This window comes from Bos grunniens, chromosome 7 (genome assembly GCF_055505025.1).
Source record: "Bos grunniens cultivar Pamir isolate PY7600 chromosome 7, Bosgru_T2T1.0, whole genome shotgun sequence".
NCBI classification, from domain to species: domain Eukaryota; kingdom Metazoa; phylum Chordata; class Mammalia; order Artiodactyla; family Bovidae; genus Bos; species Bos grunniens.
The window spans coordinates 14,377,662-14,508,071 of NC_141171.1; the positions used below are offsets into that span (position 1 = coordinate 14,377,662).

A 130,410-nucleotide genomic window follows, 5' to 3' on the forward strand; every position below is an offset into this window, starting at 1 on the left:
TCTCTTCAGTATCTGGTTTCCGCCCTGACTCAAAGGGCACGGTGGAGGACACTTTTTTTTTTTTTTTTTTTTAGGCTTACTTGTTCAGTCGCGCTGTGGGGATGGAGGGAGGGATGCTGCAAACAAATAACACTGGCGTGGGCTCGCAGTGCCTCAGCCACCCTGGGTCTGCCCCCGCTCACGGCGCGTGTAGCCTCCCTGTCCACACTGCTCGGACTCTAGGTTGTTCCGCCGGGAACAATCCGAGGCTGGCCCTGGGCTGCATGCACCTCCCAGGTCCAAGCCGCTCAGGTTCAGGCACTCGGGTAGTCCTCAGAGGCGCAGACTCAGTTGGGCCTGCGTTTTGTGCTCTTCCCAGGTCCGAGCGCCAATTTGCTCTTCCCAGGCGAGCGCCAATGCTGCGACTTATCGCCTCCCCGCCACTCGGTTATCTGGATGTAAAACCGGCGCACCTTCTCAGGCAGATGTTGACCGTCCAGACCCCCAAGAAGTTTTAGTTAGCAAAGAAGCCTGCTTACAATTTTATAGATAATGTCTCTCTGGGGCTGCGATTGCCCCCTTCCGGCTCTGGCTGCCTGTCACCGGAGGGGGAAGGTCTGCAGCCGGCTATCTCTGTTCAGTCCTTTGTTCCGTGGGCGGGCCTGGCGGTCTTAGGTTAGGGCTGGCTTTTCGCGTGGTAGGTATCCCACAGTCTGGTTTGCTAGCCCAAATTATTTCGCTCAGATAGCGCTCAGGGTATTCAGGCCAGATTCTTACTCTCAGCGATGCAGCCCACGCCACGCCTCCCTGCCCAGCCCCGGTTTGCTAATGGCGGATGCAGGCGTCTGCGCTGCTTCTCTGCTGGGGGAGTTACCGTAGGGCTCGCAATCTGCGAGTTTTAAATTGTTTATTTATTTTTTCTCCCTGTTATGTTGCCCTCTGTGCTTCCAAAGCTCGGCACAGATTCGGCAGTGAGAAGGTTTCCTGATGTTTGGAAACTTCTCTCTTTTTAAGATTCCCTTCCCGGGACGGAACTCCGTCCCTCCCTCTTTTGTCTCTTTTTTTTGTTTGTTTTTAATATTTTTTCCTACCTCCTTTCGAAGAGTTGGGTTGCTTTTCTGGGTGCCTGATGTCCTCTGCCGGCATTCAGAAGTTGTTTTGTGGAATTTACTCGACGTTTAAATGCTCTTTTGATGAATTTGTGGGGGAGAAAGTGTTCTCCCCGTCCTACTCCTCCGCCATCTTGGCTCCTCCCCTCTGGAAGGTAGACTCTTAACCACTGGACCACCAGGGAAGTCCTATCTCTTTTTTATTTCAATTGATGCATAATATAATAACATAATAAGATGCAAAAATCTTAAACACATGAAGAGCTTTTACTAATATATATCTTCATAGCTACTCACCTGATGAAGATATAAAACACTTCCATCACCCAAAATGTGTCTTTGTGACCTTTCTCAGTCAACATTTCCCACATTCAAAATACCCACTATACTGATTCCTATGTCCATCAATGAGTTTGACTGCTCCTAGATTTCATAAAAATGGCATCATATAATGTATACACTTTCATGACAATCTAACTTATGTCTGAAGTTTGTCAATGTTGTTGTGCATAGGAGTATTTGTTCTTTTCATATTAATGTGGAATTTTCTGTATTTTGGTGTGCCATATTTTGTTTATCCAATCTAGCACTGATGGGCATTTGAATTATTTCCATTGTGGTGCTATCTTTCAAATTGCTGCTGTAAACATTTTCAGACATGTTCTGTGAATATAAGCACTCATTTCAGTCAGGTATATACCTAAGAGCAGGAGAGCTATGATGTACAGTAGGAGTATAATTAGATTTAGTGCATGTGCATGTTTCTAAAGTAATGGAATCCATTTATGCTCCAGTATAAATATCCTAGTACACTAGTAGTATATGAAAGTCCCCATTGCTCCATGTCTTTGCCAGCCCATGGTATTTTTAATCTTTTGAACTTTAGCCATTCTGGTGGGTGAATTGATGATTTTTTTGCAGGAGGGAGAGGGGCACATAGTGTGCCATGCGGGACCCCATTTCCTCAACCAGGAATCCAATTCAAGGCCCGTGCAGTGGAAATAAAGAGCCTTAACCACTGCACAACTAGGGAAGTCCCAGTGATTATCTTGATATGCCTAATGGTATATGAAAGAGACCAAGGATGAACACCTTTGCATGAAATGTTCCCTTGGTATCTCTAATTTTCTTGAAGAGATCTCTAGTCTTTCCCATTCTATTGTTTTCCTCTATTTCTTTGCACTGATCACTGAGGAAGGCTTTTTTATCTCTCCTTGCTATTCTTTGGAACTCTGCATTCAAATGGGTATATCTTTCCTTTTCAGGAAATGCCTCCTCAGACAGCCATTTTGCTTTTTTGCATTTCTTTTTCTTGGGGACAGTCTTGCTCCCTGTCTCTTGTACAATGTCATGAACCTCCATCCATAGTTCATCAGGCACTCTGTCTATCAGATCTAATCCCTTGAATCTATTTCTCACTTCCACTGTATAATCCTAAGGGATTTGATTTAGGTCATACCTGAATGGTCTAGTGGTTTTCCCTAACTTCTTCAATTTAAGTCTGAAACTAAACAAAAACTATAAAAAAAAAAAAAGACCTTCATCACCCAGATAATCACGATGGTATAATCACTCACCTAGAGCCTGACATCCTGGAATGTGAAGTCAAGTGGGCCTTAGGAAGCATCACTATGAACAAAATTAGTGGAGGTGATGGAATTCCAGCTGAGCTATTTCAAATCCTAAAAGATGATGCCATGAAAGTGCTGCACTCATTATGCCAGCAAATTTGGAAAACCCAGCAGTGGCCACAGGACTAGAAAAGGTCAGTTTTCATTACAATCCCAAACAAAGGCAATGCCAAAGAATGCTCAAACTACTGCACAATGGCACTCATCTCACACACACACTAGCAAAGTAATGCTCAAAATTCCCCAAGCCAGGCTTCAACAGTAGGGAACCGTGAACTTCCAGATGTTTAAGCTGGTTTTAGAAAAGGCAGAGGAACCAGAGATCAGTTTGCCAACATCTGTTGGATTATGGAAAAAGCGAGAGAGTTCCACAAAAACTTCTGCTTTATTGACTATACCAAAGCCTTTGACTGTGTGGATCACCACAAACTATGGAACATTCTTAAAAAGATGGGAATACCAGACCACCTGGCCTGCCTCCTGAGAAATCTGTATACAAGTCAGGAAGCAAGAGTTAGAGCTGGACATGGAACAACAGACTGGTTCCAAGTAGGGAAAGGTACATCAAGGCTGTACATTGTCACCGTGCTTATTTAACTTATATGCAAAGTACATCATGAGAAGCACTGGGCTGGATGAAGCACAAGCTGGAATCAAGATTGCCAGGAGAAATATCAATAACCTCAGATATGCAGATGACACCATCCTTATGGCAGAAAGTGAAGAAGAACTAAAGAGCCTCTGATGAAAGTGAAAGAGGAGAGTGAAAAAGTTGGCTTAAAGCTCAACATTCAGAAAACGGAGATCATGGCATCTGGTCCCATCACTTCATGGGAAATAGATGGGGAAACAGTGGAAACAGTGACAGACTTTATTTTCTTGGGCTCCAAAATCACTGAAGATGGTGACTGCAGTCATGAAATTAAAAGACGCTTACTCCTTGGAAGAAAAGTTATGACCAACCTAGATAGCATATTCAAAAGCAGAGACAGTACTTTGCCAAAAAAGGTCCATCTAGTCAAGGCTACGGTTTTTCCAGTAGTCATGTATGGACGTGAGAGCTGGACTATAAAGAAAGCTGAGAGCTGATGAATTGATGCTTTTGAACTGTGGTGTTGGAGAAGACTCTTGAGAGTCCCTTGGACTGCAAGGAGATCCAACCAGTCCATCCTAAAGGAAGTCAGTCCTGAATATTCATTGGAAGGACTGAAGCTGAAACTCCAATACTTTGGCCACCTGATGGGAAGACCTGACTCATTTGAAAAAACCCTGATGCTGGGAAAGATTGACAGAGGGAGAAGGGATCAACAGAGGATGAGATGGTTGAATGGCATCACCGATTCAATGGACATGAGTTTGAGTAAACTCCAGGAGTTGGTGATGAACAGGGAGGCCTGGCGTGCTGCAGCCCACGGGGTCACAAAGAGTTGAACACAACTGAACAACTGAACTGAACTGAAGGATGAACATTTCTGCACAGGAAAGAGATCATAAATTTCACTAAAGGAAGTTCTTGAGAATCAGTTACTTCTGTTTCATTTTTTACTACTTATTTTTTATCTTATTTTTAATTATACTGGGTATTCATTGTTACAGGCTGGCTTTCTCTAGTTGTAGCTGGCAGGGGCTGCTTTCCAGCTGTCATTGGATGGCTTCCCATTTCAATGGCTTCTTTTGTTATGGAGCACAGACTCGAGGTGCACTGACGTCATTGGTTGTAGCACAGGGCCTCAGTCACTGCGGCTCATGAGCTCTAAATCATGGCCTCAGTAGTTGTGGTGCTCAAGCTCCTCAGTATGTGGAATCTTCTTGGACCAGGGATCAAACACACATTCCCTGCGTTGGCAGGTGGATTCTTATCCACTAAGCCATCAGAGAAGTCCAAGAATCAGTTGCTTTAGGAAGTGAAAACTTAGAAGAAGCTCAAGCTATGGTATTTCAGAAAAAGAGTGACAAAGCATACACTCAATGAAGTTGAAGATTAGGTATTTCTGATTGCCAGTGTATTTATATAGGTTATTACAGTGATTCTCCCATCCCAACATCCACGTCTCCTCATAAGGACAAGAAAAACATGCTGGCAAGTTTCCTCAGGGCCCCATTCATATCCCTGTCCGTCAAGCTGTAGATGAAGGGTTCAGCATAGGAATGACCACAATGTACCTTACTGAGACAATTGCCTGCTTTGAGGAGGAGGGGGAGAAGGCAGAACTGAGATATACTCCTAATCCTGTCCCATGGAATAAGCAAATGACTGTTAGGTGAGACCCACAGTACACAGAAAGCTTTGTAGTTCCCCTCCACCAAAGAGATGTTCAATATGGAGGAAATAATCCTAGAGTAAGAGAAAAGGATCCCAGAAAGTGGAGGAATTCCCAGCAATCCAGTCACAGAATACAGCATGATGTAATTGCTGAGAGCATCCAAACAGGCAGACTTGAGCACCACAGCAAATTCACAGAAGTTCAGAATTTCCATGTGTGTGGAGAATGAGAGATGTAATACCATCAGACTGTGCAAGAGGCTGACTAGGACACTGAGAAACCTAGAGACTAGAGCCAGCAGGGCACACAGGTGGGGACTCATGGTGACTGTGTAGTTCAAGGGGTGGCATATGGCCACATAGTGGTCATCGGCCATCACAGGCGGGAGGAAGTTGTCCAAATACCCCAATACCAAGAAAAAATACATCTGGATGATACAACCTTCATAGGTGATAACTTTGCTCTGTGTCTGGATATTTGCTAGCATTTTTGGAACTACAGTGGAATTGAAACAAATATCAGAAAGAGACAGGTGGGAGATGAAAAAGTACATTGGGGGTGGAGGTGGGGGTCAGAGCTGACAGTGAGGATGATGAGGTTCCCGAGCACCAGGACCAGGTACATGGACAGGAAAAGCATGAAGAGGAAGGGCTGCTGGTCTGGATCTTCTGAGAGTCCTGAGAAGAGGAATTTTGAGACAACTTTTTGGTTTTCTGCATCCATGTAGCTGATAACTGTGCCAGGTAACTGACAAAGCAAAGCTAATTCAAACAAACAGGAGTCCCCAAATATAAAGAAACTTTATCCTATTAATGAACACCCCCAGAAAAATGGACATGAGTTTGAGCAAATTCTGGGAGATAGTGAAGGCTAGGGAAGCCTGGTGTGCTGACGTCCATGAGGTTGCAAGGAGACACGACTGAGTGACTGAACAATCAGAAAAACGAGGAAAAAACCACACACATTTTGACTAACAATCGAATATTCCTTCCCTGAGAGCATAATAAACACCATTATCTTGTACAGATATTATTTTAGGGAAAATTTCTTCCTTTCTTCTAACTTTTTCACAAATGAGTGACTGCCTTCAAGACCATCAACTTTTGTGGTGTCCAGCTCAGCTTCAGCCTATTTCAGGTGTAGCATGTCAATGGCTCGAACGTTCTTCCTTCTTTGGGGTGGAGTTTTGCCTCTTGGATAATTCTGCTTTTTCCAAAATTTCTGTAGTAGTCGAGCAGCTCCATATGTGTTTGTGGTGCACTTACTTTGCTCTGTGGCCCTACCCCCTGACAACAACGAATTTGATCAGAAAGTGGTGTCTGGCCGAATCTGGCCATCTCAAAGATTGCCAGGTTTGTCAATATGGGAGAATCTAATTTTAAGCGCTCCCGGAATCTGAGAACAGGCAGGCAGAAAAGTTTTTGAGTCGCATCGTCTTGGGTGGGTAACCATCGCCAGCCTCTCCTTTCTGCCCTCCAAACCCAGAACTGTTACTCGTCCCAAAACTCGCCTCCAAAACTATATCCTGTTATGGGCCCCGCCTTCTGCTCGCAGCTCCGCCCATAGACTTAGTTCTGGCCTCAGCCGCTTCCGCTGGGCCTATTTCTGCCTTCAGTCCGCGTTCTGAGCTGACCTAGGGGTCTCGCTCCAACGCGACGAAAACTACCGTATCGCCAAGGGAACTTGCCAATCAATCGAACTTGAATGGCAGCCAGCGTCCTGGAACCCCGCCCCTCTACAGCCGTGGCACTAAGCGGAAGTGGCGTCACAGGCTCGCGACAGCATTTTGGTCAGGCTGGTCTACGCCTGGTGGAAAGAGGTAGGCTAGTCGTCCCGTGTTTCACATTGTTGTGGGTGAGTCTTGCGTGGAGGCAGGGTTCTGGGCTGCACCGAGGTCGTTATACAGCACGTTGGGCCTGGCTTCCGGGGGGACTCCTGAGAGAGGCCTGGCCCCTCCTTTCGCGTCCGTAGGATCAGAGTCACCGTCGGGTGGTAAGTGCTGTGACGGCGCGTCTGCGGGGTGTAGACGTTGACTGTGCTTTTCTATTTGAAAGCCTCCAGTGAGTTCTTTATGACTTTCGTCCACGAGGAAAAGAATTTCCGCTGTTCCAGTGTGCGTTGCTCTGTCCCCCACGTCCTCCGGGTGTTACCAACCTGGCTACCCTGTCCTGTTGGTCAGAGTATTGGGGAGAGTTGGTTTAAACGCCTGCTTCTTTTGTATGAAAAATAACGTTTCACCAAACAATTTGGCTTTCTCTTTGCGCGTTGCTTTTGAATATTTCATAGAGGTACAGATTCCTCGGATATCAAGGCTGCGCATATTACTCTGTTTATATGTATGTAGATTACAGAACTTGTTTTAAAAACGCACACATACACACAGCGAGAGCAGTTAAGTCATCTGAAATACCTAGGGTCGTAAGATCCCACAGTCAAACACGGGTCTCCAGGAGATACGATGGAGGCTTTTTGATACAAGTTCAAGAATGAGAAACCATAGATAACTTGTTTGGATTAGATGTGTATTTCCCCACATTATGTGATTGTGTAACGCCTAGAACCTCAATAAAATGTGACCTTCCAGTACAGTGAATGTTCGTTGTCGTAGATTCATTTAGTTTTAGAATTTTCCATGCTTGTTCTCTCCTCGATTTACGAATACACCGTGGTGAGCTGTTTGACAATAAGTTGAAAATAAATCGCATACATGATGACTTGCCTTTTAAATACTTGGTAATACTTCTTCTAAAGATATGGGCATTATCCTACTAAATATCTGAATTCCATTATTTCACATAAGAAAGATAAAAATAATAATATTTTGAAGTATCTACTATAATAAGTTAGCCTCTCCACGTGGTTCCAAAATGTGTTTTTGGTACTTTGGGGATCTAGAACCCAATCAGGGCTTATATGTGACAACTGTTAATGCCTTTTTGTCTTTTTTTAACCGAGATCACTTCCCGTTGTTTGTCTATTAAGTTCATTATATTGACACTTTGAGGAGTCACACATTGTTTAAAAAGTCACAGTTTTATATTTGTGCTTTTATATTCACAGTATGTTTAAGTTTTCCTTCATATCGTGTAGTTTCTGTCAGTTGGTAATTGGTTGAGAGCCATGGTTGGCAAACTTATTGTCTGAAAAGGTCCAGATAGTTAGTGCTTGATGTGTCACGAGCAATAAGGTAGGGAATTACTCAACTCTGCCTTAGTAGTAGAATAATACTGTCGACTTAGGGAAACAAATGGGCATATCTGTGATCCAAAGAACTTTATTTACAAAAACACACCCTATGACCAAAATGTGCCAACTCCTGGTATATTCTACTGGTTATTTCTTACGCATATTTTGAAGGTGATGTTGTGTACATCAAGTTGGATTCCATCAGGAGATGTAAATTTAGGATATCCCTTGGTTGTGTTGCTCAGTAGGACTATTTACTTAAGCTAGGAATCATCAGAGTTTTCTATTTTAAAAGCAGACTTTCCTATAAAGTCCTATGTGCGGTGATATTCTGATCCTCAGAATAACTTGTTTCCCAGCACCTTCCTATAATTTCTTTTAGCATCTGTTATTGTGTGAATAAACTTCTCTGTATATTGTTTCATCTTTTGGGGGTGTACTTTGAGGGTCAGCTTCTAGATTGTTTTTCTAGGTCATCAAACAAATATATATTTACTTCAGTGGATATTAAATTCTCTTAGATCTTGTGCCATTTTGTAGTTTCTGATCAACTTTTAAAAGGCATGTCTAAAACTGATTATGAAAAAATGCAAGGAACAGATTTTAGTTTTGACATCAGGACGCTTGTTTTTAAGAAGAATGTCCCAAAAGAATTTTTTCATCTTCAATGAAAAATACATAGTTTTTCAGAACTATAGCATTTTGATTTATATGTTTTTGTTCCAGGACATTTCATGTGAGTCTTACTTTATTTTTATGTTGCAGTCCTGTTTTTTATATTCCCTCAATTGTGTGTACTGTACTAGAACATTTTGTGAAAAGTGGCAAATTGTCTGGCAGTCCACAAGTGATTGTGGAATAACTTTAATGAGTTAGGCTCTGTGCCAGGGACAGAGAAACAATGGTGGTATGTATACCTGTGGCTGATTCATGTTGATGCATGGTAGAAACTAACATAATATTGTAAAGCAATTATCCACCAATTGAAAATAAAAAATAATAAGTCTGTTGTTGTTCAGTTGCTCAGTCGTGTCCAACTCTTTGCAACCCCATGGGCTACAGCATGCTAGGCTGCCCTGTCCTTCACCATCTCCTGGAGCTTGTTCAAACTCATGTCCCTTGAGTCAGTAATGCCATCCAGCCATCTCATCCTCTGTTATCTGCTTCTCCTCCTGCCTTCTATCTTTCCCAGCATCACGGTCTTTTTCAATGAGTCGGCTGTTCACATCAGGTGGCGAAAGTATTGCAGCTTCAGCTTCAGCATCAGTCCTTCCAGTGAATATTCGGGACTGATTTCCTTTAGGATTGACTAGTTTGATCTTTCAGTCCAGGGGACTCTCAAGAGTCCTTCTCCAGCACACAGTTGTAAAACAAATTCTTTGGCACTCAGTCTTCTCTATGGTCCAACTCTCACATCCATACATGACTACTGGAAAAACCATAGCTTTGACTATACAAACTTTTGTCAATAATGTCTCTGCTTTTTAATATGGTGTCTAAGTTTCTCATAGCTTTTCTTCCAATGACCAAGACTTATCTTGCGGGTGCAGTCACCATGTGCAGTGATTTTGGAGCCCAAGAAAATTAATCTGCCACTGTTTGCATTGTTTCCCCATCTATTTGCCGTGAAGTGATGGGACCAGATACCATGATCTTCAGTTTTTGAATATTGAGTTTTAATCCAGCTTTTTCATGCTCCTCTTTCACCTTCATCAAGAGGCTCTTTAGTACATCTTTGCTTTCTGCCCTAAGGGTGGTATCATCTGCATATCTGAGGTTATTGACATTTCTCCCAGCAGTCTTGATTCCAGCTTGTGCTTCATCCAGCCCAGCATTTCGCATCATGTACTCTGCATATAAGTGAAATAAGCAGGTGACAATATACAGCCTTGATGTACTCCTTTCCCAATTTTGAACCAATCTGATTTTCCATGTCCAGTTCTCACTGTTGCTTTTTGACCTGCATACAAGTTTCTCAGGAGGCAGGTAAGGTGGTCTGTTTTTTTTTTTAATCTTTTTAAGAATTTTCCAGTTTGTTGTGATCAACAAAGTCAAAGGCTTTAGTGTAGTCAGTAAAATAGAAGTAGGTGTTTTTCTGGAATTCCCTTGCTTTTTCTATGATCCAATGGATGTTGACAATTTGATTTCTGGTTCCTCTGCCTCTTCTAAATCCAACTTGTACATATGAAAGTTCTCAGTTCACATACTGTTGAAGTCTAGCTTGAAGGATTATGAGCATTATCATGTTGGCATGTGAAATGAGTGCAATTGTGTGGCAATTTGAATATTCTTTGGCATTACCCTTCTTTGGGGTTGAAATGAAAACTGATCTTTGCAGTCCTGTGGCCAATTAAAAATAAAAAATAAGAAATTTAAGACAAAACAACAAAAAAAATTCATATAGCAATTGTCTTATCTGGGAATTCATTTTTTAAATGAAAACCAGGCATTGTGTGACATGGACAAAGAGTGTCTTACTATGAGATGGTAATATATATTGGAAGGGGTTGATATTTAACTTATGAAGCAAAACATGGGTTGTTGTTGTTTAGCCCCTCAGTCATGCCTAACTTTTTGAGATCTCATTGACTGCAGCATGTCAGGCTTCCCTGTCCTTCACCATCTCCTGGAGCTTGCTCAAACTCATGTCCTTTGAGTTGGTAATGCCATACAACCATTTTCTCCTCTTTCATCCCCTTATCCTCCTGACTTCAGTCTTTCCCAGCATCGGGGTCTTTTCTAATGAATCAGCTCTTCACAACAGATGACCAAAGTATTGGAGCTTCAGCATTAGCATCATTAGAGCTTGCAGTGAATATTCAGTGTTGATTTCCTTTAGGATGGACTGGTTTGACCTCCTTGCTGTCCAAGGGACTCTCTAAGAGTTTTCTTCAACACCACAGTTCAAAAGCATGAGTGTTTTGGCGCTCAGCCATCTTTATGGTCCAACTCTCACATCCATACATGGCTACTGGAAAAACCGTACCTTCGACTATACAGACCTTTGTTGGCAAAGTAATGTCTCTGCTTTTTAATATGCTGTCTAGGTTTGTTATAGCTTTTTTTCCAAGCAGCAAGCTCTTTTAATTTCATGTCTGCAGTCACCATGTGCAGTGATTTTGGAACCCAAGAAAATAAAATCTGTCACTGTTTCAATTGTTCCCTCATCAGTTTGCAATAAAGTAATAGGACCAGATGCCATGATTTTTGTTTTCTGAGTGTTGAGTTTTAAGCCAGTTTTTTCACTCTCCTCTTTCACTTTCAACAAGAGGCTCTTTAGTTTCTCTTTGCTTTCTGCCATAAGGGTGGAATCATCTGCATATCTGAGGTTATTGATATTTCTCCCGGCAGTCTTGATTCCAGTTTGTGCTTCATCCATCCTGACGTTTCACATGATGTACTCTTCACATAAGTTAAATAAACAGGGTTACAATATACAGCCTTGACGTACTCCTTTCCCAGTTTTGAAATGGTCCTTTGTTCTATGTCCAGTTCTAACTGTTGCTTTTGACCTATATACAGGTTTCTCAGGAGGCAGGTAAGGTGGTCTGGTATTCCCATATCTTTAAGAATTTTCCACAGTTTGTTTTGATACAAACAGTCAAAAGCTTTAGTTTAGTCAGTGAAGCAGTAGTAGATGTTTTTCTGAAATTCTCATGCTTTATCTGTGATCCAGTGATGTTAGCAGTATCTATTTAGGTCACTGAGCAATAGTAAGGATTCATGGAATGGGTAAAAATTGTCAGATGACGGGAACTTCATGAGTAACATACAGTGTAGTTGAAAGCGCAGTGTATGTTTTACTGAAGAAAGAGTTTGCAGAAGCAGAACAGATAGTAATGAGATTTAAAGCGGAAAAAAAGGACAGGACCCAGGAAGGAGGTGCTCTGGGCATATTCTTAAGTCCATGTCAATTTTAGAAACATTGAGTCTATGTACATCTTAAGTATAACTGACTAACTGCTACTTTGGAAAAAGACTTCAGGGAAGATGAGACCGAAGGCATTGAGTCAAGCTAGACTCTTATGCTGATTAAGTTTTAAAAGACATTCATGTTTATAGCGGTGTCATAATTATTATAGAAAATTAAGTAAATGATTTGAGAGTTTTGTAGAAGGTAAAAATGAAGGAATCCAGTGATTACCTATTTCCATTTACTAGATGAAATGCCCTACTTAAAAAATGCTTGATTAGCACTCAGTGAAAAAAATCAAATCCAGGGCTATCTTAAGGAGCCTTTGGGGAAGGCAACCATGTATTGTGACTAATTGAATAGAGCTCTGGAGCTAAATAGAAGATAGTATTCTTTATCTTTATATGATAGTAGGTGAAGGAAAGAAGAGAGAGTTGACACTGAAATCATAAAAAGACAAAGCATTCAAATTTGCCATATGGGAATTGATGGGAGTAGGAGGACGGGAAAAATTTGCATGTTTTGTTGATTCCATTTCTAGGGTGGGACAGTGAAACACATGAAGGCTTACCCCCAGATTTGATGAGACAATTTATTTGATTGGGAAAATTGCTCAGGGAAGAATTTAATTTTCACTATTTATCTATCAGGATCAATAAGAGATATCTTTTTTTCTTTTTTTGCCGGAACCCTGCAGCATGTGGAGGTTTTGGGGTTTTTTGTTGGTTGGTGTTTTTAATTTATTTGGCTAACTCTTAGGATCCATTTAAAATCTCATCCTGATAAAAGCCCTTTATGCAAAATTACATAGTGAAATAAAGGTGCATAAATGTAAGTAGTGTGGGAAACCCTTCCATAATTCCTAGAGACTTAAAGTAGATATGAAATTTCATAGTGAAGAGAGGCCGTTTCCATGTGACAAATGTGGAAAATTCTTTAGAAGTTTTTTGTATCTTAAGAGTCACAATCAAATTCACACTGGAACAAAACCATATAAATATGAGGAATGTGGTAAAGCCTTCATCTTGTCTTCTTTACTTACTTTACATATGGAAACCCATGATAGAAAGTTTTCATGTGAACACTGTGGTGACTTTTTTGTTAGATCTGAGATTAGGACACATTGAACATCTCACGTTGGAGAGAGTCCTTTTTTATCTAAGCAATGTGGAAAATACTTTAAATGTTCCTTATGACTTCAGTGTCACAAAAATATTCACTCTGGATTAAAACCCTACAAATGTGAAAAATGTGGGAAAGCCACATTTGTTGATTGGGTTGTTTGTTTTTCTTTTTTGATAGTGAGCTCCATAAGCTGTCTGTATATTTTGGAGTCTAACCCTTCTGTATTGCTTTCTTAGAAAAGTTTTTGCTCCCAATTGGAGGGTTGCCTTTTTATCTTCTCTGTAGTTTCCTTTGCTTTGAGAAGTCTTTTAAATTTAATTAGGTCCCCTTCAATTTCTTAAATTTTCAGTAATTTACTAGGTAGGTCAAAAAAGATCTAATTGTGACATGTCAAAGAGTGTTTCTCCTATGTTTTCTTCTAAGAATTTTATAGTGTCTCGGCTTATGTTTAGGTCTTTAATCCATTTTGAGTTTATTTTTGTGTAGGATGTTAGAAAGTGTTCTAATTTCATACTTTTACATGTATCTGTCCAGATTTCTCAGCACCACTTATTGAAGAGTCTGTTTGTTTTTTTGTTTTTTCCATCAGATATTCTTCCCTTTGTCACAGATTAGGTAACCAAAGGTCGGTGTGTCTGTCTCTGGGCAAGAATACAAAGAAGAACTATACAAAAAAGGTCTTAATGACCCAGATAACCACGATGGTGTGGTCAGTCATCTAGAGCAAGAAATCCTGGAATGTGAGGTCAAGTGAGTCTTAGGAAGCATTACTACAAACAAAGCTAGTGGAGGTGATGAAATTCCAGCTGAGCTGTTTAAAATCCTAAAAAATGATGCTATTAAAGATGATGCTGCTGCACTCAATGTACCAGCAAATTTAGAAAACTCAGCTGTGGCCACAGGACTGGAAAAGGTCAGTTTTCATTCCAATCTCAAAAAAAGGCAATGCAGAGAATGTTCAAACTACAGCACAATTGCACTCATCTCACACGCTGGTAAAGTAATGCTCAAAATTCTCCAAGCGAGGCTTCAACAGTATGTGAACTGAGAACTTCCAGATGTTCAAGCTGGTTTAGAAAAGGCAGAGGAACCAGAGATCAAGTTGCCAACATCCGTTGGATCATAGAAAAAGCAGGGGAAGTCAAGAAAAACATCTACTTCTGCTTTATTGACTATGTGAAAGCGTTTGGCTGTGTGGATCACAACAAACTGTGAAAAATTCTTAAAGAGATGGGAATACCAGACCACCTTACCTGCCTCCTGAGATATCTGTATACAGGTCAGGAAGCAACAGTTAGAACCGGACATGGAACAATGGACTGGTTCCAAATTGGGAAAAGGCTGTATATTGTCACCTTGCTTATTTAACTTATATGCAGAGTTGCTGCTGCTAAGTCGTTTCAGTCGTGTCCGACTCTGTGCGACCGCATAGACGGCAGCCCACCAGGCTCCGCCGTCCCTGGGATTCTCTAGGCAAGAACACTGGAGTGGGTTGCCATTTCCTTCTCCAATGCATGAAAGTGAAAAGTGAAAGGGAAGTCACTCAGTCGTGTCCGACTCTTAGCGACCCCATGGACTGTAGCCCACAGGCTCCTCCGTCCATGGGATTTTCCAGGCAAGAGTACTGGAGTGTGGTGCCATTGCCTTCTCCGATATGCAGAGTACTTCATGTGAAATGCTGGAGTGGATGAAGCAAAAGCTGGAATCAAGATTGCTGGGAGAAATATCAATAGTCTCAGATATGCAGATGACACTACCCTTATGGCAGATAGTGAAGAGAAACTAAAGAGCCTGTTAATGAAAGTGGAAGAGGAGTGTGAAGAAGCTTGCTTAAAACTCAACGTTCAGAAAACAAAGATCATGGCATCCGGTCCTCTCATTTTATGGCAAATAGATGGGGAAACAGTGACAGACTTTATTTTCTTGGACTCCAGAATCACTGTAGATGGTGACTGCAGCCATGAAATTAAAAGACACTTGCTCCTTGGAAGAAAAGCTATGACCAACCTAGACAGCATATTAAAAAGCAAAGACTTTACTGACAGAAGTCCGTGTCGTCAAAGCTATGGTTTTTCCAGTAGTCATGTATGGATGGATATGAGAGCTGGGCCATAAAGAAAGCTGAACACTGAAGAACTGATGCTTTTGAACTGTGGTGTTGGTGAAGACTCTTGAGAGTCCCTTGGACAGCAAGGAGATCAAACCAGTTAACCCTAAAGGAAATCAACACTGAATATTCATTGGAAGGACTGATGCTGAAGCTCCCATATTTTGGCCACCTGATGCAAAGAACTGACTTAGTGGAAAAGACCCTGAGGCTGGGAAAGATTGAAGGCAAGAGGATAAGGGTTTGACAGAGGATGAGATGGTTGGATGGCATCACTAACTCAATGGACATGAGTTTGAGCAAGCTGCAAGAGTTGGTGCTGGACAGGAAGGCCTGGCATGCTGCAATCCATGAGGTCACAAACATTTGGACAGGACTGGGCAACTGAACTTATCTGTCCATGAAACATTAATCTAAGAAATTTTTGGAATTGTATTTGAGCCATATTAGAGGATTAGCCCTGGAAGAACATCACAGAAAGCCCTTGTTTAGTGTGTATTTGTGTGTTTGTTTATTTATTTGGGGCTTCTCTGGTAACTGAGTAGTAAAGAATCCTCCAAGGTAGGAAACCCAGGTTCAATCCCTGGGTCAGGAAGATCCCCTGGAAAAGGAATTGGCAACTCATTCCAGGACTCTTGCCTGGAGAATCCCATGGACAGAGGAGCCTGGTGGGCTACAGTCCATGGCACTGCAAGTGTCAGATATGACTTAGCCACTAAACCACCACCATCATTTATTTATGTATATTTTTGGCCCCACCATGGTGTATGTGGGATATTATCTCCCAGAGGCATGCACGATCTTATTACCCCAACAGGAATTGAACCCCTGACCTCTGCAGTGGAAGCTTCCCTGTGCTTCCCAATCTGCTTGAGTTTGCTCAAACTTGCATCCACTGAGTCAGTTATACCATCCAACCATCTCATCCTCTGTTGCCCCCTTCTCCTCTTGCCCTCAATCTTTCCCAGCATCAGAATCTTTTCCAGTGAGTCTGAATAATATTTCATTTTTGAATTTTTTTCTTCCATTCATGTGTTGATGGACACTTAGGTTGCTTCCATAACTTGCCTGCTGTAAATAAAGTTGCTATGAACATTGGGGTGCATGTATCTTTTCAAATTACTGTTTTCATTTTCTCTGAAATGAAAGAAATGGAAATTTCTTTCCTTTCCACACCCAAAGAAATGGAATTGCTAGATCATGGTGTCATTTCTTGAGGAGTCTCCATACTATTTTCCATAGTGGCTGTACCAATTTACAGTCCCACCAGCAGAATACCAGTGTTCCCTTTTCTTCACAGTCTGGGCAAATTTGTTATTTGTGACCTTTTTGATAACCATTCTGCATGAAGCAACAGCTCACTGTAGTTTTGATTTGCATTTCTCTAACGGTAAGTAACCTTGAGAATCTTCTCATGAACCTGTTGGCCATCTGTGTGTATTCCTTGGGAAAATGTCTTTTCAGGTCTTCTGTTCATTTTTTTAATAGGATTATTTGGGTTTTTTTATCTTAAGTTGTATGAGCTATTTATGTATTTTGTACTTTAATCTATTATTGGTCATATCATTTGCAGATATTTTCTGCCATTCGGTAGATGGTCTTTACTTTTTTTTTTTTGTCTTTACATTTTTTGATTGTTTATTTTGCTTTACAAAACTTTTACGTTTACTTCAATCCCATTTGTTTATCTTTGCCTCTGTTTTCTTTGGCTTAGGAGACAGAGCCAAAAGCATTCTGCTGATATGTATGTCAAAGAGCGTTCTGTGTATGTTTTCTTCTAGGAGTTTTATGGTTTCTGATGGTGTTTTAGTCACTATGTCGTATCCGACTCTTGCGACTCCGTAGACTGTAGCCTGCCAGGCTCCTCTGTCCATGGAATTCTCCAGGCAAGCATACTGGAGTGGGTTGCCATTTCCTTATCCAGGGTATCTTCCCAATGCAGGAATCAAACCCAGGTCTCCTGCCTTGCAGGCAGATTCTTTACTGACTGAGCTACAAGAGAAGCCCAAGGTTCTAGTCTTGTATTTAGGTCTTTAATCCGTTTTGAGCTTTTTTTCATACATGATATGTAAAAATATTCCAATTTTATTCTTTTACATGAGCTGTCCAGTGTTTTCAGCACCATTTATTGGCCGTACTGTCTTTTCTACATTGTATATTTTTGACTGCATTGTAGATTAGTTGACTCTAAGTGTGTGGGTTTATTTTTTGGTTCTTTATACTATTCCATTCATCTATGAGTCTGTTTTTGTATCAGTTTTATACGGTTTTCATTGCTGTAGCTTTGTAGTGTAGTGTAGAACCTGCCTGCCAGTGAGGGAGACACCAAAGATACAGGTTCGCTCCCTGGGTCGGGAAGATCCCCTGGGAAAGGAAATGGCAACCCTCTCCAATATTCTTGCCTGGGATATCCCATGGACAGAGAAGCCCATGGGGTCGCAGAGTTGAACACAACTGAGCACACACACACAGTTCGAAGTCAACGACTGTGATACCCCTAGCTTTGTTCTTTGTTGTGTATACTGTCTTGGCTCTTCAGAAGAATTATTTGTTCTAGTTCTGTGAAAAATATCATGAGTACTTTCCTAGGGGTTAAATTTCTGATTGCTTTGGGTAGTATGGAATTTTAACTGTATTGATTCTTTCAGTCCATGAGCACAGGATATCTTTCCACTTCTCTGTAATATCATCTTCAATTTCCTACACTGTTGTATGGTTTTCAGAGTATAGGTCTTTATTTGGTTAAGTTTATTTCTAGTAATTGAATTCTTTTTGATTTGTTTTTCAAAGGAACTTCTTTTTTCTGCTTTCTTTTTCTGGTAATTCATTATTATGGTATAGAAAAGAAACATTTCTTTATATTAATCCTGTATGCTTTCCATTTCACTGAATTCATTTATTCTAATAGTTTTTTGATGGTGACTTTAGAGTATTTTTGTATATAGTACCATGTAATCTGCAAAGAGTGGCAATTGTACTCATCCTTTCCAATCTGGATGCCTTTTGTTTCTTTCTCTCATCTGATAGCTGTGGCTGGGACATCCAATACTTCATTAAAGAGAAGTTATGAGAGTGGGCATTCTTGTCTTCTGATTTTAAATGAAAAGCTTTCTGTATTCCATTGAGTATGATGTTAGCTGGGGCTTGTCATAAATGGCCTTCATTATGTTGAGATGTGTTCCCTCCATACCAACTTTGATGAGAGTCATTATCGTGAATAGATGGTGAATTTATTCAGTGTTTTTCCTGCATTAATTGAAATTATCTGTGATTTTTAGTATCCTTTTATTAATGTAGTGTATGACATTGCTTGATGATCAGATTTTGAACCATTTTTTCATCCCTGGAATAAATCTCACTCGATCATTGTGAATAATCCATTTTATAGACTGTTGAATTCTATTTGCTAATATTTTGCAGAGAATTTTTGTATCTCTATACATAAGAATTATTGGCCTGTAATCTAATTTTTTTTATACTACCTCTTTCAGGTTTTAGCATCAGGGTAATCGTGGTCTCATAGAAAGAATTTGGGAGTATTTCCACCTCTTCTTATTTTGGGAATAGACATTAAGGGACTTCCCTGGTGGTCCAGTGTTTAAGACTGTTTCAATGCAGCGGGCACTGATTCAATCCCTGGTGGTCAGAGAACTGGGATCCCATATGCTGTGTGGCACAAGCATATGTATTCAGCCTTCTTTATATGTGGGATAGAATTCTCCTGTGCAGCTGCCTTGCCTGGACTTTTAATTTGGGGGGATTTTGATTGCTGATTCAGTTTCAACATTAGTAATCAGTCTACTTAGATTATCCATGGATTCCTATTCAGTTTTCAAAGGTTTTGTAATTCTAGATACATATTTCTCCTAGTTCAATTTATTGACATATAACTTTATAGTATACTTTCTTTTTTCTCATAGTATTCCCTTTTGATTATTTCTGTGTGTGTGGAATCAGTTATAATTTCTCCTCTTTCATTATTTATTTTGCTTATTTGGGTCTTCTTTTTCCTTAATGAGACAGGCTAAAGCCTTATCAACACTAATTATCTTTTCAAAAGACCTGCATTTGGGTTCACTGATCTTTTCTAATGCAGGGGACTTGAGGTTCTCTATTTTCTCTCTGATGTTTATTACTTCTTTCCTTCTGCTAGCTTAAGGCTTTGTTCTTCTTTTTCTAATTCCTTTGGATGATAAGTTAGGTTGTTAACTTGAGATTTTTCTTACATCTTGAGATAGACCTGTATCATTATAAAATCCCCCATCATGACTACTTCTGCTGCATCCCATCAATTTGGGGATGTTTCGTTTCTATTTTCATGTGTCTTGAGGTATTTTCCAATTTCTTTGTTGACCCATTCATTTTGTAGTAATATGTTGTTTGGTCTCCACATATTTGTTCTTTTCCCATTTTTCTTTCTGTAATTGATTTCTTTATTTCACAGCATTGTGGTCAGAAAAAATATTTGATATTATTTTGGTCCATTAAATTTGTTGAGCAGACATGTCATCTGTCTTGGAGAACACTCCATGTGCACTTGTGAAGAATGTTTATGTCTCTGTTTTGGGTTGGAATGTCCTGTAGGTATCTATTAAGTCCAAGTGGCCAAATATGTCTTAAGACTACTGTTTTATTCTGGATTTTCTGTCTGGATGATCTGTCCACTGATGCTGCTGCTGCTGCTGCTGCTAAGTCATTTCAGTCGTGTCTGACTCTGTGCGACCCCATAGATGGCAGCCTACCAGGCTCCCCCGTCCCTGGAATTTTCCAGGCAAGAACACTGGAGTGGGTTGCCATTTCCTTCTCCAGTGCATGAAAGTGAAAAGTGAAAGTGAAGTCGCTCAGTCGTGTCTGACTCCCAGCAACCCCATGGACTGCAGCCTACCAGGCTCCTCCATCCATGGGATTTTCCAGGCAAGAGTACTGGAGTGGGTTGCCATTGCCTTCTCTGCCACTGATGGTAGTTGGATGTTAAAATTCCCTATTATTATTGTATTACTCTCAATGTCTCCCTTTATGTCTGTAAATACTTACTTTATTTATTTAGCTTCTCCTGTATTAGATACACATATGTTAACAGCTGTTACATTCTGTTATGTTAATCCCTTATCATTACATAATGTCCTTTGTCTTTTATTTAGACTTTGTCTTAAAGTCTACTTTGTCTACTCTGAGTATTGCTACTCCAAATTCTTGTTCGTTTGCCTTTATATGGACTATCTTTTTCCTATCCTTTCACTTTCAATCTGTATGTGTGTCTTTAGCTTTACTAATTTGTGATTATCCTGGGATTCATATGTTGACCTGTAACTAGATCTGCTTGTTTTAAACTAATAGTGATTTAATTTCAAGAACATTCTAAAACATCTATGTTATTTCTCCCTTATTACATGTTTTTTGTCTTTAATGTCATATTCTTGTTTAACACTTAATTGATTGTTGTAGTTATAGTTTCTTTGTACTTCCTTTGTACTTCCTTACTTAATCTTTGTACTTCCTTACTTAAATGGTTATTACACAGGCTTTACTATATATTTACTTTACTAATGGGACTTTTCTTTCCTATACATTCTTCTGCTCGTAGCCTTTTCTTTTCCACTTAAGAGAAGACCCTTTACTATTTCTCTTAGAGTTGTTTTAGATTTGATGAACTCCTCTAGTTTTTGCTTACCTGAAAGTTCTTTGTCTCGCCTTCGATTTTGAATGATAACCTTGCTGGGTAGAGTATCTTTAATTTGTAGGTTTTTCCCTTTTAGCACTTTCAAAGTATATGCCCCACTGTCCTGCAAGGTTTCTGCAGAAAAATCAGTTGATAGCCTTAAGTGGGTCCCTTGTATATGACTCCTTGTTTTTTCTTACTGCCTTTAGAAGTCTCTGTTTACCTTTTGAATTTTAATTATGATATATTTTGGTGTGTGTCTCTGGGTTCATCTTGTTTGACACTCTGTGCTTTCTGTAGCTGTATATCTGTTTCATTCTTCCATTTTGGGAAATTTTCAGTCATTCTTGTTGTTGTTGTTGTTCAGTTGCTAAGATGTGTCTGACTTTGTGATCTGTGGACTGCAGCACGTCAGTCTTCACTATCCTTAAGTATCTCCCAGAGTTTTCTCTGGGAAATTCATGTCTTTGAGTCAGTGATGCTATCTAACCATCTTATCTCTGCCACCCCCTTCTCCTTTTGCCTTCAGTCTTTCCCAGCATCACGGTTTTTTCTAGTGAGTCAGCTCTTTGCATCAAGTGGCCAAGGTATTGGAACTTCAGCTTCAGCATCAGTCCTTCCAATGAGTATTCAGAGTTGATTCCTTTAGGATCCACTGGTTTGATCTCCTTGTATTCCAAGGGACTCTCAAAAATCTTCTCCAGAACCACATTTCAAAAGCATGAATACTTTGGCACTGAGTCTTCTTTATGATCCAACTCTCACATCCATACATGACTACTGGAAAAACAACTTTGAATAAACAGAACTTTGTTGGCAAGTGATGTCTCTTCTATTTAATACACTGTCTAGGTTTGTCATAGGTTTTTTTTCCAAAGACCAACCGTCTTTTAACTTCATGGCTGCAGTCACCATCCACAGTGATTTTGGAGATAATGAAAATATGGTTTCTGCTTCTACTTTTCTGCCACTTCTCTTTGCCATGAAGTGATGGGAACAGATACCATGATTGAGTTAGTTTTTTTAACGTTGAGTTTTAAGCCAGCCTTTTTACTCTCCTCTTTCACCCTCATCAAGAAGCTCCTTAGTTCCTCTTCACTTTCTGTCATTAGAGTGGTATCATCTGCATTTCTGAGGTTGTTGATGATGTCTCCTAGCAGTCTTGATTCCCACTTGTGATTCATCCCGTCTTGCTGAAGGCAATGGCACCCCACTCCAGTACTCCTGCCTGGAAAATCCCATGGATGGAGGAGCCCGGTATGCTGCAGTCCATGGGGTTGCTGGGAGTCAGACACGACTGAGCGACTTCACTTTTACTTTTCACTTTCATGCATTGGAGAAGGAAATGGCAACCCATTCCAGTGTTCTTGCCTGGAGAATCCCAGGGATGGGGGAGCCTGGTGGGCTGCCGTCTATGGGGTCACACAGAGATGGACACGACTGAAGTGACTTAGCAGCAGCATTGAAATTAGATAAGCAAGGTGACAATATACAGCCTTCTTGTACTCCTTTCTCAACTTTGAACCAGTCACCCTTCCTTGACTGCTTCACTTGCTTTTTGATCCACATACACGTTTCTCAAGGAACAGTTAAGGTGGTCTGGTATTCTCACTCATTAGAATTTTCCACAGTTTGTTGTGATCCACCCAGTCAAAGACTATAGCATACTTAATAAAGCAGAAGTAGATGATTTTCTGAAACTCCCTTGCCTTTCTATGGTCCATAAGTGTTGGCAATTTGATCTCTGTTTCCTCTGCATTTTCTAAACCCAGGTTGTACATCAGGAAGTTCTCGGTTCATGTATTGTTGAAGCATAGCTTGAAAGATTTTTGAGCGTAGCCTTACTAGCATATGTGCTGTTGCTGCTGCTGCTGCTAAGTCACTGCAGTCATGTACGACTCTGTGTGACCCCGTGGACAGCAGCCTACCAGGCTCCTCCATCCACAGGATTGTCTAGGCAAGAATACTGGAGTGGGTTGCCATTTTCTTCTCCAGCATATGTGAAAAGGGTGCAATTATATGGAAGTTTGAACATTTTAGGGCATTGGCCTTCTTTGGGATTGGAATGAAAACTGTCCTTTTTCAGGCCTGTGGCCACTGCTGAGTTTTCCAAATTTGCAGATGTATTGAGTACAGCACTTTAACAGCATCATCTTTTAGGATTTTAAATAGCTCAGCTGGAATTCCATCACCTCCACTATCTCTGTTTGTAGTAATGCATCCTAAGGCCTACTTGATTTCACACTCCAAGATGTCTGTCTCTAGGTGAGTGAGCACACCATCGTGGTTATCCATGTCATTAATACTTTTTTTAATAGGTCTTCTGTGTATTTTTGCCACCTTTTCTTAATCTTCCCTGGTTCTGTTTGATGATACCGTTTCTGTCTTTTATCATGCTCATGCTTGCATGAACATCCTTCATATGTCCAATTTTCTTGAAGATATGTCTAGTCTTTCCCATTCTGTTGTTTTCCTCTATTAACTTTGTTTTTTTCATTTAAGCAGGCCTTCTTATCTCTCCTTGCGGTTTTCTAGAATTGTGCATTCACTTGGGTATATGTCTTTCCTCTTCTTTGCCTTTTGTTTCTCTTTGCACAGCTATTTGTAAAGCTTTGGCTTCAGACAACCACTTTGGCTTTTTTCATTTTTTTCTTTGGGATGGTTTTGGTCACTGCCTCCTGTACAGTATTATGAACCTCCATCCATAGTTCTTCAGGCACTCTGTCTACCAGATATAATCCCTTAAATCTGTATGTCACCTTCACTTATAATGGGTATGATTTAGGTCATACCTGAATGGCCTAGTGGTTTTCCCTGCTTTCTTCAATTTAAGCCTAAATTTTGCAATCAGGAACTCGTGATCTGAGCTACAGCAAGCTCTGTGTTTTCATATTTTTATCAAATACATTTTTTCCCCTCTTTTTCTCTCTTCTTCTGAGACCCAATTACGAGAATGTTAGAATCATTTATATTAGACCAGAGATTCCTTAACCTGTCCCTTTTTCTTCCACCACAACACCCAGTTTGCAGGATCTTAATTTCTTGATAAGGAATCAAATCCAGGCCCACAGTAGTGAAAGCACTGAGTCCTAACCACTAGTCTGCCAGGGTATTGCCATACTGTTCTCATTTTTTCAAATTTTGTTTTCTCTTTCTGTTTTTCTGATTGGGTGATTTTTGTTATTCTATCTTCCACATCAGTTGTGCACTCTCCTGTGCCCCCTGATCTGATACTTCGTAGCATTAATACTTCCTAGCATGTTTTTTTGGAGAAGGCAATGGCAACCCACTCCAGTACTCTTGCCTGGAAAATCCCATGGATGGAGGAGCCTGGTAGGCTGCAGTCCATGGGTTCGCTAAGAGTCGGACATGACTGAGCTACTTCACTTTCAGTTGTCACTCCCATGCATTGGAGAAGGAAATGGCAACCCACTCCAGTGTTCTTGCCTGGAGAATCCCAGGGACGGGGGAGCCTGGTGGGCTGCCGTCTATGGGGTCGCACAGAGTCGGACATGACTGAAGCAACTTAGCAGCAGCAGCAGCATGTTTTTTATTTCAGTCATTTTATTCTTCACATCTGACTGGTTCTTTTTTATTGTTTATGTTCCTTGTTACAACTTGAACTATGTTCATTCATTCTTTTCTCCAGTTATCATTCTTATTTATTGCTCTTCTTTAGTCACCAAGTCATGTCCAACTCTTTGCAACCCTTTGGACTAACAGGGTCTTCTGTCCATGACATTTCCCAGGCAAGAATCCTGGAGTGGGTTGGCGTTTCCTTTTCCAAGGAATATTCCTGATCAAGGGATCGAACCCATGTCTCCTGCATTGGCAGATGGGTTCTTTACCACTGAATGACCTGGAAAGCCCTAGCATCCTTGTGCTTTACATTTTGTGTTGGTTTCTGCTGTATAACTGAGAATCAGTCGCAAGTTTACATAATATGTATGTATGTATGTATCACTTCCCTTCTGAGTCTCCCTCTTCTTCCCACATCCCACCCCTGTTGGTCATCACAGAGCACCAGACTGGACTCCCTTTGTTATTAAGCAACTTCCCACTAGTATTTTACACATGATAGTGTATATATGTCAGTGCTGCTTTCTGAATACAGCCCACCCTCTCCTTCCCCTTCTGTGTCCACAGTTTCTTCTCTGCCAGGTTCATAAGTACCATTTTGCTATGTTCCATGTATATGCGTTAATATATGATTCTTGTTTTTTTCCTCTGACTTCACTCTGTATAAGATGGTATAGGTTCATCCACTATAACTGACTCAGACTTGTTCCTGTTTATAGCTGGGTAAAATCCACTGTATTACTGTACCATAATTGCTATATCCATTCATCTGTCACTGGACATCTAGATTGCTTCCATTTCGTAGCTATTGTAAATATTGCTGCAATAAATACTATAATTTAGTAGTGAGATTTCTGAGTCATATGGTAGATTAATTCTTAATTTTTAAAGGAATCTCCATATTGTTTTCCATTTGGCTGTATCAGTTTCCTTTTCCACCAGCATTCCCTTGCTGCTTTTAATCGTTTTTCTTTGTATTTAATTTTTGTTAGTTTGAATAATATGTATGTTGGTGTCGTTCTTTTGAGGTTTTTCTTTACGAGAGACTCTGGGCTTCCTGGACTTGGGTTACTATTTCCTTTCCCCTCACCCTAAGGAATTTTCCAACTGTAATCTCAAATATTTTCTCATACCCTTTTCCTCTTCTTCTTCTGAAACCCCTGTCATTTGAATATTGGAGCATTTAATTTTGTCCCAGAGTCTTTAAGACTGTCCTCGTTTCTTTTTCCTTCTTTTTTCTCTATTCTTCTCTGCTTTGGTTATTTCCACCATTCTATTTTCCAACTCATTTATCCATTCTTCTGCCTCAGTTATTCTGCTATTGGTTCCCTCCAGTGTATTTTTATTTCAGTTCTTACGTTTTTCATTGTTGATTGTCTGTTTTTTGTCTCTTATAGGTCCTTGTTAAATGTTTCTTTTACATTCTCAATCTGTGCCTCCGTTCTTTATCCATGCCCACATATTATTTCTGAGGTCTTGTATCATCTTTAATATCATTACACTGAATTCTTTTTCAGGTAGACTGCCTATTTCATCTTCATTTGCTTCATCTGATGAAGCCCTGGAGTTCTTTTACTAATGCTTTAAACTGATTGTTTCATATATTATTTATCTCTGTTAAATTAGTTGTTTCATCTATGTTTTATCCTTGTTCTTTTGTTTGAAACAAATTCCTTTATCTTCTCATTTTATTTCACTTTCTCTGTGAAATTAAGTGAAGCATTTACCTATCTCATCTTTGAAGGTGTGTCCTTTTGTAGGTCCCTATGCAGTCTTTGTGTGCAGGAGCTTTGGTGGGAGAGCTGGATTTAAGCAGAGAAGAATCTTCCTTGGCAGTCCCTTGAGTGAGGCTCCACATTCCACTACAGTGCTTGATCCCTGGTAGTGGAGCTCAGATCCCACAAGCTGTGTGGCATGGGCAAAATTTAAGAAATAAAACTTTAAAAATTAAAATAAAGGGGCTTCCTTGGTGGCTCAGTGGTGAAGAGTCCACCTGCCAATGCAGTGGGTATGGGTTTGATCTCTGGTCCAGGAAGATCCCACATGCCACAGAGCAACTAAGACTGCGTGCCACAACTATTGAGCCTGTGCTCTAGAGCCTGGGTACTGCATTACTGAACCCACATGCTGCAACTACTAATAAGTCCTTTCACCCTAGAGCCTGTGCTCCAGAACAAGAGAAGCCAACCCAATGAAAAGCCCATGCACAACTACAGAGTAGCCCCAGCTCACTGTAACTGAGTATGGCAAAGAAGACCCAGCATAGCCAAATATAAATAAATAAATCTTTAAAACAAAAAATAAAATGTGGTCAGCACAGATTATGTCTTTCCTCGGGTGTCCTTGTTAGGAAGTTGTGCTGGTGATACAATGGCTAGAGCCAGAGCCATGTGTGAGCTGTTTTTCTCCTGTGCACAGTGGCTGTCACTACCCTGTCATCAGGGGCAGGAGCCAGGTCTGGTTCCAAGGTCCTGGAAGCAGAAGCCCTGAATGTTGCCTCAGTCGGTTCTGTTCTGTCCATGTTTGCACTCTCTCTGCTCCCACCAACTGTACCTTTGCCTTGGAGGAAGCAACGCTGGAACAGGAGGGTTTTTGTGGGCCAGACACACACTGAGACTGTCTAGGAAGCCAGTCAGGTATACAGACAGCTCCTGACCCACAACCTCCACAAGTCCGAGCACTGGCCTAACTCACCTTATTCAGATACAGTACTGGGTCCAGATCTGCTGCATACCCTCAAGTGTGCACTCTACTTGACAGCAAACACTAAAACCAGATCAATTCCCCTCCTTTCCTACCTGACTCTGGATCATTTTTACAGCCTTGGTTTTAGACATCGTTCTGTCTCCAGTTTTTTTTAGTTTGAAGGGGCTCCATATAGATGTATTTTTGATATGTTCCTGAGGGGAGGTGAGCTCAAGGTCCTACTTCACCTGCTTTCCTCTCAATGTGACATTTTCTGAGTGTGCAGGGATATTCAGGAATTTCAAACTAGAATGGAATGACTTTCACACAGTGATTGTGGGAATTATGATCATCTCTGAATGCCCATGCCTTCTTTCTTTTCTCATAGGTCTTCTTTCTAAGGACCCTTTATGCGATCCTGAGGAAAAGATAGAGGCAAGACAGGATGGTAGCTGAGTGTTTGAGGGATTGTTCTCAGGTAAGAAGACAGGGCATCCTTATACAGAGTGAGCTACTGCATGCACCACATGGAAACATTTCCTTCTGGTTAGACCTATGTACACAGCTTCTTAAATAAAGCTAGTCTGAGTCCCTTTTGAATTTCCTCCCCATGTGAAAGGGGGAGTAATTGATGAGGGATTACTCTGAATAATCTTAGTATTTCAGTAATTACCTTCTGATATTGTGTCATGATTGCTGCTGCATTTGTTTTATTTTGACTATTCTGACATGGTACAGAATGAGGGTATATATTTCTTAGTGACCTTATGTATTAGCTTGCCCAATTATGTGTAATTTGTTCAGGACTGTGTTACTGGTTCCATATCAATCACGAGTGGGTCTAGCTAGAAAGGAGAGCTAAGACCATTGTGTCCTGGAAGAGATGATGAGAGACCTTGAGGCCCTCTGTTGATATTGGGGCTCCCTTCCTCATTCTCCACTGTACATTGTTGGAGATCTTACTTTACTGAAACTACTTTGTGTGTGATGGTTTAGGACTCAGTGACCTTCACTGATGTGGCTGTGTACTTCAACCAGGAAGAGTGGACTTTACTGAATCCCTTTCAAAGAAAGCTATATAGAAATGTGATGCTGGAAAACTACAAGAACCTGACCACAGCAGGTAAGGCTGCCATCATTCCATTACACTCTTAGGGAATGGACATATATGTGCTGTACCTTCTATGTTCCAAGATGGGTGATGCCAACCTGAACACAATGGAAACTACTAGACACTCGTATCTAAGGAACGAGTTTTACTCCAGTATACTTTCTGTAACAATGTGCTTTGAGAACTAACAGCATTATCATGACTCTTGTTTGAAATATGCATTCTCAAGAGTTCACCTTTGGCATAGTGTCAAACTTAGAAATTTGGGCCCAGTTATCTGTTTTAACGGACAGTGGGCATGATTCTTGAAACTAGCATTTGGCAACCACTAGTTTAGCAGCTTCTCCATGAGACCAAACATCTCTTTTACATTTACTTCATTTCCCATTTAACAACATTCTCAGTGCTTTGTAAATGTTCACATAGGTTTGAATATGTTTTTCACTGACCACAGATACAATCTCTTTGACACACAGAAAGAGGAGCTATTTGCCTTTTTATCTCTTTAAAAATTATTACCACACAACAACAACAACAAAACAAAATTATTACCACATTCATTCTAATGACTTGATTAGATATAGGACCTGATTCATGGGAAGGTTTGTCATGCTTGGCAGGGACTTTTTCATTAGTATATCTTTCCTCATGAACAGGATATCAAGCAATCAAACCCACTTTAATCTCTTGGTTGGAACAAGACGTATTAAAAACTGTGGAGAGAGGAATCCTCCAAGGTGAGCAATTATAAAGAACTTCCCATGTCAATTCAATTTCAGTGTGTTTTGAATTTATAAGAAGGAGGCTTATTGAAATGTGCTTTCTCTCAGAAGGCTGAGGATATTGGTTTCTAATGTTCCGTGGCTTCTTGAACTTCTCATACGTACATACATTTAATCAGACTTTCCTGTGATCTCACAAAATAGCCTTTTTTTTCTGTATTAGTTAAATATATATATATATTTTTTTTTTGAGGGGTGGGGGCGCTGTATATAGGCTTTTTGTTGCTGCTTGCAGGCTTTCTCTAGTTGCAGCGATCAGGGGCTACTCTACTTTTGGTGTGCAGGCTTCTCATTGGATAGTTTCTCTTGTTGCAGACAATGAGCTCTAGGGCCTCCAGACTTACTAGTTGTGTCACTTGGGCTCTACACTGCAGGCTCAGTCGTAGCACACAGCCTTGGCTCTTCCACAGCACATGCCATATTAGCTTCAGGACCAGAGATCTCACATGTGTCCCCTGCATTGGTAGGCAGATTCTTAATCACTGGACCACCAGTGAAGTCCCTTAGTTTTATCATGTAGATGTATGTTCTTTGTCCAGAACTTTCCCTAATAATATTCTCTTTTCTTCCTTTTTACTCTCCATAGACTCATCTTTTAAATCAAGTACTCAATACATATATATATTCTTGCTTAATTTTTGTCATTGTCAAATTCCTCACGTGTGTCTTGCCTTTTTAAAAGATATGTTAAATTGGAAACTTACACAGATGAGCCTTATTGTTTTTAACCCCTTTAACATCCACTTCTTTGTGCAAAGTCTTAAATTTATTCTCTTTTCCTTTAGAATGGGAAATGCAACTTATATCCAATGACTTGGGAATTCAGCAGGATATTTTGCCAGAAAAAACATCAAATAGGGTACAAATGGTAAGATCAGTAAGTTTCATTCATAAAAAATACTTATTTTCCTTTTAGTTAATATTGGGATTTCCATACAGCATGAACATTAGTGATAGATATTTGAGTGGCATTCACCCCAGATAGCAGTGTCTGTCAACAAATTCTGATTATGATCAACTTGGGAATATCCTAACCCAAGGTTCAAAATAGTTGCTGCAGACTTCCCACAAGGAATCATTCCCATGTATATAATTAGACAATGAACTTTGAGAACAATTCAATGAAATTGTAGTGAACTGTTTTATGATTACAGTATATGGCACCTCATTGTGTCAAAAGATTTCATCATTTAACTTTAAAGAAATCAACAGGGCAGGAAGTGTATGAATATAACGGAGATGGTAAAAATCATCATCCTCTCTGTAATGATGTTTCTGTTTTGAGATGGGTAGGATCAGTAAATGAATCTAAGAGATCTTTGAATCATCATCCATCCATTTCTCCACAGACACAAAGCCACAATGGACAGGAACTGTATGACTGTGAGCACAGCTGGAAAGACTTCAGTGACAGTGACTACTTGTACCATAGTACACAAAGGAGAACTGAAAAGGGAGGCAATTCTCATGAATATAGTCATTATGGAAAAAGCTTCCTTATTCTGCACAATGAATCCTTTACTGGAGAAAAATGTTCCATGTTTAATCAGTGTGGAAAAGCCATCAGGCTGACTCCAAATACTGTGTACTGGCAATCTAGCATACAAGAGAAAGCCTTAGAACACAGAGATTGTGGGCAATCCTTTGCTAATGGGTCTTTTCTTCAGGCACAAGTGAGAGCTCAGAAGAAAAAAAGACATGACAATTGGAATGAATGTGGGAGAGCTTCCATTCAGTCAACAAGCCTCCAGGCACATGTACCAACTCACACAGCTAACAAACATTACATATATGAGGATTCTGGAAAAGTCTCTGATGCAACCCTAAGCCGTAGACAACATATAAAAACACACACTGTAGAGAAGCCTTTTCAGTGTGACACATGTGGGAAAGCCTTTGGATCATCCTCATACCTACGCATTCACATACGAATTCACACTGGAATAAAACCCTACAAATGTAAGAGATGTGGGAAAGCATTTGTATCCTCCTCATACCTTCAAGTTCACAGTCGAATTCATACTGGAATAAAACCCTACAAATGTAAGGAATGTGGGAAAGACTTCTCTCAATCCTCAAACCTCACTGGACATATGAAAACTCACACTAGAGACCAGCCCTATAAGTGTAAGGTATGTGGGAAACACTTCCATCGATCCTCAGACCTCACTGGACATACAAAAACTCACACTGGAGAGCAACTGTATAAATGTAAGGAATGTGGGAAAGCCTTTGGGTCATCCTCACACCTTCGTGTTCACAGTCAAATTCACACTGGAATAAAAATATACAAATGTCAAGAATGTGGGAAAACCTTCACTGGTTCCTCTCGCCTTATTGAACACATGAACACTCACACTGGAGAGAAACCTTTTAAGTGTGACATGTGTGGGAAAACCTTCACTCAATCCTCATGCCTTACTAAACATATGAAAATACACACTGGAGAAAAGCCTCTTAAGTGTGACATATGTGGGACAACGTTTACTCAAACTTCATACCTTACTCAGCATATGAGAACACACACTGGAGAGAAGCCGTTTAAGTGTGACAAATGTGGGAAGGCCTTTGCTGCTTACTCATATCTTAGTAACCATTTCAGAACTCACACTGGAGAGAAGCCTTTTAAGTGTGACACATGTGGGAAAACCTTCGTTCAATCCTCAGGCCTTTCTCAACATAAGAAAACTCACACTGGAGAAAAGCCTTTTAAATGTGACACATGTGGGAAAACCTTCAGTCAATCCTCATACCTTTCTCGGCATATGAGAACACACACTGGAGAGAAGCCTTATAAGTGTGACACATGTGGGAAAGGCTTTGGGTTTTCTTCTATTCTTCGTAGACATTTACAATCTCATACTGGTGAGAAGACTGCTAAATGTGAAAAATGTGGGAAAACCTTCACTCGAGCCTCAGGCCTTACTCAACATATGAAAACACACACTGGAGAGAAGCCTTATAAGTGTGACAAATGCGGGAAGGCCTTTGCTGACTCCTCGTGTCTTACTAAACACTTTAGAACTCACACTGGAGAGAAGCCTTTTAAGTGTGACAAGTGTGGAAAGTCCTTTGCTGTTTCCTCTCGTCTTACTAAACATTTTAGAACTCACACTGGAGAGAAGCCTTTTGAGTGCAATACATGTGGGAAAACATTTACCACTTCTTTGTCTGTTACCATGCACAAGCGAAGGCACACTGGAGAGAAACCATATTCTTGTAAGGAACGTGGGTAAACCTTTTTATGTTCCTCAATACTTACTTCCTATGTACAGTGACATTGGGAGAGAAGCCATTGGAACATGATATGTGGGAAAGCCCTTGGTGATTACTCCTGTCTTAACATTTTGTTTTTAATATTTGACTGCACTGTGCAGCATATGAAACCTTAGTTCTCTGACTGGAGATCTAACGTGTGCCCCCTGTATTGGAAGGTAGAGCCTTAACCACTGTAAACCAAGGAGGTCCCCTACTAAACATTTTCAAAATCAACACAGGAGAGAATCCTTTTGAGGGTAATAAACATGGGAAAGGATTGATTCACCAATTCTTCACCCTTTACCATTCACTACTGTATGCACACTGGCAAAACACTGTAAATTTCAGGAATATGGGGATCAGTTTTATCATTCATATCTCAGTAGTAATGGAAAAAATAAGGAGACTAGCTCAGGTTTCCTTCTGCCTTGTCTTGTCTCTAGAGCAAAGCCTAGAGTTCTTGATCACAATACACACACACAGTTCAACCGATGGTGACTCCTGCACACCAGGTCCCTGCAGTGGCATGAAAGATGAGGTGATGCCTTTGCACCAGCCAGGTAGATTGGAGCCCAGATAGCTACAAGGGCAGTTCCAGGAGCTACTGGGCTCCCCTGAGCTGGGAATACAGAGCACTATCTTATGGGGGCTTCTTCCTTGAAATACTTCTTGCAGGCTGATGTGTGTCAAGACTCACCCTTCTTTTTGTAGATGACATAATCCTATACGTATAAAACTCTAAAGATGCCTCCAGAAAATCATTAGAGCTAATCAATTAATTTAGCAAAGTTGGAAGAAATAAAATTAATATGTGGAAATCCTTTGCATTCTTGTACATTAACATTGAAAAATAAGAGATACTAAGGAAACAATTCCATCACCATCACAACACAAAGAATAAAATACCAAGGAATAAACCTACCTAAGCAGACAAAAGATCTCTGTACAGAAAATTTTAAGATACTGATGAAAAAAATCAAAGGTAACACAACAGTTGGAGACATGTATCATGTTATTAGAAGAATCAATATTCTGAAAATGACTACTATCCAGTGATATCTACAGATTCAGTGCAATACTGATGGCATTTTTCACAGAACTAGAAAAAAATTTTTTTTTAGTTTGGAAATTCAAAAGACCCCAAATAGCCAAAGCAGTCTTGAGAAAGAGAGTGGAGGTGGGGCAATCAACCTTCATGACTTCAGACTATACTACAAAGCTACAATCAAGACAGTATGGTCCTGGCACAGAAACATAGACCAATGGTAAAAGATATAAAGCCCAGAGGGAAACCCACACACCTGTGGGCACCTTTTCTTGGACAATGGAGGCAAGAATATACAATGGAGAAAAGACAGCCTCTTTTAAAAGTGGTACTGGAAAAACTGGACAGCCTCATGTAAAAGAATGAAATTAGAACACTTCCTAACACCATACACAAAAGAAATTTAAAATGGATTAAAAACCTAAATGTAAGGCCAGAAATTATAATATTCTTAGAGGAAAATATAGGCAGAACACTCTTTGACATAAATGACAGCATTCTCTCTTTGACCCACCTCCTAGTGTAATAAAAATAAAAACAAAAATAAACAAATGGGACCTAATTAAATGCTCTAGCACATGAAAGGAAGCTATAAACAAGATGAAAAGACAACCTTCAGAATGGGAGAAAATAATTGCAGTGAAACAACTGAAAAAGGATTAATCTACAGAATATATAAGCAGCTTAGGCAAATCAAATACCAGAGAACAATCCAGTCAAAAAATCAGCAGAAGACCTACACAGACATTTCTCTAAATAAGACATAGAGGTGGCCCCCAAACACATGAAAAGATGTTCCACATCACTCATTATGAGTGAAATACAAATTAAATCTACAATGAGATATCATCTCACATTGGTCAGAATGCCCATCATCAAAAGATCTAAAACAGTAAGTGTTGGAGAAGATGTGGAGAAAAGGGAACCTTCTTATATTGTTGGTGGGAATGTAAGTTGATACATCCACTATGAAGAACAGTATGGAGATTTCTTCAAAAACTAGGACTAAAACTAATGTGACCCAGCATCCCACTGCTGGGCATATACCATGAGAAAACAATAATTGAAAACAACACATGTACCCCAGTGTTCATTGCAGCACAGTTTGCAGTGGATATGACAGAGAACCAAGCTTTATGTTCATTGACAGATGAATGAATAAAGAAGTTGTGGTACATATATACAACTGAATATTACTCACCAATACAAGCAACGTACTCGAGTCAGTTCTGGTGAAGTGGATGAACCTAGAGCCTGTTACACAGAGTGAAGTAACTCAAAAAGAGAAAAACAAAGATTGCATACTAATACTTATGTATCTGATTTAGTTGCTAAGTCATGTCCAACTCTTGTGACCCCATGGACTGTAGCCTGCCTGGGTCTCTGTCCATAGGATTTTCCATGTAGGAATACTGGGATGGGTTGCCATTTCCTTCTCCAAACACATATATATGGAACCTAAAAACTTATATTTTTTAACCTATTTGCAGGGAAGCCATAGAAATGCAGACCTGGAGAACAGACTTTTGGACTGAGGCTGAAAGGGAGGAGGTGGGGCAAATTAAGAGAACGGTATTTGAATCTGCTTGTAACACGGGAGACCTGGGTTTGATCCCTGAGTTGGGAAAATCCCCTGGAGAAGGGAACAACTACCCACTCCAATATCCTTGCCCAGAGAATTCCAGGGCCAGAAGAGCCTGGTGGGTTACAGTCCATGGGGTCCCAAAGAGTTGGACACAACTGAGCAACTTGGAAAACCACAAAGTCAGACACTACTGAGCAACTCACTCATTGACATATACACTACCGTGTGTACAATAGATAGCTAATGGGAAGTTGCTATACAACACAAGGAGCTCAACCTGGTTCTGAGGGGTAGGATAGTGTGCGTGTTGGGAGGGAGGTTCAAGAAGGAGGGTACATAGGTATTCTTATGGCTGATTCATGTTGTATGGCAGAGACCAACACAATATTGTAAAGCAATTACTCTCCAATTTAAAAAACATTTTTTAAATAAAGTTCACCTTTCCCCACCAGCACTGACTGTCAGTGATGTCTGTCCACTACTGTCCTTGCATGACCCATTGGATTTGACCCACTCTCTGGTACCTGCCTGTGAACAGGGAATTCCTGTTTTTGTATGACTGAGGCAGCTGTACTTGTGAGACTGCTGACCTCCCCCAGCAGGCTGCCTACAGAAGTGACCCTGCATGTGAGTATTTTAAAATACTGTTTTGTGGGACTTCCCTGGTGGTCCAGTGGTTAAGAATCCAGCTTGCAATGCAGGAGATTCAGGAGACACAGATCCATTCTCTGGGTGGGAAACAAGCATCTCACATGCAGTGGGGCAACTAAGCTATTGCACCACAAATGGAGAAAAGCTCCTTACAACCTTGAAGTCCCAGTGCATCACACACAAAGAATAATGTTTTGTGTGAGATGTTTTGTTCAGTGCATTAAGTCTTGAAATAACCAGCTAACCAGTTTCTTTATATTCTCTTTTTTCATATGCTACATTTCTCCATTTACAATCTGACTTAGTAGTTTTTTAAAAAACTAACATTTTCTAAGAATCTGAGTTTTGGTTTACTTAATTCATTTAAAATGCCCATTTTAAATAAACCGCTAAAGGTCAGTTTTCATTCCAATCCCAAAGAAAGAAAATGTCAAAGAATGCTCAAACTACCTCACAATTGGACTCATCTCCCACACTAGCAAAGTAATGCACAAAATTCTCCAAGCCAGGCTTCAGCAATATGTGAACCGTGAACTTCCAGATGTTCAAGCTGGTTTTAGAAAAGGCAGAGGAACCAGAGATCAAATTGCCAACATCCGCTGGATCATGGAAAAAGCAAGAGAGTTCCAGAAAAAACATCTATTTCTGCTTTATTGACTATGCCAAAGCCTTTGACTGTGTGGATCACAATAAACTGTGGAAAATTCTGAAAGAGATGGGAATACCAGACCACCTGACTTGCCTCTTGAGAAACCTATATGCAGGTCAGGAAGCAACAGTTAGAACTGGACATGGAGCAACAGACTGGTTCCAAATAGGAAAAGGAGTACGTCAAGGCTGTATATTGTCACCCTGCTTATTTAACTTCTATGCAGAGTACATCATGAGAAACGCTGGGCTGGAAGAAGCACAAGCTGGAATCAAGATTGCCGGGAGAAATATCAATAACCTCAGATATGCAAATGACACCACCCTTATGGCAGAAAGTGAAGAGGAACTAAAAAGCCTGTTGATGAAAGTGAAAGAGGAGAGTGAAAAAGTTGGCTTAAAGCTCAACATTCAGAAAACTAAGATCATGGGATCTGGTCCCATCACTTCATGGGAAATAGACAGGGAAACAGTGGAAACACTGTCAGACTTTATTTTGGGGGCCTCCAAAATCACTGAAGATGGTGATTGCAGCCATGAAATTAAAAGACACTTACTCTGTGGAAGGAAAGTTATGACCAACCTAGATAGCATATTGAAAAGCAGAGAGATTTTGCCAAGAAAGGTCCATCTATTCAAGGCTATGGTTTTTCCTTTGGTCATGTATGGATGTCAGAGTTGGACTGTAAAGAAAGCTGAATGCCAAAGAATCGATGCTTTTGAACTGTGGTGTTGGAGAAGACGAGAGTCCCTTGGACTGCAAGGAGATCCAACCAGTCCATTCTAAAGATCAGTCCTGGGTGTTCATTGGAAGGACTGATGTTGAAGCTGAAACTCCAATGCTTTGGCCACCTCATGCAAAGAGCTGACTCATTTGAAAAAACCTGATGCTGGGAGGGATTGGGGGCAGGAGGAGAGGGGGACAACAGAGGATGAGATGGCTGGATGGCATCACCGACTCGATGGACATGAGTTTGCGTAAACTCCAGGAGTTGGTGATGGACCAACTGAACTGAACTGAACTGAAAAAACCTCTAGCACTTTAGGGTCCTCTGCAGTGATATTTTATACAGCTGAGTCTCTAAGAGCACTGCCAATCAAGCTGGTTTTAAAACTTTTTTCCCCAGATGTGTTATTTCTGGAGGATCCATTAAATACTACTGTTAGTAATTCTCTACTCACAATTTTCTACTATTGTAAGATGTACATTATGTAAAATTTACTGTGTTAACTATTGTTCAGTTCAGATCAGTTCAGTCGCTGAGTCGTGCCCGACTCTTTGTGACCCCATGAATTGCAGCACGCCAGGCCTCCCTGTCCATCACCAGCTCCTGGAGTTTACCCAAACTCATGTCCATCGAGTCAGTGCTCCCATCCAGCCATCTCATCCTCTGTCTTCCCCTTCTCCTCCTGCCCCGAATCCCTCCCAGCATCAGAGTCTTTTTCAAAGAGTCAACTCTTCGCATGAGGTGGCCAAAGTACTGGAGTTTCAGCTTTAGCATCAGTCCTTCCAAAGAACACCCAGGACTGATGTTTAGAATGGACTGGTTGGATCTCCTTGCAGTCCAAGGGACTCTCATGAGTCTGCTCCAACACCACAGTTCAAAAACATCAATTCTTCGGCACTCAGCTTTCTTCACAGTCCAACTCTCACATCCATACATGACCACTGGAAAAATCATAGCCTTGACTAGACTGACCTTTGTTGGCAAGGTAATGTCTCTGCTTTTGAATATGCTACCTAATTGGTCATAACTTTCCTTCCAAGGAGTAAGTGTCTTTTAATTTCATGACTGCAATCACCATCCGCAGTGATTCTGGAGCCCCGAAAAAGTCTGACACTTTCCACTGTTGCCCTGTCTATTTCCCATGAAGTGATGGGACCAGATCCATGATCTTAGTTTTCTGAATGTTGAGCTTTAAGCCAACTTTTTCACTCTCCTCTTTCACTTTCATCAACAGGCTTTTTAGTTCCTCTTCACTTTCTGCCATAAGGGTGGTGTCATTTGCATATCTGAGGTTATTGATATTTCTCCCGACAATCTTGATTCCAGCTTGTGCTTCTTTCAGCCCAGCATTTCTCATGATGTACTCTGCATAGAAGTTAAATAAGCAGGGTGACAATATACAGCCTTGATGTACTCCTTTTCCTATTTGGAACCAGTCTGTTGTTCCATGTCCAGTTCTAACTGTTGCTTCCTGACCTGCATATAGGTTTCTCAAGAGGCAGGTCAGATGGTCTGGTATTCCAAGTATGCAGTTATGTCGAGTTGCATTAAGTATACATTTTTGGGTAGGTGTGGCTGCTATGAGGCTAGTGGAATGTTGGCTTCCCAACTAGGGATTAAACCTGGGCCCTGGGAATGAGAACACAGAGTACTTACCACTGGACTACCAGGGAATTCCCAAGTATATTCTTATTGTTATGCAACAATTGCCACTATCCATCTCATGTTTTTCGTCATCCCAAATTGCTACTTGATACTTATTAAATAGTAACTTCTTCTTGTCCCTTAGTCTATTTCTGGTAACCACTGTTATACTTTCTATTTTGGTCTTTATGAAATAAATTCCTCTAGTTAAGTTATGGAGTTGGAACTATATATTAGACTTGGCCCTTTTGAACACCATGAATTGGAAATGCACAGGGATGATATTCATAGGGACTTGGGGAAAAGAACAAATTGGAGTTTTGACCTATGGAGATTCCTTCAGTTCGATATAAAGCCACCAGGGAAGCTGTCTATAGCACTAGAGCATTTTAAATTTATGTTTCTGTTTTCTGTGTTTGCCTCTACATGGATGTTTATTACATGCCACAGGGGACTGTGTAATTACATCAAACAATGTTAAGAGTGATTTTGCAATATCTAGGTATCCTTTAATAACCATGAAAAGATATCCAACAGGAATTTGCTATATGTCTCAGGAAACTCAAACAAGGTCTCTATATCATCCTAGAGGGGTGGGATGAGGGAGATGGGAGAGAGAGGTTCAAAAGGGAGGGGATATACACCTATGGCTGATTCATGTTGAGGTTTGACAGAAAACAGCAAAGTTCTGTAAAGCAATTATCCTTCGATTAAAAAATAAATTAAAAAAAATATTCGTGAGAAGAAATGCAGTATGTGTTAGTCACAAGTCACTGGGTTCCTCTGTGCAAGGTTCTATGCCATTGGTAATCAGAAGATACAGAAAATGCCCATGATGTGCAGAAACTCTCAAAAGGAGATCCTAATGAGACAATGTAGACTTTAAAGCATTTCTACATACAGGATTAATTGGATAAAACATTCCAGTCCTTCAAAATAGGAAAGATTAGATGTGTCTCCACTTAATATTTCTATAAACCATATGAAGGAATGTTTGACAGAAATAAAAGAGATAGTACATTGTTCCATAGGGGGACTTAATCATCTTTCTCTCCATAATGTTTCTCTAAGCAATAGGGGATAATCAGGACATTCATGACAATGAGTAAGGGTTTAATACATGTGTACTGAATAGTGTCTTTAGTAACTTAAAAGTGCTTGTCTGGGGATAGAGGTGAGGGGATGCACTAGAACAGACAGTTGGTTTCGGGGGAAGATTACGTTCTGTATCTTTTTGTAGCTGGTGTTTACTCAAGTATGTTCAGTTTTCAAAACTCGTTGCCTGAATTCTTAAATGAGCATTTCATTGTACATGAAATATATCTCAACAACAAAAAGTAAAAATCCTATGCAGTCAGCAGGAAAATAAACAGATGTCTGACCTTGTTCAGTACAAGGTTTCCCAGTTTGAGGAATGTGATATTAAATGGAATCTCTACTGGGAAACAGATAGCTGTTTGTGTGTGTCTGTGTGTGACTTCACAGTTAACAAATGACACACAAAATCTTTCCAAAAGAATGCAGATCCTAATGCCAGACTCACAAACTTGATGTATGTTGTTTCAGGCTTCATACTTCTCATCTATGGTGTTATCATGATGGTGGGTTTGGTTCACACATAAGAACTGTGGAACTTTCCACCTTTGTCATTCTAATACCATTGGAGATGACCATTTTAGACTGCTCTTTGGTTTTTTATTTTGTTGAAGACTGAATTCCTAGTGGTGGTTCTCTGAGAAGACACACATCTATGGAGACCCATACAATACACAGATTTTGGAACAAGTCTGACTTGCCACTTCCCATCTACAAAGGTGAGTGGGAGAGGGCAGACCTATTTCAATTGAATGTTCTCAACCAAAACATTCTTGAAGTTGCCCAGTAGTTAAAATGTATTCAAAAGGTTTTGGGTGGAGGTGGGGGATCATAACATTGTTTTTCTAATATTTTTTGGTAAAAAGGTATATTTATTTTCCTTTTCTGCCATTATTTGCCCCAGACTACTTTGCCATTGTGCATGTGTCTGTAGTACATTCTCTTTTTTTTCTTGCCTGCTTCACTTTTCCCATAACACTTTTGAACTGTTATATTTATCATTAGTTTATTATCTACCTCCTATATTCCTAATAGATCATTTGGACTTTGTATATATTTTTTTTTGCTTTTAATTTTTTATTGAAATAAAATACTACATACAGAAAGTACATATGAGTGTTTACCTCCATACATTTTCACTGTGGAACAGCCTCATGTGACCAGCACACTGACCAAAACAAAGAATGTTACTACCACCCCCATTGTCCCCTACTGTACCCTTTCACACACTCACCTCCCAGAGTTAGAACTTTCCTGACATCTAATAGGACAGAATGAATTTTATGTCTTTGGTGATTGACATTGATGGAATGTTACAGTGTCACTTTTTTTATTTAAATAAACTTCTAATTTTTGAAACAGTTCAGATTTTCCCAAGAAAATAAACAATACAGAAAGTTCCAGTGTACACCACACCAAGTTTTTTCTATGGGCACAAGGGAGCTTTCTAGGGTAATAGAAGTGTTCAAAACTAGATTGTATTAAAGGTTGTATAACTATAAATTTACCAAAACCATTGATTTTATGCTTTCAGTGGCTGAATTTCATGATATATAAATGATCCTTCAATAAACCTGTTAAATATACTTTTAAAAAATTTTTCTGGACTGTCTCCAGGTGAATTGAAAAGTGTTACCTTTGTATTCAGCATGCCTTATTACAGAGCAATATTATTATGGTTATTACTGTGTATTGCAAATAGATGGGGGGGAAATGGAAACAGTGACAGACTTTATTTTCTTGGGCTCCAAAATCACTGCAAATGATCACTGCATCCATGAAATTAAAATTGCTTGCTCCTTGGTAGAAAAGCTATGACAAAACTAGACAGCATATTAAAAGGCAGAGACATCACTTTGCTGACCAAGGTCCATCTAGTCAAAGCTGTGGTTTTTCTAGTAGTTGTGTGGATGTGAGTTGGACCATAAAAAAGGCTGAGCCCCAAAGAATTGATGCTTTTGAACTGTGGTCCTGGAGAAAACTCTTGAGAGTCCCTTGGACAGCAAGATCAAACCAGTCAATCCTAAAGGAAATCAACCCTGAATGTTCATTGGAAGGACTGATAATGAAGCTCCAATACTTTGACAATCTGATGAGAATAAACTCTGATGCTGGGAAGAGGAGAAGGGAGCAACAGGATGAGATGGTTAAATAGCATCATCAACTCAATAAACATGAGTTTGAGCAAACTCTGGGAGATAGTGAAGGACAGGGAAGACTGGTGTGCTACAGTCCATGGGATCACAAATAATTGGACATGACTGAACATAAAAAAATAAGAACAGTCTTGAAGTGTGAAGCTAATTATCAGTATTGTGTGATTTTCATTCCTATTCTTTTATAGAAAAACACAACAAATTAAGGAGACAAATAACATTTGAGAGGATAATTGTGGGGAAAACAATGCCACATTTGATATAAGTGCTTCAAATCTAATGTTGGAAATCACTGGAATGGCTCTAAGAAAGCTGGCCCAGGATAGAAATGTGTGGTCTGCAAATAGGAAAGAAAAGAAGGAATTTCTGATGAGGGTGTTAAGGAGAAACTGATACAACAAATAAATGTCTAGAGCTTTGAGAATAGAAGAAACAAAGCATGTCTTTTAGGGTCAAAAAAGGACGAAAATGTTTAACTTCACAATGTGTCTTTGAGCCTCGTGATGTCCATTTAGTTCTGAGGCCAGTGACCCATCATAGACAAGGAGCTCTGCTGAGGGACCTTCCCAGAGCCCCCTTCACATCCCTGTTCCTCACACTGTAGATGAAGGGATTCACCGTAAGGGTGACCACAGTGTACATCACAAAAGCAATAGAGCTTCTCTGGGAAGAATGGGTCATATCAGAACTGAAATAGACCCCAAGGCTTGTCCCATAGTACAAGGTGACCATAGAGAGGTGAGACCCACGGGTGGAAAAAGCTTTATGTTTTCATGCTGCAGAGGACATTCTCATTAAAGAGGAGATGATTTGGGAGTAAGAGGATTCCAGTTAGGGGAAACACACCCAGCAGGGCAGTGACCACATACAAGCAGATGTTATTGATGAAAGCGTCAGAGCAAGCCACCTTGATAATCTGAGCCAGTTCACAGAAGAAATGTGGAATTCAGTGTCAGTACAGAATGTCAGTCACCTCAACAGAATATGAATCAGAGCAACCAGAAAATGATGAACCAACACATCAGAAGAACCAGGAGGCAACACACACATGGGTTCATGATGACCATGTAGTGCAGGGGTTGGCAGATGGCCACAAACCAACCATAGGCCATTCTGGTCAGGAGAAGACCATCCATTCCTGCAAAAATCATTTTAAAAAATAAACCTGAGTGAAACATCCTGTGTAGGAGATGTCTTTGTTCTGTGACTGAATGTCACAAGCATCTTGGGGACAGTGGTGGAGACACAGCAAATTATCAACAAAGGACTGGTGGGAGAGGAAGAAGTACATGAGGGTGTGGAGGTGGGAGTCAGAGCTGATGGCCAGGATGATGAGCAGGTTCCCAAGCATGGTGACCAGGTACATGGACAGTAACACTCCAAAGAGGAGGGGCTGCAGTTTAGGATGATCTAAGAGGTCCAGGAGGAGAAACTGATTCTCCCATATGGTTTCCTGCTCCCATGTAGCTGTGTGTCTGCTGGGGAACAAGACAAATGGAAGTTTCACCTAATAGCCAAGGGCCAACTCAGCTAGTTATCGGTTATGATTCCACCTTCTGGTTGGTATCCTTTACACTCTATTAGTCCTTCTTGTGATAGTGATTCACTCAGTCAAATGGTAGGACCACTTGCATTTAAAATGTTTTTTCAGCTAAAATATTTAGCTGAAAATTTTTTTATCTCCTATCACAAGTTCTAATTCTTTTGTTGTTGTTTTTATTAAAGTATAGTTGATTTATAATATGTTAATATCTGCTGTATAGCAAAGTGAATAAGTGGATTATACATACATATTCTTTTTCATATTCTTTTCCATTGTGATTTAAGTGATTTATCTCAGGATATTAATTTTAGTTTCCTGTGCTGTACAGCAGGAACTTGTTTATTCACTGGTTCTAATTCTATATGCAGCTATAGACATGAACTGATTTTTATAGTATGACAGTTGCAAAATGATTAAAGACATTTAATATTGCTAAATGATAATCTTTTTAAAACTCTATAGCTCTTTCATTCAAATAGTTTAATAATAGTTTTTAGGACATGGTATCCCAACTCAGACAAAATTAATTCTATGACTTGATCCTCCCTGTTATTGTGACAGTTAGTGCTTAATTTAAATTGCCTTTTTTTTTTTTAAATTTATAAAGGTATGGTTACTCAGGACTTCCTGCTAGTACAGTGGATAGAATCTATCTGCCAATACAGTGGACATGGGTTCAATCCCTGGTCCAGAAGATTCTGATGCCATGAGGCAACTAAGCCCATGTGCCACAACTACTGAGTCTGTGTGCCACAACTACTGAAACCCACGCACCTAGAGCCTGCGCTCTGCAATGAGAGAAGCCACCAGAATGAGAAGCCTATGCACCACAAAAAAGAGTATTCCCTGCTCACCGCAACTAGAGAAAGCACTACGGGAAGCCACAAGGTCCAGTTCAACCAAAAAAAAAAAAATGGTTATTACCTTCTTTGTGAGAATTAAAAAGACCCTTGTGGCAGAGGAGGATCCCAGGAAGTGATGGCTGCTATTATTACTATTACTTTTATGACAGTTATTAATATTTTTGATACATAACTTTTCAAATTATAGAGATGTCATTCAGATAATGGGATCTTGAGTGAGAGTTCCTTGAATAGAATTTTGCTTCACCAACTTAAGGTCTGTGTGACCTTGACAAAGTTTCTTAACCTGTCTTAGCTGTAAATACCTCACCCCTACAACAGGAATAATAAATATCCCCTACATTGTAAGACTGATGAGTTAATTAAATGAGATGATGCATGTAATTTTCCTAGCATGGTTCTTGTGACAAATAGCAGGCATTTGATAAATGTCAGTGTCTAACAATATGTCTTGCATGAGTATCACTGATCATTATTCCCCTTAAACAGGGGCAGCCATCAAAGATCATTCTGTGGACTTCCCTGGTAGTTGAGATTTCACACTTCCAGTGCAGAGGGTTACCAAGATGGAAACTTGGCAGGGGAGCTAGATCCCATATGCCACAATTTAGAGTTGGAATGTCCCAACTAAAGATCCCAAATGCCACAGCTAATCACACACACACACACACACACACACACACACACACACACACACACACATTATATATATAATATACATAATATATATCACTATTTAGAAAATTTTAATATAAAATGTTCCAAGCTTCTATAAAAAAGTCAAACAAGATGATGACCTAGCATGGTGATCGGTGTCAAACAGATTCGTGGCCTCCAAAGGAGATTTCATTCTGGGACCAAAAGACATAGGCTCAGTCACTCAGGGCTTTGTGTAGCAAAGTTTATTAAAGTAACAGTGATAGAGAAAGCTTCCAGCAAAGACACTGCAAAGGACAGAAGAGTGCCCACGTCATGAATTTTAGCAGGGTTTTATATACCTTTCAGCTGGCTGCTGAGAATAGATATAAAGACTACCTCAAGTTTGTAAAATTTCTACCAGACCCTTTCCCAAGGCATGCATCCTGAGATAACATTAGTACAGTGAGATAAGCCAGAAGGAACACGTTCTGGGTGAGATATGGTGTTGCTTGAGAGGCAGGTTCCCAGGCAAAATAGATTGTTAAAATTATTAACATAGAACCTAAGAAAAGCATACTTATGAGCTCCTGATCTAAAGAAAGGTGAGATACATTACTGCACTATTAACACAAAGCTTAAGGGAGCCATGTCCCTCGTGACTAAGGCAAAGGAATTTTAAAAGAATGCTCTCCTCTTCCTTCTCCTTGAGGGTAACTGCCTAAGCTTTAGCTCTCTCAAAGTCATCCTGAAAAAAAAAAAAGACAAATTTAGGATGATTATAAATGTTTACAGTCTCCATGACAGAAAAAATGCTCAGTACTATTATACCTAGAGAATGCAAGTAACATTTTTTTAAATAAAGTGAGAATTTACTAAACAATAGTATACTCAGGAGGAAGAGTGGGCAGGGTCATGTGAACAGCTGCCGAGAATACAATTAAGAGAAAAAAAATCATTGAGAGCAAATTTAGTCTGGAGAGGTGGAGAGGTGGATAGAAAAGACCACTCTGCAATAAGAATACTGAGCTCTGAGAAGAGGGACAGGTAATTGCTAATCAGAGGAAATAAGGGAAGGGCAAGCATTTTGGCCTGAGAGAACAGAATTCACAGTTGCCCTGGGATTGGTGAGCTTGGTAATGGACGGGATATGAGCATCCAGTGAGATGAGAACAGGGTGAGGGTGAGGAGGACAGAGTGTGAGGCCCACAAGTCAAGTATCCTGTACTATTCTTGATGTGACTCTCATGTCGGTAATTTTATATTTATTTGTGGGTCAGAGGTCGTGACCATTTTTGCTCATTATTGTGTTTCCAGTGACCTACATGGTGCTAGTAGCACATATTAGGTGCTCGTAGCACATTTTAGGTGCTCAACACAGGCAAGTGTTAGATATGTAATAAAGACTGAGACCATTAAGTATCAACTGTAACACACACAAAGGACCCTCCAAGCCCACTATATGCCTGAATGTAGACATAGAATAGTAAAATTAGAGTACACTCACACATATATTTTAAAAGAATAATATATCGTGAACAAGTAACTCTTACTCTAAAAATGTAATTCTGCTTATTACTGGAATGTTTGCTATCATAATTTATCTCAAAAATAGGTCAGCGGAGAGCAATCATAACCATAATTACAGTCTAAAATGCATTTGAGGGAATGTAAGAGCCATTACTGTGGTTAGCAGCCAGGACAGAGCCTCTCACTAGATAAGGAAGCTAAGGATCATTTCTTAAGTCAGTAAAGAATATACATTTTAAGACTACAGCCAACTGGATATTCTACATTAAACACTAAATCTTTGTGTTTAATTCATGAAGAGGACAACGCAGTCTTCTCCTTGATATTCTCTTAAACACTTAAAGAGAATGGTAAAATGAGCCAATGAAATGAGTACTGAATGTCAGTAATAATTACATTGTTTGTAGATGGTATTGTGGACACAGTGAGGTGGGTAAGGTGAAACATCAATATAGAGAACTAAAGTACCTGCTAACTATAGATTTCCCCTTCATAGACTAAATAACTATGGGACTGTCCCAGCCTCATTATTCTAGAGGTAAAGCCCAATACCCACCATCTCGCTTTGTTTCCTTCTCACTCCACCAGCCTTTACTGAACACCGTCTCTGATGCTTACCAGCGAAGCTTTCTTGTTATCTGCAGTCAGCCCTGCGGAAACCCATTTGGGTTTTCACCAAGGCTGGGGTCACAGAATTATAGCAAAGGGGCAACAGTGCATGTTGTTATCTCAAGGGCTATACTCTCCTCATTACCAAAGTTATGTGTGTAGGCAGCAGTGGGAGAAAAAGGTATGTTCTCCAAGGAGAAATTCTTTGACTTGACTTCAAAGTGACCAGGTGTCCCCTAAGGAATGTTTAATTCCTACAAGAACTAAAACATGGAGTCCTTTATTGATATTAGGGAGGGCTCCAGGTGGTGGTGCTACTGGTTAAGAAACCGCCTGCCAATGCAGGAGACATAAGAGATGCAGGTTCTATCCCTGGGTCTGGAAGATCCCCTGGAGTAGGAAATGGCAACCTGCTCCAGTATTCTTGCCTGAAAAATTCCATGGACAGAGGAGCCTGTCGGGCTACCATCCATGGGGTTGCAAAGAGTCAAACACGACTGAGCACAGCACATGCTAAGGGGCAGGGGCCACAATTAACCAGGTAGACTCAGCTGAAAAGAGTATTGAGGAGATACAATGTGACAAACAAATCATCTGTAAAGTTTATCAAGAAAGGGGAGGACAGAGATAAAACATAGAATAAACAGAGTATCTAAAATGGGAGGGTTAAAACTAAAATTTAAGGGAAGTTATGGGAATACATTTAAGTTCAAGAAGAATGATGGTATGTAGTGCAAGCCTTTAAATACACAGGCATGTCTGGGTACATACATACTTCACAGGATGCACCATACACTTCTAAACCAACAGATAGCATAATGTGCTGTATCTCCAGCTTATAGGATATGGATGCAGAAATCAAGGATGGGAAGCTGAAGTGAACCCTTGTAATATCACTCCTGGTAAGACATGTGAGGAGTCTGTGCTCCAGCTCTACATACGTATGGCCTTTGCAGCTCTGGATGCCTGGACACCAAAAATGTAGCAGTTCTAGAGACATGACAAAAGTCCCATTGAACTTTTTTTTTTTTTTTTGTCATGCTGCCTGGATTGCAGGGTCTGAGTTCACCACCAAGGACTGAATATGGGCCCGTGGCAATGAAAGTGCCAAGTCCTAACCTCTGGACCACCAGGGAATTCCTGCCACTGAACTTCAAGCTATGCTGAAAAGTGAAACTACTGGTCATTCAGTTATGTCTGACTCTTTACGACCCCATGGACTGCAGCCCGCCAGGCTCCTCTGTCCACTGTCCATGGGCTTCTCCAGGCAAAAATATTGGAGTAGGTTGCCATTTCCTCAGTCAGTGGCTGGGAGCAGGAGCAACCTCAGGGCAAACACAGTGGTGGATATAGATGGTGGTCACTTATGCTCCCACGGCAAGAGATCTGAGTGGTGTAATCTCAGGTGAGGCTGCTTTCTTTAGTTGAGGGCAGTTATCATAGAGAAGGCTCAGGGCTCTTGATCTCTATGCTTGAAAAATAAGACTTTAATTCTGAAGGGAGAAATGGGCAACACAGCACAGGATTCGCTACAATGAATCCTATTAGCCATTTGGAGTGGATCTTAAACAACATGGACAGTGTTCCTGGAGAGCTTATTTGTGATTAATGGGGGTCAGGAGTTGGAAATGACTTTTCTTGGAAAGTGAGGGACAAACCAAGAACAGAAGCATCCTAAGTAAGGCTCAGCCAAGCATGACTGTCTTTTTGGCCTGTTTCTCTATAAAAATCCAATTCTCTCTCCCTACTACTGCCAAGAAACAGACCAACACATGCCACTGCCAAGTAGATATTAGTGGGGTGTTTCACAGGCACATCCAACTGAACCTCTCCAAGAACAAACCTACATTTTTTTCTTCCTTCCTTCCTTTTCCTTAAACATGTTATATCAGAGTGAGTAACACCATAGATGACGTGAACAGATCCACACATGGAATTGTTCTAGATAGTTAAGTAATAACATATTAAAATATTTTTCCTAATTATTTTTATTAGGATTTATCACAAAGTCTGGTTTTACCATTTATTTATGTATTATTTTATTTCCTTTCTCCCAGTAGAATATAATCTCAATGAAATGTGTGCCTTTATTTTGTTCCAAGTCTTATACCAGTACCTAGAAGATAATATTTAATAAATGTTTAAAGGCATGAGTCAATCAAACCATTGCTATTATTAGCATCAGAAAGAAACTGGTTTCATCTTTTGTGGGGGAAAAAAGGAAAAAATAGAAAAAAAAAAATGAACTTGGGAGCAGAGAAATGTTCCAATTTTTTCTTTTCTAGTTTTTGCCAGATACTAAACATCAGAGAAGGGGATGACAAAGGATGAGATGGCTGGATGGCATCACCGACTCGATGGATGTGAGTTTGAGTGAACTCCGGGAGTTGGTGATGGACAGGGAGGCCTGGTGTGCTGTGATTCATGAGATCGCAAAGAGTCGGACATGACTGAGCGACTGAACTGAACTGAACTGAAACATCACCTACACAAATTGAACATTTGTAACTATCAAAAATTTGTATAATGGCTGCAGTTCATCTGTTAATCTCAGAATGTCTTGTTTTCCATATATCTTTTAATGACATGCAGCTGTTAGGTAATTTTTGTCTCTAAGGAAAAATTCCAAATCTAATAACAGTGTAAAGAAATATAAAGAGAAAAACACAGCAGTCAACATAGCATCAGGTTCCTCTTTTTCAGCATGTTTTTCATATGACTAACAATAATATTACACTTATTTAATAATATTACACTTATTTGGGTACTATTATGGACTGAACTGTGTTCACTCAAAATTTTATGTTGATATCCTTATTCCCAGGGCCTCAGAATGTGACTGTATTTGGAGAAAGTGCCTTTCAAAAGTAGTTAATTTTAACATGAAGTCACCAGGGTGAACCTTAATTCAATCGCCCTGGTGTTCTTATAAGAAGTGGAAGTCAGAATACACAGAGAGGCCAGGGAAACCTGCACGAAGGGAGGACCAGGTTCAGAATCGGCATGACAGTGGCCATCTGCAATCCAAGTGAAATGGAGCAGGACGTTATGGTCTGTGCTCCCCCCATGTCCTCAGCCTACCTTTTGTCTGTGGAACAACTTTAGCCAAAGAATAAGCTTAATCAGAGAAATGAAAAAATGCAGAAACAAAGGAAAACTGTCAAAGGAGGCCAAGTAATAATAGTTAATAGTCATATTAAGCAGAGTCAAGGACATTTAGTTCCTCCTCAAGGGCTATTATAGATGATACCCTGAGCAGTATCCTGTGAGGTATCTTGTAGATACTGAACTGCACATCAAGTGGAAGAAGTTAACTACCTGATGACCAGACTGTAGTCATGATATAAACTGTCAGTTCCAAGAACTGCCATCAAGGAAATGGGAACAAACCGATCCTGCAACTGAAGATTAACTACTTAAACAAGATGAATCTGATTAGGACACCACATGACCAATTTCAAGGAGATTATCAGAGCTGACTGTACTATATCTGCATGTAGGCCCCTCCCCCTGTCTATAAAAGCTCTTGCCCACTGATTGTCAGTGCAGGAAGTCAGCCTTCTGCTAAGCATCTGCCCTCCCCCTGCCCCCCTGCTGGTTGCCAGCATCCAAAGTAAAGCAAACTTTCCTTTCCACCAATCTCACTTGTCTATTGGCTTTTGAGAGGTCAGCGGCTGGACCCCACAAGGAGACAGGCCTCAGAGGAAACCAACCCTGGTGGGACCTTGACGTTGAACTTCCAGACTCTAGGACTGTTAGAAAATACATTTCCATTGTGTAAGTCACCCAGTCTAGCATTATTAGGATAAGGCAAGCACCATTTCAAAATCCTCTTGCTACAGCTGTTACTTGAGCCATGTGTCCTGTAATTATTTCAATGGAAGTTGTGACAACTTTTTTGCTCAGCCCCAGCTAGACACCTTGCCAGTCAGTTCAGTTCAGTTGCTCAGTTATGTCCGACTCTTTGTGACTCCATGAACCGCAGCACGCCAGGCCTCCCTGTCCATCACCAACTCCCAGAGTCCATTCAAACCCATGTCCATCAAGTCAGGGATGCCATCCAGCCATCTCATCCTCTGTCGTCCCCTTCTCCTCCTGCCCCCAATCCCTCCCAGCATCAGGGTATTTTCAAATGAGCCAGCTCTTCGCATCAGGTGGCCAAAGTAGTGGAGTTTCAGCTTCAAAATCAGTCCTACCAATGAACACCCAGGACTAATCTCCGCACATGCCAAACACCTCCTGCTTTCTGCCCTGAAACTTCTGATACCAAATTATGGGACATTTGAGGGAATCTGCTCTGTATTCAGAAGTGTGCAACTCAGACATAAAGGGATGCTAATCTCTCTAGGACCATTTCTGGCCCATAGAAAGCATGAGCTGAGGTCTTTTCACCTATTGAGAGGAAAGTTCTGGGACACATATCATGTTGTACCTCAGGAAGGTTTGATGGGATTTAGTAGCAGTCATCAATAAAAGCAGTCATTATTATTTTGATTCCTTAATTGATATGGTTTTCCTTCCTTCCCTAGTAGATAATAATAGGAGATATATACAACACATACATACATATTTGTTCTGTTTCTCTGGATAACCCTAACAACAAGGCCCAAGAGAAATGAAAATATGTTTGAATATATATGGGTTTTCATAGCACCATTATTCATAATATGCACAAAGTGGAAACAATCCAAATATTCATCAATTTATAAGTAAATAAAACAACATATTCACTGCTGCTGCTGCTAAGTCGCTTCAGTCGTGTCCGACTCTGTGCGACCCCATAGACGGCAGCCCACCAGGCTCCCCTGTCCCTGGGATTCTCCAGGCAAGAACACTGGAGTGGGTTGCCATTTCCTTCTCCAATGCATGAAAGTGAAAAGTGAAAGTGAAGTCGCTCAATTTTGCCAACTCTTAGCGACCCCATGGGCTGCAGCCCACCAGGCGCCTCCATCCATGGGATTTTCCAGGCAAGAGTACTGGAGTGGGGTGCCATCACCTTCTCCAATGTTCATACTATGGAATATCATTCTGAAATACAAAGAAATTATATATGCTACAACACGTATGAATCTTGAAAAAATTACTGATGAAAGGTTTCATGATCTTATTTACATGAAATGTCTAGAAAAGGTAAATGGATAGAGACAGAAGGTGGAATCATGGCAGCATGGATGTTAAGTGTCTAGGAATATGGGGGTGTAACAATCAAAGGGTACTTTATAATGGAACCAAAATTCCATTATATTTTTACAACTAGGTTTTAAAATAACATAAATCTGTTGTTATCAAAGAGCCTGATACAGGTACAAGTAAATATTACTGACACAGAAGAGTCTAAAACCTGAATTAAGTATATACAGGAATTTATTGAATAAAGGTGGAATTTCAAATCAGTATGTCAAGGATCCTCTCTCTGGAGGAAAAAACATAATTGTATCCACTACCCCATGTGTGTGTGTGGGTGTGTTAGTTACTCAGTTGTGTCTGACTCTGTGACCCCATGGACTGCAACCCGCCAGGGTCCTCTGTCCATGGAATTCTCCAGACAAGAATACTGCAGTGGGTTGCCATTTCCTTCTCCAATGTGAATTTTAGTAGTAGTCACTAAGCCGTGTCTGACTCTTGCGACCCCACAGACTGTAGCCTGCCAGGTTCCTCTGTCCATGGGATTCTCCAGGCAAGAACAGTGGAGTGGGTTGCCATTTCCTTCTCCACCACTACCCCATAACACATGCCAAAACACATTCTTTCACGATTAAAATGTCCGTAAAAATACAAACTTTAGAAGAAAATTAGAAAATCTGTATGTAACCTAGAGTTAGAAGAGAATTTTTAAGGAAGGCTAGGAGAAAACCCAGAGTTTTTTGTTTTTTGTTTTTTTTTAAGAAGAGAGTCCTCTGGCTATGTAAAAAGTGAATTTCATTTGCAATTGATGAAACATTAACATGGCAAAACAATTACCAGTTTAACAGACGCATAAAACACATTTGATAAGGCACATAAGCAATTTTCGTAAATGTGCTAACAAGTAGGATTTCAAAATACCTTTATAAACTCCTCTGCGGCCACCCACTAAAATACACAGAAAACATGATTAAGGAGAAAACAGAACTATTTCTGAATGAGTGAAGAAGGCCTGGTTATCAGAGCTGTTTCTCAGCTAGGAGGCCCTAGACGGTATGGTAAGATCGAAAAAATAAAAAACCGAAATACATACTTGAACACAATATATACAAAGGTTACAGGAAAATGTCACTACTTAGAATACTCAAAGGAGTCAATAATTAAAGTTTAGCACGGTGTCCTAACTTCATACAAAGAAGGCAAAAATAAACGTTAAATATGAGATTGATTGAATAGAGGAGATAGACCATATCTCGGGTTGACAGGTTTATCAATATAGGAGACTAAGGGCTCCAGGGAGCTGAGAACAGACAGGTACAAAAGCTTTCGAGTACCATCCATTTGGATGCCTCTCCCTTCTGACCCCTAAACTCGGGAGTGCGCCTCTTCTCGCCTCCCCATCACTTCCGGGCATGGGTCCCGCCCTCCACTCGGAGCTCCGCCCACGAGCCTAGTTTTAGCCTCGGAATCATCCACTGGGAGTGTTTCTGCTTCCAGCCCCGCCCCCCAACCCCCCACCCACTGAATCGACTGCAAGACCCCTCACCCGCAACGTTGGGAGAAACTGCAAGTTTTCTCTGCATTGGCTGAATTTGACTGACAGTCCCAATCTCAGAACTCCACCCCGTCACGGCCGAAGTAGGAAACGGAAGTGGCGTCACTGTCTGCGTCGGTTTTCCGTCCGGCGGCTTCGTGCTTCTAGGAGGGAGTGGTTTTGGTCGTCCTGTTTCAGCGTGTCCTTGGTGAGGCTCGCGTTCAGGAAGGGCTGTGGGATACAAGGAGCGCGTTAAAGGACAGGTTTGGTCCGAGTTTTCGAGAGGTCTCCTTGGGCAGGCCTGGCCCCTCTCTCTTACATCATTCGGGACCTAAGGCCCCGCTTTCATCCAGGTCGTAAGGGGAGTTTTCGGGGTGTTGTCCTTCACTGTGCTTCCCTATTCGAAAGCCTTTGTGACTTTAGTTCTTGAGATCATGAATATCCACTGTTTGATTCCGGTTACTCAGGCCCCTGCACCTTCTGGTTATCTTGAAGTTAGTGATCCTGCTGTATTCCTCTAGAGTATGAAGATGTTCACTTGAAAATGAAAGAGTTGAGTTTATTCAGTGTTTTATCTGGGAACTGTTGCCCAGGAGTCAGCCTCTGAGATAGCTGTGAGAAATTATTTTGAAGAGATGAGGTGGGATGTTAGTATATATGTGATTCGGGGGAAGGATATGGGTAATTTTCCACGAAAAATTAATCTAAGAAAGAGTTGGACCACTTTATTTGAGCCAGATTTGAGGATTCCAACCCTTGAAGAGCATCTCAGAAGGCTGTTGTGTGTGTATGTGTAACTGAATCTTCTTTGAGTACATCTAAAACGAACACTTCATTGTATTTCAAGTCATATCCGACTCTTGAGACTCCCATGGACTGTAGCCTGCCAGGATCCTCTGTCCATGGGGTTCTCCAAGCAAGAATACTGGCATGAGTAGCCACCCCCTTCTCCAGAGGATCTTCCTGGCTCAGGGATCTGCATTGCAGGCATATACCATGTGAGCCACCAAGGAAGCCCAATATATACTATAGTATTACTTAAGCATGTAATCTATTTAAAATGAGATTTTTTATGTTGCTTTCTTCATTTAAAGTGTCCAAAATTAGCTGCACCCTAAATTTTTATCAGATGTACTTCGTTAGTGTGCATTTAGGATCTTATTTTCACAACCAGGGATTGAACCCATGACCCCTGCAGTGGAAGTGCAGAGTTTTAATCACTCAACCAGCAGGGAAATCCCTTGATTAGTGTTTAAAGTGAAAGTCGCTCAGTCATGTTGGACTCTTTGAAACCCCATGGACTATACAGTCAATGGAATTCTCCAGGCCAGAATACTGGAGTGGGTAGCCCATTCCCTTCTCCAAGGGATCTTCCCAACCCAGGGATCGAACCCAGGTCTCCAGCATTGCACGCAGATTCTTTATCAGCTGAGCCACCAAGGAAGCCCAGATTAGTGTTTAGACCATATGCAATATACAGTTGAAAGAGCAGATTCAAATACTGAAGTTATTCCAAATATAAAACGGACTTAAAAGGTCCTAGTGAGATAGTTGGTACATAATGGTTGTCAATAAATGGCAGTTGATGATACTGATACTCTTGTTGTAGAGCATACAGTTTTAGTAGCTTTCATATATGTCCTCTGCACAAAAGGAGCTAATTTATCATGTTGATGACTGATAATTAGTATTTGTTGATTTGTGCTTGATACGAAGCTGAGCTCCAGATAACCGTATCTTCAGAGGGATGGAGATGGCCCTATCCACTTACATTCTTAAGCTACCCTGAAATGATCGTGATTCAGGAAAGAGTATGCAAATTTCACTATCAGTCTTGCAGCATAGCAGCCTATCATACGCCCCATGGTAATTTGTCATTAATGCTTTTTTTTTTTTTCCAGAGACTTAGCTTTGGGTTCTGTTTTTTAAATACAGATTTCTTTGGTGTGATTCTGAGCAGTTGTGTTGCTTGTTTTTATCTAAGAGGAGCTGAAATGAGCCAGAGAATGCTGTTCTCTAAGACAGCTTCCTAGTATGTATGCATGAGGTAGAGTTGCCGCATAGTCCTACTCATGTATTTTATTGCCTTGATAAGTAAAAAGTCACATTACTTGTGTTTCCTTGCCTGTGAAATGATTACTCTTTGCCTGGTGGGTAACATGGCACACCATTTATCTCTCCGGCTCCAGATGGGACAGGACTTCCCTGGTACTTCATGGCAGTAGTGTGTACTTGTGAGTTTTTTAGTTTTTGGTTTTGAGTGTGTGCTTATCTCAGAGTTGCAATGTCGATTTTATTTTTTTAACTTTTTGTTAAAGTATAATTTATTTACAGTAGTGTATTGGTTTCAGGTATGCAACACAATGAATGTATTTTGATCGGTTATACTCCATTTAAAGTTATTATAAAATATCACCTACATTCCACGTGCTGTACAGTATATCCTAGTAGCTTTTTGACTTTATACATAGTAGTTCATACCTCTTAATTCCTTACTCCAGTCTTACTGGCTCTCCCACTGGTAGCCAGTAGTTTGTTCTTTGTATCTCTGAGTCTGTTTTGTTCTATTCGTTTCCTTCATTTTTTAGATTTCACATATAAGTGATAACATGCAGTATTTGTCCTTGTCAGACTTGTTTCACTAAGCATAATAGCCTCCACGTCTATCAGTGTTGCTGCAAATGGCAAAATTTCATTCTTTTTTATGACTGACTGGTATTTGGTGAAACTTCTTTATCCATTCATATGTCGATGGATACTTAGGTTGCTTCTATATCTTGGCTTCGGTATGTATGTAATGTTGCTATGAACATTGGGGTGCATGAGTCTTTTCAAATTACTGTTTTCATTTTCTTTGGATATGTACCCAAAGGAGTGTAATTGCTGGATCATATTATAGTTTCTTGAGGAATCTCCATACTGTTTTCCCTACTGGCTACACCAATTAAAATTCACATCAACAAAATACAAGGGTTCCCTTTTCTTCACATCTTTGCCAAATTTGTCATTTGTCGTGTTTTTGATGACAGCCATTCTGACAGGTGTGTGGTAATATCTCATTGTGGTTTTGATGTACATTTGTCTGATGGTGAATGATGTTTAGTATCTTTTCATGTAACTCTTGGCTGTCTGTATGTGTTCTTTGGGGAAATGTCTTTTCAAGGCTTCCCTTCATTTTTTAATAGAATTGTTTGTTTTTTTTTATTTTGAGTTGTACAGCTGTTTATATATTTTGTATATTAACCTCTTATTGGTCATATCATTTGCAGGTGTTTTTCTCCCATTCAGTAAATTGTCTTTACATTTTGTTGATGGTTTATTTTGCTGTACAAATGCTTTTAATTAAATCCCATTTATTTTTGCTTTTGTTTTCTTTGCTTTAGGAGACAGATCCAAAAGTCATCCAAATTTATGATTTATCCAAATCATAAATGGACTATGATTTATGTCACAGACTGTTCTGCCTGTGTTTTCTTCTAGGAGTTTTATGGTCTTACTTTTAAATCGTTAATCCATTTTGAGGTTTTTGTACATAGTATGAGAAAATGCTCTAGTTTCATTCTTTTACATGAGCTGTCCAGTTTTCTGAGCACCGTTTATTGAAGAGACTGTCTTTTCTCCATTGCGTATTCTTGCCTCCATTGTGTATTTTGTCGTAGATTAATTGACTGTAAGTGTGTGGGTTTATTTCTGGGCTCTGTATTCTGTTGTTCTATGTGTCTTTTTTGTATCAGTGCTATACCGTTGGATTACTGCAGCGTTGTAGTATTCAAGGAATGTGGTATCTCCAACTTTGTTCTTTTTTCTCAAGATTGCTTTGGGTATTTAGCCCAGACTCCCGGGACTTCTTTTCTGGTTCCATATAAATTTTAGGATTATTTGTTCTAGTTTTGTGAAAACTGTCATGAGTACTTTTCTGGCGATTGCATTAAATCTGTAGTTGCTTTGGGTAGTATGGACATTTTAACAGTATTAATTCTTCCAGTCCATGAGCATGGGATATCTTTCCACTTCTTTGTAATATCATCTTGAATTTCCTTCAGTGTTTTATTGTTTTCAGAGTATAGGGGTTTTTTGTTAAGTTTTTTAATTCTAAATTAGTAATTTAATTCTTTTTAATGCATTTTTAATGGGATTTTTTTCTTGCTTTTTGTCTCTGATAGTTATTATTGTATAGAAAAGCAATGGATTTCTGTATATTAATCTTGTATACTGCTACATTACTGAATTCATTTATCTTTAGTTTTTTGGTGGAGACTTTAGGGTTTTATATTATATATAGTACCATGTCATCTGCAAATAGTGACAGTTTGACTTCTTCCTTTCCTATCTGAAAAAGAAAAAGTGAAAGTGTTAGTTGTTCAGTCATGTGTGACTCTTTGCAACCTTTCCTATCTGAATGCCTTTTATTTCTTTTTCTCATCTGATAGCTGTGGCTAAGACTTCCAGTACAAGTGGGGAGAGTGGGTATCCTTGTCTTCTGATTTTAGATGAAAAGCTTTCTGTATTTCAGTGAGTATGGTGTTAGCTGTGGGCTTGTATAAATGGCCTTTGTTATGTTGAGATATGTTCTCTACATACCAGCTTTGATGAGAGTCTTTATCATGAATAGATACTGAGTTTTGTAAAATATTTTTCCTGCATTTATTGGAATGATCTTGTGATTTTTATTCATCCTTTTGCTAACGTGGTGTATCACATTACTTGATTTTTCAGATGTTGAATCATACTTGAATTCCTGGAGTAAATCCCACTTGATCATTGTGAATGATTTTTTTAATAGATTTTTGAATTCAGTTTGCTAATACTTTGTTGAGAATTTTTGCCTCTATATTCATGAGAGATATTTGCATGTAATTTAATTTTTTATACTACCTTTTTCTGATTTGGGCATAGGGTAATGATGGTCTCATAAAATGAATTTGGGAGTGTTCCCACCTCTTCAGTTTTTCAGAATAGTTTGATAAGAGTAGGTATTAAAGGGACTTCCCTGGCATGCCAGTGGTTGACTCTGCTCTTCCAGCGCAATGTGTGTGGGTTCAGCCCCTGATCAGGGAAATGGGATCCTGCATGCTATGTGGCATGGCAAAAAAGAATTAAGTATTAAGTCTTTTTATGTTTGGTAGGATTCCCCTGTGAAACTGTCTGCCCTGAACATTTGGTTTTTAAGGGCTTTGATTACTATTTCAGTTTCAGCAGTGGTAATTGGTCTGTTTAGATTATTTATTCCTGATTTAGTTTTGGAAGATTGTGGGACACTGGAAATATATTTCTTCTAGATTGTCCAACTTTTTGGTATATAACTGTTCATAGAATTCTTTTTTTTTATATAATATTATTTTATGATTATTTGCATCTCTGATATCAGTTGTAATTTCTCTCCCATTTTTTATTGCTTTTGTTTGGTACCCTCTTTCCTCTTGTTTCTTGATGAGACAGGTTAAAGCTTTATCAACATTATTTATCTTTTCAAAAGACCTACTCTTGGGTTCACTGATCTTTTCTTGGATTATTTCCTCTCTGATGTTTTTTATTTCTTTCCTTCTGATAACTTTGGGCTTTGGTTGTTCTTCTTCTAATTCCTTTCAGTATTAAATTAGGTTGTTTATTTGAGTTTTTTCTTATTTCTTGAGATAGGATATGATAGATAAATATGATAGATATTTACTATCATAAAAGTTTCTCTTCTAACTGCTTTTGCTGCATCCATATTTTCACTTGTCTTGACATATTTTCCAGTTTCCTCTTTGATTTCATCATTGACCCATTGGTTTTGTAGTAGCATGTTGCTTTGTTTCCACATGCTTATTCTTTTCCCATTTTTCTTTCTGTAATTGATTTTTAGTTTCATACCACTGTGGTCAGAAAAAAAATCCTTAATATGATTTCTATCTTTTTAAATTTGTCGAGCTTACATGTTATCTCTCTTGGAGAACATTCCATGTGTAATTGAAAAGAAAATTTTGCTATTTGGGGATGGAATGTCTTATAGTTATCTATTAAGTCCAACTGGCCTAAATGTGTCTTTTAGTACCATTGTTTTCTTATTTTCTTTCTTGATGATGTGTCCACTGATATAAGTTGGGCATTAAAATTTCCTATGTTTATTGTATTATGGTCAATGTCTCCCTTTATGACTGTAAGTAATTGCTTTATTTATTTAGGTGCTCCTGTATTAAGCCATATATGTTAACAAATGTTATATCCTCTTGTATTGATGCTTTTATCATTACCAAATGCCTTTCTTTGTCTTTTGGACTTTGTTTTAAAGTCTTCTTTGTCTGCTATGAGTAATGCTACTTCAGAGCTTTGTTTGTTTGCATTTGTGTGTAATATCTTTTTCCATCCTTTCACTTTCAATCTGTGTATGTCTTTAGCTTTACTAATTTGTGGTTACCATGCGGTTCATATGTTGACCTGTAATTAGATCTACTTGTTTTAAACTAATAGTCATTTAACTTCAAGCACATTCTAAATTATTTGCTCCCTTCTTCCACATTTTTTGTTTTCAATGTCATGTTTTATGTTTATCCCTTAACTTATTATTATAGTTACAGTTTCTTTTAATCTTCATGCTAGCTTACTTAAACCCTTGGTCTACAGCCTTTACTATATATTTACCTTTACTGGTGGGATTATCCTTTCCTATACATTCTTTCTTCTTGTTGTAACCTTTTTGTTTCTGCTTAGAGAAGACCCTTTAACATTTCTCTTTGGGTTCTTTTAGTATTGATGAACTCTTCTAGTTTTTGCTTGATTGATAAGTTCTTTATCTCTCCTTCAGTTTTGAATGATAACCGTGTTGGGTAGAGTATCTTAAGTTGTAGGGTTTTGCCTTGCAGCACTTTAAATGTATTATGTCCTTCTGTTCTGCAAAGTTTCTGCAGAAAACAGCTGATGGCCTTGAAGGGGTCCCTTGTATGTGATTCTTTGTTTTTCTCTTGGCTGCCTTTAGAATTTTCTCTTTAGCTTTTGCATTTTATTATTATATATTTTTGTATGATCTCTCTGGATTCATCTTGTTAGGGACTCTGTACTTTCTGCACCCGGATATTTGTTTCCTTCTCCAGATTCAGGAAGTTTTCAACCATCATTTCATCAAATACATTTTGACCCTTTTCTCTCTACTCATTCTGGGACCCTTCCAACCAGAATGTTAGAATGCAGCATGTTGTCTCAGAAGCTCCTTAAACTGTGTTTTGTTTTTTCTTTTTTTGGCCCCACCATGTGGCTTTGAAGATACTTAGTTCCTCAACCAGGAATCAAACCCAGGCCCACAGCAGTAAAAGCGCTCAGCCCCAGTCGCTGGACCACCAAGGAGTTCCTACTCCTACTACTAAGTCACTTCAGTCGTGTCCGACTCTGTGACCCCATAGATGGCAGCCCACCAGGCTCCCCTGTCCCTGGGATTCCTAAAGTGTCCTAATTTTTTTAATTTGTTTTTTCTTCCAATTTTTCTGATTGAGTGATTTCTGTTACTCTATTTTCCAGATCACTTATACATTCTATGTCAACTCATCTACTGTTAATCCTTTCTAGTGTGTTTTTCATTTCAGTTATTGTATTCTCCACTTTCAACTGGTTCTTTTTTATATTTTCTAGTTACAATTCTCATTGTATTCTTCCTTTCTTTTCCCCAGTTCAATTAGCATTCTTATTACTACTGCTTTAACACCTTGTTATTTTTATCTTCATTGAATTAGTTGTTTGTCAGGGTTTTGTGTGTGTCCTTTCATTTGAAACAAATTCTTTTGTCTTCTCCTTTTGTTTAACTTTCTCTGTCACTATGAAATTAAGTAAAACAGTTGCCTATCCCATCTTGAAGGTGTGTCGTTTTGTGGGACGACCCTTATGCATTCTTCGTGTACCCCAGAGCTTGGATTGGTGGCTGGATCTAAAGTAAGCACAGGGCAACTTCCCTGGGGGGTCCAGTGGTGGAGACTCTGTGCTTCCACTGCAGGGGGATGGGTTCATCCCTGGTCAGGGAACTAGGATCCAACAACTTGTGTGGCGTGGCCATAAATAAATAACATTTTAAAAAACAAAGTGAGCACATGTTATGTCTTTTTTCGGGGTGTTTTGGCAGCTGTCACCTTGTTGGGTGATAGCTGGAGATAGAATTGGAGTTGGGCTGGAGATAGAAGGGCTAGAGCCAGAACCCTGTGTGAGCTGGTTTCTCTATGCCCAGTGGCTATCAGTGTCCTGTCAGCAGGGGCAGGGGCAGGTCCCAATGTGCTCGAAGCAGAAGCCTTGACTGTTGAGTCTGAGTTGGTTCTGTTCCCTCCAAGTGTGCACTCTCTTTTCTCTCAGCAGCTAGAGCAGGAGGTTGGTTGTGTGTCAGACACACACTGAGACTGTCTAGGAAGCCAGTCAAGGATCCAGACAACTTGCCATCCACCACCTCCGCAAGTGCCAGCAGTATGCTCCCTCACCCCATTCAGATGAGGTGTTGGGTCCAAATCTGGTACATCCCCCAAGTGTACACTCTTCCTTGGCAGCAAACACTTTTCCCTAGTTAGAAACTGACCTGAGCTTCAGGCAGGTTCAGCCTGCTTCCTCCACCTTGTTCCTGGGAATAAGCAAGCTGTGCAGTCTCATCAGGAGAGGAGTCTTGGATTCTTACAGCCTTCCTGTAAGTCCCACTTGTTTTCAAACCAGCTAAGGGAACTTGTCTTCCTAATGTCAGACCACAGGTTTGCAGTGTCCAATTTGTGGTTCAGACCTCCAGGCTCATGATATTCTCTTCTGTGTCCCCTTCCGGGTGGACCCCCGACCACTTACCCTCCTTTCCTACCTGACTCTGTGGGGACCTTTTTTATAGACTTGGTTTTGGAAGCATCTTTCTGCTGATGTCCAGTTTGTTTTCAGTGAGACTTGCTACACATGTGGATGTACTTTTTATTTGTTCCTGAGAGGGATGTGAGTTCAGTGGCCTCCTACTTCACCAACTTACCTCTCTGTGAGATTTTCTGAATGCACATGGACATTCGGAAATTCTGAGCTAAAGTGGAATGACTTCCAGGCAAGGACTGTGGGAATTATGATCAATTCTGGGTGCTCATGCCTTCTTTCTTCTCCTAGGTGTTCTTACTAAGGACTCTTTCTGCCTTCCTGAGGAAAAGATAGAAGCAAACAGGATGGTAACTGAGTGTTTGAGAAATTGTTCTCAGGTGAGAAGAAAGTGTATCCTTGTACAAAATGACCTAGTGCATTTACCAGATAGACACATTTGAGGTACTTAAATAAAGTCTGTCTGAATCCATGTTGAATTGCCTCACAAAGTGGAAGCTCTCATATTGCTGAGGGATTGCTCTGAATAATCATAATATTCAATAATTACCTTCTGATATTATCTCATGATTGCAACTCCTGTTTTGTTTTGTTTTGTTTTTGCCTGTTGTTCTGACATGATAAGGAACGATAATGTGTATTTCTCAGTGAATTTATTTATTCATCAGCTTGTAAAAATATTTGTAATTTGCTTAGAATTGTGTTACTGGTTCCATATTGATCAGAAATTAGTGTAGATAGAAAGAAGACCATTGTGTCATGGGGGAGATGATGAGAGAACTTGAAGCCCTCTATTGATGCTGAGTCTTCCTACTTCATTCCCCACTGAACACTGTTGAAGATCTTACTTTACTGAAGCTAGTATATGTATGATGGTTCAGGACTCAGTGACCTTTGCTGATGTGGCTGTGAACTTCACCCAGGAAGAGTGGACTTTACTGAACCACTTTCAGAGAAAGCTGTACAGAGATGTGATGCTGGAGAACTACAAGAACCTGACCACAGCAGGTACAGCCACCATCATTCCTTAGCCTCTTAGGAGACAGACATATATGTGCTGTACCGTCTGTGTTCTGAGATGGGTGATGTCAACCTGAACACAATGGAAACTAGTAGACATTCGTCTCTACATGAATGAGTTTTAACCCAGTATGGTTTCTGTAAAAATATGGTTTTAGAACTAACAGTGTTACTATCATTCTTTTAGAAACGTGCGTTCTCAGTTGTTCACCTAAGGCATAGTAAATGAAACACTGGGATCTGGGCCCAGTCATCTGTGTTTTGACAAGCGCTGGACATGATTTTCATAGACACCAAAATTTGGGAACCACTAGTTTAGTGCCTTCTCCATGAGAATGACTATTTCTTTTTGCACTTATTTCATTTCCCACTTTAATAAAAGTCTTAGTGCTTTGTAAATGTACATATAGGTCTGAACATGTATTTCAGGGGCCAGAGAGATGATCACTCTGAGACACAGAAAGAGGAGCTATTCACCTTTATATCTCTTTTGGAATATTATTAATACCACATTCATTCTAATGACCTGACTAGATACTGGAACTTATTCATGGGAAGATTTGTGTTGTTTGGAGGGCTGTTTCTATTAATAGATCTTTCCTCATGAACAGGATATCAGGTGTTCAAACCCACTCTGATCTCTTGGTTGGAAGAAGAAGAGTTGAGTACTGTGGAGAGAGGAGTCCTCCAAGGTGAGTGATTGTAAAAGACTTTGCATGTTAATAAAATTTCAGTGTGTTTTTAATTTGTAAGGAGGCAACATGTTAAGATGTGCTTTTCTCTCAGAAGGCTGAGGTCATTGGTTTCTGATGCTCTGTACCTTCCTCAACTTCTCATATGTACTTGTATGTGAGTGCTAAGTCATTTCACTAATGTCCAAGTCATCGTGACTCTTTGGATTGTAGTCCACCAGGATCCTCTGTCCCTGGGACTCTCCAGGCAAGAATACTGGAGTGCCCTCCTCCAGAGGATCTTCCCGACCAGGGATCGAACCCATGTCTCTTGTGTCTCCTGCATTGGCAGGCCAGTTCTTTACCACTAGCACCACTTGGGAAGCCCCTCATAGGTACTTACTTTCCATTTAATCAGAATTTCCAGTGATCTCATAAAATAGCCTTTTGTTTCTTCTTTAGTTTTAACATTTTGATGTATACTTTTTGTCCAGAACATTCCCTGGTAATACTGTCTCTTTCCTTCATATTTAATTTTCAAAGATTTGTCTTTTAAATCAAATGCTGAATTTTGACTGCATATACATATATTACTACTTATTTTTTGACATAATCAAACTCCCCAAATCTATCTTGCCTTTTTAAAAGATATGTGTAATTTGGAAAAACATACAACTGAGCCTTACTGTTTTTACTTCCTCTAACATCCACTTCTTTTTGCAAAGTCTTAAATTTGTAATTCTCTTTTAGAGTGGGGAATGCAACTTAAAGCCAAAGACTCAAGAATTGGGCAGAATATTTTGGGGAAAAAAGTGTCAAATGGGATAGAAAAGGTAAGATCACTAAGTTTCAAAAAAATATTTCTTATTTTCCACATAGATGATTTTAGGATTTTTGTTAGAATATGAGCACAAGTGATAGATATTTGAGATCAAAGGCATTCACCCTGGAGATAGCAATGTCTCTCAAAGAATTCTGATTATGACTAGCTTGGGGATATCCTATCCCTAGGTTGATACTTGTTGCTTCAAAATTCCCACAAGGAATCATTTCCACTTATATAAATTAGACATGGAGTTTTCAAAACAATTCAATGAAGCTGTATAGAAGCCTTTTTTTCTTTTTTAAGAAACAGGTTTATTTTTTTGTTCTGTTTTTTTGTTGTTGTTTTAAATTATGAAAATATAACACATTTACAGGAGACTTGGAAAATACAGAACAAAGTTACATATATATACTACATTTATACACTATATATACTACAATTACTGTTTCAGGTATAAAAATTAAGGTTTTTAGTAGAGTTTCAGTATCAACTCTCAGAAATTAATAGAATGAACAGAGGAAAAGTAGAAGGGTATAGCAGACCTTAAAGACACTATGAACCAATTCAACATAATTAAGATTTATACAATTTTCACACAACTGCAGGATATTAATTCTATTCAGGTTCCCATAGACTATAAACCAGGCGACACTAGAACATATCCAGGGACATAAAACAAGGTACAGAAATTTCATGCTCTAAGAGTATTGAAATCATAGTGTCTGTTCTCTTGTCACTGTAGGAAATTATGTTAGAAATCAATATCAAGAGATAACTGAAAATAACCCTCATATTTTCAAGTGTAATGTGACATTTACCAAGAGAGATCTTTGACTTAGCCATTGAAAGCCTCAATAAAGTTGAAAGACTGAAAGAACACAGAAGGTGATGGCAGAGAAGAAAACATTTAAATGAGAAGTTAATATCAAGGATACTTTAGAAACCCCATGTATTTGGAAATTAAATGTCCACTTTTAAATGATAGGTGTAGCTAAGAAGCCATAAGAAGAAAAATTAGAAAATATTAGCAACAATAAAAATGAAAAGAAAATTTATCAGAACTTATTGCATGCAGCTGAAGTTGCTCAATGCATCTAAATACAATGTGGAATCTTGAATAACAAATAATGGACACTAGCATAAAATTTTGTGAAATTTGAACAAAATCTGTACTTTAATTAATAATATTGTATCACATGTTAATTTTTTTAGCAACATAGTATTTCTTTATATTCTGAGAATTGGATTAAACGTTTCAAGCCTCATTCAATTTTTTTAAAAAAACAACTAAAATAGTAAGCTTTCTCGGCTTTTACCAGTAATATTAGATGCTAGAATAAATGGATATATATCAGAGTTTTGAGTGAATATAAATTAGAAATCTAGCATTGTATTATATTTAAACATGTAGAACCAAAATGTCATAAATTTTTTAGCTAATCAAAAATTTGTAAGTTTTCTAAAATATATATTATACATGCTATTTATGTATATATATGTATACAAAAGCTTTTCTTCTACTTCCTAAAGGCTTGAGAAAGAACAACAACAAAAAAACTGGAAAACATAAACTAAGTGAAATAGGAGCACTGAATATGAAAAAGAAAAGGTGAAATTATATAAAAGTAAAAGCTCATCATATAGTTCAGTTATTTTTAAACATGACCGCTCATTAGAATCACATCTGGAGCTTTGGAGAAAAAAAAAATACCTGGGCATTTGTATTTTTAAAAAAAATTCCAAGATAATTCATGGATAAGTCATCTGGATTTTAAAAAGTGGTTATAGGTTTTTCTATTAAGTGGTAATTTTAGTAATATAGAATTCTATTATTTTCTGTTGACCAATTATGATACAATGGGGTTAAAATGAATAATAGTTACATTATCACAATAGTAAAGGATGTTTATCAATTTTCACAACCAATAGCCAGACAAAAAATAAAAGATAATTATAATTGCAAGCTGTAATGGACACATGATTAACCTAACAATATAAAAGAATTACATACAATTTAGGTGGTTAAGTAGAGTGATATGGTAAGTGGAAGTGCATATATGTGCATGTTTTCATCCACCCAGCCAATCTGCTTTGGTTGGTGCATTTAACCAATTTACATTTAAGGTAATTATTGATATGTATGATCCTATTTCCATTTTATTAATTGTTTCAGGTTTATTTTTTGTAGGTATTTTCCTTTGCTTGTGTTTCCTGCCTGGAGAAGTTCCTTTAGCATTTGTTGTAAAGCTGGTTTGCTGCTAAGTCGCTTCAGTCGTGTCCGACTCTGTGCGACCCCATAGACGGCAGCCCGCCAGGCTCCCCCATCCCTGGGATTCTCCAGGCAAGAACACTGGAGTGGGTTGCCATTTCCTTCTCCAATGCATGAAAGTGAAAAGTGAAAGTGGAGTTGCTCAGTTGTGTCCGACTCTTAGCGACCCCATGGACTGCAGCCTCCCAGGCTCCTCCATCCATGGGATTTTCCAGGCAAGAGTACTGGAGTGGGGTGCCATTAGTGGTGCTGAATTCTCATTAACTTTTGCTTGTCTAAAACTTTTCTTTGTCAAATCTGAATGAGAGTCTTGCTGGGTAGAATATATTTGGTTGTACATTCTTCCCTTTCATCACTTTAAGATTAATATATCATCATTCCTTTCTGGCTTATAGAATTTCTTTTGAGAAATCAGGTGATAACATTACAGGAGTTCCCTTGTGTATTATTTGTATATAAAAGCAATGTTTTCCCTTGTTGCTTTTAATATTTTATTAATATCTTTGTCTTTAATTTTTGTCAGTTTGATTACTGTGTGTGTCAGTGTGTTCCTCCGTGGGTTTGTCCTGCCTGAGATTCTCTGCACTTCCTGGACTTGGTTGACTATTTCCTTTCCCACATTAGGGAAGTTTTTGGCTATTATCTCTTCAAATGTTTTCTCAGATCCCTCCTTCTGGGACCCCTATCATGTGAATTTTGGTGCATTTAATGTTATCTCTTAGGCTGTCTTCATTTTTTTTTTTCCTATATTCTGTTTTGTGCCAGTGATTTCTGTAATTTTGTCTTACAGGTCACTTATCCTATCTAGTTATTCTGCTATGGTATCTTCTAGTCTATTGTTCATCTCTGTTTGTTCTTTAGTTCTTCTAAGTCTTTGGTAAACATTTCTTGTATTTTCCCCATTCTTCTTCTGAGATCCTGGACCATCTTCACTATTACTATTCTGAATTCTCTTTCTGGAAGGTTGCATATCTCTATTTCATGTAGTTGTTTTCCTAGGGCTTTATCTTGTCCCTTCATCTCAGACATAATCCTTTGCCTTTTCATTTTGAATAACTTACTGTGATGTGGTTTCTGTTCTGACAGCTGAGGAATTGATGTTCTTCTTTCTGCTTCTGTCTGCCCTCTGGTGGATAAGGCTTTGAGGCTTGTGTAAGCTTTCTAATGGGACAGACTGGCAGTTGGAAAAACTGGGTCTTGCTCTGGTAGGCAGGGCCTTGTTCAGTAAAACTTTAATCCAGTTGTCAGCTGATGGGTGGGGCTGTCCTCCCTCCCTGTTAGTTGCTTGGCCTGAGGCAGCCCAGTCCTAGAGTCTACAGGCTCTATGGTAAGGTTAATGGTGACCTCCAAGAGGACTTACACCAAGGGGCACTCCCAGGACTGCTGCTGCCAGTGCTCCCATCTCAAGGTGAGCCACTGGTGGTCCACGCTTCTGATAGAGACCCTCCAACACTAGCAGGTAGGTTTGGTTCAGTCTCCTGTGGGGTCACTGCTCCTTTCTCCTGGGTCCTGGTGCATGCAAGATTTTGTTTGTGACTTCCAAGAGCACAGTCTCTGTTTCTACCAGTCCTGCGGAAGTCCTGCAGTCAAATCCCACTGGCTTTCAAAGTCAGATTCCATGATGATTCCTAGTCCCTTTGCTGGATCTGGAAGCTGAGAAGCCTTGCATGGGGCTCAGAACCTTCACAGCAGTGTGAGAACTTACTTGGTATTATTGTTTTCTAGCTTGTGGGACACCCATGCAGTGGATATGTGATTTGATTTTATCGTGATAACACTCCTCCCACCATCTTGTTGCTACTTTTCCTTTGTGTGTGGATGTGGGGTATAATTTTTTTGGTCGGTTCCAGCATCTTTCTCTCGATGGTTGTTCAACAACTAGTTGCAATTTCAGTTCTCTCACCTGAGAAGAGTGCACATCCTTCTATTCTGCCATCTTGAATCAATCCCCTACTTTATTTTGATTGCTTATTTATTTGACTACTGTGGGTCTTAATTGCAGTGTGTCAGCTTTCTCTCTAGTCGCAGCACACAGACTCAGTTGCCCCATGGCATATGGGTTCTTAGTTCCATGACCAAGTATTGAACCCACATCCTCTGCATAGGAAGGTGGATTCTTAACCATTGAACCACCAGGGAGTCCCCTGTAGAACTCTTTTAGGATGAGAGTATATGGCACATCATTCTTAAAGAAGGATTTCATCATTTAAATTGAAATAAATCAACAGGGCAAGAATAGTATGAATGTAATGGAGATGGTATAAATCATTCATCCTCATTATAATAATGTTTCTGTTTTGATATGGGTAGGAGGAGTTAAATGAGTCTGAGAAATCTTTGAATCATCATCCTTCCATTTCTCCACAGGCAAGAGGCCATAATGTACAGGAACTCTATGACAGTGAGCAATGTGGGAAAGACTTCAGTGACCACTCATGCCTTAGGAGATACAGGAGTACTCAAAATGGAGGGAACCCTTATGAAGATAATCAGTATGGGAAAAACTTCCTTACTCTGCACAACAAATCCTTTACTGGAGAAAAATATTCCATGTTTAATCAGTGTCGAAAAACTGTCATGCTGACTCCAGATATTGTACACTGGAAATCTAACATACCAGAAAAAGCCTTAGAACCCAGAGATGTTGGGAAAGCCTTTGTTAATCAGTCTTACCTTCGGACACAAGTGAGAGCTCACAATAAAGAAAAGCTCTACAAATGGAAGGAATGTGGAAAAACTTCTGTTCACTCAACAAGCCTTCATGCACATGTGCCAACTCACACTTCTAACAAATGCTACAGATGTGAGGACTCTGGAAAAGTCTCCACTGCATCCCTAAGCCATAGACAACATATAAAAACACACACTGGAGAGAAGCCTTTTCAGTGTGACACATGTGGGAAAGCCTTTAGGTTTTCCTCATACCTTCTTGTTCACAGTCGAATTCACACTGGAATAAAACCCTACAAATGTAAGGAATGTGGGAAAACCTTTAGATTGTCTTCATACCTTCGTGTTCACAGTCGAATTCACACTGGAATAAAACCCTACAAATGCAGGGATTGTGGGAAAGCCTTTAGATTATCCTCATACCTTCATGTTCACAGTCAAATTCACACAGTAATAAAACCTTACAAATGTGAGGAATGTGGGAAAGACTTCAAACATTCTCTACCCTTTAACATTCACATGGGAACTCACACTGGAGAGCAACCCTATAAATGTAAGGAGTGTGGGAAAACCTTCACTCGATCTTCAGGCCTTATTGAACATATGAAAACTCATACTGGAGAGAAGCCTTTTAAGTGTGACACATGTGGAAAAACCTTCACTCGATCTTCAGGCCTTACTGAACATATGAAAACACACACTGGAGAGAAGCCTTTTAAGTGTGACACATGTGGAAAAACCTTCACTCGATCTTCAGGCCTTACTCGACATATGAAAATTCACACTGGTGAGAAGCCTTTTAAATGTGACACATGTGGGAAAGCCTTTGCTTCTTCTTCCCACCTCATTAGACATCTACAGTCTCATACTGCACAGAAGACTATTAAATGTGACAAATGTGGGAAGGCCTTTGCTAATTCCTCATATCTTACTATACATTTTAGAACTCACACTGGAGAGAAGCCTTTTGAGTGTAATGTGTGTGGGAAAACATTTACCACTTCTTCATATCTTATCATACACAAACGAACTCACACTGGAGAGAAACCATATGAATGTAAGGAATGTGGAAAAACCTTTTCTCACTTCTCAAGCCTTTCTTACCATATAAAACGACATTGAAGAGAGGCCATTGAAATGTGACAAGTGTGGAAAAGCCCTTGCTGCTTTCTCAAATCTTATGAATCATTTTTTTGAAAATTTTGGCTGCACCCACAGCATGTAAGACCTTAGTTCCCAGTGACTGAACCCAAGTCTCCTGCATTGGAAGGCAGAGTTTTAACCACTGGACCACCAGGGAAGTCCCTTACTAAATATTTTTGAACTCACAATGGAAAGATGCCTTTACAGTGTAATAAGTGTGGGGAAAGATTTGCAAATTCTTCACCCTTTGCCATTCACAAGTGTATTCACACTGGTGAGATACCGTATAAATGTTTGGAATGCGGGGAGGCATTTGCTGCTTCTAAGCACTTTTAAAATGTTATTTATTCATTTTGGCTGTACCGTGCAGCTTGTAGGGTATTAGTTTCCCAACCAAGGATTAAACCTGGGCCCTTGGGAGTGAGAGCATGGAGCTGTACCCACCACTGGACTGCCAGGGAATTACCTAAGTATTTTAGAGCTCATACAGGGCAGAAGACTTTCAAGTGTAATATATGTGGGAAAACATGTACCAGTTCATCCGTTACCACACACAAAGCTATTCACAGTGGAGAGAAACCCTATAAATGTACAGAGGAAAACTTTTTGTCTTTCTGATTCACTTCAACAACCTGAAAGGTCAACACTTGGGAGCTGCTCTACAAATGTTAGGAATGTGGGAAGCACGTCAGTCCCACAGCTGGTATGTAAGATATCACAGTGGAGATTTCCCTGGTGGTCCAGTGGTTAAGGATCTGCCTTGCAATGCAGTGGACACGAGTTCAATCCCTGCTTGGGGAACTAAGATCCCACATGCCACAGAGCAACTAAGGTTGTGCGCTACAAGTGCTGAGCCTGCACATTGCAACTAGTGAGTCCACCCACAGCAACAAAGGATCTGGCATGAGGCAACAAACCTCTTCCATGCCACAAATAAGACTCAAAGCAGCCAAATAAATAAATTAAAAAAACTCACAATGAAGCCATATTATAATATTAAAGACACATGGACAGCCCTTTACTCTTTCCTCAGTGAAATTAATATTTTTTAAATATGGGAAATCTTGCAGTAGACAGAAATCCTACTGATTTAAGCTATGTGGCTAAGTTTTATTACTTTTTACATTTTATACCTTTAGGAAAAAGAAAGTAATTTTAACTTGTTCTTAGAGGTTTAAATGGTTATTTATTGAAGACATCCAATGTATCTTTTCCTGTGTAAATTCTGGTTCTGCTAAATACCTTAGTGTTCACTTATAATCTCACTGTGGAGCAAAACTTTATGAATGTAAGAAGTTAGTTGTAGAGTCATCATTTTCCATTAGATTGTTCCTCATTCTTAATAAACATGAGGTATTTCACAGTCAAGAGAAACTGAATATGGAGTATTTGGAAAATACTACCCTGAGTCTGAGATCTTAGAGTTGCTGAGAGGTGTAGAGTGCTGGGGGTTCTGTATATCTGTTTCAAGCATTTGTGATTTGCTCTGACCTTGGGGAGAGTCTTGACACGACTGAGGAACTAAACAACAAGAACAAGTTCTTGCACACAGTGTGCCTTTCTTCACTCTCACAGCTAGACCAGGCCAGTATAGTGACTACACTTTGAGTTTGCACCTGGGTCTGAAGTGGACCTACAGGATACACACTTTATCCTTGTCTAACCTGCTGGATTCTCTTGTTGGATTGACATTGTCTTCACATTGTGAAGACAGGGAGTGCTTAAATGTGTACAGTGCTCACCAACCTCATTTATGCTGAGGACTTCCCTGGTGGCTCAAACATTAGAGAATCTACCTGCAGTGCAGGAGACCTGGGTCGGGAATATCACCTGGAGAAGGGAATGGCTACCCATTCCAGTATTCTTGCCTGGAGAATTCCATGGACAGAGGAGCCTGGTGGCCGACAGTCCATGGGGTCACAAAGAGTTGGACATGACTGATCAACTAACTTTCTTTTCATGCTGTCCAAGGTGAGGGATGTGGTATGTCTATAAATTCTGTAAAATTACCGTGTCGTTCTTACCCTGATCCTGGCATGGCACGAATGGAGAAGATTACATCTAATGTGAGTCACCCTGATTTCATGACTTTTGTAGGTGAACACCCCAGCATCTGAGGGAGAATCTTTAATCTCAAGCTGTGCAGAAAGTAATTGAGAATAATGTTCTCTTTCACCCCTAAACCCAACACCACAGTCTGACAAAACAACTGTATTTTTCTTGGTCAGACAACAGCTGTCACTGATGATATAACTTGCTTCTGTATTTTTTATTTCACTCATCTGTGAAAACAAAAACTCGTGAATAGAGCTGGTCCTGATCATCTACTGTGCTTGATGCCATCAGTGGCAGTTCCTGAGTGTGGGTCTTGGGTGCAGATACACACTTACAGAAACTCGTTTTAGCCTTGACAAAGTTCTCATGCTTGAGCAGCCTTGGATTATGTTGACATTGGCTATCATGCCTGCAGCTGCTTGATGATGCTTTATTGAGGTTTAATCAAACCATTGTAATAATAATGATAGTCCAGATCAACCTTAACGATAAATCCTGAACAAGAATTGCATGTGCACTTTTGTGTTACACATTTGTATGTATGGAGGAATATGTCATGTTGTAGTTTAATTTGGGGTGTGTACATTGTGACTTAGCCCATCTGTTGCCGCCTTTAATTATTTGCAATGACTAAGGCCTACAGATTGGCTTTAGATGTAGCCTGATTGTCTGAAATAAGACCTGAGTATCCTAGAGATTTTTCCAGTGGTCCAGAGGTTAAGCATCGCCTTATCCTTAATGCAGGGGACTCGGGTTTGATCCCTAGTCTGGGAACTAAGATCCCACATGCTGCAGAGTAACTAAACCTGCGCATTACTAGAGTCCATATATCACAATGAAAGATTCCACATGCTGCAACTGAGATCCAATACAGCCAAATAAATATTTTTAAAAAGACCTACCCACTGAATTTCTTATAATTGCCTGAGTCTGAGACCATGTGGGAAATGTTGAGATCACTACTGCAGATTGACCTCATTCTGCTTGGCCTCCTGTTGACAGTGTTGTCAAGTGCTGAGCAAGATAAATCAAGTAAATATGGTCCCAGCTTTTGTTATTCAGTGAGTCACAAAGTGGCGTATTCACATGGAAATTCTCCAAAGCCAAGATGATATGAGCCATGTACACATGGATGAACCTTGAAAAACATTTTAAGTGAAAACAGTTGTTTGTATGAAAAATCCAGAAAGTGCAAATCTACGTATAGAGAAAGTATATTTGTGGTTGTTTAGATATTGAGAGAAATGAAGTGGGTGATTTGACAGCCAGAAGCTGCTTTTGAAGTGAAAAGATTATAAAATTATGACAACATTGAGTCATATAAATTAAATAGGTGTATTGTATTGTAGGCAAATTATGTCTCAATAAAGTAGTCCCAAGAAACAAAATAAAAAATCTTGATTATACCTACACTGATTGGGTAGTTACCAGCAGAGCCAGCCAGGCCACCCAAAGGAGGCCCATTGAAGCCTCCTACTAGGAACTCGTCCTTGGACGCCCTCCTTCCAGCATGATACACTCAGGTTCACTGAGGGCCTCACCTAGCTGGGATGGAACTAACCACCACAAAGCTAATCACACAGGGAGAGGCACAGATAACGGGAATCTCTTGCATCATTTCCGTTCCTCACCTTGAAACGTGGGGCTTTGGATGTCAGCCATATTAGGCCGATTCACACAAGTTGTAAGTAGTTCCCTCATGACTGGATGCAGTAGGACTTTGGCTCCGCCCAGAGAGGCAGGTGGAGAGAGCATTGTACCCAAGGAAAGAAGTTGAGGCTAGAAACAGGTTTGAGACCCGGGCTCTGGGCAGAAGGCGGCGCACACACCCAGGGTCGGGACTGGAGGTAGGACCAGGTCTAGCGTGGGGTTTAGAGGCTGGAAGGGCAACACAGGTTGAAGGCTCACCCTGCAGGATATTCATCAAAAAGATTTTCCATCACTTATCCAGTTTCCTAGAGCTTTTGTAGGAATTCTCCCCATACTGATGGGCCTGCTCATCTTCAAAGTTGTGGTCTATTCAGTCAATCCCATTGTTAGGCCTTTGTTTCCTCTTACTGCTTTTTATTTACACGGATACCGTGCTAAAGTCTAATAATACCACTGGGTTCCTTTGGAATTTTAAGGGTAGAAATTGAAATATCTCTTTCAATCGAGATATGTAAATTTGAAAAAAAAAATGTTTTCAAATATGTATTTCTGGGTTTGTTTTCCATATCTAACAAAACAGGCTAGGACTTACCCTACTATGTTAATATAGCACTGAATCAGGCATTTTTTGTCTGTTCAGGAACAGTACCACAGTTTCTCTGGTAGTCTTGTTGTGTGTTTCAGGGGGTGGCCTTTAAGAATTGAAATTTTTTAAAACCCTCATGTACTAACATGTTTTATCAGAAGGTTCACAGACATTATCAAATGTGTTAACATTTACATAATGGTTATTCTACTACGTTAATTTTCCAAATTATGCTGTAATTTTTTTTATATAACTCAGGATTCTGTTTTTAAAAATAATTTCTGGATTTACTACTTTGCTTTCAGTTCAGTTCAGCTGAGTCGCTCAGTCGTGTCCGACTCTTTGAGACCCCATGAATTGCAGCACGCCAGGCCTCCCTGTCCATCACCAACTACCGGAGTTCACTCAAACTCAAGTCCATCGAGTCGGTGATGCCATCCAGCCATCTCATCCTCTGTCATCCCCTTCTCCTGCCCCCAATCCCTCCAGCATCAGAGTCTTTTCCAATGAGTCAATTCTTCGCATGAGGTGGCCAAAGTACTGGCGTTTCAGCTTTAGCATCATTCCTTCCAAAGAACACCCACGACTGATCTCCTTTAGAATGGACTGGTTGGATCTCCTCACAGTCCAAGGGAGTCTAAAGAGTCGTCTCCAACACCACAGTTCAAAAGCATCAATTCTTCAGCACTCAGCTTTCTTCACAGTCCAACTCTCACATCCATACATGACCACTGGAAAAACCATAGCCTTGACTAGACGGACCTTTGTTGGCCAAGTAATGTCTCTGCTTTTGAATATGCTATCTAAGTTGGTCATGACTTTTCTTCCAAGGAGTAAGCGTCTTTTAATTTCATGGCTGCAATCACCATCTGCAGTGATTTTGGAGCCCCAAAAAATAAAGTCTGACACTGTTTCCACTGTTTCCCCATCTATTTCCCATGAAGTAATGGGACCAGATGCCATGATCTTCATTTTCTGAATGTTAAGCTTTAAGCCAACTTTTTCACTCTCCTCTTTCACTTTCATCACTTAGTTCCTCTTCACTTCTTGCCATAAGGGTGGTGTCATCTGCATATCTGAAGTTACTGATATTTCTCCCGGCAATCTTGATTCCAGCTTGTGTTTCTTCCCGTCCAACGTTTCTCATGATGTACTCTGTATATAAATTAAATAAGCAGGGAGATAATACACAGCCTTGACGTACTCCTTTTCCTATTTGGAACCAGTCTGTTGTTCCATGTCCAGTTCTAACTGTTGCTTCCTGACCTGCATACAGATTTCTCCAGAGGCAGGTCAGGTGGCCTGGTATTCCCATCTCTTTCAGAATTTTCGTTTATTGTGATCCACACAGTCAAAGGCTCTGGCCTAGTCAATAAAGCAGAAATAGATGTTTATCTGGAACTCTCTTGCTTTTCCCATGATCCAGCGGATGTTGGCAATTTCATCTCTGGTTCCTCTGCCTTTTCTAAAACCAGCTTGAACATCAAGTTCACGGTTCACGTATTACTGAAGCCTGGCTTGGAGATTTTTGAGCATTACTTTACTAGCATGTGAGATGAGTGCAATTGTGCGGTAGTTTGAGCATTCTTTGGCATTGCCTTTCTTTCGGATTGGAATGAAGACTGACCTTTTCCAGTCCTGTGGCCACTGCTGAGTTTTCCAAATTTGCTGGCATATTGAGTGCAGCACTTTCACAGCATCATCTTTCAGGATTTGAAATAGCTGAACTGGAATTCCATCACCTCCACTAGCTTTGTTCATAGTGATGCTTTCTAAGGCCCACTTGACTTCACATTCCAGGATGTCTGGCTCTAGGTGAGTGATCACACCATCGTGATTATCTTGGTTGTGAAGATCTTTTTTGTACAGTTCTTCTGTGTATTCTTGCCACCTCTTCTTAATATCTTCTGCTTCTGTTAGGTCCATACCATTTCTGTCCTTTATCGAGCCCATCTTTGTATAAAATGTCCCCTTGGTATCTCTAATTTTCTTGAAGAGATCTCTGGTCTTTCCCATTCTGTTGTTTTCCTCTATTTCTTTGCATTGATCTCTGAGGAAGCCTTTCTTATCTCTTCTTGCTATTCTTTGGAACTCTGCATTCAGATGTTTATATCTTTCCTTTTCTCCTTTGCTTTTCGCTACTCTTCTTTTCACAGCTATTTGTAAGGCCCCCCCCAGACAGCCATTTTGGTTTTTTGCATTTCTTTTCCATGGGGATGGTCTTGATCCCTGTCTCCTGTACAGTGTCACGGACCTCATTCCATAGTTCATCAGGCACTAGCTAATGTTTTTTAATGTTACTCTTCTAGATGCTTCATACATTAAAGTTTTATAACCTAACTACTCAGTGATGTAGGTTCTGTCACAATTTTTTGTTTTGAGAAAACAGCTTTATTGAAATATAATTTTTGTACTATATAATTCATGCATTTCAAAATACTCAGTTTTTCTTCTGTTCTTCTGTTAATCTGTTCCTTAGATTTCCTTCATGTTCATGTATTTGGTGTATTTCAGTCTTACATGGTGTAAGGTCAACTTTTTTGGTTTAAAATAGACTGCAATCTTAATAAACCAAAATTATAACACCAGCCTAATTTATTGTTGTTCAGTTGCCAAGTCGGTCAATTCTTTGAGACCCCACAGACTGCAGCACACTAGGCTTCCCTCACCATTTCCTGGAATTCACCCAAGTTCATGCCCATTGAATTGGTGATGCCATCCAACCATCTCATTCTTTGTCATCCCCTTCTCCTCCTGCCTTCAATCTTTCCCAGCATCAGGGTTTTGTCCAGTGAGTCAGCTGTTTGCTTCAGGTGGCCAAAGTATTGGTGCTTTAGCATCAGTCCTTGAAGATGTATTCAGGGTTGATTTCCTTTAAGATACACGCTGATCTCCTTGTTTTTCAAGGAACTCTCAAGAGTCTTCTCCAGCACCATAGTTTGAAAGCATCAGTTCTTCAGTGCTCTGCTTTCTTTATTGTCTGGCTCTCACATCTGTACATGACTACTGGAAAGGCCATAGCCTTGACTATGCGGACCTTTATTAGCAAAGTGATATCTTTGGTTTTTAACACACTGTCTAGGTTTGTCACAGCTTTCCTGCCAAGAAGCAACTGTCTTCTAATTTCATGGCTGCAGTCACCATCTGCAGTGATTTTATAGTCCAAGAAGAGGAAATTCGTCACCGTTTCCACCTTTTCCCCTTGTGCATGCTGCTAAGTTGCTTCAGTCATGTCCGACTCTTTGTGACACTGTGGACTGTAGCCCACTGGGCTCCTCTGTCCATGGGATCTTCCAGGCAAGAATACTGGAGTGGGTTGCCATTCCCTTCTCTAGGGAATCTTGCCAATCTTCCCAGGGATTGAACTTGCGTCTCTTATGTCTCCTGCATTGGCAGGCAGGTTCTTTACCACTTGTACCACCCAGGAAGCCTCTTCTGTTTCCCCTTATGTTTGCCATGAAGTGATGGGACCAGATACCATGATCTTATTTTTTTTAATATTGAGTTTTAAGCTGGCCTTGTCACTCTCCTCCTTCACCCTCATCAAGAGGCTCTTTAGTTCCTCTTCGCATTCTGCCATTAGAGTGGTATCATCCGCATATCTGAGGTTGTTGACATTTCTGTCGGCAGTCTTGACTCCAGCTTGTAACTCATCCAGCCCGGCATTTCCCATGATGTTCTGTGTGTATAAGTTAAATAAACAGAGTGACAATAAACAGCCTTGTCGTACTCCTTTCTCCATTCTGAATCAATCAGTTGTTCCATATGGGTTCTAGCTGTTGCTTCTTGATCCACATACAGGTATCTTAGGAGACAGGTAAGATTCCCATCTCTTTAAGAGTTTTCCACAGTTTGTTTTGACCCATACAGCCAAAGGCCTTAACATAGTCAATGAAACAAAGGTAGATATTTTCTGAATTCTCTTGCTTTCTCTATAATCCACCAAATGTTGGCAATTTGATCTGTGGTTCATCTGCCTTTTCTAAACCCAGCTTGAACATCTGGAAGTTCTCAGTTCACATAATCCTGAAGCCTAGCTTGGAGGATTTTCAGCATAACCTTACTACCATGGGAGATGAGTGCAATTGTCTGGTGGTTTGAACATTCTTTAGTACTGCCCTTCTTAGGAATTGGAATGAGGGTTGATCTTTTCCAGTCCTATGGCCACTGTTTGGATTTCCAAATTTGCTAACATATTGAGTGCAGCTCTTTAATACCATCATCTTTTAGGATTTTAAATAATTCTGCTGGAATTCCATCATCTCCACTAGCCTTATTGGCAGCAGTGCTTCCTAAGGCCCACCTGACTTCACATTCCGGAATATCTAGCTCTGAGTGAGAGACTACGCCATGGTGGTTATCCAGCTCATTAAGACCTTTTCTGTACAGTTCTTTTGTGTGTTCTTTCCATCTCTTCTTGATCTCTTCTGCTTCTATTAGGTCTTTACCGTTTCTGTCCTTTATTGTGCCCCATCTTTGGGCAAAATGTTCCTTTGATATTTCCAATTTTCTTGAAGAGATTTCTAGTCTTACCCTTTCAGCCTAACTAGTAATACCAAAAATGGTATCCTAATGGTGACAGACTTGGAAAGTTCCACTGGTCATTATGCATGAAACAAATTCACCCTGCTCAGGATGAGAAGCCTGAAACCTGAAATCCTGGAATAGTCTGCGTTATCTGACATTAGGATCTGCCTTCTTATAGAAAGATTTTGCGTGCTGTGGGAAGCATTATGTGTTTTCTATTTTCTAATATTTCTTTGTTACCCTGAAGTTTCATAGGGTCATAGGTAAAAACCGGCTATCTACTGCCTAGTAGAGATTGTACTTAACACCACAGTCCTCGAATTAGGAAACCTTGTGCTCAACAGGTCCACAGAAGAGTTAGTTTCATGGTGACTGCACAGGATATTTACTTTTTTTTTTTTGCATTGAGATACTGTTAGTGTTCAGTGAAATATACATTTAAGTATTCCACAAATGACTTTTGAAAATTGAGTATACTTATGTAATCACCAGCCTACACAAGATATAGAAAATGTTAATCTTCCGCAAAAGACCTTTGCACATTTTAGTCCATTCCCTCACCATTACCCGCAAACACTTTCTAGTTTCTAACAGTTACTTGACACTGTATACTGCGTACATATATTAGGCAGTTTGCTCATCATTTTCACATTGTATCCTACCTAATTTTTCTCTACTATTTGAAGAAACATTATGGGAGAGGTGATCAAATCTCCCAGTGAAATTGTGGGCTTTTTTGCCTTGTATTTCTGTCAAGCATTGCTTTATATATTTTACAAATAAATTACTAAGTGGCTTATAATGCACATCTCAACTTTTTATATTATGAAGAATCAGAATTTTATATATAATTAACTCCATCTGTAGAAATGCATTAAAGTTTACACAGACTGACAGTAGGGTCTGCTTCTGTTTTCTTTTTGAGGGTTTTTGCATATTGTGGGCAGTAGTATGTTTCATCTGGTTACCAATGACATAGAGCCTTGCTCAGCAAAGAGTAAAGGCACCAGTGATCTTTCTTTTTTTTTTTTTTTTTTTTTTTTTGGTCATGCCACATGGCCTTTAGGATCTTATTTCCCTGACAGGGATTAAACCTGGGCCCTCATCAGTGAACGTACAGAGTCCTAATCAACGGACCGCTAGAGAATTCACACCCAGTGATTTCTGACTAACAGACAACTGAGATCCTTCACAAGACTGTTGAAAGTACCTTGATATAATGACACCTGGATCTTATTGCTTGATGTGACGCACAGTCCTCCAGAGGATATAATTAAATTTGTCCATGTAGAGACAAAACAAAAAGTGCTCTGGCGTAACAGTTGCTATATCTTGATACCCAAAGTAGAGATTTTTTGTATTTATCAAAAGCTCCCAATTTTCTGCTTTTTCTCAATATGCCTATGAAAAACACACCTGCCAAGATATAGTAGATGAATCCTGAAGACATTCAGCTATGTGAAATAAGCCAGATACAAAAAAATAAATAAAAACTATAAGCTGTATTATTCCGCTTACATTAAGTTAACTGGAGGAATCTATTTCATAGGCAGAGACAGAAAGTAGAAGAGATGTCAAGACTAGGGAAAAGGGCATTGGGGAGTTAGTGTTTAAGTACCAAGTATCAATTTGAGATGGTAAAAAATTTCTGGAGATAGATGGTAATGATGGTTACATAACAATAAGAATATACTTAATGCTACTGAATATACTTAATGCTTTTTTTAAGATTTGTTTTTATATTTGGCTATGCTGGGTCTTTCAGGATTTGAAACAGCTCAACTGGAATTCCATCACTTCCACTAGCTTTGTTCATAGGCCCACTTGACTTCACATTCCAGGATGTCTGGCTCTAGATGGGTGATCACACCATCGTGATTATCTTGGTTGTGAAGATTGTTTTTGTACAGTTCTTCTGTGTATTCTTGCCACCTCTTCTTAATATCTTCTGCTTCTGTTAGGTCCATACCATTTCTGTCCTTTATCGAGCCCATCTTTGCATGAAATGCTCCCTTGGTATCTCTAATTTTCTTGAAGAGATCTGCCGGTAGCCGGTGTGAGGAGCTCCGCCCATCGCAAAGGTCATGAGGAAGGAGGCTCAGCATACACAAAGGCGGGATGGAGCCTCAGGAGTCCCCCTGGATATTCTCGAGCATCTACCCCCAAAAAACCAGAGTCTGCCTACTCTCACCTCTGACTTTACTGGGGGCTGTCCCCCACCACCATCTCACTCTCTCTGATAAAGAGTTAACTCACAGCTCCAGTTAATAACAGCTTACAGTTCCTGGGCATTAGGAGTGTTTAAATCCAAACCCCTCAGATAGCTCTCTAACTCGCCTGACAAGTTTACCCGGACTCCTACAGCTATGCATACAATTGTTTACAGTCTCCCAGCCATGAGAGGCACGGGAAGCTTAAGATATTCAAATAGCTTAGAGCCTCTCGGAGAGTTAGAAACTGTCAGGATAAAACTAGTAAAAGATTTCATTGATGAGCCAATGCTTGCTGCCAAGTTTCCACATCCCCGGTATTGTATCCTTGAATGTGTATTGATTAATATAGTTGGTATGTAGAAAAAATAAGTAGTGGCCTTGGTGTTAGCAACTTTAGAACCTTAAGGTAATAAATTCTTTCCTTTGTTATAAACCCACTGCACCTCTGCCCTATAGGGAATGCAACTTTATCTAACACCTTCGGAGGATGGCGCCAAACCTTAAAATAATTACTCTTAGAGAAAATAAGTCTTATGGTTGACAAACCTTTGTCAAGAGTCATAAAATGTTAATAGGCCTTCTGACCAGAAGATGATGTAAATCATCTAAACCATTTGTATATGATAAATTTGCAGGAAAGAAACCCTGGTTTCGATAAGGATCAAAGACTGCTGACTTTGCATGATTTCACATTATCCCTATTATCCTCTATGTGTATACTTAAGAGTATAAAAGCCCCTGTTGAAAATAAAGCTATGGGCCTTGTTCACCGAAGCTTGGTCTCCCCATGTCATTCTTTTTCTCAATTTCTGGCTGAGTCTCCACCTGGAGCACGGAGGTCCTCTGCAACCATTTATTTGCCTGGGCTTCTAAGACCCACTCAAGAAGGTGCCTAAGGTGGAGCACCTTCCACTACTCGAGAGGGCGCCTGCGGCCTCCGTGGTCAGAGCTAACCTGATGTCACAGGTTATATTGATTTTCCCCGTAAACCAAGCCACTCAGCCTCTTTTCTCCACTGAATTTTCCTACTGAGCTATCCTCATTCTATTACTCTTTATATCTTTGATGAATATTTAAATAAAGCTATTGTGTCCAATTGGAGAAGGAAATGGCAACCCACCCCAGTGTTCTTGCCTGGAGAATCCCAGGGAGGGGGGAGCCTGGTGGGCTGCCGTCTATGGGGTCGCACAGAGTCGGACACGACTGAAGCGACTTAGCAGCAGTAGCAGCAGCATTGTATCCAGTGAACTCGCCGAAGCCATCTCCCCTTCAAATTCCCTGGATCAGCCGGGGCTGGACCTCAGCAGAGATCTCTAGTCTTTCCCATTCTGTTGTTTTCCTCTATTTCTTTGCATTGATCTCTGAAGAAGGCTTTCTTATCTCTTCTTGCTATTCTTTGGAACTCTGCATTCAGATGCTTGTATCTTTCCTTTTTTCCTTTGCTTTTCACTTCTCTTCTTTTCGCAGCTATTTGTAAGGCCTCCCCAGACAACCATTTTGCTTCTTTGCATTTCTATTCCATGGGGATGGTCTTGATCCCTGTCTCCTGTAAAATGTCACGAACCTCCACCCATAGTTCATCAGGACTCTATCAGATCTAGTCCCTTAAATCTATTTCTCACTTCCACTGTGTAATCATAAGGGATTTGATTTAGGTCATACCTGAATGGTCTAGTGGTTTTCCCTACTTTGTTCAATTTAAGTCTGGATTTGGCAATAAGGAGTTCGTGATCTGAGCCACAGTAAGCTCCTGGTCTTGTTTTTGCTGATTGTATAGAGCTTCCCCGTCTTTGGCTGCAAAGAATATAATCAATCTGATTTTGGTGTTGACCATCTGGTGATGTCCATGTATAGAGTCTTCTCGTGTGTTGTTGGAAGAGGGTGTTTGCTATGACCAGTGCATTCTCTTGGCAAAATTCTATTAGCCTTTGCCCTGCTTCATTCCGTATTCCACGGCCAAATTTGCCTGTTACCCCACGTGTTTCTTGACTTCCTACTTTTGCATCCCAGTCCCCTATAATGAAAAGGACATCTTTTTGGGGTGTTAGTTCTAAAAGGTCTTGTAGGTCTTCATAGAACTGTTCAACTTCAGCTTCTTCAGCATTACTGGTTGGGGCATAGGCTTGGATTACTGTGAAATTGAATGGTTTGCCTTGGAAATGAACAGAGATCATTCTGTCGTTCTTGAGATTACATCCAAGTACTGCATTTCAGAATCTTTCGTTGACCATGATGGCTACTCCATTTCTTCTAAGGGGTTCCTGCCCGCAGTAGTAGATATAATGGTCATCTGAGTTAAATTCACTCATTCCAGTCCATTTTAGTTCCCTGATTCCTAGAATGTCAATGTTGCCATCTCCTCTTTGACCACTTCCAATTTCCTTGATTCATGGACCTAACATTCCAGATTCCTATGCAATATTGCTCTTTATAGCATCGGACCTTGCTTCTATCACCAGTCACATCCACAACTGGGTATTGTTTTTGCTTTGGCTCCATCCCTTCATTTTTTCTGGAGTTATTTCTCCACTGATTTCCAGTAGCATATTGGGCACCTACCGACCTGGGAAGTTCCTCTTTCAGTATCCTATCATTTTGCCTTTTCATACTGTTCATGGGGTTCTCAAGGCAAGAATACTGAAGTGGTTTGCCATTCTCTTCTCCAGTGGACCACATCCTGAAAGATGATGCTGTGAAAGTGCTGCACTCAATATGCCAGCAAATTTGGAAAACTCACCAGTGGCCACAGGACTGGAAAAGGTCAGTTTTCATTCCAATCCCAAAGAATGCTCAAACTACCACACAATTGCACTCATCTCACACGCTAGTAAAGTAATGCTCAAAATTCTCCAAGCCAGGCTTCAGCAGTATGTGAACCGTGAACTTCCAGATGTTCAAGCTGGTTTTAGAAAAGGCAGAGGAACCAGGGATCAAATTGCCAACATCCGCTGGATCATGGAAAAAGCAAGAGAGTTCCAGATAAACATCTATTTCTGCTTTATTGACTATGCCCAAGCCTTTGACTGTATGGATCACAATAAACTGTGGAAAATTCTGAAAGAGATGGGAATACCAGACCACCTGACCTGCCTCTTGAGAAACCTATACACAGGTCAGGAAGCAACAGTTCGAACTGGACATGGAACAACAGACTGGTTCCAAATAGGAAAAGGAGTATGTCAAGGCTGTGTATTATCACCCTGCTTATTTAATTTATATACAGAGTACATCATGAGAAACGCTGGACTGGAAGAAACACAAGCTGGAATCAAGATTGCCGGGAGAAATATCAATAACCTCAGATATGCAGATGACACCACCCTTATGGCAGAAAGTGAAGAGGAACTAAAGAGCTTCTTGATGAAGGTGAAAGAGGAGAGTGAAAAAGTTGGCTTAAAGCTCAACATTCAGAACACGAAGATCATGGCATCTGGTCCCATCACTTCACAGGAAATAGATGGGGAAACAGTGGAAACCGTATCAGACTTTATTTTGGGGGGCTCCAAAATCACTGCAGATGGTGATTACAGCCATGAAATTAAAAGACACTTACACCTTGGAAGGAAAGTTATGACCAACCTCGATAGCATATTCAAAAGCAGAGACATTACTTGGCCAACAAAGGTCCGTCTCGTCAAGGCTATGGTTTTTCCAGTGGTCATGTATGGATGTGAGACTTGGACTGTTAAGAAAGGTGAGCACCAAAGAATTGATGATTTTGAACTGTGGTGTTGGAGAAGACTCTTGCGAGTCCTGTGGACTGCAAGGAGATGCAACTGGTCCATTTTAAAGGAAGTTAGTCCTGGGTGTTCTTTGGAAGGAATGATGCTAAAGCTGAAACTCCAGTACTTTGGCCACCTCATGCAAAGAGTTAACTCACTGGAAAAGACCCTGATGCTGGGAGGGATTTGGGGCAGGAGGAGAAGGGGACGACAGAGGATGAGATGGCTGGATGGCATCACCGACTCAATTGACATGAGTTTGAGTGAATTCCGGGAGTTGGTGCTGAACAGGGAAGCCTGGCATGCTGCAATTCATGGGGTCGCGAAGAGTCGGACACGACTGTGCGACTGAACTGAACTGAACTGATGCTGGGTCTTCAGTTGCTACATGCAGGCTTTCTCTAGTTGTGGGGAGAGGGACTACTCTGTAGCTGCTGTTCATGAGCTTCTCTCATTGCAGTGGCTTCTCTTGTTATGGAGCACGGGCTCTAGGGCAGTCAGGCTTCAGTAGTTGTGATGTACAGGCGTAAGTTGTCCTGAGGCATGTGGAATTTTCCTGGACCAGGGATTGAACCCATGTCCCCTGCATTGATAAGCAGATTCTTAACCCCTGATCCACCATGAAAGTCCTAAACTACACAGTTTAAATGGTTGAGCATAAATAATATGTGATGTATATTTTATCATAGTAAAAAATTGTGGAAGGAGATTATATGTATTATTTGTAGGAATCTCGTAAAATACCATTTCCAGGGAAAAGAAATTCTAAGTAGGCTTGGCTGACAGTACCTCTCATAGAGTCCCAGGTCAACAAAATACCCATCCAATATAGAAGGCTCTTACGTGCTTGAGGTTCATTAATTTATATATCTGAGGCACGTGTTTAGAACAGTCATTTTAAAACAACTAACCAATAAAAAATCAGATTTTTAAAGGGCTAGATTTTATAATTGCTACTAAAACCAGACCCTGAACTGAGAGAGATATTGAGTTAAAAAATGAAAAGAATAAAGCAACTTGCTCAGACAGTATTTCACAGAAAGGGAAAACCAAACAAAACACCTGAATAAAACATCTAATAGAAAATGGAATTTTAAAACACCCACATGTAGGGTCAGTCCTGCAGGTTTCCTGAATAGGGACGTTAGTAGGCTCACAAGTTCAGCTGCCTCAGCCTCTCAAAAACAGGAATGTCCCAATCCCCCAGATCACAAGCCATTCTTTATGTGACAAGTGACTGAGCAGTCAGGAGGAAGACAGCTGCCTGTGAGAGTGGCAGCTCTAGGTGAAGAGTAAAGAAAGAACCAGAGCTGCATTGACTGCAGGATCCCAAATAGCCTAGGGGATAAAGCCAATGGGATAAACTCAGTGGATGGCCCCACTGGAGGCTGATGGAGACAGCCAGGTCCAGAATAGAAAGGGTTAGAAAAGACCAACATGAATCCTTCATGACCCAGGCAAAGCTGGTGAACAGTCACACCTGTTCCTGTCATCAATACTGTAATGTCCACGGTGGGGCAATCATGCACTCAGTCTACATGATTGTGTTCCCTGTACTGTATTGTTTAGTCACTAAGCCATGTCCAACTCTATGACCCCATGGACTGCAGCATGCCAGGCTCCTCTGTCCTTCACTGTCTCCCAGGGTTAGCTCAGATTCATGCCCATTGAGTTGGTGATTCTATCTAACCACCTCATTCTCTGCCACCCTCTTCTCCTTTCCTTCGATCTTTCCCAGCATCAGGGTCTTTTTCTAGTGAGTCAGCTCTTTGCATCAGGTGGCCAAAGTATTGGAGCTTCAGCTTTAGCATCAGTCTTTCCAGTGAATATTCAGGGTTGATTTTCTTAAGGATTGACTGATTTGATCTCCTTGCAGTCCAAGGGACTCCCAAGAGTCTTCTCCAGCACCACAATTCGAAACTATTCATTCTTTGGCATTCAGCATTCTTTATGGTCCAACTCTCACATCTGTACGTGACTACTGATGTAGTCACGATGTACTGTGTATGTAAGTTAAATAAGCAGAGTGACAATATACAGCCTTGAAGTACTTCTTCCCCAATTTGGAATGAGTCTGTTGTTCCATGTCCAGTTCTAACTGTTGCTTCCTGACCAGCATACAGATTTCTCAGCGTGCAGGTTAGGTGGTCTGGTATTCCCATCTCTTGAAGAATTTTCCTCAGTTTGTTGTGATCCACATAGGCAAATGCTTTTGCATAGTCAATAAAGCAGAAGTAGATGTTTTTCTGGAACTCTCTTGCTTTTTCTATGATTTAACAGATGTTAGTCATTTGATCTCTGGTTCCTCTGCCTGTACTAAGTCCAGCTTGAACATTCATGGTTTATGTACTGTAGAAGCCTCACATGAAGAATTTTGAGCATTACTTTGCTAGCATGTGAGATGAGTGCAGTTGTGCTGTAGTTTAAGCATTCTTTGGCATTGCCATTCTTTGGTATTAGAATGAAAACTGACCTTTTCCAGTCCTGTGGCCACTGCTGAGTTTTCCAAATTTGCTGGCATATTGAGTGCAGCACTTTCACAGCATCATCTTTCAGGATTTGAAATAGCTCAACTGGAATTCCATCACCTCTACTAGCTTTGTTCGTAGTGATGCTTCCTAAGGCCCACTTGACTTCACTTTCCAGGATGTCTGGCTCTAGGTGAGTGGTCACACTATCATGGTTATCTGGATCATGAAGATCTTTTTTGTATCGTTCTTCTGTGTATTCTTTCCACCTCTTAATATCTTCTGCTTCTATTGGGTCCATACCATTTCTGTCCTTTATTGTGCCCATCTTTGCATGAAATGTTCCCTTGGTATCTCTAATTTTCTTTAAGAGATCTCTAGTCTTTCCCATTCTATTGTTTTCCTCTATTTCTTTGCATTGATCACCAAGGAAGGCTTATTTCTCCTTGCTCTTCTTTGGAACTCTGCATTCACATGAGTATATCTTTCCTTTTCTCCTTTGCCTTTTGCTTCTCTTTTCTCAGCTATTTGTAAGGCCTCCTCAGACAACCATTTTGCCTTTTTGCATTTCTTTTTGTTGGGGATGGTCTTGATCACGGCCTCCTGTACAATGTCACAAACCTTCGTCCATAGTTCTTCAGGCACTCTATCAGATCTAATCCTTTGAATCTGTTTGTCACTTCCACTACATAATCATAAGGGATTTGATTGAGGTCATACCTGAATGGTCTAGTGGTTTTCTCTACTTTCTTCAATTTAAGTCTGAATTTGGCAATAAGGAGTTCATGATCTGAGCCACAGTCAGCTCCCAGTCTTATTTTTGCTGACTGTATAGAGCTTCTCCATCTTTGGTTGCAAAGAATATAATCAATCTGATTTCAGTATTGACCGTCTGGTCCCTTGTGTTGCTGAATAGGAGGAGAATCCTGAAATCCTGCAATCCACGCAAGATGCTGCTTGAAAAAAAAAAAAAACAGAAAACCAAGATAGATTGTATAGGAGCTTATACTACAAAAGAGCCGCAAGTTCAGAGGAATTGGTTTTGGACTTGGAGGACGGGATTTTGGTAACAACTTTATTGAGACATTTTTCACATAGAATTCACCCACTTAATGTGTACATTCAATGGTTTTTCACAAATTCTGAAAACATTACTATAATCAATTTTAGAATGATTTCATCACCCCAAATACACCATCCCATCCACAACCCTAAGCAGCTACTAATCTATTGATTATCTCTACAGATTTGCCTATTCTGACAATTTCATATCAGTTTTTTAAAAAATTACCATATGGGGGACTTCCCTGGTGGTCTGGTGGCTAAGACTCTGAACTCCTAATGCAGGAGGCCCTGATTTGATCCCTTGTCTGGGAACTAGATCCCACATGCCGCAACTAAGACCCAGCACAGCCAAATAGATATTTTTTAAATAAAAAAATTAAAATACTATATGCCTTCTTGTGACATTTCTTTCACATAGCATAAACATCTATGCTGTAACATTTATCAGTATTTTTTTAGATGATGAGTTTGAATTTGAATATTAATTCAAATGAGCTATCATAAAATGAGACAATGGGTTTGAATTTGAATATTAATTCAAATGAGCTATGGTAAGTATTAGCAAGTAGAATATAAAGCCACATTAAGAAAATAATAAGCCTTGACCAAGTGGATTTACTCTAGGAAGTCAAGGTTTGTTCAGTTATTAGGAAATCCATTAAATAACACATCCTATAGGACATCTAAGAAGGTAAATTATATGATTATCTACATTGATGCTGAAGAAGCCTTTGACAAAATTCAATAGCCATTATTTATATAAACACTCAAGAAAATAAAAATTGGCGAATACTTTGTTGGTTGATTATCTATATCTATAGCTATGTGTGTGTCTGTGTACTGGTGACATTAGCTAATGCAATTAGATGAGAGAAATTAATTGCAAGAGAAGTAAGACCACCTCTTTTTGCAGATGATATATTATTACACATGGAAAGGTCTACAGTATCAATTATAAAATTAATATAAGCAGGGAAGTTTCTGGTGGTCCAATGGTTAGGACTCTTGAGTTTCCACTGCTAGGGGCACAAGTTTGACCTCTGGTTGGGGAGCTAACCAGGTTTCATCTGAAAGTCGCTCAGTCGTGTCCAATTCTTTGCAACCCCATGGACTATACAGCCCAGGGAATTCTCCAGGCCAGACTACTAGAGTGGATAGCCTTTCCCTTCTCCAGGGGATCTTCCCAACCCAGAGATCGAACCCAGGTCTCCTGCATTGCAGGTAGATTCTTTACCAGCTGAGCCACCAGGGAAGGTCTCACATGCTGCACGGCAAAAAAAAAAAAAGTAAGCAATTAAAGAATTCAGTATCTTTGCAAGATATGGAATTGCCATTTAGAAGTCAAAAGCCTCCATCTACTAAGCCAGTAACTAATAAGGTGATAAAATGGTAAAGGAAAAACTCAATTACAATAGTAAAAAAAGAAACTTTGGTTCAAACTTAACAAGATATGGATAAAACCCAAATGAAGAACCTTAAAACACTCTTGTAAGACAAAATAGATTTGAACAAAAGGAAAAACATCCTTTGTTCTTCAATAAAATGGCTTAACATAATAAAGATATAAATTTCCCAGGATTAATTTGGAAGTATAACATAATCCTGGGCTGCCCTTGTGGCTCAGTTGGTAAAGAATCCACCTGCAATGCAGGAGACCTGGGTTTGATCCCTCCGTTGGGAAGATCCCATGGGGAAGGGAAAGGCTACCCACCCCAGTATTCTGGCCTGGAGAATTCCATGGACTACAGTCCATGGGGTCACAAAGAGTCGGACTCCAGTGAGCGACTTTGGTTTTCATAACATAATCCTAATACGAATGCCAAGAATCTTTTTTTATTAGGCAAACTGATGCTAAAGTTTATATGGAAGAACAAACATCTGATGATACCCAAGAAAGCACTGAAAAACAAGCGATGATGCCCTACTGATGTTAAAACATGGCACAAAGCCACTGTAACACTATAGTATTGTCACATAAATAGGAATCAAATGGAATAAAGTAGAATATCTCAAAATAGGCACAAAAACATATGGAATTTTAGTTTGTAAAGGTGGTGTTTCAGATCACTGAGACAAACATGGAGTTTTAATGAAAAGTGCAAAGACAACTAACTAGTTAGCCATCTGGGAAAAGATAAAATTACATATGTACCTCCCACCACTCACAAAAATAAAACACCAAATGGATCAATTATCTAAATGTGTGTTTTGGGGAAGCTGGGAAGCCATACACGTTAAGTATTCAAGTGATTTCTGGACTAATTAAGGAAAAAGATATGACCATGAGGTGGCAGTACAGACACCTTATTTGGGTAGAACTTTGACAAGTTTCTTGGTCTTCCTGGTAGCTCAGCTGGTAAAGAATCCACCTGCAACGCAGGAGACCCCTGTTCAATTCCTGCATCAGAAAGTTCCCCTGGAGAAAGATCGATTGGCTCAGATGGTAAAGAATCCACTTGCAATGTGGGAAATCTGGGTTCGATTCCTGGGTTGGGAAGATCCCCTGAAGGAGGGCATGGCAAGCCACTCCAGTATTCTTGCCTGGAGAATCCCCATGAACAGAGGAGCCTGGTGGGCTACAGTCCATGGGATCACAAAGAGTCGGACACAACTGAGCACACAGTTGACAGGTTTGCATATGAGAAAAGTACCAGGAAATACCAAAGTTATAGCATCAGGGTTACTACTCTGAAGGGGGGAGTAGCCAAACTTCTATTCCAGGAGGAAAAGGCAGTTGCAGAGGTGGTTTATGTATCTAGGTGATATTCAGAAGCCTCATGGGGAGTCTCTGGGTCAGAAAGCTCTGAAGGGTGACAGCACTTTGGGGTCTTTATAGCCCCAGGATTTATCTTCTCATGGTGGGCAGATTTTATTTCTGGGGTATGCTAAGCAGCTGTGTTCTAAATGACTGAAAATCTCCATCTCCTTGTTTGGGCTATGTTTAAAGCTATGAATTTATGTATGTATAACTGAATCACTTCTCTGTACGCCTGAAACTAACACAGTATTGTTGATCAACTATATTCTGATATAAAATAAAAATTGAAAAAAATAATTAGGACTTCCCTGGCAGTCCAGTGAACACTCTGTTCTTCCATTGCAGAGAGCACAGGTTGATCCCTGGTTGGAGAACTAAGATCCTGCAGGCCACACAACAAGGTTTAAAAAAAAAAAATTTGTTTTTAATTTTTTTTTAAAAATGTTTAAATAACTTATATAAGGAAAAATAAAAACTCCAAAAAAATAAAAACAACTTAATTTGTAAATTTTTGAGTTTGGCATCAGTAGGCTACTGTGAATAATGCTGCTGTGAATATTGTTGTGCAAATATTTGAATCCATGCTCCCAGTTCTTTTGGATTTATCAGATCAGATCAGTCGCTCAGTCGTGTCTGACTCTTTGTGACCCCATGAATTGCAGCACGCCAGGTTTCCCTGTCCATCACCAACTCCTGGAGTTCACTGAGACTCATGTCCATCGAGTCAGTGATGCCATCCAGCCATCTCATCCTCTGTCATCCCCTTCTCTTCTTGCACCCAATCCCTCCCAGCATCAGAGTCTTTTTCAATGAGTCAACTCTTCGCATGAGGTGGCCAAAGTACTGGAGTTTCAGCTTTAGCATCATTCCTTCCAAAGAAATCCCAGGGCTGATCGCCTTTAGAATGGACTGGTTGGATCTCCTCACAGTCCAAGGGACTCTCAAGAGTCTTCTCCAACACCACAGTTCAAAAGCATCATTTCTTTGGCGCTCAGCCTTCTTCACAGTCCAACTCTCACATCCATACACGACCACAGGAAAAACCATAGCCTTGACTAGACGGACCTTTGTTGGCAAAGTAATGTCTCTGCTTTTGAATATGCTATCTGGGTTGGTCATAACTTTCCTTCCAGGGAGTAAGCGTCTTTTAATTTCATGGCTGCAGTCACCATTGGCAGTGATTTTGGAGCCCAGAAAAATACCCAAAACCAAAAATCCCATGGATGGAGAAGCCTAGTAGGCTACAGTCCATGGGGTCGCAAATAGTTGGACATGACTGAGTGACTTCACTTTCACTTTTCTTTCCCAGTTCTTTTGGATTTATACCCAAAGTGAAACATAATTGTTTCATTATTTGAGGAACTTCCAAACTGATTTCCACAGCAGTTGAATTTCATATTCCCACCAGCAGTGTACAAGAGTTTCAGTTTCTCCACATGCTCACCAGGATATTCTTTCAACTTCATGGCAAGTTTGAAATATTTAAAAATGAGAAGTTGATCACCTGAAACTATCACAACATTGCTAATTGGCTATACCCCAATACAAAATAAAAAGTTTAAAGAAAAAAAAGGTTGTTAAGGGAATTCCTTGGTGGTCTGGTGGTTACGACTCAACACTTTTATTGCTGAGGGCACGGGTTCAATCTCATGATTGAACTAGGCTGGGGAACTAGGATCCCCCAAGCAACACAGTGTGGAGAGAAAAAAAAAAAGTTGATAGAGGGGGCAAAAGGGGAATCTACTTTTGGTCAAAAAGACACTTCATGCTATGATAAATTCTAAATTCTCAAGTGACATTTTTTCCAAAGAAACTAGCATGTCATAACATATCTTTGTAGTGACCCTGGCAAGCGGCAGCTGTATGAAATGTCATTAGCACCACTGAATCTAAAATTATTTCAAAATAAAAGGTTTTTCTAAATTCTATGTTGATTAATTTGGGGTACTGTTTAATTCTTGAAGTGTGCCTGAGGAGATGCCTGTTTGACATCTCCACTACTGGGTGTGATGGTCATGTTAATTTTCAGATTCCCAAAACTAATGCATGATTTTCCCCAACATCTGTTCCTGCTCAGTCTTCCCCCATTTCAGTAAATGACAGTTCCATTATTGAGCAACTGCTCAAGCCAAAATCCTTGAAGTCACCTTTTATTCTTTTTCAATTAGTTTTTTAATTGAAGGATAATTGCTTTACAGAATTTTGTTGTTTTCTGTCAACATGAACTAGTATAGAGTAGTATTTATGTAATCTACCACAAAATCCTGTCAGTTCTACATTCAGCACATATAAAGAATATACAAAATACATCTTTAATGCTACATTGGACTTCAGGACTTATCTGTTTCAACAGCCAGCATTACCTTAACTAATATGATTGATTAAAAGATTGATAGAAAGAAGAAAGAGATAATGTTAGGTAATAAAAAAGCATTTTGTATTTTTATATAATATTCTTCTACTTATTTGTGAATTTTAATATTTATTAATTGATTCTTAGATATACATACAATCTTATTTTGATCTCTTTACCTTTTCTTTTGACATAAGTTTCTCTCATTTCTATAAAAGATTGTAAGGCTCTGCTAAAATCTTCTTAAACAATGTCAAATTTCAAGAATAATGTTAAAGCTGGGTTTTTTAAAAATATTACTCAAAAAATATTATTACTCATCTGTTAAAAATAAGTCATTACATGCAAACATAAATAAATAGTACTTTATTTTTTAAGTATATTTTCCAAAACAAAAAATTAAAAGAGTGGCATTATTTTACATTTTTGCATTATCTCTTTAATGTCCACTTAACAGGAACAGTTGTATTCTCATACTTGCTTGCTTTTACAATCATTCTGCTGTGATACATTGTTTTGATTGAAGTAAGTGAAGAAATTCAGCTACATACAGATACATACAGATGGAAAGGGGGGGAGTATTTCTATAGCCTCTTAAGATAATTGAAAAGTCTTCTTTGATACAGTATCAGTATTAACAAGTGGTAGTTTACTTATTAAAGATTAGTTGCACTGTGGAATCTGAAACCATTATCAATAAACTTGTCATACAGTGTCACAAACAAAAGTCAATTTCAGGTTGATTGAAAATTTAAATGTGAAACCAAACATGAATAGCTGAAGAAAACAATGAAGTTGAACATATTTAGAATTGAGTTTGGGGAAGGATTTCTTAAGAGAGACACAAAAACTAACACATTAAAGTTCAGAATCACTGTTCAAGACACCATAAAGAAAGAGGGACATGTACAATGAAAAAAGAATTGGTATCAGAAATATCACACTCCTAAACATCATAGAGAAATGACAAAGATACAGAGAGAAATTAGTAAAAACATGTAAAGGTAATTTCCAAAGGGAAACTCACAAGAGCCAATAAATATAAAAAGATGCCCATTCTCATTACTAATCAGCAATGAGATACATTTTACATAAAATACAAAAGAAATCTGAACATAAATATCCTACACCCAGTGAGTTCATGGGAGGTGTACAAGAATGTTTATGGCAACTTTATTAATAATGGATAAAAGCTACAAACTACCCAGAGAGGCCCATCCACTGTAGACTGGATAAGTAAGTTGTATACATTCATACAAAAGATCCCTATGTAGCAATTAAATAAATTATACTTTCATGTGACTTAAATCTCAAAAATGAGTGAGCAAAAGTAAGAATGTATTAACACGCTATTCATTTAGGTAGTGTTGTTCCTTTCTCAACTTTTAGTCATGTTTTATTTTTAATAATTTAAGAATCACAAGAAGTTACAAAAATAGTACTGAGGTCCCACGGACTCTTTGTCCAGCATCTCCTAATGACAATGTCTTACATAACTGTAATTCATTATCAAGATAAGAATACTGACATTGCCACAATATGATTAACTCAGGTACAGACATCTGTATTTCACCTGTTGTTTACTTGCATTCTTTTTCCTTCTTTTGGCAGGGGATACATGTTACCCTGGGGAAGAAAATGGCAACCCACTCCAGCATTCTTGCCTGGAGAGTCCTAAGGACAGAGGAGCCTGGAGGACTGTAGTCCATGCGGTCGCAAGAGTCGGACATGACTTAGCGACTAAACCACCACAAGTTTATTGTTTTTTTTAACTGTATCTATACATTTTCATCAAATCTTCTCTATTGCCATTTTTTAAAAGAAATCTGGATAGAAATCATAACTATGAGGTGGTAGAGGTTAATCTATTAGAAATCACAATAAAAAACTAGACAGGTTTACAAATAGGTAAAGGAGTACGTCAAGGCTGTATGTCACCCTGCTTATTTAACTTCTGTGCAGAGTACATCATGAGAAACGCTGGGCTGGAAGAAGCACAAGCTGTAATCAAGACTGCCGGGAGAAATATCAATAACCTCAGATATGCAGATGACACCACCCTTATGGCAGAAAGTGAAGAGGAACTAAAGAGCCTCTTGATGAAAGTGAAAGAGGAGAGTGAAAAAGTTGGCTTAAAGCTCAACATTCAGAAAACAAGGATCATGGCATCTGGTCCCATCACTTCATGGGAAATAGATGGGGAAACAGTGGAAACAGTGTCAGACTTTATTTTGGGGGCTCCAAAATCACTGCAGATGGTGACTGCAGCCATGAAATTAAAAGACGCTTACTCCTTGGAAGGAAAGTTATGACAAACCTAGATAGCATATTCAAAAGCAGAGACATTACTTTGCCAACAAAGGTCCGTCTCGTCAAGGCTATGGTTTTTCCAGTGGTCATGTATGGATGTGAGAGTTGGACTGTGAAGAAAGCTGAGTGCCAAAGAATTGATGCTTTTGAACTGTGGTGTTGGAGAAGACTCTTGAGAGTCCCTTGGACTGCAAGGAGATCCAACCAGTCCATTCTAAAGGAGATCAGTCCTGGGTGTTCTTTGGAAGGACTGATGCTAAAGCTGAAACTCCAGTACTTTGGCCACCTCATGCAAAGAGTTGACTCATTGGAAAAGACTCTGCTGCTGGGAAGGATTGGGGGCAGAAGGAGAAGGGGACGACAGAGGATGAGATGGCTGGATGGCATCACCAACTCGATCGACATGAGTTTGAGTGAACTCCAGGAGTTGGTGATGGACAGGGAGGCCTGGCGTGCTGCGATTCATGGGGTCGCAAAGAGTCGGACACGACTGAGCAACTGAACTGAACTAAACAGATTGAAAGATACTTTCAGAGTGGACTGACGTGGGAGTTGGGGTCTAGCTAAATCCTTTTTACAAGAGACACATCTAAAGTACACAGAAGGCTTAAATGAGAAGGAGGGAGAACCATCTGACAGAAAACAGGCATGGCTTTATTAATAATACTGAAAAAAATAGACCTAAAAAATCTTTCTCCTTGCTGTCTCCAATTTTTCTCCTAGTTTCTTCCGAACCCATTTCAATCAGCCTTTTGTGACAGCAGGTCACAGAATCAGCTTTGACAAGTTTATCAACAACTCCCATTGATATTCTGTTATCTGTTGTCAAGTCCAGTCAGAACAGAGAGGGTGGAGGAAGGCTGAGTCAGGGCAGTCCTAGACAGAGGAACAGTCTAGCCAAGTTTGGGCCAGACTAGTGGGGGGTTCTTAAACCGTGGCCATCAGTGGGAGAGCCCTGTGACCCACAGGGATGGGCTGGTACTATTACTCCTGCCAGGCTTAGTCACTGCCAGGAGCAGTCTTAGCACAACCCCAGAGGTAGGTTCTGGGCAGGGCAGCAACCAGGGCCACTCATAAACTAAGCCCACTAGGTGGATACCCAAGATGCAGGTTCTCATGGCTACCATACCAGCAGACACTATACTCAGCTGGGAGTAATAAACATTTCTGAAAGGGAGGACTTCCCTGGTGATCCAGTAGTTAGAATCCATGTTGCACCACAGGGGAATGTAGGTTCAATCCCTGGTCGGAACTAAGATCCCACATGCTGTGAAGCAATTAAGCCTGTGAGCCACAACTAGAGAAAAGGCTGTGTGCCATAACGAAAGACTCCACATGACGAAACAAAGATCCTGTGTGCTGCAACTAAGACCCAATGCAGTCAAAAAAAAAAATTTAAACTCCTACGAGAAATAAAAAATTCTTGATAGCTCTCCCATCATGAAACTACAGTGGAGACTTTAAAAAATATATGTATTTCTTTTTCTCATGTACCATGAGTCTAGAGATAAGCAGTTCAGTGTAAGTACAGCTACTCAGAGAAACTGCTGAGAAGCAAGGAAGCCTTGTGTTCTGGCATCACCATCTTTGCTGGTGGCTTCTGCCTACTGGTTACCTTCTTCCAGTCCCTGGCACTGTATTTACTTTCCAGGCAGAAAGAGGGAGGAAGTACCGAGGAGAAAGAGAGTAAGATAACAAACATGGGACTGTCCCCTTTTCAACGGCTTTCCTAGAAATCACACCAGTGGCTCTGCCTCTGCCATGTGCCAGGGCTGTGAGGCATTCCTTCAAGAAAGATGGGGAGGGACTTTCCTGGTGGCTCAGTGGATAATAATCTGCCTGCCAATGCAGGAGACATGGGTTCGATCCCTAGCCCAGGAAGATCCCATATGCTGCGGAGCAACTGGGCCTCTGCACCACAACAACTGAAGCCCATGCACCTAGAGCCTGTTTTCCACAAGAGAAGCCAGCACAGTAAGAGGCCTGTGCATCATAAGAGAAAGCAGCCCCTGCTCACCCCAGCTACCGAAATCCTGTATGCAGCAACAAAGACCTAACATATCCAGTGATAAATAACTTTAAAAAAGAAAAGAAAGACAGAGCAAGCTGGGTTTTCTGTTTTTTGTTTTACTAACATTTAACAAGTTGAGCAAAATCTAGGTTGTGATAGTAGGAAGTGGCAAGAGTGGACACAGAGCAACGTGTGCTACACTGGGCCCATAAAGTCCCAACAGATGCCAGAGGTTCCACATCCTACAGGTCACTGCCTCCAATCACAAACAACTAGAATGGAAATGAAAAACAAGGCGACCGAGAAACCCCAGCACTGCATCTAGAAGACATATTCCTGAATAACCCATGTGTCTCAGGGGCTGTTAAAATGGAAATAATACAGTATTTAGAACTGAGCCACAATAAGTAAAAAGATCACCTATCACAACTTGTTGAATAACTTGGAGGGCATTTAGAGTGATATATGTGGCCTTGCGTATTTATATTACGCAAGGAAAAGCCAAGAAGCCAATGAACTCGGGGTCCACATAAAAAATGCAGCATTGGGAACTATGTCTAGAAGGGAAAAGAATCTGGAAACAATATATACAGGCACATATAACTGAATCACTTTGCTGTACACCTGAAACTAACACAACATTGTAAATCATATTTACTTCAATAATTAAAAAAAAAAAATGTAGCATAAAGTCAAATCCACATTCGTAACACTGACAGAGCCCCTCTCTCAAAATGAGTTCTCTTGTGAATACCAGTGAAGGTCCCATCTGAAGGCCCATACATAGTCGTTATACTAACACAACCATTCTCTATTTGTCCTTCCATATGACACAGAAGGATGGGTGCTCACGAGGGCTTTCACAACTTCTATGGGAAAAAAAAAAAATGACAGTTTTCTGTACAGGCATCCAGTTCCTGTCCTACCCGATTCTTCTGGGTTGAATACAGTCACTTTTGTCAGAAGGCTATATTTAAGTGTCTATTTTCCCAGGACTTGTTATGTAAGTTTTTTGCTTTTTTTCGGCTGCATCTCGCAGCTTGTGGAATCTTAGTTCCCAGACCAGGGATTGAACCCAGTAGGCCCCTTGGCAGAGTACAGAGCCCTAAACAGTGGACCACCAATGAATTCCTAAGGTTTTTTTAAAAAAATAACTTAAAAATTAAATTATATTTTGAATCCTCAAGAAAGGATATTTGTGGGGAGAAATTTGATTAGAGGTTGTGTGCGCTAACATTTTATCCATGTTAAATTTCATATGTGCATTCATTATATTTTGATTATAGAGGAAATGTCCATTGGGAGATAGTTCTCCATGGGCTAACTCACATTTCCATATGTCTTGCTCTGTTCTGCACTGTGTCCTTGAGGATGTTTATAGACCAGACATCCTCGGAGCAGAGGGCAGGTATGTTTGCAGTCCAGTGTCCTAAAGTTAAAGTCCCTCCCGGGCAAAGATGGGGCAGATTTGTTTACAGCTCATTAGAAAATGAGCTGGAGTTCCTGAGCTGTGACACAAACTGACTCCATGAGTAGCATCCACATGGGCCATTTTACATCATCCCTGTGCAACTTGGGAGTCCAGGAGAATCAACAGGAACGTGAAGCATCTGTTGCCTCCTGCACTGTTAATAAAGCCCTTGGTCTCTGACCCAGAAATCTGGTGTCTCTGGCCAACGTCCATGAAACTGTGGCAGGCTAACGATCAGCCTGGAAGTAGGGAAGATCTTTTTATTTTTTGACAATATCCTGGTTCTTAGGATGAATGCTAAAGAAATCTTATGTTTGTAATGGCTCACCCATTAAAAAAAGAAAGGGGGGGTTCCCTGGTGGCTCAGATGGTAAAGAATCTACCTGTAACACAGGAGACCTGGGTTCAATCCCTGGGTGGGGAAGATCCCCTGGAGAAGGGAAGGCTACCCACTCCAGTATTCTTGCCTGAAAAATCCCATGGACAGAGAAGCCTGACAGGCTATACAGCCCATAGGATCACAATAAGTCGGACATACATAAGGAGAGAAAACATAAAACAGTTGTCCAAAAAAAAAGTTGATAATCGGTGAATGAAGGCATGGACTTTGAGGGACTTTCCCCAACTAACTTTATGAGGCTGGCATATCCCAACAAAAGAACAGCATGACAAAGGAAAATTTGCAATTTGGTGTCACTCAAAGGTGCAAAAATCCTAGCTAGCAAACTAGGAACAGTGCTGTGTAGTAGATATGAGAGGGCAGAGTTACCCAGGAATCCAAGGTTAATAGCACAGTAGAAGAGTCAATTCATTTACCACACAGACATGTTAAAAAAAACAAAAGAAAAAGCTACCTGTATTCATTCATTCATTCAACAAATACTTATTGAGTGCCTGCTATGAGTTCTACCCTTGTTCCAGGGGTTTTGAAATACATCAATGAACAAATACTATCATCTCACGAGATGCAGAACAGACATTTGATTTTGTAAAAAAAAATGCAATGCCTGTTCATAAGAAAGAACACTAATGCCCTAGGAAGAGAAGGCAACTTTATCATCCTGATAAAGTCATCCACCAAAATGTAACAGCAGATAACACTTTGATACGATAGGAACACAATGCCCTTTAAGATCAGGAAGAAGACCAGGGTGCAGAAGGCCCCTTCTAATCAATATGATTCAAAAGCCGCTGCCAGAGAGCATAAGAGCAACAAGAGCATAAGAAAGTGGTAAGAATTTAAAAGGAGCAAATGAAATCTGTCTGTATATATAGATATGATTATCTGTAGAAATCCCCCCAACGATCTACCCATCAGTTATTAGGAAGGAGTATATCCAATTTGCTATGAATAGGCTCAACAAAGAGAACTCTATGAGGACCAGCAAGATACATATACCTCTAGGTCTTCTCCAGAAATACCCTGTGAAGTATTCTAGGAAAGAAAACCATGCCATTTCTCACAAAAAGTCCAAAAGACTTCTAAATAACACAAGGAAAAGAATCAAAAGTGTAGCATGGAAACTATGGGTTAAAAGGAAGAAGACCCTGAAAGAAAAGATGACACTGCCAAGATAAATACCCCCAACTGAACCCCAATAAATGAGTTAAAGAGTGTTGCCCTCTTTAGATCATTCATTCAATCTAAAAAAGATTCATTAACAATTGAATGCCAGCATTTGAGAAAACAGACGGTGACTGTCCTCTCCAAGGAATGCCACAATTACAAGATGACTTCAAAATAGTATTATGGGTCTATCCTGCCATGATGAAGACGGTAGCTATGTTTACCAAAATGAATGCACATTGGAAGAACCTTTTAAAACAACTTTAGTGGGGTATCACTTACATACTATAAAACTCACACATTTGAAATGTACAGCTCAAATGATTTTTAGTGGTCTGTCTACAATGCGGGAGACCCAGGTTCGATCCCTGGGTTGGGAAGATCCCTTGGAGAAGGAAATGGCAATCCACTCCAGTACGATTGCCTGGAAAATCCCATGGACAAAGGAGCCTGGTAGGCTACAGTCCATGGGGTCACAAAGAGTCAGACACGACTGACTCCACGTTCACATTCATCACACTGTGCAGCTATCAGCATGAACCAGTTTTAGAACATTTCCATTACCCCAGTAAGATCCCTCATGCCTGCACAGTTCACTGGGTTCTCCCCACCAGCCCAGGCAAAAATGGACCTACTCTATGTTTCTATGGCTTCTCTGCCTAATCTGGATATGTCACATAAATGGGATAGTACAGTCTGTGGTGCTTTGTGACTGGTTTCATTCACTGAGCATGTTTGGCGAGGTTCATTCCTTTCTGTGACTTCCCTGGTGGTCAAGTGGTTAAGACACCAAGCTTCCACTGCACAAGTTCTATCCCCAGCTGGGGAACTAAGATCCCACATGCTGCATGGCACATTAAAAAAATTGAAAGAAAAAAAAAAAAACTTAATTTATTTGTATGGCCAAATAATATTTCATTGTATAGTTAACTATATTTTATTAATCCATTCTCCAATTCCCCAAAGGGAAATTTGGGGTTTTCTCTTTCTGGCTATCGTGACACATGTTATGAACACTTGTGCACAAGTCTTTGAACAGCTTTTGATTTCTCTTGGGGGTCAAGTAGTTTTCTGTTACGACCAACACCACTTTAGGGTCCCACCAACAATGTGTGTTCTCTGAACTTTGGAAGCAGCATTTCCTAGTTCCCCTTTTCCCTCAAGATTACATTTGTCCATCGAAATTAATTTTTTTTAATATTTTTAACTTTTGGCCAGGCCTCTCAGCTTGTGGGATCTTAGTTCCCCAACCAGGGACTGAACGCGGAAACACTGCAGTGAAAGCGCCAAGTCCTAACGACTGGACCATCAGGAAATTCCCAGTTTCTTACATATTGAGGATCCAGTGTCCACACTTCAAAGTTCTGCATGTGTTTTGTTTTTTTAATAATAAATAAGCCAATAAGGTTCAGTGCTTTTTGAAAGCACGAGTCTCCTTTTCCTCTTTCTTAATACAACTTCTGCCTTAAAATAAGGATAAGCCCGCCTGGCTTCTGTTTTTGTATAGTTTTGATGGTGCACAGCCACACCTGTTTATTTATGTATTTTCTGTGACCACTTTTGTGCCACATGGTAGAGCTGAGTAGTTGTAACAGAGATCATCTGGCCCACCAAATCAAAAATATTTAATAGCTCCCCATTTACCAAAAAAGTTTGCAGACCTCTGTCTTAAAGTGTAGGTTTAGAAATATGCACAAAATACAAAGAGTTAAACTAGTGTGTGTGCAGGGGGACTTACCCTGATGGTCCAGGGATTAAGACTCTGTGCTCCCTATGCAGGCAGCCTGGGTTTGATCCCTGGCTGGGGAACCTGATCACACGTATCACAACGAAGACTTGGCACGGCCAAATAAATAAATTTAAATATACAATTTTTTAAAACCCTATTGTTTTGAAGGGCTGAGAAAGAAATACATCAGACGGGCCTAAGCTAGAACAGTAAATCTGCCCTGCAAATTAACCCCCAACGCAACTGCTTTAAGGTGTTTAGAGTCGTGTGCAAAGCTCTTGATTAGGGCATTGAGAATGATATCACGTCGTGTGATGCGGGCATGTGTGATGAGGCACATCACACATGCTTCTAGGCTGTCTGCTCAGGTTACACTGCCAGGCTTAAAGTCATGTTGTTTTTTGAGGGTTTTTGTTGTTTTTTGCCGCTAGGCAGCTTGCGGGATCTTAAGTTCCTCAAATAGGGATAGAACATGCACCTCCTGCAGTAAAGCATGGAGTCCTACCCACTGGAAACTTCCACCAGGGAATTTTTTTTTCCCTGTCAAATTGCTTTTATTATGGAACACAAAAGCATTTTCGTTTCCACAGTTTACAGCTTTCTTAATGATGGGCAAAATCAATGTTATTCTTTCTGGGAAGATGGTAATGTTTTATATCCTAATTCAGGTGGTGATTATAGGGGTTTACACACTGGTCAAATTTCATCAACCTGTACATTTAAAATGGTGCATTTTACATGCAAGGTAAGTTTTCAGACAGAATTATAAAATTAAACATCATTCTCCAGAGAGAGATTCAAAGAAACAGCTGTCTGCATGAAAAATACATTTAAAGATTTCTTTTCTTGGTCTTGGAAATAGGGGAACAGAGATGTTTAAAAAACTGTCGTTCAACTGTTAGCACAAAATTCCATTTCCTGGAGTTCATCTCCCAAGTTTGAACAGAAATTATGTTCGACTTAGCGACTGAACAACAAAACCTGACACCATAAATAAAAATCAACAATGGATAGGAAAACATCTTAGAAGACATTTTAGAAGGGTATTTTAGGAACATTTTAGAAGACAAGAATCTAAATATATTCTCATAATTAGTAGAGTGTATTCTATATAATAAAATAATAATGTGACTACACATTATTGTCCCAACACAAATCAGCCAAAGACCACCAGGGACAAAACTTATAGTCTGACAAAGTTGGATTTACCAACTTGTTACAGAGGAAACGACATACCTGAGGAACCACCAGGTGTCCCACCAAACCACGGAAGACATAGGGATATTAGAAGATTGGGGGGAAGGAAAGAGTTTGGATGAAATTCAAGTGAAGTAGTATTTTGATAGGCTTAAAAAGTAAAGTGACACTGAGTTAAAACAGGTGTAACAGATATATCAGATGACACTTAGAACTAAACCAAAGTTTTAAAAACCTTAGCTCAAAACCCATGTGCAAGTTCAACTGGTGGCTCAGTGGTGAAGACTCTACCTGCCAATGCAGGAGACGCAGGTTTGATTCCTGAGTCAGGAAGATCCCCTGGAGATAGCAATCCACTCCAGTATTTTTGCCTGGAAAACCCCATGAACAGAGGAGCCTGGAGGGCTACAGTCCTAGGGTGGCAAAGAGTCAGACACAGCTTCAGGACTGAGCACACACACATGTAATGTAGCCAAATGGGGTATTTAGCAGGATATCTATGGCCTTAACTGCTTAAATTCAAAAACACAGACTGAAAATTAATGAGCTAGATTTCCAGCTTCAAGATAGGACCTAATAAAAGCAAACCCACATTCTTCACGTTTATATGTTTTCTCTGCCACTCTGAATTTCCTTGTGCAGTAGTTTAAGCCCCAGCAGGATTCCCCCCATACCAAAGCTATTCACAGTTGCTCTCCTGTGGGATCGATGAGCCTTTCTCTGCTTCCACTCCCAGACTTGTCTTCAGTGTGCATCCTCACGTGTTTCCTACGTGATGAATGACTGGAAAGCTTCCGACACTGCTACATCTTCCCTCTTGCATGTAGCCTCTTGTGGGCAGTTGCCTTAGAGCTCTTATGGAAGGCTTTTCTGCAGTCACTGAATGGGTAGGGCTTCTCCCCAGTATGGGTTCTCATGTGTGCCATCAGAAAGAACTTTCTGCTAGAGGTTTTGCCACAGTCACTGCACTGGTGGCATTTCTCCCGTGTGTACTCTCTTATGCACTGTCAGGTCACTGCTCCTGCCGAAGGCCTTCCCACAGTCACTGCATTCATACAGCTTCTCCCAAGTGTGCATCCTCTTGGGTACAGCAAGGCTCGAGGTAGAGCTGAAGATCTGTCCACACTAGCTACACTTAGACAGAGTTCCTCTCCAGGATGAGTTAACACGTTCGGCCCGAGAAAGGAGTTGCAACTGAAAGCCTTCCCACACTGAGAACATTTGTAGGTTTTCTCACCAGCATGTGATCGCACGTGGACCCCAAGGAAGGAAGGATAACTAAATACTTCCCCACATTATTTACATTCATCACGTTTCACACCTGTGTAATTCCTCTTAGTAGTCAGGTCAGGATTTCTTCTGATGGCTTTTCCACACAGACTGTGTTCATGGGACTTCTTTCTAGGTTGAGTTGGTACCTGTCAATGAAGAGATAAGCAGTAACTAAAGGCTTTCTTACTTTCATTGCACTCATGGGAATTCTCCCCCATAGGAAGTATGTGGTGTAAAGAAATCAAATTCCTACCTTAGAAATTGCTACCATTTTCAGAGCACGTGCACTGCTTCTGCCCTGTCTGAGTTCAAATTGAGTAGACATAATGAAGTGAAAGTGTTTAGTCACACGGTCGGGTCCAGCTCTTTGTGACCCCATGGACTGTAGCCCTGCCAGGCTCCTCTGTCCATGGAATTCTCCAGGCAAGAATACTGGAGTGGGAGCCATTCCCTTCTCCAGGGGATGTTCCCAACCCAGGTCCTGAACCTGGGTCACCTGCACTGCAGGCAGATTCTTTACCATCTGAGCCACCAGGTAAATACAGGGAATGCTCTACCATAAGGCTCCATCATGGCTGCATTCATAAGACTTCTTATGTACTGACTTTTTTTTTCTGATAGTTTTGTAAAACAAAAATTCAATTCTAAGTCATATATACAGACCTGCTTACTTGTGGGATCTATCTCTCTATGAATCACTACTGAAATCAGTTTAGGATACTACCCAAATTCATGGCACCCTAGACTCTCTACTGAGACATGACTTATCTTAGGTGAAGGCTACTGGCCCCTCGTGTCTCCCCAGGTTGTGCTGCTTGTCTGTCTCATGGCAATTTCCTCCTGCAGAGAACCAGCAATGAGCCCTCATGAGCCTTACCCCTTTCCTGCCAGTAAATGGTTTTTCCCACACTTTATTCCTCTCAGCCGTGGTCTCTTTGGTTTTAAGCTGAGAATTCTGGTCTGAAATGATCAGAAGAAAAAAGGTTTAAGTTCATGGAGAAATAAATGGTTAGATAACATAAAATAACAAACAGAGGCCCATGGAGTTTTTCTTTCATATACTGACTCTTCTCAGTCAATGTGACAGGGAAGAATACACCAGCAGTTAAAGACAGACTTAGGATTTCAGCAAGGTAGAGAATTTGACAAGCATGCAAACAAGGGGTGAAAATGGCAAGTGACGGGCCAGGGAACAGTTCTGTTAAGAATGAGACAACTGCTAATAGTCTAAAAGAGGGCAAATACACTTTGAGGACAGTGGGAAAATGGGAAAATAGCACACCTGGGAATGTTCTGGAAAGAGGAAGCAGTACTCAGTACTCTGTAATGGCCTATATGGGAAAAGGACTTAAGAAAGAATGGATATATGTGTATGCATAACTAGTGCATAACTAGTTAGGTACTGCTGAATACCTAAAACTAACAGCATTGTAAGTCAACTATACTCCAATAAAAATGAATTTTAAAAAAAGAGAAAGCAGGACAGAGCTTATTCTTAGAGCAAAAGTGGTAGAAACAGCAAGAATTATGTTCAAATCTTATAATAACCTACAATGGAAAAGAATCAAACAAAAAAAAAGAATATAGATATATACATAAATGTTGTTGTTGTTTAGTCGCTAAGTCATATCCAACTCTTTGCAACCCCATGGACTATGTAGCCCAACAGGCTCCTCTGTCCATGGGATTTCCCAGGCAAGAATACTGGAGTGGGTTGTCATTTCCTTCTCCAGGGGATTTTCCCAACCCAGGGATAGAACTCTACCACTGAGCCCCCAGGGATACCCTGTATACATATATATTAATACACATATGGCTGGTGGGCTAAGTCCATGGGTCACAAAGAGGTGGCCATGATTTAGCGACTAAAACAACATGTATGTATGACCGAATCACTCTGCTGTATATCTGAAATGTATCCAACATTGTAAATCAGCTATACTTCAATTTAAAAAAAAAAAAGTGGGAGAGAAAAGAGAGAAGGGAAGGAGAGGAAGGAAAGCAGAAGTTTCTAGAGGAAATTCACCCCAAGTGGCTAGACACAATTTCTCAGACAAAAATGACCTTTGAGAAACTCTATAAAGGGGCTCCTTTTCCCCAGGGCTCACCTGCACAGGTGTCTTGGAGAAGTCTCCTCTTCCGTGTTCTCAGCTCCTCCTGGGTGAGCAGGCAGGGTTTGCGGAGATGATACCCTGGCACGTGGGGAAATACACATGAGGTGGGGGGTGTGCAGGGTCGGCACGGAAACTCCGCCCAGAGTAGGGCCAACAGTTTCAGCATGTGTGGCCCCAAGAGCAGTAACATAATGATGGTTGTTGTTCAGTCACTCAATCATGTCCCACTCCTTGTGACCCCATGGGTTGTTGCCCATCAGGCTTCTCTGTCCATGGGATTTCCCAAGCAGGAATAGTGGAGTGGGTTGCCATTTCCTTCTCTGGGGATCTTCCCAGACCAGGATCAAACCTACATCTCCTGCACTGGCAGGTGGATTCTTCACCACTGAGGTACCTGGGAAGCCCAACATAATAACCCAAGACCCAAAACTCTGTCTCACATCATGCCCTCCAGGGATCAGGGATCCTCAGACCCAAGCTCAGAGACACACAGAAGGGGCATGAAAGCTTCCGATCATGAAGAAAATCAGGTTGATATAATGAATAAATCTTCACTCTCAAAAGGAAGACAGGAGACTAGGGGCTAGTGACTGCAGCCCAGGCACTAGCCACCTGCTTCTGCAAGTCAAGTTGTATTGGAACACAGCCCTGACTATTTGTTTATATGCTATCTGCGGTGGCTTTGGCACCATAGTGACAGCATTCAGCAGTTGCAACAGAGACCCAGGGTCCACTTAGCTGAAAATATTTACTCCCTGGCCGCTTAACAAAAAGAGTGCTCACCCCCATTCTACACAGTCAATTTTTTTTTTTTTTTTGGCTATGCTGCAAAGCTTGCAGGAGCTTAGTTCCCCAACCAAGGATCAAACCTTTTCCCCTTCCAGAGGAGAAGTGTTGAGCCCTAATCACTGGACTGCCAGCGAAGTCCCTACAATATCACTTCTTAAGGATGGACCACATGCTCCTCCCAAGAGCAAGAATAGTTCCTGCAACACAGCAGGTGCTTGAGAAACGTTTGCAGCAAAAACCTATAAATGGCACTTCCCTGGTGGTACAGTGGATAAGAAGCCACCTGCCAACACATGGGACATGGGTTTGATCCCTGCTCCAGGAAGATTCTACATGCTGAGGGGCAACTAAGCCTGTGCGCTACAACTACTGAGTCCTTGCACCCTAGAGCCTGTGCTCTGCAACAAGAGACGCCACCACAATGAGAAGCCTGTGAACTGCAATGAAGAGTAGCCCCCACTCGCTGAAACTAGAGAAAACCCACACGTAGCAACAAAGACCCAGTGCAGCCAAAAAAATAAAATAAATAAATAATTTTTAAAAATAATAAATCTGCTTAAAAAAAAAAAACAAAAACTATGAATGACACCCTGCCCATTGTGTACGTGTGGGGGGGTGTTGCTCCAGGACCTTACTTCAGACATGTAAACTCCCAGACGTGTAAGCTACCACTGATAGCTCTGAAAAACAAAATCGACTAACGAAGAGAGGTGGCCAACCACACTCACCCACAGAAGTCAGGTTCCTGTAGTTCTCCAGCATCACGTCTTGGTACAGAATTTTTTGAGCAGGGGCCAGCTGGGCCCACTCCTCCTGGGAGAAGTCCACTGACACTTCCTCGAAGGTTACTGGGTCCTGAAACATCACAGGCTCATCTCCATCAGTGTCCCATGAGGCCAGGGCATCAGGAAGATGGAGCCAGATGACTGAGGCTTGGGAAGTTCAGACAGAAAGGTGAACTTGACCTCAGCAGCCCCATGTAGCCCCATCGATATGTTAATTCTTCAACACACACTTGAACTCCTCTCCAGCTAGTCTGTGAACCCATCCTGCCTGGGTCCCCTCAGTCAGGTAACACCCAGCCCTGAGCTCCCCAAGGTCCTGGAAGAATACTTGGTAAATGAATGAGTTAAAGCAACTATACTCCAATATAAATTATTTTTAAATAAACAAATGGTGACAAATTTTAATTTTTTTTTTAATTTAGATAAATGAATGAGTGATGTTCCCAAGAGTTCCTGAGACAAAGTGGTCTCATAGCTTTTCTTGGTTTTCTGTCACAGCCCAGAAGTGACTATACTGAGAAAAGTTCATAAATACTGAGGCAATGCCAGCATTCTCTGGGAAGCTCCTTCACCACCATTAGAGGAAGAGTAGGGACAAGTCCCAGTGGGATTTGAGGCTCCAGGCCACCCACCCTCAAGGAAGGGAGATGCCATGTTGGATGGAAGGGGATTTCCAGTTACCTCTGACCAGGCTGTTGGCAGCTCTGCAGCCATTGCTTCCTCCTCCACGTTCCCCTGCTGGTGACAGGTGGGATCCTGAGCAGGTACAGCTGGAGGACAAGGGAGATGCTGTGAGAAACAGGCCAAGCCTAGATTCCACTCCACCCAAGCCTGGACACTGCTTCACATGACCCTGAATGAAGCAAAGGCAAGCCCGCCCACCTGCCTTCAGGCAGGTTTCCTAAAAGGCCAGGGAGGCCCTGTCTCTCTCACAATTAGAAAAGAGGCCTGTGGACCTTGCCACCCAGGGGAAGCTTAGTAATCTCCCGTGACTATTGTGGGTAATCAAGTTTCAGAACAGTTTTGCAAGTCGATTGTCCAAGTTTATAAAGCAAAAACAAGGAGGGGAATGCCCTGGCAATCCAGTGGCTAGGACTCCAGGCTTTTACTGCCAAGGGCCCAGGTTGAATCCCTGGTGGGGGAACTAAGATCCCACAAGCCACTTGGCAAGGGGGAAAAAAAAGAAAGAAAAAGGAACAGGATGTCCCTGGTAGTCCAGGGGTTAAGACCCTGTACTCCCAGTGCAGGGGGCCAGGGTTCTATCCTTGGTAAGGCACAGCCAAAAAAAAAAAAAAAGATGGGAGGGAGGGGGGAAGGAAGGAAGCAAGAATAATACAATATTATCCCCCAAATATCCAAAACCCTAAAAAGCACTGATCCTGGAACGCAGGGGCTCCTGGGGCTCCACTCTCACCTCGTCCTGGCCTTTGGAAGCCCTGGAGGAAGAGGGTCTCAAAATACTGGCCAGGGCACGAACTAGCTCTGGGAGGGGGCTCAAGGGGAAAGAAAGCCCGTGTGGGAGTGGCTGGAGCTTGGTGACTGGAGTGTCTAGGGAGGAAAACTGAAGGAGCAGAGGGACCAGGAGCTGAGTCAAGACAGGGCAAAGGATGGACTATCTTGGTAGTCCAGTGGTTAAGAGTCCTCCTGCCAACACAGGGGACACGGGTTTGATCTCTGGTCCAGGAAGATTCCACATGCTGCAGGGCAACTAAGCCCACGCTCCACAACAAGAGAAGCCACGGCAATGAGATGCCCATGCAACGTAACAGAGTAGCCACCCCGCGACCCCGCCCCACCACCCACCCCCAACTAGAGAAATGCACCCGCAGCAACAGAGACCCAGTGCAGCCAAAAGTAAATAAATAATAATAAAAGGCCAGGGCAAAGGGACATGTGGATTTATACCCCATGACCAGCTTAGCAGAAGAATTAGGCACCAAGAGTGTTCTGTTCCTGTTTTTATTTTTTTAAGATCATATTTACTGCTGTTCACAGGACAGAACTGGGGAGGGCAGAAATAGAAGCAGTGGGCTGGTAAGCAGCAGTGGCAGGGCCCAGAACGCCTTGGCAGAGGCCAGGAGCAGCAGACTATTCTAAGTCATTAGTATGGTATATGTATCAGAGGAAAGACCAAAGGATTTGCTAGGGAATTCAACTGGGGTAGAAGCGGAGCTGCGGGAGACCTTCAGCCAACGGGAGAAGGTAAAGAAACCAAGGAAGGACCACTGGATCCTTTATATTCACAATGTTGAACTTTTGGAGGTGGGGAAGGGAGGAAGGCACAGCTTGCAGGATCTTAGTTCCTCGACCAGAGATTGAACCTGGGCCCCAGCAGTGAAAGCGCTGAGTCCTAACCACTGAACAACCAGAGAATTCCCAACAACTGAACTTTATACCTGAGCCCTGTGATCCTAGAAAACAGTGATGGGTAAGAACCGCCCCTCCAACCCTTTGTGCCCTGAAATGAAACACCCTTCCCCATACAACTCAGGTAGACCCAAGGATGACCCCTCTGTTTACCTAGGACAAGGCCAGGCAGAGGCTATCCGAATTCCCAATATCTGTCTTGTGAATGAGTAGCTGAACTGTCTGTCCCGCTTGAACAGCCTGGACAAAACTTTACCAAGCTTCAGTCAGGCTTCTCCCCACCCCCCAACCCCCAAGTCTCCTGGGTCATTGAACTTTGACCCACCTGTGAACCTGGAAACCAGCTGTCCGCCCTAACAAACTACCCTACCACCCCACCAGTCATCCCACTTCTCAGCCTTGTTTATTCTTTCCTATCAAAGAAAGCCTGACCTGGGATTTCCCTGGCAGCCCTGTGGTTAAGACTCCAAACTTCCAATGCAGGGGGCACAAGTTCAATCCCTGTTTGGGAACGAAAATCCCATATGCTGCATTGTGCAGCCAAAAAGAAAAAAAGAGCCTGACCCTAGGATGGGAGGTTTCAGCCTACAGCAAGCCTCTCCTTACAATATTAGCACACTGGCTAAGAGATGACCACTACTTGAGAGGGAAAGATGGAGGAGAAGCAAGTTTGTTCAAGGTGAGGTTTGGCAGAGGCAAAAATATATGTATTTTGTATAACATGTGAAAATTAATATGTATATATCATATATACTTTACACACACATATGCATAGTGTATTTTACAGATTTAACAAATAGCATATTTTCCCATCAAATTTAAAAGGGTTATCCCAGGTGGCACAGTGGTAAAGAATCCAGAGATGCAAGAGACTTGGGTTCAGTCTCTGGGTTGGGAAGATCCCCTGGAGAAGGTAATGGCAACCCACTCCAAGGTTCTTGCCTGAAGAATCCCATGGACAGGGGAGCCTGGCAGGCTACAGTCTGTGGGGTCGCAGAGTCAGACACAACTGAGCATACACACTACACACACATTCCAGAAAGCTCAGGCACTAGTGAACTTGGGAGGACAGAGGGTGAGGGGCGTTTATTCACTCTGACTATGCTCTCCCCACTCCTTGGCAAAAGAGGAGGGGGCTGTTGTCAGCTGGAGGTTTCAGGAAGGTAAAGGAAATTTCCTCTTGGGGCAGGGCCACCCCTACAAGGCAGACTCCCTCAGAGAGAGGTTTGATACAGCAGAGGGGATTTTTTTTGTTGTTTTTTGTTTTTGCAAGAGGGATATCAAGGCCTATTCTCAGGCTTGTGGGAGTGACAGGGGTTGGAGAGAATAATTTCAAAATGTGGTAGACCAGCAGGCTGAGAGAGGGCTTCAGGGGATGTCTCTTTTTGAGGGAAGTGGGAGAGGGCCTATGCTAGTTCTAAGTTATAGCATGTGGGGTCTAGTTCCCTGACCAGGGATCAAACCCGGACCCCCTGGGTTGGAAGCATGGAGTCTTAGCCATTGGACCACCAGGGAAGTGCCCCAGGGATGTCTTATCTGGGCTCCAGGTTCAGGCAGCCACCTGCCCTCAGTACCCAGTAGAAAAAATTCTTTGCCACAGATGACAAAGATGACCAGGGGCCCGTGGTAGTTGGGACTGTGCTGGGGATAATTCGAATTTATGTGTATAAAAATTTTAAATATCCCCATGCCTTCAACTAGCAACTTGCAGGAATGTAGCTAAGAGAAACCTTGGCAACTGTGCAGATATAGACAGATAAATAGATGTGTGTGTGTATTCAAGCTTGTTTACTATTGTACAAACTGTTTATAATGGGTAAAAACTGGAACAAACCAAAATATCCATTAGAGTATAGCAAGGGGCTAAAGAATGACCAGATATTTGTATGTGGGATATGATTACGGCCTTTAAAACCAAAAAACTGACATAGATCTTGAAGTATTCAATACGTTTACATAATCTATAATATATGTATATGCTCAGTGGCTCAGCCACGTCCAATTCCTTGGACCCCAAGGACTATAGCCCACCAGGCTCCTCTGTCCATGGAATTCTCCAGACAGGAATACTGGAGTGGGTTGCCATTCCCTCCTCCAGGGGACCTTCCCAATCCAGGGATCAAACCCAAGTCTCCTGCATTGCAAACCTGCAACTCCTGCACTGCAGGTGTATTCTTTACCACTGGGAAGCTTATAAAATATATGTACGTGTTAAAAATGACTGTGAGGAAAAAGCCTTCAATGAATACTTCTCCAAAGAAAATACATAAATGGCCAGTAAGCACACAAAAAGATGCTTGACATCACTAATCATTAGGGAAATGCAAACATGAACCATATTGAGGGACTTTCCTGGCAATCCGGTGGTTAAGACTCCACGCTTCCAGAGGGCCTGGGTTGGATTCCAGGTCAGGGAACTAAGATCCCACAGGCTGGTGGGGCAAAAAAATAAATAAATTACGAGACATCACTTCATACACAGTAGGATGGCTCTTATCAAAAGAAAAAAAACTAACAATTGTTGAAGAGAATGTGGACAAACTGGAACACTTATGCATTGCTGGTAGGAGTGTGAAATGTGCAGCTACTGTTGAAAAGTGTAACGGTTCCTCAAAAACCGAATTACAGAACTACCTTAACACAGACCCAGCAATTCGAGTTTTTCCATTCTTTTGGATCTGTATACCCAGCAATAGTATACACATCCAAAAGAACTGAAAACAGAGACTCACACAGATACGTGCACATGAATATTCATAGCTGCATCATTCACAATAGAGGAAAGGTAGAAAAAGCCCTCATGTCCATCAACAGATGAATGGATAAGCAACATGTGTATACTTACAATTGAATATTATTCAGCCTTGTGTGTTAGTCGCTCAGTCGTGTCCAATTCTTTGTGACCCCATGGACTGTAGCCCGCCAGGCTTTTCTGTCTGTGGAATATGAAAAGTAAAAGTCGCTCAGTCGTGCCCAACTCTTTGCAACCCCATGGAATTCTCTAGGCCAGAATACTGGGGTAGGAACCTCTTCCCTTCTCCAGGGTGCCGGGAGCCGGCATATTGCATATTGAGTGCATATTGCATATTGCATATTGAGTGCAGCACTTTCCACAGCATCATCTTTCAGGATCTGGAATAACTCAACTAGAATTCTATCACTGCCGGGAGCCAGCGTGAGGAACTCCGCCCATGGCAAAGGTCATGAGGAAGGAGGCTCGGCATATGCAAAGGCGGGATCGAGCCTCAGGAGTCCCTCTGGAAATTCTCGAGCATCTACCCCCAAAACCAGAGTCTGCCTACTTTCTGCTTTGTGCTTTCACCTACACCTCTGACTTTACGGGGGGCTGTCCCCCACTACCTCTCTCTGAAAAAAGGTTACAGCTCCAGTTAATAATTCCTGGGTGTTGACAGTGTTTCAACCTACAAACTCCTTTGGAAATCCTCTAGCCTGCCTGAATAGGTTTTTCCAGCTACATGTGATTGTTCAGAGCCTCCCAACTGTGAGAGGCAGGAGATGTTCTAAACTGTCTAAACACAGATTCCTTTGAGTAGTTAAAAGATTGATTAGAAACTGTATTGGTGAAGGGTTTTTCACTTGTTGCGCCAATGTTTGCTGCTAAGTCTCCATAACCCTTACCTACTGTGTCCTTGGCAGTGTATTGATTGATATAATGGGTGTATAGAAATGTAAGTAGTAGCCTCAATGTTTGTAACCTTGGACCCTTGAGTTAATTCTTTTCTTGATTGAGCCCACCTCACCTTTGCCCTATAGGAATGCAACTTTATCCAATGCTTTTTTGGAGGCTGGCGCCTGACTTTAGAATACTCACCTTTAGAGAAAAATAACTTTCTTAAAATGTTAACAGGCCTCCTGGCCAGAAGATGATGTAAATCACCTAAACTTTTGCATATGATAAGTTTGAAAGCCTGGCTTCGATTAGGATCAGGAACTGCTGTCCTTGCATGACTCTACCCCTTCCCCCATTATCCTCTATGCATAACTTAAGGTATAAAAACTATTTTGGAAAATAAAGTGTGGGCCTTGTTCACCACAACTTGGTCTCCCTATGCCGTTCTTTCTCTCACCTTCTGGCTGAATTATTCAGCCTCTTTTCTCCACTGAATTTCCTCACTGAGCTATCCTTAACCACTCTTTATATCTTTAATTACATTTAAATAAGCTGAAGCTTTCTGATCGCCGACGCGGTCCCCACTTCGAATTCCCTGGATCCACCGGGGCTGGACCTCAGCACAGGGGATCTTCCCAACCCAGGGACTGAACCCAGGTCTCCCACATTACAGGCAGATTCTTTACCAGCTGAGCCACAAGGGAAGCCCAACAATACTGAAGTGGGTAGCCTATCCCTTCTCCAGTGGATCTTCCCTACCCAGGAATTGAACTGGGGTCTCCTGCATTGCAGGTAGATTCTTTACCAACTGAGCTATCAGGGAAGCCATTCAGCCTTATAAAGGAATGAAATTCTGACAAATGCTACAACATGGAAGAATTTTGAAAATATTAAGTGAAATAAGCTGGACACAAAAGGATGGATATCAGATGATCCCACTTATCTGAGGTATGTAGCTAAGGGTCAACTCCACAGAGAAAGAAAGCAGGGAGTTACTGTTTAATGGGTACAGTTTCCATTTGGGAAAATGAAAACGTTCTGGAGATGGATGGTGGTGCTGACTGCACAACAATGTGAATATACTTAATGCTACTGAAAAGTACCCTCAAAAAAGGTTAAAAACTGGGATTTCCCTGCTTGTCCAGCAATTAAGACTTCACCTTCCAATGCAGGGGGTGAGGGCTGGATCCCTGGGTAGGAGCTAATAAGATCCCATATGACTTGGGGCCAAAAGACAGAAGCAATACTGTAACAAATTCAATAAAGACTTTAAAAAAAAATGGTTTACGTAAAAAAAAAAAACTTAAAAAAATTTAAAAGGAAAATTTTATGTTATATATCATTTGCTACAATTTGTAAAACAAACTGCAAAGGCCTACTGAGATAGGTAACACTGGGACCCTCTGGAGAAGAGCACAACACTGTTTCATGGGCATTTGGCAGGGGAAATATGAAGGGAAATGTTGATATTTTTACTCTACAGTTTCCTGAATTACTTAAATTTTTTCATATTCAGTTTATTTCAATAATATAAATATTCCCTCTACTATTCCTACTTTATGGAAGTTGTGAAAAGTGAAAGTGTTAGTCCCTCAGTTGTGTCCAACTCTTTGCGACCCCATGGACTGTAGCCCGCCCGGCTCCTCTGTCCATGGAATTCTCCAGGCAGGAATACTGGAATGGGTTGCCATTCCTCCTCCAGGGGATCTTCCCAATCCAGGGATCAAACCCACATGTTCTGCATTGCTGGCAGATTCTTTACTGTCTGAGCCACCAGGCAAGCTTAGCTGAAATAAAATGTGTTTTGACTAATTGTTTAAAGAAAATAACACTAGGGACTTTCGTGGTGGTCCAGTGGCTAAGATTCGGTGTTATCAATGAAGTGAAGTGGCTCAGTCGTGTCCGACTCTGCGACCCCATGGACTCTGCGACCCCATGGACTGTAGCCTACCAGGCTCCTCCCATGGGATTTTCCAGGCAAGAATGAATACTGGAATGGGTTGCCATCTCCTTCTCCAGAGGATCTTTCCCACCCAGGGATCGAACCCAGGTCTCCTGCATCATAGGCAGATGCTTTACCGTCTGAGCCTCCAGAGAAGTCTGAATTCTGCTCCTGGTCGGAGGAACTATATCCCGTATGCTTCAACTAAGACCTGGTGCAGCCAAATAATACATAAATAAACTATTAAAAATAAACAAATAGATTTTCATCTTTATTTTTTAAAAATTTAAAAAATAACAGTACCATGCAAAATGACGTTTCAACTTGGCAAGAACAAAAGATACAGGGCATGTAACATTTTCAGTTTGTTTCTGTTTTTAACTGCAATATTTACTCTGAAAAGCACAGCACTGTTTCTTTTAGAAATATTCACTTCCCCTTTCTTTTAGAAATATTCACTTCCCCTTTCTACATACACCAAAAATGATTCCTTCTCGTCTCTCTCTACAGTTAGAACTCTTATCCAGAAAGTAGCAGGCATGAGATTGCAGCCACAAACAACTACAGATGGAAGACAACTAAAGTGTTAAAAATTGCATAAGGACAAATGGCAACCTCTACCCCAATTCCATGCTGAGTTCTCTTCTGCTCAACCCCCTTCATGAGTATGAATGTACCCTTAGCTTAAAACTACCCCAATTTTGCTGTTCAAGGAGTCATTGCTTTGGGAAAAATCCCAGTGTCCTCTTTACTTGCCGTAAGTAATAAATCCTTACCTCTCCTGCTCTTTGGCTTGGTTATGTCATTTGGCTAGATGCCCACCAAGAGGTGAACCCACATTTCAGGCAACACTGCCCCTTCTTTTCTCATCACTCTCTGCCCTTCCAGGTCAGGTCTCTCTTTCCTTCATTCAAGCAATACACCAGGCTCTGTCCTGCTTCTGGGATTCTGAACTTTCTTCCACCTCTCAGACCCCCTTCTTCCACAGCCTCTGCCCAGCTCTGTCCTACTTATCTTTCAGTTCTTAAATATCAGTGCCTCCTAATATCAAGCCTCCTTCCCTGCTTGTCCATACAATTAAGCTCATCTGTCCATTATAGGCCCTCATATCAGTTTCACATCAGTTTCTCCTCTAAATAGCCTACTTGGTGGAGACAGCACTGTGCATTTTTTATTTTTCTGGTGCCCATGCATTGACTTAGGTTTGGCTCACACTCAGCAAGTTTTGTTGAGTGCCCTGGACAATGTTCAGTTACAGCTAGACTAAGAAGGTGCACACATCCAATAATAGATACAGTACAAATATTAACACTGGAATTAATTTAAATGCCTGTCCGCAATACAAACCACTCGTGTTATTTAAGAAAAGGTAAGGCAGGCAATGGGGTCGCAGAGTCAGACACAACTTAGCGACTGAACAATAAGGTATGAGAAGTATTTTCAGAAACAAGGAACCCATGTTGCTGAATTTCCTCCAGAATCATTCTTCCTCCAATTTCTCACCCATGAGTTTTTAACTTCACTGAAAAAATAAAAAACTCACTTGGTCAAAACACATCTCGTTTAAGGCTACTAAATTCAATTTTCTTCTACTAATATTAGGAAAGCTGCTTCCTCCCATTTACTGAAGAACCCTTTTGTTTTTATGAAATACAATCGCATGTATTTCACTTTGGGTTCTTGTCACGCCTTCACTACAAATATACGACACCAAAATCCCTTTTAATAATATCAATATTAAGAGATCCCTATATTTTTAAACTCAGCAGCAATCATAGCCGCTGGAGGAAAGTTGGAGCTGACTGCATGTAAAGAGCTGAATAATCTTTAAGACCTGTATTTACGTTTTCACTTTTCCTCCTTCGCCTTTTATTACACTTGCTTATTTACACTCACCCTAGAATCCTGAAATTATTTTCCCAAACGAATTTGTCAAACAAATAAAAGTTGAAAAAGAGTTTATCTTAACCTCACCTCAATGCCGCTCACGAAAGCAAAAGTCTCTTGTATAAGTAAAATTCTCTTGTACAAGGCCGGCAGAAAGGGACTCCTTGATTAAATTTCACCGGCACACAAAAAAAATTTTTTCACCGGCGCCTCTCGCTGGAAAAACGGACGAAACGGCCAGATCACGAGAACCGAAGGACACGAGGACGGAAGGTCAACGCCAGCTGGATTCCCAGTCGCTCGAATCCCCGCCTCCGGAGGCATAAGGCCACACCCTCTTTCAGACCCCGCCCTTTGGAGTTCCACGCCCCGCCCCCCTATGCCCCGCCTCCCAGAATTCCACAACCACGCCGAGACCCCGCCCCTCTGAGCCCGGTCTCCGCGCCCAGACCCGGCCCCTTGGATCCTACGCCCCTGCCCCCGCCGAGACCTCGTACCCACAGGTTCATCTTCCCGCCCTTCTCAAGACCCCGCTCCGTGAGCACTGTCACCTGCCTTCCGAGCCCCATCTCCAGGCCCTTACCAAGACCCCACCCTACAAGCACCTTCTCCTCGCCCTCGCCGAGTCCTCGCCCGCCAAGAGGCGGGGCCGCACACGGATCTGCTCCTCGGTGCTGGAGGCAGATCGCTAGGAAAACAGTGGCGCGGTTTCGATAAGGATGGCCGCTCTAGGGACGCCCACTCCATTTCCTTAGAAGGGGGAAGACTCGGGGGGCGACCTAGTAGCACCTGAGGCGGCGAGAACGGCGACCACAGCATCTTCTAGCCTTGGGGCTGGGGAGTCCCAGTATCCTCTCACTGGAGCCGTTGGGCCCCGCGGGGCAGGCTCCAATAGGGATCTTGGGGGCGGGGCCAGGCGGGAGGCTCGGGCGGAGCCGGGGAACCAGGGCCCCTGAAGTCGATTGGACCGGTCCTCGTGCACACCTGGGAGCCGCCAGGCTGTGGGAGTCTCTGAGAACGCTTTTCTCCCAGCTCTAGCAACTCCTTAGTACCTCCTTTCACAAAGGGATACTAAGTTTGCCGGTGGTTTGTTATGCAGCAGTGGATAACTAATGCAACCCTCTTCAGTTTTTTATTTCTATTATTATCTTTGAACCTGTGTGTTAAGTAACTTCAGTAGTGTCCGATTCGTTACGACCCTATGGACTGTAGCCCGTCAGGCTCCTCTCTCCATGAGATTCTCCAGGCAAGAATACTGGAGTGGATTGCCATGCCCTCAGCCAGGGGATCGTCCCCACTCAGGGATCGAACCCGCAACTCTTAAGTCTCCTGCGTTGGCAGCTGGTTTCTTTACTACTAGCGGCACCTGGGAAGAATTTGTCTTACATTTGTATATTAATCTTGAGACTTGTTCAGTCGCTAGTCGTATCTGACTCTTTGCAACCCCATGGACTGGCAGCACGCCAGGCTTCCCTTTCCTTCACTATCTCACTGGAGTTTGTCCATTGAATTGGTGATGCCACCCATCCCTCTCATCCTCTGTTGACCCCTTCTCCTCCTGCCCTCAATATTTCCCAGTATCAGGGTCTTTTCCAATGAGTTAGCTCTTTGCATCAGGTGGCCAAAATATTGGAACTTCAGCAATCAGTCCTTCCCATGAATATTCAGGGTTGATTTCCTTTAGGATTGACTGGTTTAATCGCCTTGCTGTCCAAGGGACTCTCAAGAATCTTCTCCAGCACCACAGTTCAAAAGCATCAATTCTTCAGTGCTCAGCTTTCTTTATGGTCCACCTGTCACATCTGTACCATAGCTTTGATGATACCTTTGTAGGCCAAGTGACATCTCTGCTTTTTACACTATCTAGGTTCATCATAGCTTTTCTTTCAAGGAGCAAGTGTCTTTCAGTTTTATAGCTGCAGTCACTGCCCACAGTGATTTTGGAGTCATCACTTTTCCCCATCTTATTTGCCATGAAGTGATGGAACTGATTACCATGATCTTAGTTTTTTGAATATTCAGTTTCAAGCCAGCATTTTCACTGTCCTCTTGCACCATCATCAAGAGGCTCTTAAGTTTCTCTTCACTTTCTATTAGAGTGGTGTCATCTGCATATCTGAGGTTATTGATATTTCTCCCAGCAGTCTTGATCCTAGCTTGTGATTCATCCAGCCCAGCATTTTGCATAATGTACTCTGCATGTAAGTTTAAAAAGTAGGGTGACAATATACAGCCTTGTCATACTCCTTTTCTGATTTTGAACCAGACCATTGTTCTATGTTCAATTCCATCTGTTGCTTCTTGACCTGCATACAGGTTTCTCAGGAAGCAGGTAAGGTGGTCTGGTATTCCCATCTCTTTAAGAATTTCCCATTAGCTGTGATCCATGCAATCAAAGGCTTTAGTCAATGAAGCAGAAGTAGATGTTTTTCTGGAATTCCCTTGCTTTTTATATGACCCAACAGATGTTGGCAGTTTGATCTCTGGTCCCTCTGCCCTTTCTGAATCCAGCTTCTACGTCTGGAAGTTCCCAGTTCACGTACTGCTGGAGCCTAGCTTGAAGGATTTTGAGCATTACCTGGCTAGCATGTGAAATGAGCACAACGGTACAGTAGTTGGAGAAGGCGATGGCACCCCACTCCAGTGCTCTTGCCTGGAAAACCCCATGGACAGAGGAGCCTGGTAGGCTGCAGTCCATGGGGTCGCTAAGAGTCTGACGCTACTAAGCGACTTCACTTTCATTTTTCACTTTCATGCATTGGAAAAGGAAATGGCAACCCACTCCAGTGTTTTTGCCTAGAGAATCCCAGGGACAAGGGAGCCTGGTGGGCTGCCGTCTATGGGGGTCACACAGAGTCGGACACGACTGAAGTGACTTAGCAGCAGCAGCAGTACAGTAGTTTGAGTATCATTTGGCATGGCCTTTTTTAGGTTTGGAATGAAAACTGACCTTTTCCAGTCCTGTGGCCCCTGCTGAGTTTTCCAAATTGTAGACACTATAGTTATATACATCTAAGTTTTAGTTTAATTCCCCATTTGATTGCTTGGGGGAGTTCTGAGAGTTGAGGGACATGGTCTGATTTAAATCAAAGATGTATATTGATATTCACCTGATAAAGTAGATGCCCAACAAATATGCATTCCTTTATTTTTCCCCTTATGAGGGATGAAGAGAAATACAAATGTTAAAGCTTTCTTAATTCCTATGTTATAAAGTTGGAGAAGACTCTTGAGAGTCCCTTGGACTGCAAGGAGATCCAACCAGTCCATTCTGAAGGAGATCAGCCCTGGGATTTCTTTGGAAGGAATGATGCTAAAGCTGAAACTCCAGTACTTTGGCCACCTCATGCAAAGAGTTGACTCATTGGAAAAGACTCTGATGCTGGGAGGGATTGGGGGCAGGAGGAGAAGGGGATTACAGAGGATGAGATGGCTGGATGGCATCACTGACTCGATGGACGTGAGTCTCAGTGAACTCCAGGAGTTGGTGATGGACAGGGAGGCCTGGCGTGCTGCAATTTATGGGGTCGCAAAGAGTCAGACACGACTGAGCGACTGAACTGAACTGAACTGATAATTTACATGGCAGATATGATGTGTTGCCATCTGCTGGGGATCAAGGGTATCATGCGCTGTCTCAAGCAGCTGCTCTTGAAACCAACCACAAAATAATCCTTTCTGTATTGGATATTCTTATCTAAAAAAAAGCATTTTCCTGGCAAAGCCCCCTTACCTGCCCACTTGCATCTCTCACAAGTATCCTGGATTCCTTCTGCACTGAGACATAAAAATACCTGAGTCTCATGAAGTCCAGACACAAGATACTGACACCCAATCCAGGTAGAAAAAGTTAATGATTAACAATGGTAGGCTGCCCACAAGCATGTAGACCCCAGACCATTTGGACCTGAGGGTTGATGATGCTGATTCCTACTTACCACACCACCAATGCTCCAGATCCAGAAGAACTCAAGCCCATCACTCCATTGATCCTTATCACCTACCCCTGAGCATTAGCCCTATCTATAAGACCTCTCCCTATTCCCTAAGGAGTGGGGCACAGTTCATGAGGTACTAGCCTGCTGTATTCCCTCTTTGCCCGGTAAAGGAATAAAGCCACTCTTTTCTTCTCCTCCATAAGTAAATGTTCCCTTCCCGAGATAACTTTGGGTTCTAACAATGCTTACTGCTTGGGGTTTGGCAGGGAAGGAGTGACAGTTTAAAACTAAAATTCAGAGTTATCTAGACACAGTATTTCCACATTACCCACCCCCCACCACCCCCAGCAATCAGGCTGAAGGATTTTAGGGACTGTCTTAGAATTTCTGGAGGAAGAATGAACAGCAAGTGCAAATATCCTGAGGCATGAAATGTTTGGCCTCTTTAACCAACAGCAGAAGCTCAGTACCTAAGATGGTGGAAGTGAATTGGGGAGGATGGAAACCAGCAGGAAATAAAATTAGAGAAGTAACAGTGTCAGAGTATATGGGGGTTATCTGGGCAACTATAAGAATATCAGGTTTAACTCTGAGTGCAGTGGGGAACCCCTGAAGGGCTTTGAGCTACAAGAGGAGCATTATCTGATATATATTTTTAAAAGATGTGTGGGGCTTCCCAGGTGGTGTGAGTAGTAAAGAACCCACCCGCCAATGCAGGAGACACAACAGACGAGAGTTTGATCCCTGGGTAGGGAACATCCCCTGGAGGAGGGCATGGCAACCCACTCCAGTATTCTTGCCTGGAGAATCCCGTGGAGAGAGGAGCCTGGAGGTCTACAGTCCATGGGTCGCAAAGAACTGGACACAACTGAAGCGACTGAGCACACACGTCTTTTGTGTGATTCCTAGGAAGCAAAAATAGAATTGGGGAGGACAATTTTAAAAGTTAAGGCAGGAACTTCCCTGGTGGTCCCGTGGCTAAGACTCCCACTCCCAATGCAGGGAGCCCAAGTTTGATCCCTGGTCAGGGAAACTAGATCCCAAAATGCTGCAATGAAAATCAAAGATCCTGAATGCTGTAACTAAGAACCAGAGCAGCCAAATATATAAATTATTTTTTTTTAAAGTTAAGTCAATAATCCTGATGACAGATGGAAATGTCTGAACAAGCATGTCAGGGGAGAATAGGAGTGGGACACCATTTGCAAAAAGTATGTGCGTGATTGCATGTACTCCCCCTTCACCAATATCACATCTATACTGACATTTCGCCTGCCTCTTTGGAGAAGCTTCTCAGAGCTATCTGAGGAGCTGTCTCCCAGGCTGTAGTCCTCATTTTGCTCCAAATAAATTTAACTCACAAGTCGCACTCTGTGCTTTTTTTTTTTTAAGCCAGCACTCTATCTCCTTCTATCTGAGACCTCAAGCATGCCCCTGTACCCTTTAGGATCTGTGACTAATGAACCTGTTTTTTCAAGTTCCCTGATGATCGTTGATAAAGTGCTTCTTGGAATTGTCAACAAAAAAATTAATTAGTGGCCAATCCAAGAACGAAATATAGAATTTTATTCTAGCCAACCTGAGGGTTATCCATATAACCTGGGAGACAGTCTTTTGGAAAGCCCTGAGGACTTTTCCATTGGTTAGAGATCAAAGCACAGTTATACACTTTTTTTTCCAGGAAAAAAAAAATCAAAGTGAACTGCTGAGAGTTTACAAAGTACAGATTGCATATATAGGGCAAGTAATGGGTCACTTTGGTTTTAACAGGGTTGTGAAAGGAATATTTCCTCTCAAGGAGTTACCTTGCTGGCACCAGGAGAAATTTGCTCTTTATATTTGGGCAGGTATTCCTGTGTCTTCTAAGGAGGTCTGATTTATGTATAATACAGATGCACATTGCACACAAAGGGGAGGAGGTAGTGGCCCAAATGGGCAAAGAGAGAATCCTATGTTTACATTTTTTCTCATCCTGCCTTAAAATAAGTTTATTTCATCACAGTCATAATAAGAAACCATAAAGGCCAGTCCAGCCACATAGTGTTGGCTCACGTTGGGGGAATGTCCACGGGGGCTCATCCCAATGAGTCTGGGACCAGGTGAGTGTCCCAGGCACTCTATCAGTATGCTGTTGTTCAGTGGCTAAGTCATGTCAGACTCTCTGCGGCCCAAGGACTGCAGCATACCAGGCACCAGGCTTGCTCAAACTCTTGTCCATTGAGTCAGTGATGCTATTCAACCATCTCATCCTCTGTGGCCTCCTTCTCTTCCTGCCTTCAGTCTTTCCCAGCATCAGGGTCTTTTCCAATGAGTCAGCTCTTCAAATCAGATGGCCAAAGTATTGGAGCTTCAGTTTCAGCATCAGTCCTTCCAATGAATATCCAGGGTTGATTTCCTTTAGGGTTGACTGGTAAGACCTCTTTGCTGTTCATGGGACTCTCAAGAGTCTTCTCTAGCACCACAATTCAAAAGCATCAGTTCTTCATCACTCAGCCTTCTTTATGGTCCAACTTTCACATCAAAACAGGTATGCTTCTAAGTTAGTCTGAGTTAGGGAAGAGACTCCATTTCTCCAGCTTCCTAGGTCCAAGTAAGGGAAATTTCAGCTGAAGTGACAGTCATGATTCTTTTCTGCGCATGAAACACAAACTTTATCTGACTAGTGGATTTGGAAGAAGGAGCTGAGTTTGAATGGTTCATGCCCTTTCTCTCTGGTTTTGGAGTCAGCTGGACCCCGGAAAGAAGGTGCTGCCCTAAAGGTCCGGGAGCGAGTGATGGAATGAAAACAACACGAAATCTGGTGCAATGGATCAGGGGGCCTGCAACCTCTATTGGACTGAGGTGCAGAGTCCACTCTGAGTCCAGCTTTCATTCCTGATTGCAGACTACAAAACTTGCTTTGCTGTATCTTTCCCAAGACACTACATTGACATAGTCCAGATCTCCTTGTTTTTACCCCAGGCCGTTCCCTTCTGGAATAGTCTCGGGAACAATCAGCAAGTGTGTAGGCAGTGTTCATACCTAACACCGACCTAGTATTCCAAGGTCCATGCTTTCATGATCCCAGTCATACTCCCTTCTGGGTCTGGCCTTGGGGTCTGTAACAAGGCTATTATTCTAAGAAAAACATGATGAAAAAAATGTTTTTCATCATTGTTGACATATCATCAACACAGTTTCTTGATATATGCTGTTTTGCCAGGTGCTATTTCTATGAAATTTCTCAAGGCTATGAAAGTACATTAGTAGAAATTCCCACTTCAAGAGGGTATTTTGGTCAGGTTGGGACCATGTAGTTGATATCCAGAGGAGACTTGTGGTTGACTAGCTGTGCCATGCCTGAGTAGGTTGGGCACATTAAGGGGTGAAATATCAGAAAACCCACCAAGTTGCCTAATGAAGCCATGTGTTCCAGTCCTGCCTTTATGGGCCACGAAGCTGATGTTTTCATTGCTAGTTCCTGTGACTGGCCTTGACCTCAGAAGTGAAACGAAGAGATCCCAATGATTGTTTTTTGTCCAAAGTCACAATAATAGAAAGCCAACTGAAAACTGTTGCTTGCCCTCTGATTCTATAAGAATGAAGTCACTAGCCGGAATTCCCTGGTGGTCTAGTGGTTAGGACTTGGTGCTTTTAGTGCGGGAGCCCTGGTTTGTTCCCTGGTTGAGGAAGATTCCACAAGCTGCATTGTGTTGCAAAAAAAAAAAAAGAATAAAATCACCTGCCACTGCAGTGACTTCAACACACCGTGGAAGGAGTTCAGGATAGCGATCAGGAATGAGGCACTCTGTGCACAGAGAAAAACTGGCAGAACAGGTCTTCCAAGGGTTAGATTTTTCAGGAGATTCTCCAAGTCTAATTTCTTGCATCTTCTCAAATTTAGAAAAGCACTAAAATTACTAAGAGAGACATCTGCTCCTTGAGACTAACAGAAACCTTCTATCAAAATGTGTGCTTGACTGCACCTATCCCCCTTCACTAAAGTCATAAAGCTACTCACCTCCTACCCTATTTGAGAGCAATTCCTCAGAGCTGTCTGAGAGACTGTCTCCTGAGCTATAGTCCTCATCTGGTCCCAAATAAAAATTAAATCACAACTCTTACATCGTGCTTTTTTTTTCTTAGTCAACAAGACAACATTTTAGAAGATGATAAGCCAAACTTCTTACAATGATTCCCTGTGGGGTCTAGGATTAGAAATAGATTCACTTTCTGTAATGTTAATATTATTTACAAGGGACTTCCCTGGCAGTCCAGTGGTTAAGACTGCAATGGTTAAGACTTCCCTGCAGGGTCCACAGGTTCAATCCCTGGTCTGGGAGCTAAGATCCCACATCCTGTGGGGTGGCAAAAAAAAAAAATTATTTACAACATCAGGACAATTTCTTTTTAACCAAAAATTATATGTTTTCAAGGCTTGTATGTGTATATATGTGCTCAGTCTCTCAAGTGTCTACAACTCTTTGCAATCCTATGGACTATAGCCTGCCAGGCTCCTCTGTCCATGGAATTTTCCAGGCAAGAATACTGGAACAAGTTACCATTTCCTATTATAGCAGAGCTTCTGGACCTGGGGATTGAACCTGAGTCTCTTATGTCTCCTGCATTGATAGTGCCCTGTGCCAACTGGGAAACCCTGTCTTCAAGGCTTTTATTTTTTTTAATATTTACTTATGTACTTGGCTTCTCTTGGTCTTAGTTTTGGCATGCAGGATCTTTAGTTGTGGCATGTGAAATCTAGTTCTTTGACCAGGAATTGAACCCACGTCCCCTGCATTTGGAAACATGGAATCTTAGCCACTAGACAACCAGGGAAGTCCCACAAGGCTTATTTTATACTTTATTTTTTAATTGAAATACAGTTGGTTTACAGTGTTGTGTTAATTCCCACTCAAAAATTCTATGTTTAAACACAAATAACCATCCATAGGTGAATGGATAACAAATTACTGTCTCTAGTCATATGATGGAATACTACTCAGGAAGAAATGTTTTTTACTTATTTTTTTTCTGTTTCTTTGGTTTTTTTTAAGGGGCAATTTGTTTGTTCATGTTTGGGGGTCTGGTGGGGGGTTTTTTGTTTGTTTTTGCCACATTGCACTGCTTCCTGGATCTTATTTCTCCCACCAGGGATCGAAGCTGGTTTCCCTGTCGTGGAAGCGAGGATTCCTAATCACCTGGTCACCCGGGAATTACTTTGAACAAATTTTTGATCCTTGAAACGAAAGGATCTTGATAAATCTCAAAATTTTTATGCTGGGTAAAAGGAACAAGACCTCTCCGCCCAAATACACACACACACAAACACACCATATGATTCTATTTCCACAAAATTCTTGGAAAAGCAAAATAATTTCTAGTGAGAGAAAAGAGATCAGTGGTTGCCTAGAGCCTGTGCTCTGCAACAAGAGAAGCCAGCCCAGTGAGAAGCCCAGGCACCACAACTAGAAAGTACCTTCTGCTGCTGCTGCTGCTGCTGCTAAGTCACTTCAGTCGTGTCTGACTCTGTGCGACCCCATGGACAGCAGGCCACCAGGCCCCGCCGTCCCTGGGATTCTCCAGGCAAGAACACTGGAGTGGGTTGCCATTTCCTCCTCCAATGCATGAAAGTGAAAAGTGAAAGTGAAGTCGCTCAGTCGTGTCCAACTCTTAGCGACCTCATGGACTGCAGCGTACCAGGCTCCTCTGTCCATGGGATTTTCCAGGCAAGAGTACTGGAGTGGGGTGCCATTGCCTTCTCCTACCTTCTGCTAGCCACAACTAAAGAATGCCTGCATGCAGCAACCAAGACCCAGCACAGCCAAAAATAAACAAATGAATAAATAAAATTTTTTAAATAAATAAATAAAGACAGTTGTTGGAGGATGGAGGGAATGAAAAGTGACCATTGAAATGAGAAGCCATCTTGAGACTGAAAAACAAGGCAAGCAGCTTCATATAGTCAATGGATCGATTTATTAGAGGGTAACTTGCTCATGGGTTTCCCAGGTGGTGCTAGCAGTAAAGAACCTGTCTGCTAGTGCAAGAGACGTAAGAGATGCAGGTTCAATCCCTAGGTCGGGACGATCCCCTGGAAGAGGGCAGGGCAACCCACTCCAGTATTTATGCCTGGAAAAATCCCATGGACAGAGGAGCCTGGCAGGTTCTGGTTCATAGGGTCTCAAAGAGTCAGACACGACTGAAGCAACTTAACACACTCACAACATGCTCACAGGGTAGGATCAGGTGTATGACCACTGAGAAGCATTCATGGCCTCACTCCTCACCCCTGAGGGACCTTTGGACAATTTATAATTAACCTAGGGTCTGGGGGAAGGTGCTGGGAAACAGAATGTACATTACTAAGTCAAGATTTATAAATGAGTAACTAGTCCCATGGGCACTGGGAATACATCAGCAGTGAAAGTTTTCATCACTGTTTGGGGACTATCAGAGCATAGAGGCCAACCAATCCTAATGACTGTTAAACAATATCTCTTAACTACAAAGCCCTTGATGACAGAGAGGTGGTTTACTGTACAGTACATTTCTGCATGGGGTCAGCAGAAGGACAGGAGGAACTATAAGGGCCCAAGATGGCGTCAATTACGCTAACAGCCATACTACCAATGTCTCCACATCTGTCACCTTACTATACATGATTCAATAAGCTCCAGGTACATTTTGTTTTATTTTATTTGTATTTTTTAGTGGAGGTGTGAAGTAGAAAAGAGTAGCTTTATTGCTTTGCCAGGCAAAGGGGGCCACAGAGGGCTAATGCCCTTAAAACTGTGTGTCCCAATGTGGAAGGGGTAGTGAGGCTGAATGAGGCGTTTTTATAGTAATGCTTCAAAGA

The 130,410-nt window shown here is 41.0% G+C and overlaps 3 protein-coding genes and 2 pseudogenes across 55 annotated transcripts; 2 read left to right on the top strand and 3 right to left on the bottom strand.

The window, feature by feature from the left end:
* Positions 1-4,679: 4,679 nt before the first annotated feature.
* Positions 4,680-5,794, bottom strand: LOC147368538 (olfactory receptor 7D4-like; annotated as a pseudogene).
* A 940-nt stretch (positions 5,795-6,734) lies between these two features.
* Positions 6,735-44,730, top strand: LOC147368539 (zinc finger protein 426-like). Of its 5 annotated transcripts, none has more exons than XM_086409092.1 (6): positions 6,735-6,975; positions 27,626-27,715; positions 28,234-28,360; positions 29,005-29,085; positions 29,916-29,998; positions 44,091-44,730. In XM_086409092.1, the coding sequence occupies exons 2-6, from the start codon at positions 27,683-27,685 to the stop codon at positions 44,115-44,117; spliced, it is 351 nt and encodes a 116-aa protein (XP_086265218.1). In that variant the 5' UTR covers positions 6,735-6,975; positions 27,626-27,682; the 3' UTR covers positions 44,118-44,730. The 5 variants fall into 5 exon arrangements, with proteins under 5 accessions (XP_086265218.1, XP_086265217.1, XP_086265215.1 ...); XM_086409091.1 differs by having other exon boundaries at positions 6,735-6,802; XM_086409089.1 differs by lacking the exon at positions 44,091-44,730 and adding an exon at positions 30,480-35,469.
* Positions 42,475-43,906, bottom strand: LOC147368540 (olfactory receptor 7D4-like; annotated as a pseudogene).
* Positions 44,731-53,924: 9,194 nt separating the features above from the next.
* LOC147368541 (zinc finger protein 426-like) lies at positions 53,925-97,568 on the top strand. 34 transcript variants are annotated; one of them, XR_015166670.1, is made up of 8 exons: positions 53,925-53,987; positions 62,278-62,411; positions 62,861-62,949; positions 63,451-63,577; positions 64,201-64,281; positions 65,011-65,093; positions 67,275-68,814; positions 69,723-70,078. XR_015166670.1 is itself a non-coding variant. In XM_086409130.1 (8 exons), exons 3-7 carry the CDS (start codon positions 62,917-62,919, stop codon positions 92,588-92,590), a joined length of 357 nt encoding a protein of 118 aa, XP_086265256.1. In that variant the 5' UTR covers positions 53,925-53,987; positions 62,278-62,411; positions 62,861-62,916; the 3' UTR covers positions 92,591-92,613; positions 96,177-97,568. The 34 variants fall into 34 exon arrangements, 27 of the variants coding, with proteins under 27 accessions (XP_086265256.1, XP_086265260.1, XP_086265255.1 ...); XM_086409130.1 differs by lacking the exons at positions 67,275-68,814; positions 69,723-70,078 and adding exons at positions 92,558-92,613; positions 96,177-97,568; XR_015166673.1 differs by lacking the exon at positions 62,278-62,411 and having other exon boundaries at positions 53,925-54,042; positions 63,411-63,577.
* LOC147368542 (zinc finger protein 177-like) lies at positions 92,460-120,527 on the bottom strand. 16 transcript variants are annotated; one of them, XM_086409191.1, is made up of 9 exons: positions 120,427-120,524; positions 119,725-119,853; positions 115,023-115,113; positions 110,492-110,580; positions 109,754-109,957; positions 108,231-108,314; positions 107,000-107,082; positions 106,172-106,268; positions 92,460-92,594 (listed from the first exon to the last, which is right to left on the bottom strand). In XM_086409191.1, exons 5-9 carry the CDS (start codon positions 109,887-109,889, stop codon positions 92,587-92,589), a joined length of 408 nt encoding a protein of 135 aa, XP_086265317.1. In that variant the 5' UTR covers positions 109,890-109,957; positions 110,492-110,580; positions 115,023-115,113; positions 119,725-119,853; positions 120,427-120,524; the 3' UTR covers positions 92,460-92,586. The 16 variants fall into 16 exon arrangements, with proteins under 16 accessions (XP_086265317.1, XP_086265307.1, XP_086265309.1 ...); XM_086409181.1 differs by lacking the exon at positions 120,427-120,524 and adding an exon at positions 117,888-117,961 and having other exon boundaries at positions 109,754-109,880; positions 119,725-119,990; XM_086409182.1 differs by lacking the exons at positions 92,460-92,594; positions 120,427-120,524 and adding exons at positions 101,237-105,263; positions 117,888-117,961 and having other exon boundaries at positions 109,754-109,880; positions 119,725-119,990.
* Between the last annotated feature and the right edge of the window lie 9,883 nt (positions 120,528-130,410).

Bases quoted from the DNA above. Each gene is read 5' to 3' on its own strand.
- LOC147368542 (XM_086409178.1), bottom strand. From the start codon at position 110,524: ATGGCTGCAGAGCTGCCAACAGCCTGGTCAGAG. The intron at 109,881-110,491 runs GTAACTGGAAAT...GTGATGTTTCAG, and splicing joins TGCCAACAGCCTGGTCAGAG to GACCCAGTAACCTTCGAGGA. The intron at 108,315-109,753 runs GTGAGTGTGGTT...CCCACGTGCCAG, and splicing joins CAGGAACCTGACTTCTGTGG to GGTATCATCTCCGCAAACCC.
- LOC147368541 (XM_086409113.1), top strand. From the start codon at position 62,917: ATGGTAACTGAGTGTTTGAGAAATTGTTCTCAG. The intron at 64,282-65,010 runs GTGAGTGATTGT...ATTCTCTTTTAG, and splicing joins GGAGAGAGGAGTCCTCCAAG to AGTGGGGAATGCAACTTAAA. The intron at 65,094-69,722 runs GTAAGATCACTA...ATTTCTCCACAG, and splicing joins TGTCAAATGGGATAGAAAAG to GCAAGAGGCCATAATGTACA.
- LOC147368539 (XM_086409089.1), top strand. From the start codon at position 27,683: ATGGTAGCTGAGTGTTTGAGGGATTGTTCTCAG. The intron at 28,361-29,004 runs GTAAGGCTGCCA...CCTCATGAACAG, and splicing joins CAAGAACCTGACCACAGCAG to GATATCAAGCAATCAAACCC. The intron at 29,999-30,479 runs GTAAGATCAGTA...ATTTCTCCACAG, and splicing joins CATCAAATAGGGTACAAATG to ACACAAAGCCACAATGGACA.